Source organism: Muscardinus avellanarius (genome assembly GCF_963383645.1).
Source record: "Muscardinus avellanarius genome assembly, chromosome: 3".
Lineage (NCBI taxonomy): Eukaryota > Metazoa > Chordata > Mammalia > Rodentia > Gliridae > Muscardinus > Muscardinus avellanarius.
The window spans coordinates 131,143,830-131,288,008 of record NC_137788.1 but is presented as its reverse complement, the minus strand read 5'-3'; the positions used below and the strand labels follow the sequence as shown (position 1 = coordinate 131,288,008).

The 144,179-nt window shown below is 38.6% G+C and overlaps 1 protein-coding gene across 4 annotated transcripts; it reads left to right on the top strand.

Annotated features, from left to right (window-relative positions):
• Positions 1-25,163: 25,163 nt before the first annotated feature.
• Positions 25,164-140,711, top strand: DENND4A (DENN domain containing 4A; the record flags this gene model as incomplete). Of its 4 annotated transcripts, none has more annotated exons than XM_080691719.1 (31): positions 25,164-25,474; positions 30,403-30,652; positions 50,596-50,665; positions 52,413-52,582; positions 54,113-54,354; positions 57,621-57,687; positions 62,022-62,080; positions 64,716-64,860; positions 65,122-65,297; positions 69,863-69,963; positions 74,465-74,683; positions 76,737-76,882; positions 91,085-91,218; positions 93,054-93,189; positions 93,833-94,039; positions 94,130-94,258; positions 94,521-94,662; positions 99,805-99,921; positions 101,756-101,887; positions 112,952-114,048; positions 120,995-121,184; positions 122,988-123,082; positions 124,190-124,365; positions 124,456-124,602; positions 127,858-128,056; positions 128,743-128,997; positions 132,175-132,292; positions 132,408-132,434; positions 132,903-133,065; positions 133,230-133,294; positions 140,575-140,711. In XM_080691719.1, 31 exons carry the CDS (start codon positions 25,164-25,166, stop codon positions 140,709-140,711), a joined length of 5,622 nt encoding a protein of 1,873 aa, XP_080547845.1. The 4 variants fall into 4 exon arrangements, with proteins under 4 accessions (XP_080547845.1, XP_080547844.1, XP_080547843.1 ...); XM_080691718.1 differs by lacking the exon at positions 132,408-132,434 and adding an exon at positions 95,613-95,741; XM_080691717.1 differs by lacking the exon at positions 132,408-132,434 and adding an exon at positions 95,610-95,741.
• Between the last annotated feature and the right edge of the window lie 3,468 nt (positions 140,712-144,179).

Below are 144,179 nucleotides of genomic sequence, written 5' to 3'. Positions count from 1 at the left end.
GTCAAAATTATCATTGCTCCAACAGAGAAACTATCTTATGATTAATTGTTAAGAAAATTAACCCCAAATATGGTGCATATTCACAGTACACAATACTAGAAACAGCTGATTTAGGGGAAGGCATTGTCTTCATTATCAACACCAACCGTGTAGTAGTTTTACATAAATGTTTTACATCACAGCATGTTGCTTCTCTCACATCTCTTTTCTGTCTGCTTTCTACAGCAAACTGTTCTTGTTGGCAGTGCCACCTATCGATGGACAACTCTCCCAGTGCTTGCTCATTACGTCCTTAGTCATTAGGCAATGGTCTTTGGATGTTTGGGACGCCAATATTTTGGTAGTTACTGAGGATACAAAGGTGAATGAAACATGATTTCTCCCTCAAACTTTTGCCTTAGAATGCTTTTTTTCTTTTTGGGCCATCAGCACATAATGCACTTTTCCTGTTTCACTACTGATACTTAGGTAATAATCTTTTTCCTGGTGCTTATATCTTATTGTAACTTTCTTAGTGAGAAAACATGTTTTGAGTTACATATGACCAATTTACATATAAATTTGTAGGTTGGGGGATTTCTTGGTTCCTTCTTTTTTCCTTCTGTTAAAAATCTCAAGCAAGTAGGAGAAGGATCTAGAACAAAGGAAGATCTCATGGGAGTTTTTCTGTTTGTGCTATACTTTAGTTCACTAAAAATAATGAGATATCAGCTGGGCTTAGGGGTGTAGTCTGTGATTCCAATGCTTGGGAGGCTGAGACAGGAAAGTCCTAGGTTCAAGGCTGCTTCAGAAATTTAGTGAGACCCTCAGAAACTTAGACTCTGTTTGAAAATAAAAAATTAAATAGGACTGGGGATGTAGCTTGGAGGTAAACTGCACCTGGGTTTGATTCCCAGTATCAAAAAGAAAAAAGTATAGTAAATAAAATATAATCTCTAGTAAATTTTGCTAAAACCTATCTCTTTTTGTGTATGTGTGGTGCTGGTGATGGAACCCAGGGCCATTCAACATCTGAGCTACACTCCCAGCCCTATTTTTTATTCTTTATTTTGAAACAGGGTCTCACTAAGTTGCACAGGGCCTCACTAAGTAGCTGAGGCTGTCCATGAACCTGTAGTCCTTCTGTCTCAGCCTCCCAAATGCTGGGATTACAAGCATGTGCCACCATGCTGGGCTTACCTTTTATTCTGAAATAGAGTCTCACTAAATTATAGAAAGCCTTGCTAAGTTACTATTTTTATAGTTGTTATTATTATTATTATTGTTGTTGTTATTATTGCAGTATTGGGGATGGAACCCAGGGGCATTCCTACTTCTGTGTTGCAGCCCCAGCCGTTTTTTTTAATTTTTAATTTTTTATTTTTTTGCGTGTCTGGGAATAGAACCCAGGGGCATTTGACCTCCAAGCTATACCCCCTGACCTATTTTTTATTTTTATTTTGAAACAGGGTCTCATTAAGTTGCAGAGGGCCTCACTAAGTAGCTGAGGCTGTCCATGAACTGTGATCCTCCTGTCTCAGCCTCCCACATGCTGAGATTATAAGTATAAGCCACCACACCTGGCTCCCTGCCTTATTTTTTATTCTTTATTTTGAAACAGGATCTCACTGAGTTACAAATGGCCTTACTAAATAGCTGATGCTGTCTGCAAACTGTGATCCTCCTGTCTCAGCCTCCCAAATGTTGGGAATACAAGCTTGCGCCACCATGCTCGATTAAACCTCTTTCTTTTGATCTGTATAAGTATTCATTTTTCATATATATTAAAGTGTATATGTATCCATAAACTCAGTTTAACTGTTTTTGTTTTTGAGTAAAAACTAATAGGAAGATTAAAACTTTCTTAAATTCTTCCCTCCTTTTTTTTGTGGTACTGGAGAGGCATTCAAACTCCGAGCTACACCCCCTGCCCTATTTTTTATTCTTTATTTTGCAACCAGGTCTCACTGAGTTGTAGAGGGCCTCACTAAGTAGCTGAGGCTGTCTGTGAACCGTGATCCTCTGGTCTCAGCCTCCTGAGTGCTGGAATGCTGGGATTACAAGTGTGTGCCACCACGCCAGGCTTCTTTTTTTTTTTTTTTTTTTTTTTTTTTTGAGACAGTGTCTTGCTAAATTATGGTCTTCCTGCCTTAGCCTCCAGAGTATCTGGGATTATAGGTGTACACCACTATGCCCAGCTGAAATTTCTTTTTATTTTTATTGTAATATTGTTTTGTAGATGAGACACTTTATTAATTTTATTTTTAACTTAATTTTTTTGGCAGATTGTCTTTAATACTTACAAGGTAAGTGCTTTGCCACTGAGCTACATCCCAGCCCAAGACACTTATATTTTTGAAAAGATTTTAAAATAAAATTACTAAAATATCTAGTATATACTCATATACTCACATATAAAATGTTACTATTTTTCATTTTTGTTTCAAATGTACATTTAATATAAAAGAATTATGTATATTATAATCACCACACTGAATTCTTAGAGAGCAAGTTTAGAACTTTATACTTTACTTGAAGTAAACACTTTTCTCAAGTTTCACCCCTCTTTATCCTTCTAATTCATAAAATATATGTATGAACAATACATGGCATTACTTTGGTGCTTTTTAAAGAATGTGGGCTTTGGAACTGTATTTCCTTACTTTGATTCTTTTTTTTTTCTTCTTTTTGGTGGTATTGGGGATTGAACCTAGTGGCATTCTACCTCTGAGCTACTCTTTTATTTTTTATTTTGAAACAGTTTTGCTAAGTTAGAGTGGGCCTTACTAAGTTGCTGAGGTGGACTTCAAACCTGTGATCCTCCTGTCTCAACCTCCCAAGTATAAGGATTACAAGTGTATGCCACCATGCCTAGCTGCTTTGAATTTGATTCTGCTACATAAGTTTTGTGACCTTAGAAAAAAATGCTTCAGTGTCTTCAAGATCTATCAAATAGGAATAATAGGATTGTCTATTTCATAAGGTTGTTGTAAAAATTGAATGAAGCTGGCATTTTTTCCCTTAATGACTAGTAAATTTAAGCAGCTGTTAATATGTTTATGTCTTGGTATACATATTTTTGTTTGTTTTTGCAGTACTGGGGATGGAGCCCAGGGGCATTCTACCTCCAAGCTACACCCCCAGTCCTATTTATTTATTTATTTATTTATTTATTTATTTATTTATTTATTTTGGTGGTACTGGGGCTTCTGGAAACCTTTCTACCTCCGGGTTGCACTCCCAGACCTATTTTTTATATTTTTATTTGGAAACAATCTCTTAAACCAGCAAGGTTGGCTTCCAACCTGCAAGATCCTCCTGTCTCTGCCTCCCAAGCACCGGGATTATAAGCAAGCGCCACCACGCCTGGTTTTTTATTCTTTATTTTGAAACAGTGTCTCACTGAGTTGCAGATGGCCTTACTAAGTAGCTGAGGCTGGTCAGGAACGAACCACACCTCAATCCTCCTGTCTCAGCCTCCTGAATATGTGGCTACCATACCTGGCTTTCTTGGCATACATATTTTGAACCCCCTCCATTCTTGTTACTACTATAGATCCAAGTGAATTGAATTAATATAGTTTGTCATTTCCTCTTTTGATGAACACTTATTTTTCATTTTTATCTACTATAAACATTGCTGGGTCCTAAGATTGTATTTTTTCATTTATAAGATATTTATAGGATGTTGACTAACAGCTCCTGTCTTTCCATATCCTTGCCAGCAGTCAGTATTGTTAGACTTTGATTTTTGCCAGTCTGATTGGTGTAAATTGGCATTTCATTTTTTTCCGTTTTTGTTTCTTTTATATTTATTTATTTATTTATTTATTTATTTTTGTGGAACTGTGGGTGGAACCCAGAGGTTTTCTACCTCCGGGCTATACTCCCAGACCTATTTTATATTTTATTTGGAAACAGGGTTTCACTAAGTTGCTAAGAGCCTCACTAAGTATCTGAGGCTGGCTTCAAACCTGTGCAATCCTCCTGTCTCAGCCTTCCAAGTGTGTGGATTACAAGTGTGTGCCACCACGCCTAGCTATTTTTGTTTCTTTAAATTTTTTTTCCTTTTCTTTTGTGATACTGTGGATTTTAACTCAGGGGCATTCTACCTCTGAGCTACACCCTCAGCCCTATTTTATTTTTTACTTTGAAATAAGAGTCTCAATAAATTGTTGAGACTGGCCATGAACTTGTGATCATCCTCTTAGCCTCCCAAATGCTGGGATTACAAGGGTGTGCCACTGTGCCCGGCTATAAGAAACTTTTTGTTAAAAAAAAATTTTTTTTTCAGAGCTGGGCGTAGTGATGCACACTTATAATCCCAGTACTTGGGATGCTGAGACGGCAGGATCCCAGGTTCGCAGACAGCCTCAGCTATTTAGCGAGACCCTGTACAACTTAGTGGGACCTGTTTAAAAATAAAGAATGCCGGGCGTGGAGGTATACAGTTGTAATCCCAGCATTCAGGAGGCTAAGACAAGAGGATTACAGTTTGCAGATGGCCTCAACTACGTAGTGAGTTCCTTTGCAACTCTGTGAGACCCTGTTTCAAAATAAAGAATTAAAAATAGAGCTGGGGATGTAGCTCAGAGGTAGAATGTCCCTGGGTTCCATTCCCCAGTAACACACACACACACACACACACACACACACACACACACACGAATCAAAAAATAGGGCTGGGTGTAACTTGGAGGTAGAATGCTCCTGGGTTTAATCCCCAGTACAAAAAAAGTTTTTTTTTTTTTTTTTTTTTCAGGATAGTTTACAAATGTTTGGGGAAATTTTTTAAATTTGTTTTTTCAAGTTTCCAAATCTCTTGGGACAGTTATCAATGTGGATCCAAGTTGTTTTAATTTTGGACTTTAATATATTGTTGATAGTGAATTTTCCAAAGTATCATTATATTTTTCTTTGGTTTTATGTATGTGTGGTACTAGGGATTGAACCTAGGGGCATTCTATTTCCAAGATATATCCTGAGCCCTATTTTATTTTTATTTTGAAACAGGGTCTTGCTAGGTTGATGAGCGTCTCACCACTTGCTGAGGCTGTCCTCAAACCTGCCATCTCCCTATCTTAGCCTCCAAGTACTGGTACCAAAGGCATGTGCCACACACCTGACTTTATTATTTAACTGAAATCTTTTTTTTTTTTTTTTTTTTTTTGGTGGTACTGTGAATGGAACCCAGGGGCCTTCAGGCTAAAATCCTAGACCTATTTTATATTTTATTTGGAAACAGGGTCTCTTAAGCTAGCTGAGGCTGGTTTCGAACCTGTGTGATCCTCCTGTCTCAGCCTCCCAAGCGTGGGGATTACAAGTGTGTGCCGCCACACCCAGCTTAAATAAACTTTATTATTATTATTATTTTTTTGTGGTACTAGGTTTCCTGGAAACCCTTCTACCTCCGGGCTACACTCCCAGACCTATTTTATATATTTTTTAAATTTGGAAACAGGGTCTCTTAAGCCTGGCTTCGAACCTGGCGATCCTCCTGTCTCGGGGATTACTAGCGTGCGCCACCATGCCCGGTGACTTTGTTTAGAGGGGTACTGTCTTAGCTTTTTGCCACTGTAACAAAGTACAAGTAATAACTTAAAAAGAGGAAAGGTTTATTTTGGCTCATGGATTTAGAAATTTCATTTCCTGGTCAGTGGTTCCGTTGTTTTGGGGCCTGTGGCAAGGCATATGGTAAGGAGCACATGATAGAGCAAAACCACTCACTCTGCGGTGCCCAGGAAGCGAAAGCAGAGGAGGAGGCCTAGAGTCTCAATAGCCACATGCCAGGGTACTTCCCCGGTGACCAAGCTTCTTCCTACTACGTCCTACGGTCTAAAGGTTTCACCAGCTTCCCTGATGCCATGGGCTGATCACTTAAGCCTTCAACATATGGGCCTTTGAGTGCTATTCAGGAGCCAAACTAGCGGGTAAAGTATTTTATATGATATCCTTCGGTTTTGGTTTGTCTCATGGTTAGACTGAAACTATAGATTTAGGGGAGAACGAGGAAGACAGCCACAGAGGTAACGTGCCATTCTCATCTCGTCATCTCAATAAGATTTGCCTTTTTTTGGGGAGGGGTTACTGGGGATTGAACCCAAGAGCATTCTACCTCTAAGCCTTACCTCCAACCCTTTTTGGTTTTTATTTTCAAACAGAGTCTTGGTAATTTCCTGAGCACCTTGCTATGTTGCCATGGTTGGCTTAGAACCTGTGATCTTCCTGCCTCAGCCTTCTAAGGGAATTACAGATGTGCACCACTACACCTGGCTAAAACTTTGATTACATCTATGACAATAAGACTTGTCATTAATTTTGCTAACTTCAGTCATTGACTAGAGTAGTACAAATGGGCTTCTCCTATAAAATTTTTTCATAGTCCACTTTTTGGAAACAGGTCACCAAATGTAGACTAGACTGTGAGTAGAGAGTTAGGCACTATCCTCTGAGGAGAGTAGGTATTTGTAAAATTACTTGTAATTCTTCTTTTGAGAGAGATTTTTCTTCTTTCTCCATTTGTATACTTAGTTATTTATATATAGGTATAGACTCATATATTTTAAGTTATAATTCTCTTTCTTTCTTTCTTTCTTTCTTTCTTTCTTTCTTTCTTTCTTTCTTTCTTTTCTTTCTGCAATACTGGGATAGAACCCAAGGGCATTCTACCTCTGAGCTACACCCCCAGCCTTAATTTCTTTTTTATTCTTTATTTTGAAACAGGTTCTCACTGAGTTGCAAAGGGCCTCACTAAGTAGCTGAGGCTGTCTGTGAACCTGTAGTCCTCCTGTCTCAGTTTCCCAAATGCTGGGATTGCAAGTGTGCGTCACCACGCCCAGCTATCATCCTATCTTATCTTGTTGCTCAAATTGTTTCACTTCCTTCAGGTTGTTTTCTGTGACCAACATTGTTTTGCTTTCTGAACACGTCCTTAGTTTCTGGCTATACCAATTTTATAATAGATGCTACAGAATCATCTTGTATATTTTCCACCTTAGCCCTAGAATCAGCCATTTGTTTTTCAAGGATGCTTGGTTCCTTTTATTGGAGAATTATAAGATCTGGGTACTAGCCAGGCATGGTAGCACATGCCTATAATTGTAGTACTTGGGAGGCTGAGAGAGGAGGATCACAGGCTTCAGTATAGCCTCAGCAATTTAGGCCTTTGCAACATTGTGACACCCTATTTTAAAATAAAAAATAAAATAGGCTTGAGGACATAATTTAGAGGTAGAATGTCCCTAGATTCAATCCCCTGAACCACAAAATAAATAAATAAATACAATCTGGATGTTAGGCATGCTCAATACTATTGGATATCATTAATTCTAGGCTCTTTTAGTGTATAGATATAGAAAATATCCAAATATATATTGTGTACTCAAGCCTAAAACCTTTATGCCTATCCATCTACATTTAAATTGAATTTGACCTAATATCTTTGACTCTAATTCATTGACACATGGTTCATCTTCCCTCTCCAGAAGTGAGAAACTTGGTACTCACCATCTAACATTTATTTGCTTATTTGCTCATTCCCAGTATGTATGTGTAGCAATCTTAGAATTGTTAACCTGCATCTCTATGAGAAAGTTTTACCACAAGAGCAATATTTATTATATATATATTCCCTTTTGTCTTTAGTTTCCAGCCAAAATAGTTTCCCAAAGTTATTTAGGTTAGAACCTTTTTCCTTCATGCTCTATATTTTTATTTTGTAAGTTGGTCTAAATTGCGTAGTTATGTACAAAACTTAAAAAAGTAGCCAGGTGTGGTGGTGAATGCTTAGAATTCCAGTACTTGGGAGGCTGAGACAGGAGGATAGCAGTTTGTGGCCAGCCTCAGCTACTTAGTGAGGCCCTGTTTCAAAATAGAATGACACCGGGTGTGGTTGCGCACCCTTGTTTGTAATCCCAGCATTTGGGAGGCTGAGACAGGAGGATTGCTGTTCACAGACAGCCTCAGCTACTTAATGAGGCCCTTTGAACTCAATGAAACCCTGTTTCAAAAATAAAGGATAAAAATAGGACTGAAGGTGTAGCCTGAAGGTAGAATGCCCTTGGGTTCAGTCCCCAGTAACACACACACACACACACACACACAATCTCAATCTCTCTGTCTCTGTCTTTCACTCACTTAGAGCCAGGTGTGGTGATGCACACTTGTAATCCCAGTATTCAGGAGGCTGAGACAGGAGGATCGTGGTTTGCGGACAGCCTCAGCTACTTAGTGAGGCCCTCTGCAACTTAGTGAGACCCCAAATTTTGGGATTAAAAGCATACATCTCCACACCAGGCTCTCAACTTATTCTACTAGTGGTTGTTTGGATTTTTTTTTTTTTTTTTAGTTTCCTTTTATGCCTATTTTTCCTAATCAAGCATAAAACTTTTCATAGCGAATGACTGAAAGTGATAGAGCTTATAAAGCTTATGAAGAACATATTCTGTAAAAAAGAAAGTAGTAAAAATTATACATAGTGTAAACCTAATAAAAATTTAAAAATAAATCTAAAATGATGTTAATACTGAAATTTTATAATTTCATTTATTTATTTTGTGTGGTACTGGGGATTGAACCCAGGGGCAGTCTACTTCTGAACTATACTCCCAGCCCGATTTTATTCTTTATTTTCAAACAGGGTCTCACTATGTTGTGGAGAGCATCGTAAGTTGCTGAGGCTGGCTAAGAACCTGTAATCCTCCTATCCTCATGGCCTAGCCTCCCAAGTGCTGAGATTACAATTGTGCACCACCATACCCAGCTCAAATTCATAATTTTAGAGAAAAAATCGTATATATGTTATTTTACAAAAGTATTTTACATAATATTTTTCTCTGTAGAATTGTATCTACCATTAAACAAAATTAGTGTGGGAAATTGGCCGAATTCTTTGTGCTTCACTATTCTGATCACTCTTAACACAGTTACTTCCCTTTTAGATTTTTTTATCTACTCATTCATGATTCCTACTCCACCCATCATAAATAACCAACTCACTAAACAAAAAACCCCCAAAAGCCCAGATTGTCTTTTCTGAGAATTGACAGAGGTGAGGAGAGAAGGGAGGTTCTTGTGGCAGTTTTGTGGTGGTGATTGGGTGTATTTGTGTGATTGGGTGTATTTGTGTGTCAAGCATGAACTTCATTTTCATGTAGCAAACTCAGAAATAATCACCACTGTCACCATGGTCACATACTGTGACTATTTCTCACCCTTCCACAAATCTACCAGTCTTCCTTTTCTCACTTTAAAATATGCCTACCCGGAGCTGTATTTGAGGTATATCAAATGTGCTTTTGATATTGTGTTGGAAGAAGGTGAAGAACAGAGAATAGAACAGGTAACATTTTTGTGCTTGTACATTATTTTGCTTGGAACATTTTCTCTTTTTATCCTATTCATATTGCAGGATTGAGATGATATCTCTTTTCTGCTTCCTAAGCATAAGCTGTGTGTCCTTGAGCTTTCTTTGATTACGCTGTATACCTATCACTTGTCATTATCGATTATATATTTATCTAACTTCTTTATTAAACTCCTTTAAGATAGAATCATGACTCACTTGTCTTCATGTTGCTATTGCTCACTACAGAGACTGGCACAAAGTAAGGGTATCATTTCAGGATTCTTGGTTCCAAACAACAGATAGCAGCTGGATGTAGTGGACAATCCTAGGATTTAGGAGGCAGAGACAGGAAGATTGTAGGTTCATGGGCAGCCTCAGCTACTTAGTGAGGTCCTCCGCAACTTAATGAGACCCTGTTTCAAAAGCACGCTTCTAATACCAGCATTTGGGAGGCTGAGACAGGCGGATCACAGTTCCCAGACAGCCTCAGCTACTTAGTGAGGCCCTTTGCAACTCAGTGATACCCTGTTTCAAAATAAAGAATAAGAAAAAAGAATAGGGCTAGGGGTATAGCTTGGAGCTAGAATGCCCCTGGGTTCCATCCCTAGTACTGCAAATAAATAAATAAATAAATAAATAAATAAATAAATAAATAAATAAATAAATAAATAATAGTGCTGGGGATGTAGCTCAGAGGTAGAATGTCACTGGGTTCAATCCCTAGTACTATTAAAAAAGAAAAACCAAAACTGAGATATCAACTATGTTTAGCTGAAGCAAAAGACATGGAATTTGTTGGAAGAGTATTGGTTAGCTGACAGAAGACTTGAAGACTCTAGAACCAGACCCAGAGAACCAATATGAAATGAACAAACCTCTGGGCTAGACTTTAGCCAAAACAATAGCCATAAGAATGTCCTTTTTTTTTTTTTTTAAAGAAACCATTGATGCCAACTTCTTACTGAATCCTCACATGGCACAAAGAGCCCTAAAAATTATTATTTTTAAAAATTATTATTTTTTTGAAGGTCTGGGGATGGAACCCAGGGTCATTTGACCTCCAAGCTGTACCCCCTGCCCTATTTTTTATTCTTTATTTTGAAACCAGGTCTCACTGAGTTGCAGAGGGCCTCACTAAGTAGCTGAGGCTGGCCATGAACCATGATTCTCTGGTCTCAGCCTCCCGAATGCTGGGATTACAAGTGTGTGCCACCATGCCCGGCTCCTAAAAATTAATTTTAAAGTCTTTGCATTTTTATTTCTAGATTCGAATTCTGCATGAGAGCATTTACTCGACCAGTCTATACATCCCATCCTCAAGCAAGAACAAACACCCAGCTCTTTTAGTTTCCATGATTGGCTCTAGGGTCTAGCTTCTTTCCAAATACCCATTGTTTGAGATCTCTAAATACAGGAGGGAGCTAGCTCAGTTATTAGACAATAAAAACCAAAGCTGGTACATGTCCATTTCAATAAGCATTTGATAAATAGTTGTCAGATGAATAAAAGAATCAGAGTCATGATTTCCCACCTACAAATCTATCATTAAGCATTAAAGTGATTATGGTGCCACTCATGTAATTCAAAACAAAATCAGTACTAAACCGTAAGAAAGCAAAATCAGCAAAGTCCTGATTTTTAAAATGTGTACTTTGTTATTAAATTAAATGAAATTATTTAAATTAAACTTAACTTTTTTGTGCCCTGTGTTAAATTCCCTAAGCACAGCTTATTTTTTTTAAGATGATCTCTGCATTTTTAATTTTTTAAAAGGCATGTTCACAGCACACTCCAAGCAATGGTTTGCTGCTTTTTGTCAGAGTATGACAGAAAACAAAACAAAGTTTTAAATGATTGTTTTAAAAATTAGCTCTCTGAAATTTCTGTAAAGCCAATAAATGCCAGCATCTAAATTTTTGTTTCAGAGTAATAAACATTTCAGAAATGTAATGAGTTAGCACAAGCTTATTTGCTTACCTAATAATCTAGTTCTGGATGGAAGCAGGATTTGAATTTGGCCAAAGTGATTCCAGAGCATGTAACTGCCATACCTTACTACTTTTTATAGTTTTTATATCGTACTTAGCAATAATTTAGTCAAAACAGAAACAACAACCCAATATTTTAGAGAGCTCAGAAATGTTTCTTATTAAAAGTAATAAAAGTTTTTTTTTTATTTCTAAACCATCCTAATCATAAAATAAGAAATCTTACTACAAACACTTTGGAAAACTGGCATTTTTCTTCCAAAGTTGATTATACATATACCACATGTGCTACTGATTTTATTCTTAGGATTTTTTTCCATTAGGTTTTTAAAAATGCATATGATAGCTGGGCGTGGTGGCGCAGGCTTGTAATCCCAGCATTTGGGAGGCTGAGACATGGGGGATCGTGCAGGTTCAAAGCCAGCCTCAGCTACTTAGTGAGGCCCTTTGCAACTCAGTGAGACCCTGTTTCAAAATAAAGAATAAAAAATAGGGCTGGGGTGTCACTCAGGTCAAATGCTCCTGGGTTCCATTTCCAGTACCACAAAAAATGCATATGATATATTGTACATGTGTCAAAGAACATGTACAATATATCATGCGTGACTTTTATTTTTTTGGTGGTACTGGGGTTCCTGGAAACCCTTTTACCTCCGGGCTACACTCCCAGACCTATTTTTATATTTTTATTTGGAAACAGGGTCTCTTAGACCAGCGAGGCTGGCTTTGAGCCTGTGCAATCCTCCTGTCTCCGCCTCCCAAGCACGGGGATTACAAGCGTGCGCCACCACGCCCGGCTCATGCATGACGTTTTAATCACTCGTAAGTAGCCTAACATTGGAAATAAATCAACACTTAACAACAGAGTAGATAAAATTGTGTGTGTGTATTTGTATATGTCATATACAAATATATATGTAGTGTGTGTGTGTGTGTGTGTGAGAGAGAGAGAGAGAGAGAGAGAGATAGAGATAGAGAGAGAGAGATAGAGAGATATTGAGATTGATTGAGATTGAATCCCAGGGCATTCTACCTCTGAGGTACACCCCTTGCCATATTTTATTTTATTTTATTATTTTATTTTTATTTTTTTGTACTCAGGATTGAACCCAGAGACATTCTACTTCCAAGCTATACCCCCAGCCTGATTTCTTATTTGGAAAAAGGGTCTCACTACGTTGTTGAGGGCCTTGCTAAGTTGCTGAGTCTGGCTTTGAACCTGCAATCCTTCTATCTCAGCCTCCCAAGCACTGGGATTACAAGTGTGCACCATCATGCCTGGCTTTATTTTTTATTTGGAAACAGGATTGTGGGCATGAGCTAAGTTGCTGAGGCCAGCCTGTGATCCTCCTGTCTCAGCCTTCCAAGTATTGATTGGGATTACAGGCATGAGCCACTTTGCCCAGTTTGATGTATGTTTTTAAAATGAAAAAAAATATACAGAAATGGGAATGAACAAAGCATTGCTATGATTATGAGTATGGCAGAATCTTATAAACATACTCTGAAGTCAAAAAAGCTAGATCAAAAAGAATGTGGACAAAGCCGGGCGTGGTGGGGCACGCTTGTAATCCCCAAGCTGGGAGGCTGAAACAGGAGGATCACACAGGTTCGAAGCTAGCCTCAGCTGGCTTAAGAGACTGTTTCCAAACAAAAATATAAAATAGGTCTGGGAGTGTAGCCCGGATATAGACGGCCCCTGGGTTCCACCCCCAGTACTACCAAAACAACAACAACAACAAAAACAAAACAAAAACATAGACTCTATGAGTACTTCCATGTTCTATTTATATGAAGTTTCAAAAGAGAAAACTAGCTGGGCGTGGTGGCGCATGTTTGTAATCTCAGCGCTTGGGGGAGGCTAAAATAGGAGGACCGCACAGATTAGAAGCCAGCCTCAGCTACTTAGTGAGGCTCTCGGCAGCTTAGTGAGACCCTGTTTCCAAATAAAGTATAAAATAGGTCTGGGAGTATAACCTGGAGGTAGAAAGCCTCTGGGTTCCACCAGTTCCACAAAAAAAGAGAGAGAGAGAGAAAACTAGTCAAGATAGTGGTTCTCTCTGGGAATGTCGGAGGGGCTTCCTCTTACTAGTGATTTGTATTTCTTGACTAGGAGGTGTCTCTAATGGGTGTTATGTTCACTTTGTGATAATTCTGGATTCATAGCCTTTCTATATTTGTGTTATACTTTAATTAAAAAGAAAAGCTAGTACATGTCTGCAATCCCAGCAGCTCTGGAGGCTGGGGTAGGAGGATCACAAGTTTTAATCTGCTGAGTAACTCAGGGAGACCTTTTCTCAAGAAAAAAAAAAAATTGTGTTGTTGCTTGGTGGTAGAGTGCCCCTGGGTTTAATTTCCAGCACTGAGGGGTGGGGGGAAGAAGGAAGCAAAGAAGCTTGTGTACGGACTAGCTTGGGGAGAGCACATTCCATGTGTGAGAAGATCTTCAAAGAGTTCATGACTTAATAGAAGGTTAAACGCCCACATCACCAAAGCCTGTATATTCATAGAAATGATTAGTTTAAACATTTATTTTGGATAGTTTATTTTTACAGTGAGATAATTTTGCCTTGCTGATTAGATTCTCCATTTTTTTTATCCTATCCCCTCACATTTTCTCAAGGTTTTTGCTTTTCCAGTCATCTCTTTCTCACCTTTATTCTCATTGTCCCTCTCTACTGAATGATTGTTACTGGCATACCTCCATTCATTTCTTTCATTTTTTAAACAAAGCCCTCTGTTGATTCTGTGTCTTCTGTTAGTGTCCACTCCATTTCCCTTCTCCCCTTCAAGTAAGAACTCCTCCAAAGGATAATTTATACCTATACTTCTTCACTTCCCATGGTCTCCTTGCCTCATTCCAGCTGGACTTTCTTTCTTATTAACACTTCACTGAAATAACTGAAATAGCTCTTTTCAGGATCATGCGGATTGTGTGATTTTTTTTCCCTAAAAACTTTGGGAGAAATTAGCGTAAGAGTGCTTCAGATAAAGAGATTTTATTTAATCATATTTCTCATTTTGTGGAATACTTCAGTCATTGGTCTGTTTGGAGGCCTCTTTAATTGTATTTTATTCTCTTTTATCCTCTCATCTTCATTCCCTTTCCCCTGTAGGTTTTCATTTTTATGTTTAATAGATCATCCTTAATATAGCTTTGAAAACTATTATACTATTTTGGATATGTTTTTAACTTATGTAAATGTGATTTTGCTATAGATTCCCTTCTGATTTTTACTATTTTTCATTCAACACTACATTTAAAGAATTTATCTGTGTTTCTGTTTATTTTATCGCTTCTGTTGCATGGTATTCAATGATTTCTCCCACATTTTAAAATTACTCTATTAGAATGTAAAATTATAGCCGGGCGTGGTGGCACATGTTTGTAATCCCAGACAGGAGGATCTGGGTTCGAGGACAGCCTCAGCTACTTAATGAGGCCCTCCACAACTTAGTGAGACTCTATTTCAAAATAAGAATGAAAAACAGGGCAGGGGCTGTAGCTTGGAGGTCGAATGCCTCTGGGTTCCAGCCCTAGAGCTGAAAAAAAAAATTACTGTTAGTTATAGATACCTCAGTTTTTTCACTCATCCATTCAGCAAACATTGGTGCCACACTATTCACCAGGCATTGTAGGTGCTGGTTATACAGTAGGAATAGAAAAATCTCTACCCACATGGGACTTTAAAGTCTCAGGGAAAGAAAGAGAATAAATAAAACAAGTAAAATATATAGTATATTAAATAGTGAAAAATGCTAAGGCAAGTAAATTAAAACATGGAACGAGAGACTATGCCATACATTTCCAAGGTTCAAATTTATGTCCTCCGTGGTGCAATTTAAAAAGTATGTGTCTGGTGGGTAATTGGCTTTGAGTTTGGTATAGTATTGAATAATAAAAACTCTGTTTTGGTGAGTAGGTAATTATCAAGTAGGCATTTTAGATCTCAGTGGTAAGTCATGGATGGTAACATCAAATTGAGAATAATCAGCATTTAAAGCCGGCTGTGTTGACACATGCTTGTAATTCCAGTACTTGGGAGGCCGAGACAGGAGGATCTCAGGTTTGTGGCCAGCCTCAGCAGCTTGGTAAGGCTTTCAGCAACTTAGTGAGATCCTGTTTCTAAATAAAATAGAAAATAGGCCTGGAGGTGTAGCTTGGAGGAAGAAGGCCGCTGGGTTCCATCCCTCTCCATTACCACAAGATGAATGAATGAATGAATGAATGAATGAATGATCAGCATTTAATGAGGCTAACACTTTTTTTTTTTTTGCAGCACTGGGGATAGAACTCAGGGCCTTCTACTTCTGAGCTACACCCCTTGCCCTATTTTTTATTCTTTATTTTGAAACAGGGTCTCACTAAGTTGCTGAGGGCCTCACTAAGTAGCTGAGGCTGGCCGTGAACCTGTTGGCTCACCTTCCCCCATTCCTTCCTTTCCCTTACTCGTCCCAGCCTCTGGTGACCTCTATTCTACTCTCAGCTTCTCTGAGATCAGCTAAAAGGATGCTTCCTTGAGATGATTTCACCAAAATGCAGTTCGTTGATGGGAGTAAAGTGAATTTTAATTACTTGCTGGAATACTTTTTAAAAAATTATTCTGATCCACAGTGCCACTAACAAATGCCAAGTTTCCTTATTTCCCTACTACAGTGTCACCAGATTGGGTTTGAGTTTTTTTAGCCACATTTAAGTTTAATATACTACTTCAAAGTTTAATTTTTAATTATTTGCGCGGCTTATGGGTCTTCTTGACATTTTAGTACTTGGGGTTCTTTCTGTGTAAAGTATTTGTTTATAGTCTCTGATCACCTATTATTAGGTCTTAAAATTCAAAATGATTTCATTATTAACAGAATTCTCAAAGTTGCTTTTAAGTACTAATTAAATTTCAAAGTCCTTTTTCAGATACCATGTTTGTTACTTGTTACTTTTAAGGATTAATGGCAAGGGGTTTTTAAAGAGTTGAAATCTATTTGAATGTGTGGTGACATAAAATATTGTTTGAAATGTTCATCATTAATCAAATGATAACTATAAGTCTTGATTGTCTTTCAGAAAACATATACAATTTTGAGTAGTTTTTTCTATGAATATAAAATTTAGGAAAGAAAAACCAGAAACTGTTATGAGAGAGAAATTCTGCCATTGGCAACAATTCATTTTACATGTTATCTAATAAATGTGTATAATTCAAAGAGGAAGTAAGAAGTTTGATATGGGAGTAGTATGCATGTGGGTAATTAATATGTGTGGAGGGGGATGGCTACTGGGGTAGGATATGAAGAGAAAGACCTGTGTGCATGTATATTTGTATCACTTTGAACAGCACTATGATGTATACTTACAATGCAACAAAAGTTTTTTAAAAAGGTAAACATTTCAATTTAAAATAATAGCAATTAGCTGGGCATGGTGATATATACTTGTAATCCTAACATTTGGGAGGCTGAGTCAGGAGGATCACAGTTCGAGGACAGCTTCAGGTACTTAATGAGGCCCTGTGCAACTTAGTGAGACCCTGTTTCAAAATAAAGAATAAGCCGGGCATGGTGGCACACACTTGTAATCCCAGCATTTGGGAGGCTGAGACAGGAGGATCACAGTTTGCAGACAGCCTCAGCTACTTAGGCCCTTTGCAACTCAGTGAGACCCTATTTTTTTTTTTTTTTTTTGGTGGTACTGGGGTTCCTGGAAGCCCTTCTACCTCCGGGCTATGCTCCCAGACCTACTTTTATACTTTTATTTGGAAACAGGGTCTCTTAAGCCAGCGAGGCTGGCTCCGAACCAGCGCGATCCTCCTGTCTCCGCCTCCCAAGCGTGGGGATTACAAGGGTGCACCACCATACCCGGCAGTGAGACCCTATTTTAAAAATAAAGAATAAAAATAGGGCTGGGGGTGTACCTCAGAGGTATAATGTCCCTGGGTATTATCCCCAGTACTGCATAATAATAATATTAATAATAGCTTAAAATAGCAATTTTAAGAAGTCTGTTGAAAAGTTATGTTTTCTTCCTCCTGATATGCTTGTGATCTCTACACTAAAGCTTGCTTTCCTTGCAAAAGTTTTGATTCTTGGTAAAAACTCCTTTTGTATATACTTGTAGCCAGCCTTATAAAGCTAACCTGCAACAGGTTGGCACAATACAGGTTATAACTTATATTGTCATTGATACATTTTTCCTTTGGTGTTTAAAATTATTCATAATTACAACCTACTAAATTAATCATTTTAAAGAAAATATGATAATGACTTTGAATTTCATAATACAAAATGGCTTATTACCTTGCTCAGAAGACTTTAGTTCTTTGATAAGGTCCCTACCAAGTTTATTTTATTTTATTTTATTTTATTTTATTTTATTTGTGGGACTGGGGGTAGAACCCAGGGGTATTCTACCTCTGAGCTATCCCCCCAGCCCTATTTTTTATTCTTTAGTTTGAAACACTGGCCTCCTGTCTCAGCCTCTCAAATGCTGGGATTACAAGTGTGTGCCACCATGACGGCTATGTTTATTGTTCAGGATTTGATAAAACTGGTTCCACTTAAATAGTATCTTTTTTTTTTTTGTGGTACTGGGGTTCCTGGAAACTCTTCTACCTCCTGGTTACACTCCCAGACCTATTTTATATATATTTTTGGAAACAGGGTCTCTTAAGGCAGTGAGGCTGGCTTCGAACCAGTGCAATCCTCCAGTCTCCGCCTCCCAAGTGCGGGGATTATAAGTGTGCACCACCACGCCTGGCTAAATAGTATCTTTAAAATTTAAAATAAAAGGGAAAGTACTTTGGGGCATGGACTTCTTTGAAATAAGAAATATACATGGGAGTTAATTAAGTATACATTTGCAGTATCTTAAATAGTATATTTTTTCCTTCAGGAAGGAGGCACTATACATAAATGCTCCAGAAATAGGCATTTAAAATTCTATTCTCATCTGGGTGTGGTAGTGCACACTTGTAATCCCAGCATTCGGGAGGCTGAGACCAGAGGATCACTGCTTGCGGACAGCCTCAGGTACTTAGTGAGTCCCTCCGCAACTTAGTGAGACCCTGGGGTGTAGCTCAGAGGTTGAATGCCCCTGGGTTCCATCCCCAGACCAGCAACAAATAAATAAACAAACAAATAAAATTCTTTTCTCATATTCTTTTCTATTGTACACATTTATTACATTTACTGTTTGGTGCCCTTTCTTATTCTTTTGTTTCTTGTTCTTTTTTCTTTTCTTGTGTTTGTTACTGGGGATTGAGCCCATGGGCATTCTACCTCTGACCTAAACCTACAGCCCTACTTTATTTTTGTTTTGAAACAGATCTCACTAGGTTGATTAAAGTCTCACTACTTGCTGAGGCTGTCCTCTGACCTGTGATCGCCTCCCAAGTACTAGGATTATAAGTGTGCTCCACCACAACTGGCTTTTTCTTTTGTTTCTACCATACTTTCCCTTATTTGATATTTTTTCAAGTATGTAACTGTTCTTAACTGAAATGTGTTTTCTGGAAGAGCTGGTGTTTCAAAATTACTGGTTCCAGAAAATTACTTATTGGGGTGGTGGTGGTGGTGGTGGTGTGTATGAGTTAGTTACTGGGAATTGAATCTAGGGGCATTCTCTTCCAAGATATCCCTGGCCCTTATACCCACTTTTTTTTTTTTTTTGGTAGTACTGGGGATGGAACCCAGAGGCCTTCTACCTCCGGGCTATATTCCTAGACCTATTTTTTTTTTTAATATTTTTTATTTGGAAACATGATCTCTTAAACCAGCTGAGGCTAGCTTCGAACCTGTGCGATCCTCCTGTCTCAGCCTCCCAAGTGCGGGGATTACAAGCGTGCACCACCATGCCTGGCTTCTTATACCCACTATTTTGAAAGAGTGTCTTATTAAGTTCCTGAGGGTCTCATTAAGTTGCTGAGGCTGGCGTTGAATCTGTAATACTCCTATCTAAGCCTCCTAGGTACAGAGATTATAGGCATTTTGTTGTTGTTTTGTAGTGCTACTGTGGACTGAACCCCTGGGGCATCCTACTTCTGAGCTACACCTGCAGTCCTCTATCACACCCAGCTTACTTATTTTACTTATTGTTTCTTAATCAAATGAAAACTATGTAATCATTTTCTTTAAAGACTATTGTTAACAGAACTTCAAAGTATCCACATTTATATTAGGAGGAAATATTTGATTCGAATTAATGTAAGCTCAATTCTTATTCTTTTCAATACAGTATTTCTCAAACTCTGAGGCCTACAGAATTCACAAATTGAGATCTGATATTATTTTCAGAGAGAAACCTTCAGTAATGTGTAAGTAGTTTATATTTTTCACTATGATTTGTTTCAAATGTTTTCTGTATTAAAAATAGTGAAACATAAATTTACTGGACCTCTTAACAATTTGGAATATATTCACCATTTAATTTCGAGTGACATAGAATAATGTATTGAAACAAGATGTCTTGCCAGGTGTGGTGGCTCATGCTTGTAATACCAGTACTAGGGAGGCTGAGGTAGGATTGCAGGTTCTTGACCACCCTCAGAAACTCAGTGAGGCCCTCTGCAATTTAGCCAGACCCTATTTCAAAATAAAGTGCTGGGGGTAGTGGTGCAAGTTTGTAATCCCAGCATCTGGGAGGCTGAGACAGGAGGAACTCGGTTCACTTACAGCCTCAGCTACTTATTGAGGCCCTTTGCAACTCAGTGAGACCATGTTTCAAAATAAAGAATAAAAAACAGGGCTGGGGGTGTAGCTCAAAGATAGAATGCCCCTGAGTTCCATCCCCAGTACTGCCAAAACAAACAAACAAACAAACAAAAAAATAGAATAGGGCTGGAGGTGGGGGTAGTATAGCTCAGAGATAGAATACCCTTGGGTTCATTCCCAGTAACACACACACACACACACACACACACACACACACACACACACACACACATGCCCCTTGTGTCAGTATCAATTTTATTAGAGGCAAAATCCCCAGTGTAAAGAATATTGGAATCCTGGCTGTCCCCTAGCTTTTAAACTCCAGGTTTATTTTGAAAACAGTTGGTTTAAAAGTAAAACTGGGAATGGTGGCGGGGATTTGTAGTTTCACCTACTTGGGTAGGGGGTTGCTGAGCGTGGCTTGAGCTTAAGGCCTTCAGAGCAGCCTGGGGCTACATAGAAAGACCCTATCTAAAAAAAAAAAAAAATTACAACTAGAGGGGCATTTTCAGTGTCATTGACTGTTCCAGAATGAATTAAAGAACATTAGATCTTTTATGATGATATCTGGAATGTTGCCAGCTATGTTCTTGGCATTGTATATTTTCCAAGTATACCTTGAGATTTTTTGCTTCCCTTCTGAACTGCTTCCTGCCCTAGATGAATAAATATAAAAACAACAAGGGAAATGGTGTGCTGTGTAATTTACTTTTCTCTCAATAAATGTAAGAGGATTCCAAACCATTTACATTTTTTTTTTGTTTGTTTTGTTTTTTGTTTTTTGTGGTAGTAGGGCCTGAACCCGGGGACGTTCTGCCTCCAAGCTACACCTTCAGTCCTGTTTTTTTTGTTTTGTTTTGTTTTGTTTTGAAACAGGGTCTCATTAAGTTTTGGAGGGTCTAAGTAGCTGAGGCTGATCCCAAACCTGTGATCCTCTGGGCTCAGCATCCTAAGTACTGGGATTTGAAGTGTGCACCACCACACCCAGTTTGTGAATGTCCTTATATTTTATTCTCTGATAAAGAACAAAACCTTGTTTTTGTCTGCTACTTATTTACTGTATTCAATTATGAATACAGTCAAATTAATTAAAATTTGTGAATCAAAAAGATCTAATAAAAAATTTTCACACAATTTCTTTTAAATATCTGCTCATCAGTGTAATAGCTATTTATTTACAAAGGTAAGGTAGTAGTTTTCAAAAACTTATTATTTATGCTCTCCTAGTACTATTAGTGCTTTTCTTCCTGCATAGCAACACATAAAATTGTATCATATGCAATAGTGACTATGCTTTACTTTTTTTTTGTACTAGAGGTTGAACTCAGAGCCATGCTATCTCCAGGTTACACCCCCCAGCCCTGCTTTATTTTTTATTTTGAAACAGACCTCACTAAGTTGCTGATGCTGGCCTCAAACCTCTGATGTTGATCTCAAACCTACAATACTCTTGTTTCAGTCTCCCAAATATTGGGATTATAGGTGTGAGCCACCCTGCTTAGCTTATTAGGCTTTAATTTAAATAACATGAAGTTAGAATCTAGGAAAAAGGAACATGTTTTAATTTCTTCATTATGATGATGGTTCTGAACCAACATACTTTTCAGGACTAGTACTTATCAGTGACTTGAAATTTAAAATTCATGTACACATAAAAGCATATTAACATTTATCAGAGACTGTTGTAACTTCTAACCCAATAATTTCACTTCAATAAATTTATTCTGAAGGATTATAGCAAGAGGTTTATGTTCCAGGTTATTTGCAGAATTATAAAATACTAACAAAATACATAGAAGTAATAAATGGTTAGCCACAAACAGATGAGTAATGATTTAGCTATAATATAGAATATGCAGCCATTAAAAATTATTTTCAAACACTGATTAAATGGAGGAAAAAGTTAGATACAGATACCTGCTTTTTTATTATTTTACTGTGTGTGTGTGTGTGTGTGTGTGTGTGTGTGTGTGGTACTGGGGGTGGAACCCAGAGGCTTTTTTTTTTTGGTTACTGGGGACTGAACTCAATGGAATTCTACTTTCAAAATACACCCCAGCCTTATTTATTTATTTATTTATTTATTTAATTTTTGTGGTACTGGGAAGGAAACCCAGAGAGAAGCATTCTACCTCCAATCTACACTCCCAGCCTATTTTTTCGTCATTTATTTATTTATTTATTTATTTATTTATTTATTTATGGTGGTACTAGGGGTGGAACTTAGAGGCTTTCTACCTCCAGGCTATACTCCCAGACCTTTTTCTATTTTATTTGCAAACAGGGTCTCACTAAGTTTCTGAGAGCCTCACTGAATAGCTGAGGCTGGCTTTGAACCTGCACGATCCTCTTGTCTCAGCCTCTCAAGTGCTGGGATTACAAGTGTGTGCCACCACGCCTGGCTTATTTTACTATTTTTTAAATGAATAGATAGTTAACTGGGAAAATTGTTCTTTTTGTAGAGCACATGTTCTATACAGTCAACTGATAGTGACAAATTGGCTTCTTCCCAGGTGAACAGGTTCTTACTTTCTTTTTACTATTGGTCTAAGAGGCATATCTATAAAGTTTAAGCCCTTATGTATAAAGGAACTGCTATGTAGGAGCCATATCTAAATAAAACGAGGAAGAACATTTAATCCTTCTTCAGGCTCATTTTCTAAGCAAACCGAATATTTACTGAGTATATTGGAGCAATAAGTACAGATTATAAGAAATGTGACATCGATTCTGAAAACTCATGACATTAGTAATATAGAAAATAAAATGAGAGCTGTGGTGGCACAAGCTTGTAATCCCAGTGCTTGGGAGGCTGAGACTGGAGGATCTTAAAGGTTTGAAGCCAGCCTCAGCTACTGAGTGAGGCTCTTAGCAACTTAGTGAGACCCTGTTTCCAAATAAAGTATAGAAAATAGGTCTGGGAGTATAGCCCAGAGGTAGAAAAGATTTATTATTCCCCCTTATTATATATAAGTAGATATCCAAATGCTTAATTTATTTGTCCTTGGAATTCTTTCTTTGCTTTTGTTAGAACTATGTAACATGTAGCACAGTCTGATAAATTCTGTTTTAGAGTAAACATTTTTTCTATAATGGTGGTATATGAGTAAGGACAGTATTATAGATTATATTCTTCTAGATAAAGAAGAAATAGACCACTGAGGGTTTTACTATCAGGTGTTTACAAATATATGGTAAATTCTGCTTTATGTATTTTTCTATGAATTTACTATAAGGATATATTACTGTTAGAATCTCTTTTCTACTCTCAGTATTTGGAAATCTTCTATTTGTCATACCTACATTCATGGTGGATTTGTCTTTGAATGTCTTTGTGATTTTAGAATATTCATCTTTAGTGGGGCTCTATATGTGGAAAATTTGGATGAGGGTATACCCGCTAGAGCTGTTTTGCATTTGCTTTTAATTTGCTTCTCCAAGGATACGACTAGCCTGAAAACACTTTTATTATTAATTTCTCAGTTGGGGCTTTCTGGAACCATGCAGGTAGATTAATTTCCAACCCTAAATTCAACCCAACCCATGGTCAGATTGAGTCAGACTTTATTATTTTTCTGTGCTAGTAGATGTTTGTTTGCTTCTTTACTTAAAGGGGGGGAGTATTTGTTTTTGTTTTGTAGTGTTGTGGTTCAAACTCAGGACCTTGCATGTGCTAGACAAATGCTCTACCACTAAACTCCATCACCAGTAGACAGTCCCTCCTCCTCTGGTACTGGGGATTGAACCCAGATTCTACTTCAGAACTTCACCCTCATTCCTATTTTTAAACTTTTATTTATTTTTTGTGGTATTAGGGATTGACTCCAGGGACATTCCATCTCTGAGCTATACCCATAGCCCTATATTTTTATTCTTTATTTTGAAACAAGGTCTCACTAAGTTGTGGGGGTCCTCATTAAGTAGCTGAGGCTATCAAACCTGTGATCCTCCTGTCTTAGCCTCCTAAGTATTAGGATGACAGACATGCACCACCACACCTACTAATTTTTTTTTTGAAACAGGGTCTCACTAGGTTGATTTAGAGCATCACTTCTTGCTGAGGCTGTCCTGGAATCAGCGATCCTCCTGTTTCAACTTCCTAAGTACTAGGATTACTGGCATGTACCACTATGCCCAGATTTAGATGGGTTTTTAAAATCCACTCTTTAAGCCAGACTTGGTGGTACATACCTGTAATCCTAGTACTTGGGAGGCTGAGACTGGTCTATCACAGATTTGAAGCTAGCTTTGTCAACTCTGTGAGACTGTTGTTTCCAAATGAAAAATAAAATAGGGTGGAGGGTAGAGCTTGAAGATAGAATGCCCCTGGATTCCATCCCCAGCACCACACACACACAAAAAAATCTACTCACTAACTGAAGGGATAGTCATTTGAAGACTTTGGCTTGAGGCAGGGGCCTCCCTTCCAGTACCCTGATGTAGTGCTAATGCTTTGTTTTCTGTCCTTGTGATGCCTTTTATTATTTATTTATTTACTTTATTCTTTTTTATTTTTATTTTTATTTTTTTGGTGTTGGGGATTGAACCCAGGGCCATTCTTCCTCTGAGCTACACTCCCAGCCCTATTTTATTTTGAAACATGTTCTCACTAAGTTGCAAATGGCCTAAGTTGCTGAGGCTCAGTGAACATGTGATCCTTCTGTCTCAGCCTTTCAAGTACTAGGCTTATAAGTGTTGGCCACCACACCCAGTTTATAATGCCTTTTTTTGTTGTTTTTTTTGCAGTAGTGGGGATGGAACCCAGGGGCATTCTACCTCTGAGCTGCACCCCCAGGCCTATTTTTTATTCTTTATTTTGAAACAGGGTCTCACTGAGTTGCAAAGGTTCCTCACTAAATAGTAGCTGAGGCTCTCCGCAAACCCAGATCCTCCTGTCTCAGCCTCCCAAATGCTGAGATTACAAGCGTGTGCCACCATGTCAGTAAACCCATCTCATTTTTTACAAAAGGCATGCTTTTTACTTATAAAGTTAAAAATATATGATGCTAGAGTGAATGTCAAGGAGGAAGTACTACTCTGTAATTTTTGTTCTTATTTGTACATGATCCACTTAAATTTACTTGACTTATATTAGTACAATTCTAGTCTTTTATTTTTCTTTTAGATGAAACTTTCTGTAATGGAAGATGATTGAAGACAAGGGGCCTCGAGTTGCAGACTACTTTGTTGTAGCAGGATTAACTGATGTTTCAAAGCCTCTTGAAGAAGAAATTCACTTCAATGATGCCTGTCATAAAGTAGCTAAACCAAAAGAACCTATCACAGATGTTTCAGTTATCATTAAATCTCTTGGGGAGGAAATACCACGGGACTACACTTGTATTGATGTTACCCCAACTGGATTATCAGCAGATCTCAATAATGGAAGTCTTGTGGGTCCACAGATTTACCTTTGCTATAGAAGAGGAAGAGATAAACCTCCACTTACAGACTTGGGGTAAGGTTTTTTTTTAATGAATTATTGCTACCCAAATAATACACTGTTTTACTCAAAGTCCGGGACACCAGGGTGACAGAGACCACCACCACACACAATAATACAAACAACAGGAAGGGGGTTTATTGGGGCTAGCTCAAGCTAGGGTCCAAGTCTCATCCAGAATGGAATCTTGACAAGGACCCTGAGTCTTTGTTCCAAGGCAGTTTTATACATTTCAGTCACTCAGGCTGTGATTTACAAAGGAGTTATCTTTAAACCAAAAGGAATTTTTACTGCATTTATCACAAGCAATGGACAGGATACTTGGTGCATCCCATTTGGTTCGTGCCTCCTGGGGTTGGTTGGGAGTTTTTCATCCTGACACAGGTGCCAAAACTGGTACTTAACTGTTAGTTGTATTCCTGGGAAACTGAACCTTAGGTCTAGCGTGTTTGCTGTATGGATGAAGCCTGTCATGGCTCCACTTTGGTCCTACAACACCTTGTAGGTTTTAAAGTTAACTGTTAGCTGGGCATGTGCCCTCATATAATCCCAGTACTTGGGAGGCTGAGACAGGAATATTACAAGGTTCAAAGGCAATCTCAACAACTTGTGAGGCCTTTAGCAACTTAGAGAGACTCTTTTTCAAAATAAAAAAATATAAAATGGGGACCGCAGGGTATATCTTGGAGGTAGAATGCCCCTGGGTTCTATCCCTAGGACCATAAAAAATGGTCATTTATTTTGTTCATTAATAGAGGTATGAGTCAGGTATTGTGGCACATACCTGTAATCTTAGTATTTGGTAGGCTGAGATAAAATTATAGCCTTAGCAACTTACATCCTCAGTAACTTAGCAAGACCTTGTTTCAAAACAAAAAAAGAATGCCAGGCATGGTGGCACATACTTGTAATCCCAGCATTTGGGAGGCTGAGTCTGGAGGATCTCAACTTGAGGACAGCCTCAGCTACTACTTAGTGAGGCTTTTTGCAACTTAGTGAGACCCTGTTTCAAAATAAAGAATAAAAAATAGGGCTGAGGGTATAGCCTGGAGGTAGAATGCCCCTGAGTTCCATCCCAGGTACTGCAAAAAAAAAAAAAAAAAAAAAAAAAGAATAAAAAGAGATAGGGGTAGAATGCCCCTGGATTCCATCACCAGTACTCCCCCCCCCAAAAAAAAGAGGCATATAGCTTTAGAAAAATAGATAAATTTATATCCAGAATTTTAAATTTTCTGTGTACTTTTTGTCTCTCTTTGTATTGCAGGTTTCTGTCACTCTTGTCTTTCTTTTAGATGCAGGGAGAGAATTTGAAAAAAATTTTACTGAAAAGTATTAGAAGATTAATGAATTATTCTGATCAGAAACTTAAAGTTTTTTTTTTTTTTCTGTGACATGTTTTCAGTATGTTGCCCAGGCTGGTCTAAAGTAATCCTCTTGCCATAGCCTCCCAAATAGCTGAGGCTACAGGTGCACACTACTGCACCCAGCTTTATTTATTTTGAAAGTACAAGAAATATGGCAGACTTCCTTGACACCACCATTTTAAATACTAGATTGTCAGCCAGATGTGGTGGTGGATGCTTATAATCCCAGTACTTGGGAGGCTAAGACAGGAGGATTGCAGATTCATAGCCAGCCTCAGCTACTTAGTGAGACCCTATTTTTTGTTTGTTTTTGCTTTTGTGGTACTGGGGATGGAACCCACGGCATTCTACCTCCAAACTACATCCTCAGCCCAATTTTTTTTCCCCAGTACCAGGGATGGAATCCAGAGGCATTGTACCTCCAAGCTATACCCCCAGCCCAATTATTTTTGTATTCTTTTTATTTTAGAAACAGGGTCTCACTGAGTTGGAAGGGCCTCACTAAGTAGCTGAGGCTGTTACAAGCAAGTGCTACTGCACCAGTCCCAGCCTTATTTTTTATTCTTTATTTTGAAACAGGGTCTCACTAAATTGTGGAGGGCCTCACTAAGTAGTGAGACTGACCATGAACCTGCGATCCTCCTGTCTCAGTCTCCCATATTGGGATTACAAGCGTATGCCACCATGCCTGGCTCAAGATCCTGTTTTAAAATAAAGAATAAAAAATAGGACTGAGATTGTAGCTCAGAGGTAGAATGCCTCTGGGTTCAACCCCCAGTACTGCAATGAAAAAATAAAAAAAACTGGATTTTTTTTTTTATTTTTGAGCTGTACGAGTTCTTTACATATTCCACATACAGTCTCTTATTAGTTATATGATTTCCAAAATTTTCTTCTGTGAGTTGTCTTCTCACTTTATAGGAGGATCGCGCAGGTTCGAAGCCAACCATGCTGGCTTAAGAGACCCTCTTTCCAAATAAAAAAGTATAAAATAATAAGTCTGGGAGTGTAGCCCGGAGGTAAAAGGGCTTCCAGGAACCCCAGTACCACCAAAAAAAAAAAAAAATAGTCACGTGTGGTAGTACGTGCTGTAATCCTAGTACTTGGGAGGCTAAGACAGGAGGACTGCAGGTTTGAGAACAGCCTCAGCAAGTAGGCTCTCATTAACCTAACAAGACCCTGTTTCAAAAAATGAAAATAAGCCGGGCGTGGTGGCTCCCGCTTGTGATCCCCGTGCTTGGGAGGCTGAGACAGGAGGACTGCACAGGTTCAAAGCCAGCCTCAGCTACTTAGTGAGGCTCTCAGCAACTTAGTGAGACCCTGTTTCCAAATAAAGTATAAAATAGGTCTGGAAGTATAGCCTGGAGGTAGAAAGCCTCTGGGTTCCACCCCCAGTACCACCAAAAAAACAAAAAACAAACAAACAAAAAAATGAAAATAAAATAGGCTCAGGGGTGTAGCTCAAAGGTAGAATGCCCCTGGGTTTCATCTCCAGTACCCCCCCACACACACATAGAAAAGGTAAAACTTAGTGAAACAGTAGAGTACTAAGCACTTAGGCTAACAAAAGGTTTACACAGTTATGATTAAATGTCAAATATAATCTGAAAGTTTTTATAAATATTACTGATAGCCAGGATAAAAAGGGACATTATAATTAAGAAGCTATTAACTTGATCATTTCCTGGCACTAAATTTTATTTGTATAATGAATGGGTTTTTAGGGATTATTAATATTAAAGATATTACCTCTTACAACCATTTTTATACAAAAATCTAGAAATACATTTATATAGGAGAGTTTTAATTCTTTTTATGAATGCCAAGGTCTGACGTAGCATTAAAGTAAAATCAGTGAATTCTGGGAGGGAATAAACTAATATTTAAGCATGACATTTTCTCTGTATTCCTAATTACTCTAAGTATTTATAAGACCTGAGAAATGAATTTCATCTCTACCCTTTTACTAAAAGCCAATGATTTTGCCACGGTAGAGATAGAGTGAAAAGGCCAGGCATGGTGGTACATGCTTGTAATCCTAGCATTCAGGAGGCTGAGACAGGAGGATCACAGTTCGTGGACAGCCTCAGCTACTTAGTGAGGCCCTCTGCAACTTAGTGAGACCCTGTTTCAAAATAAAGAATAAAAAATAGGGCAGGGGTGTAGCTCAGAGGTCAAATGCCCCTGGGTTCCAGCTCCAGCCCCGGGGGGGGGGGGCTTTCTTTCATATGGACTGCTATTTTTTGTTTTATTATTATTTTTTAGTTTTTTTTGTTGCAGTGCTGGTGATGGAACCCAGGTCGTTGTGCATAGGCAAGCATTCTACTACTGAAGTATACCTCCAGGCCCTTCACACAGATTTGATTAAAGACAGATTTGAAGTTGTCTTCTCTTAGATTAAATCTGCCTCTTAACAGGATGCAGTAGCACATGCCTATATTCCCACACTCCCAGTTCTCGGGAATCTGAGACAGGAGGATCATGGGTTTGAAGCCAATCTAAGCAATTTGGCAAGGCCTCTGGCAACTTGATGAGACCCTATTTCAAAATAAAAAAATAAAATAGGGCTAGGGGTGTAGTAGCTCAGAGGTAGAACGCCCCTGGATTGAATCCCCAATAGCAAAACAAACAAAACTGCTTTTTAAAGCTGAGAGAAGTATTGGGGATAAAAGTGTGCAAGAAGGTTCATATTTACTAGGTTCTGTACTTTTCAAATTTTTCAAATTTTAACTTTGGCCAAAATGTAAGTCACTTTTTTAAAGAAGATACTTGGCTTTAGAGAACACAGACAACAGACAGACTGCTAAATAAGTGAGCAGTGTCCTTGTTGCCAGGCGTGGTGGCGCATGCTTGTAATCCCCACGCTTGGGAGGCTGAGACAGGAGGATCGCGCAGGTTTGAAGCCAGGCTTAACTGGCTTATTAGACCCTGTTTCCAAATAAAATGTAAAAAATAGGTCTGGGAGTGTATCCTGGAGGTAGAGGCCCTGGGTTACATCCCCATTGCCACTAAAAAAATAATAATAATAAATAATAATAATAATAATAATAATAAGTGTTGGCTGGGCGTGGTGGCACATGCTTGTAAAATCCCCGTGCTTGGGAGGCAGACAAGGGAGGATCGCACAGGTTCAAAGCTAGCCTTGCTGGCTTAAGAGACCCTGTTTCCAAATAAAAATATAAAATAGGTCTGGGAGTGTAGCCTGGAGGTAAAAGGGTTTCCAGGAACCCCAGTACCACCAAAATAATAGTAATAGTAGTAGTAGTAGTAGTAATAATAATAATAATAAGAAGAAGAAGAAGATGAAGAAGAAGTGTCCTTGTATTTAATTGGTGCCATTCTCTGATTTAGGTTATTCCAAAGGCTTATCTCAATTTTTTCTTATATTGTTTAAATTTTTAGTAGGGAAAACAGTTGCCTTTTAATTTTATACAGGACTGTGCAATTCAAATTTGCAGTAACATGTAGAGTATTGCTACCACATGGCTACATTTTAAGATGAATTCATGGTGCCTGGGAATGTTATCCTTCAGATTCCAGAGTGCTTTGTGCATTTATTTTTTCCACCATATTTTTTAGGGTTTTATATGACTGGAAAGAAAGATTGAAACAGGGCTGTGAAATTATTCACAATACTCCGTATGGGCGCCCTGCAAATATTAGTGGCAGCACCTCATCACAAAGGATTTATATCACCTACCGAAGAGCCTCTGAAAACATGACTCAGAATACGTTGGCTGTCACAGACATATGTATTATAATACCCAGTAAAGGAGAAAGTCCACCACACACATTCTGCAAAGTTGACAAGAATCTCAATAACAGTATGGTAAGTGATTTTTTGCACTGATAAAATTAGCCACTGGTGAAAAGAGCATAATTCTAAATGAATCTTTTCTTAAAAACAGCATAGCATAATTACAGAATTGAAAATATGTTTTAAAAGATGTTGACTTTTTTTCCCCAGTATTGGGGATGGAACCCAGGGGCATTGTACTTTTGAGCTGCAACCCCCAGCCCTATTTTTTACTCTTTATTTTGAAACTGGGTCTCACTGAGTTGCAAAGGGCCTCACTAAGTAGCTGAGGCTGGCTGTGAACCTCGATCCTCTGGTCTCAGCCTCCCAAATGCTGGGATTATAAGCATGCTCCACCATGCCCGGATAACTATTTTATTTTTTAGAAAGTACTTTAGTTGTTAAAGCCAGGTGTACTGGCTCAGGTCTGTTATCCCCAGTACTTGGGAGGCTAAGACAGGAGCATTGCTGGTTTGAAGCCAGCCTCAGTAACTTAGACTCTTGGTAATTTAGTGAGACCATGTTTCCAAGTAAAAAATAGTAAGTACAAAAAATAAAGTACTTTAGTTATACTTTGAAAAGAAGCCATGCAAAAAACTTTTTGTTTAATTAAAAAAAGAAAAATACTTCCTAGGTGTAGTGGTATGTGCCTATAATCCCGGTACTTGGGAGGCTGAGATAGAAGGATTGGAAGTTTGAAGCCTGCCTCAGCAACAAGTAAGACTGTTTCAAAAATAAAATACAGCTGAAGGTATAGCTTAGAGGTAGAATAGCCCTGGGTTCAATTCCCATTACCACAAAAATAATAACTTTTCCCCATTACTGCAAATATCCATGGCTACCCTCTCTCCCCACTTGTGTACTGGATTTCACATCATACACAGCTTTGAGGGCATGGCTTCAGCAAGTCTCCCTGTCCTTTTGTGAGTCATCAGTTTTTCACTCTCTTGAATTTATTTCCTCCAGTGTGCAAAGCATATTGTAAGATTTCTTGTTTTTTTAGAAAAGGTTTTGATCCTAGCCAGGCATGGTGGCTCACATTTGTAATCCTAGTACTTGGGAGGCTGAGACAGGAACATCTGGGTTCACAGCCAGCCTCAGCTACTTAGTGAGGCCCTCCGCAATTTAGTGAGACCCTGTTTCAAAATAAAGAATAAACCGGGCGTGGTGGCGCACGCTTGTAATCCCCGCGCTTGGGAGGCGGAGACAGGAGGATCGCGCAGGTTCGAAGCCAGCCGCGCGCTGGCTTAGGAGACCCTGTTTCTAAATAAAAATATAAAATAGGTCTGGGAGTGTAGCCTGGAGGTAGAAGGGCTTCCAGGAACCCCAGTACCCCCCCCCCCCCACACACACACAAAGAATAAGCTGGACATAGTGGTACATGTTTGTAATTCCAGCATTTGGGAGGCTGGGAGTGTAGCCTGGAGGTAGATAGGGCTTCCAGGAACCCCAGTACCACACACACACACACACACACACACACACACACACACACACACACACAAAGAATAAGCTGGACATAGTGGTACACGTTTGTAATTCCAGCATTTGGGAGGCTGAGACAGGAGGATTGCAGTTCGTGGACAGCCTCAGCTATTTAGCGAGGCCCTTCACAACTCAGTGACACCCTGTTTCAAACAAACTAAAAGTCTAAAAAATAGGGCTGGGGATGTAGCTTGGAGGTAAAATGCCCCTGGGTTCCATCCTCAGTACAGAAAAAAAAAAAGAAAGAATAAAAAATTGGGCTGAGGGTATAGCTTGGAGGTAGAATGCTCCTGGGTTCAATTCCCAGGACCACAAAAATAAGGGAGGGGTTTGGTCCCATGTTCTCCTCTTTCTGTTACCCCATTTTATTTATTTATTGGTACTGGGGATGGGGCATTCTACCTTCAAGTTACATCCCCAGCCCTATTTTTTTATTCTTTATTTTGAAACAGGGTTTCACTGAGTTGCAAAGGGCCTCACTAAGTATCTGAGGCTGTCCGCAAACTGCGATCCTTCTGTCTCAGCCTCCCAAATGCTGCACCACCACACCCTTCTAGAGTGTCTCAATTTTTTTTTTTTTTTTTTTTTTTTTTGGTGGTACTGGGGATGGAACCCTTCTACCTCTGGGGTACACTCTCAGACCTATTTTTTAATATTTTTTATTTGGAAACAGGGTCTCTTAAGCCAGCAAGGCTGGCTTCAAACCTGCATGATCCTCCTGTCTCCGCCTCCCAAGCGCGGGGATTATAAGCGTGCTCCACTACACCTGGCTCAGAGCGTCTCAAATTTAACACGTTCAACACTGGACTCATCATGTTCCTTTCCAAATCTCCTTATTCCCATAGTTTTCCTTGTCTAATAAATGGAAATTCTATTCTTTGAATAACTCAGACTAAAAATCTTCAGAGTAATCTTAACCTTTTCTACTTTTCACTCTATTCTCTGTAAACTCTGATTTCAAAACATACTTTAACCATGACCACTTCTCACCCACTTTATTGCCACAACCCTAGTCCAAGAAATTCTGATAATCTGTTAATGGGACTGTTGTTGTTGTTGTTGTTGTTGTTGTTATTATTATAATTATTATTTTAGTGGTACTGGGGTTCCTAGAAACCCTTCTACCTCCGGGCTACACTCCCAGACCTATTTTTATATTTTTGTTTGGAAACAGGGTCTCTAAAGCCAGCGAGGCTGGTTACGAACCTGCGCGATCCTCCTATCTCTGTCTCCCAAGTGCGGGGATTACAAGGTGGGCCACCACACCCGGCTAATGGGATTATTTTTTATAGTCTCTTAATTCAGGGGCCAGGCAAATTCCCTCCCTCCCACCCACCCCCTCCCTTCCTTCCTTCCTTCCTTCCTTCCTTCCTTCCTTCTTTTCTTCCTTCCTTCCTTCCTTCTGTGGTATTGGGAATTGAACCCAGAGGCATTCTACACCCCCAGCCCCATTTTTATTCTTTATTTTGAAAGGGTTTTACTAAGTGCAGAGGGCCTCACTAACGTAGTTGAGGCTGGCTGCAAACCTGCAATCCTCTTGTCTCAGCCTTCTAAGCACTAGGTTTATAAGCATGTACTACCATGCCTGGCTTGCTATTTATTTATTTATTTATTTATTTATTTATTTATTTATTTATATTTTGGTGGTACTGGGGATGGAACCCTTCTACCTCCGGGCTATACTCCCAGACCTTTTTTTTTTTTTAATATTTTATTTGGAAACAGGGTCTCTTAAGCCAACAAGGCTGGCTTTGAACCTGCGTGATCCTCCTTCTTGCCCCCCAAGCACGGAGATTGCAAGCATGTTCCACCACTCCGGGCTTTTTAATTTTTTTTAATTATTATTATTATTATTATTTTTGTGTGTGTGTGTGGTACTGGGGGTGTAACCCAGAGGCTTTCTACCTCCGGGCTATACTCCCAGACCTATTTTATATTCTATTTGGAAACAAAGTCTCACTAAGTGTCTGCTGAGAGCCTCACTAAGTAGCTGAGGCTGGCTTAGAACCTGAGTGATCCTCCTGTCTCAGCCTCTCAAACACGGGGATTGCCCACTATGCCTTGCTTGTATTCTTTATTTTGAAATAGGGTTTCAGTTGCAGAGGGCCTAAGTAGCTGAAGCTGGCCTTGTACCCATGATCCTCTTGTCTTAGCCTCCCAAGTACTGGAATTACAATTGTGTGCCTCTATACCTGTCTTTATCAGCAGTTGACTATTAAGTAAAAAGTCACTCTGATTTTTAACTTACATTTATCTGATTATTGTAGAGGTTGAAGATTTTTAATGTTTATTTTAGTCTTCCCTTATCTACAAGAGATACATTCCAAGACTCCCAGTGGGTGCCTGAAACCTTGGCTAGTACCGAACCCTGTATATAGTGTGCCTTTTCCTATGCATACATACATACTTATGATAAGTTTGCAAGTAAGACAAGTAAGAGATTAACAATAATACTACATAATAAAATAGAACAGTTATAACACCATTCTTTCATTAAATTGCCAATGTCACTATTCATACTTTATTTTTTAAATTATTTTATTATTTTTTATTTTTCATTATTGTACTACTCACACTTTAGAGCCATTATTAAGTAAAATAAAGACATGTGTGTGTAGTGCTGGGGATTGAACCCAGGGCATTCTACCTCTAAGCTATATCCCCATCCCTATTTTATATTGTATTTTGAAGTAGGGACTTACTAAGTTGCAGAGGATCTCACTCAGTTGATGAGGCTGGCCTCAAACCTGTGATCCTCCTGTCTCAGCCTCCCAAGTACTGGGATTACAAGTGTGCCCAGCACACCTGGCTTAAATAATGGTTATTTTAACACAGACACTGCTATGGCTACTAAGTGACTAGCAGGCAGGAAGCATATATAGCAGAAATACGCTGGGTGAAGGAATAATTCATGTCCTAGGTGGAATGGAACAAGAAAACGTAAGACTTAGTCACACTACTCAGAATGTCACACAGTTTAACATTTAGGAGTTGGGCTGTGGGATATGGCTCAGTGGTAGAGCATTTGCCCTAGTATGCATGAAACATTGGGTATTTGATTCCCTGCACTGCAAAACACACACACACACACACACACACACACACACACACACACCCCTCTCTTATGAATTTCTTAATCTAGAATTTTCTATTTAATATTTTAAACCCACAGCTGACCCCAGGTAACTAAAAATCAGAAACAGAAAGTGAAAGTGTGGATAAGAGAGGACTACTGTATGAGCTTTGAATGACTATTACTGCATTAAATGGCTATAAAGTAATTTATTCTAAGACATTTAGAGTCTGATTTTTTATATTACAAGTAGTCTGTTAGTTGGGCATGGTGGCACATATTGTAATCCCAGTACTTGGGAGGCTGAGAAAGGAGGATCACAGGTTCGAGGACACTCTTAGCAAGTAGTGAGGCTCTCATCAACCTAGTGAGACCCTGTTTCAAAATAAAAACAGGAAACTAGGCATGGTGGCACACGCTTGTAATCCCAGCATTCGGGAGGCTGAGACAGGAGGATGGCGGTCAGGCCCGATGCAACTCAGTGAGACCCTGTTTCAAAAAATAAATAAGGCTAGGGGTGTCTGGCACATGGTAGAATGCCTTTGGTCTCAATCCCCAGTAGCACACACATACACACACAAAAAGTAGTCTGTTAAGAGTACACTTCTAAGTAAGTCTTCCATAAATATGATATATCTATATATATCTTCCATGATATCCAGTCCATCTTATTACATTTTAGATTTTTTTTTTTTTTGGTGGTACTGGGGATGAAACCCAGGGGCTCTCTACCTCCAGGCTATACTCCCAGACCTATTTTATATTTTATTTGGAAACAGAGTTTCACTAAGTTGCTGAGAGCCTCACTAAGTAGCTGAGGCTGGCTTCGAACCTACAAGATCCTCCTGTCTCAGCCTCCCAAGCGCGGGGTTTACAAGCGTGCGCCACTATGCCCGGCTACATTTTAGGTTTGGTCTGATATTTTAGCAAGTCCTATACAGACTTATAGATATACTTGACACTTTCTCATTCTTGAGTTTTCCACTTATTTTGTGGATGTGTTAGTTTTGGAATCAAGCTAATTGACATTGTCATTAGAATCATTTCTGTGTTTAAGTAATTAATCAAGATGTTCTAGGTAGATTTTTGCTTTTGAAACTAAAACCAGAAATAATGTTTCTTTTTACCCTGAAACATTAGTCCCAGTATTGCCACAGAGCATGCATTCTCCACTAAAGAGAATAAAGAGGCATTGTAACACATTATGGTCAGCGTAGACTCCAGCTAAACTGCCTGCCCATGAGTCCCAGATGTGTGTCCTGGACAACTCCTTGAGTCTTTCTGCCTCAGTTTCTTCATTCATGGAATAGGAATAAATTAGTACTTTATTTCCTAGGCTTTTTTGAAGAGTAAATGAATTAGTATTTTTAAGGAAGTTAGGACAATGCCCAGCACATAGTAAATGTGTAACTGTAGGCTATTTTAAATGACTGCTTTGGTTAACTTTGCTTAATCAATCCTTTTTTTATGTAGTCCTTGTCTGAGAAAGAGATTCTTCTGTTTTGTTTTGTGAAAGAGAGGTTTGTTTGTTTGTTTTTTTGTTTGTTTGTTTGTTTTGGTTCTAGAGATTGAACCCAGGGGCATTTTACCTCTGAGCTGTATTTAGTGTTGAGGCTGGCTGCAAATCTGAATTCCTCTGTCTCAGTTTCCCCATTGAGATTGTAGGTGTACACCATCACTACTGGCTAGGAAAGAGCTTTTAAAATTCTGTTTGTGTCTGGTCTTTAAGCTCCTTTTAAGTTGTTTATTTGTTTGCTTGCTTGCTTGCTTATTTAAAGAAATGTTACAGGAAGAAAAACCTTTTAAATTGTTATTTTCTTATTCTTCAATCAAGTAATAGCCTTTAATATAGAGAAACTTCCCTGATATTGGCAGTAGATGTCTTTTTTTAAAGCAATATAGTTAACAGTCTTTGTTTCCATTGACTATAAGGTAATCAAAACAAATGTAGATCTTTGTAGTAGATATACAAGGACTTTTCCAACTCTTTAAAAGCCAAAATAGACATACAGTCTAAAAAAACCTTATTTTTATATCTGTCTAATGTTTATTTAAGGAACCAGAAAGTGATTGGAACTAAATTTCTGATGTGTTAATAATAGCCAAAAGTATAGTTATATAGTTTACTCTTGCTTTGGAAGAGTAGGTAGCTTGAGGGCTTGGGATGTAGCTCAGAAGTAGAGTGCTTACCTAGTATGTATGAGGCCTAGGTACAATTCCCAATACTGCTACCCTGCCTCCCCATCAAGAAAAAAAAAAAAACTTGCTTTTACTCAGGAAATGATACTAAGAATTAATAAATGGGTTGGCATCAAATTAAACAGCTTCTTCACAGAAGAGGAAGCAATTTAGAGCATGAGGAAAGAGCCTACAGAATGGGAGAAAATCTTTGTTAGCGTGTGTGTGTGTGTGTGTGTGTGTGTGTGTGTGTGTGTGTGTGTGTTGTATTGAAGATTGAACCCAAGGGCATTCTATCTTTGACTTACATCCCCAACCCTTTTTATTTTATGTTTTGAAACAAGGTCTCCCTAGGTTGACGAGAGTCTCACTACTTGCTGAGGCTGTTCCATAACCAGTGAGCCTCCTGTCAGCCTCCCAAGTCCTGTGATTACATGCATGTGTCACCACACCTGGCTTTTTGCCAGCTATTCTTCTGGCAGAATTAATATCAAGGATATAAAGAACTCAAAATAACTTACCACCAAAAAAAAAGACCCAACAATAAATGGGCAAATAAAGTAAGTAGACACTTCTTAAAGAAAGAAATACAAATATTCATTATGAAACAAATACATGAAAAATACTCAACATGTTTAGCAGTCAGGGAAATATAAATCAAAACTGCCATGAGATTTTACCTCACTCCAATTAGAAGTGATCAAGAATACAAACAAATGCTGGCAAGGATGTGGGAAGAAAGGAACTTTTATACACTGTTGATGGATTGTAAATTAGTACAACCTCTGTGGAAGTCAGTGTGGAGGTTCCTCCAAGACTAGGAATGGAGCCACCATATGACCCAGCCATACCACACCTCAGTATTCATCCATAGGATTCAAGTTAGAATACCACAGTAATGCATGCATATCTATGTCTATAAGCATCAGAGTTCACAATAGCCAAATTATGGAACCAACCTAGCTGTCTATCAGCAGAAGAATGGATGAAAAAGATGAGGAATTTTACTCAGTCATGAAGAACAAAATTATGTTATTTGTAGGAAAATGGAGGGAACTTGAGAGCACTGTGTTAAGTGAAATTAAGTAAAAGGCCTTTCCCCCCCGCATATGTGGAAGCTAGAGAGAAAGAAAAAAAAGTGGGATGATGTCATGGAAAACAGAAGGAAGACCAGTAGAAAAGAGGAAGGGAACCAGGAGGAGGGAGGTGGAGAGGGAACAGGGAGGTACTTGAGAATGAACTTGACTAAATTATGTTATGTACATGTACAAATATGTAGTGACATCCCACTCTTAAGTGTAATTCTAATGTGCCAATAAAAGTCTATTTAAGAAGATTAAGTTGTTTAAATGAAAGCCATCCACTACATTTTAAATCAGAGAGTGAGAAAATAGCTATTCAGTAGACATGAAGAAATATATGCTAAATCTTTGCTCAAAGTTTATATGTGGTTTTTTAGCAGGTTTACAGCTTTGGCCTTAAGAAGTCCTTCCCAGTTCTCTAATTCCATCATTCCCATCATTCTTATTTTCCATAAAAGGTTTTAAGAATTAACCTTTTTTTTTTTTTGGTACTGGGCATGAAACCCAGAAGCATTTTACCTCTGAGCTATGCCTCCACCATGCCTGGCAAGAATTATCAGTTTTTAAACTTAAGACCAGCCAGACATCATGACACATGCTTATAGTCCCAGTACTCGGGAGGCAGAGACAAGAACATTGCAGGTTTGTGGCCAGCTTCAGCTACCCTCTGCAACTTAGGCCCTGTTTTAAAAATCAAGAATAAAAACTGGGGCTAGAGGTTTATCTCAGAGATTGAATGCCCTTGGGTTCAATCCCCAGTACCTAAAAAAAAAGATAAACCTGGGACCATAAGTCTTAAGTGGATTAGACTTTGATTAGATATTATAGTAGATAAAATTATATTTTAAAGTAGATGAGATTTTTTTTTTTTTTTTTTTTTGGTGGTACTGGGGTTCCTGGAAGCCCTTCTACCTCCGGGCTACACTCCCAGACCTATTTTTACATTTTTATTTGGAAACAGGGTCTCCTAAGCCAGCGTGCGTGGCTGGCTTCGAACCTGCGCGATCCTCCTGTCTCTGCCTCCCAAGCGCGGGGATTACAAGTGTGCGCCACCACACCCGGCAGTAGATGAGAATTTAAGGTAGATATGTGATATCAAACTGCAAATGTTGGTGGCTTAAGAATGTTTAGTCCAGATAGATTTTTTTTTTTTTTTTTGCAGTATTGGGATGGAACCCAGGGGCATTCTACCTCCGAGCTACACCCCCAGCCCTATTTTTTATTCTTTATTTTGAAACAGGGTCTCACTGAGTTGCAAAGGGCCTCACTAAGTAGCTGAGGCTATACACAAACCACAGTCCTCCTGTCTCAGCCTTCTAAAGCTGGGATTACAAGCATGCACCGCCACACCTGGCTTAAGTTTTTTGATTTACACATTAATTCTTGGCAACTTTGGAACTATCTGTCCAACTTTTGAATCTCTTTGAGAGTATTTTTTAAAACTCTGATATACGCCAGATATGGTGGCACATGCTTGTAATCTCAGTACTTGGAAAGAGGAAACAGGAGGATCCCTGGTTTAAAGCTAGCCCCAGCTGCTGAGTGAGACCCTGTTTCAAAATAAAGAATAAAAAATAGGTCTGGGGGTATAGCTCAGACGAAGAATGCCCTGGGTTCAATCCCCAGTACCACAAGAAAATAAAAAAATAAGAATGTGACGTACAAATGACTCTTATTTTACAACTTTCCAAGACTGTCAGCATTGGATTTAGCAGCTTTATTTAGAAAAGCAGAGTTGCTAAAAGAAAGTAATTAAACTATGTATTTAATTCCTAAGGAAAAAACATTTGAAAGTAAATTTTTGCTATGGTAAACCACAATGTGAATATTATAAGGTATACAATAATAGCTCCTCCTACTTTCTGGTTGACTGAACTTTGAAAAAAATTGGAAACCTCCTTTACAGTTTCAACATCTGTGGATATTTTTCTCTGAGCCTTAGAATTTTTATTATGTCTCATAAGTTTCTGTTTTTCATTTTAGAATATTTCACTTCTGTTATACCCAAATATTATTTTTTTATTATCAAAAGGGTTATCATTGAATTTTTTTTCCGGTACTGGGGATGGAACCCAGGGGCATTCTACCTCCAAGCTACACCCCCAGCCCTATTTTTTATTCTTTAATTTGAAACTGGGTCTCACTGAGTTGCAAAGGGCCTCACTAAGTAGCTGAGGCTGTCCTTAAACTGATCCTCCTGTCTCAGCCTCCCAAATGCTGGAATTACAAGTGTGCACCATCACGCTCAGTTTACCATTGAATTTTTTATTATTGTTACAAATTTGACTCATTGGTAACCAGAGTTAGGATTTTTTAGTAGGCTCATCTATAATCTGTTAAGCCCCCTTAAAAGATTAAGGTTTCTTTGTTTTTTATTGAGATTTTTTCAGATTCCTAAACATACTATTTTCTGTGTGCTGTGTTACTTAAATAAGAGAAATGTTTGAATTATATTCTGTTTGATTTTAGTTTGACTGCACTATATATAATTTTTGATACTGGGGATTGAACTCAGGGACATTCTACTTCTGAGCTATACTTCCAGCCCTTTTTTTTACTCCTTATTTTGGAACAAGGTCTCACTAGTTGTGGAGGGCCTCACTAAGTAGCTGAGGCTGGCCATGAAACCGTTATCCTCCTGTCTCCTCCTCCCAAATACTGGGATTACAAGTGTGTGCCACCATGCCCCTGCCCATGTTTGGAAGACTTATTTAGAAAACTTAATAAAAGCAAAAAGTTGTCACATTTTTTAGTCTTCAGAAGATGGGCTTTTCTTGATAAAAGATGGTCATTGCTTAATTAAAAAGCCTTTTTTGATGGTACCAGGGGCATTCTACCTCAAAGCCACACCTCCGGCCCTATTCTATTTTTTAACAGGGTTTCATTTCGTTGTAGAGGACCTCACTAAGTTGCTGAGGCTGGCTTTAAACCTGTGATCTTCCTGTCAGTCTTCCAAGATACTGGATTACAGGTGTGCACCACAAGGCTGATAAAGCCTTTTTAAAAATTGATCTTAGCCAGGCAGTGGCATACTCCTGTAGTCCCAGTACTTGGGAGACTGAGACAGGAAGATTGGAGATTCAAAGTCAGCCTCAGCAATTTAGCAAGGCCCTCCCCAATTTAGCAAGACCCTGTTTTAAAGTAAACTACTAAATTGGGCTGGGGAGCTGGGCGTGGTGGGACAGGTTTGTAATCCCTGTACTTGGGAGGCTGAGACAGGAGGATCACGAAGGTTCGAAGCCAGCCTCAGTTACTTAGTGAGGCTCTCAGCAACTTAGTGAGACCCTGTTTCCAAATAAAATATAAAATAGGTCTGGGAGTGTAGTTCAGAGGAAGAAAGTCCTTGGGTTCCATCCCCAGACCTGCAAAATAATGATGATGATGATGATGACGACGACGACAACTCTAAGATGGGCCTGGTGGCACAAGCTTGTAATCCCAGCATTTGGGAAGCGGAGACCAGAAGATTGCTGTTTGAAGACAGCCTCAGCTACTTAGTGAGGCTCTTTGCAATTCGACCTCCAAGCTATACCCCCTGCCCTATATTTTATTCTTTACTTTGAAACAGGGTCTCACTAAGTTTCAGAGGGCCTCACTAAGTAACTGAGGCTGACTGCAAACCCGTGATCATCCTGTCTCAGCTTCCCAAGTACTGGGATTACAAGTGTGCACCATCACACTCAGCAGCTTATACCTTGTAAATCTCTCAGAACTACTTCTTTAGTTTACATACTCGCACTCAAAGATAATTAGAAAGAACATTTAAAAGGCAAAGAGGAAAGCAAAGAGGGAGAAAGGCTTATAAGAAATGAGGACATCAGCAATAGCAAATAGTATGTAGCATTGATAAATAGGATCAAATATCTCAAAATGTCTCAGTAGATTCTGAGGGCAGTTCTACAATTAATGTCTATCTGATGATCCTAATTAGTTTGTATCCACACAAAATGTTTTACTCTGTTTAAGAAAGTAAAGTTCTGTCCGGGCATGGTGGCACAGGCTTGTAATCCCAGTACTTGTCAGGCTGAAACAGGAGGATCGCAGATCTGTTGCCAGCCTCAGCTAATATTAGTGAGACCCTCTGCATCTTAGATCTTGTTTCAAAATAAAGAATACAAAATAGAGTTGGGGGTGTGTCTCATAGGTAAAATGCTCCTGGGTTCCATCACCAGTACAGAAAAAAATTTAAAAAGTAAGGTTTTGTATAAGAAGCTAAGCTACTGTAAGATTGTTTATGATAATTAAAAAAAAAAAAAGGAAACAGCCCAGGTGTCTAACAGTAGGGGCGCTGGGTATACCCAGTGGCTTATTTATTAATAGAAAACTATTCAGCAATTAAGATGGAGAAATTAGATTTGTGGTATCAACTTTACCAACTTCCAAAAAAAAGGGAGTCACAAAAATATTTTTGGTTATATTACCATTTATATAAAATTAAAAAGCACACAAAACAGTATTATATATGTATTTTTGTCTAGTAGAAATTTTAAAGATGCATGTGAATGAAATGCACTAGCTTCAGGCTAAGTGGTTAACTCAGAAGGAGAAGGAAGCAAAGGTAGAGCACGTTAGCTAAACCTGTAGTTTTTAAAATTACATTATAGCCAGGCATGGTGGCGCACACTTGTAATCCCAGCGCTTGGGAGACTTAGACAGGAGGGTCGCACAGGTTCGAAGCCAGCCTCGGCTGTTTAGTGAGGCGCTGAGAAACTTAGTGAGACCCTGTGTCCAAATAAAATATAAAAGAGAGGTCTGGGAGTATAGCCCAGAGGTAGAAAAGCCCTTGAGTTCCACCCCAGCACCACCAATAAATAAATAAATAAATAAATAAATAAATAAATAAATAAATAAAATTACATTATAAATTAAATATCTGAAGGAAACATGGCAAGTTGTTGACATATATTAAATCTTGGTGGTGAGTACATGGGCATTTGTTATAGCAGTCTCTTTTTTATTTATTATTTATCTATTTATTTATTTTTGGTGCAGGAGGTTGAACCCAGGGGGTCTTTCTCTGAGCTACTCCCCCAGCACAATTTTTTATTCTTTATTTTGAAACAGGATCTCACTAAGTTGTGGAGGGCCTCACTAAGTAGCTGAGGCTGGCGCAAACCTGGATCCTCTTCTCTCAGCCTCCCAAGTACTGGGATTACAAGTGTGCACCACCATGCCTGGCTAGCAACATTGTAGAGACATTCTGGCTCTGAGCTATACCCCACCCCTCCTTTTAAAATTTTGAAACAGAGTCACTAAATTGCTGAGTTTGGATGCAAACCTGTGATCCTCCTGTCTCAGCCTCCCAAGTACTGAAATTACAAGTGAGCCACCACACCTAACTAAATAATATTTTTTAAAAGTTTATTTTTTTCTGTGTTTGCTCTCAGTGTTACAAATCTGCCCTAGTATATTTGTTCATGTGCACACACTATCATGTATGCACAAACACATCCTCTTATGTTCATTAAAAATATAAAGCATCTATATACCGGGCACTATTTTAGATACTGTAGATAGAGCATTTAAGTGCTATAGAGGATAAAAGAAGAAAGTGATAGGACTCTGCAGTGCAGAGAGAGACTTATTGTTGCATATAATAATGTGATGAAACAAGGGTTTCCAATAATAAGACAGTTGACTTGAAAACTGAAGGAGGTGAGGAAGTGTGCTGCGTTAGCATATCCTCACCACTCACATACTGAGTGGAGCTGTCTCCCAAGATTACATCTCTGTTCCACATCTCTTGCCTGGCTCCATTTGACTCTTCACTTAGATGTCTAATAGATGCTTCAAAGTTAATCCATCTAAAACTGAACTTTTTATATTCATCCCCTAAAGCTGCTTCATATCTCATTTTGTCAGAGGAGAAGAGATCATTCCAAGAAGGGTCTGAGGAGTTCCCAGTGGGAGGGGGAGAGGAACACAAGACCACTGGGGTCTTTGACTAACCTGATGGAAAAGAATTTCAGCAGTAGCCAGTCAAGGACACAGAAGACTTATTTAGGAAAGCAAGAAATGTACATTCAAGGGAGAACGCAGGCCATTTCCAGAGTGAGAGATGCAATTTGGATGTTCATGGCTTTATTTATTTATTTATTTATTTATTTATTTGCTTACTTATTTACTTATTTATTTGCTTACTTATTTATTTATTTACTTATTTGCTTACTTATTGATTGATTGATTGATTGATTGACTGATTGGATGGAGCCCAGGGGCATTCTACCTCAGAGCTACATCCCCAGCTCTATTTTTTTATTCTTTATTTTGAAACTTAGGCAAAAGGCCTCACTAAGTAGCTGAGGCTGACCTTGAACCTTGGTCCTGGGGGGGTCTCAGCCTCCCAGATGTTGGGATTACAAGCTTGTGCCACCACACCTTGCTCAGTGGCTCTTTTAAAGGAGATGATGGAGGTGGGGAATATGGGAAGATACATGAAGACAACATCAGTCCAGTGATCACAAGATGGCTTATGGTTATCTAGTCATCTTCTAAATCCTTGTTGTGGTCTCCATTGTCTCATCAATAAGGTGTCTCTTTGGCTTTAACTATTCCTTCATAAGATAGTTAGCAGTGCTTAATTATCACAAGTGAGTTTCCAGTGTGGTGATCTGGGCCACATACCAGTTCCTTGCTGTGGTCTTTGTTGCCTGATCAGTAGCTATCTCTCCTGATTAAACTATTCGTTGGTGAGATAATTAATAATGTTAATTACCATAAGTGAATGCGTAAAGAGTTGTAAATTTCTCAGAAACTTGGCAGTAACAAATCTGGCTTGGAAAGTGGGGAACTTCAGCAGAAGGCTTTCATACTCATGCACGTTTTCCTGATTCTTCCTTTATGCTTCCTTTCTATTCATTTTTTTCCTTCTATCTCAAGTTGTTTCATTTTTCCCATTACTCAGTCTTAAAACCTTAGTGTAGAGGAGTACAGTTTGATAGAAGAAATAACACTCAATATTCTTTAGCACAGTAGGATAATTAGGGTTGACTGTGTGTGTGTGTGTGTGTGTGTGTGTGTGTGTGTGTGTGTGTTACTGAGGGTGGAACCCAGGGTTTTTCTACCTCTCAGCTATACTCCCAGACCTATTTTATACTTTATTTGGAAACAGGGTCTCACTAAGTTGCTGAAAGACTCTCTAAGTAGTTGAGGCTGGCTTCGAACCTGTGCGATCCTCCTGTCTTAGCCTTCCAAGTTCTGGGATTATAAGCATGTGCCACTACAGCCAGTTTAGGGTTGGCAATTTAAATTTACCATTTCTACCTAAGATTTGGACTTAGAATACAACTTATTGAATATTTCAAGGTAGGTAGAAGCCAGGCATGGTGACACATGCCTGTAATCCCAGTACTTGGCAGGTAGAGACAGGAAGATCACAGGTTCATGGCCAGCTTCAGCTACTTAGACTCTCTGCAACTTAGTAAGACCCTGTTTCAAAATAAAGAATAAAAAATAGGGCTAAGAGTGTAGCTCAGAGGTAGAGTGCACCTGGGTTCAATCCCAGTGCTGCCAAAAAGTAGTTAGAAAAAAGGATTTTTAATATTCCTAACACAAAGGAATGATACAAGCTGGGGAAGCTAGGTGTAGAGGTGTATGCCTGTAATCCCCGTACTTAGGAGGCTGAGACAGGAGGATTGCAGGTCAAGACCAGCCTCAGCAACTGAGACCCCCTCAGCCACACGGCAAGGCCCTGTTTCAAAAAAAAAGAGCTTGGGGGAGGAGGAGGATAGTTCAGAGGTATAATGCCCCTGAGTTTAATCCCAAGGGGGGAGGGAGGATTCTTTTATATATTAATAAATTTTAGTGGGAAGCAAAGGTGGAATGAGAAAAACCATTTGGGGAGATTATTGCAATCCAGGGTAGTAGTAGTTGTGGAGCTGGGAGTAGCTTTTAGTCATGATAATAAAAATTTTTATTATATATTATTATCGTGATATTATAAAAAACTTTTTTTTCAATACTGGTGATTGAACCCAAGGGCATTGTACCTCCAAGATATACCCTAATACCTCCAAGCTACACCCCCAGCCTATTTTATTTTTTATGTTGAGCATCTCACTAAATTGTGGAGGGCCTCACTAAGTAGCTGAGGCTGGCTGCAAACCTGTGATCCTCCTTTCTCAGCCTCCCAAGTATTAGGATTATACACATGTGCTACCATGCCCGGCTTCAAACACATTTATTTATTTATTTATTTATTTATTTATTTATTTATTTATTATGTGGATCTGGGGGTGGAACCCAGGGGCATTCTACCTCCGATCTACACCCTCTGCCCTATGTTTTATTCTTATTTTGAAACAGGGTCTCACTGAGTTTCAGAGGGCCTTAGTAAGTAGCTAAGGCTGTCTGCAAACCACGATCCTCTGGTCTCAGCTTCTGGGATTACAAGCGAGCACCACCACGCCTGGGTTTTCAAACACTTTTAAATATATTATTTATGTATTTACTGAGTTTCCTGAACTGCTACTATGTGGAAGCCGCTGGTAATACATTGGCAAAAAAAAAAGAGTCCATGCTCTCACTGAGAATACATTCAAATAAGAATGGTAAACAGATGTAGCATGTGATGCCAGGGAGGGGCAAGTGGTCAGAAGAATAGAAGATAGTGATAATATGGTTTTGGCCACGATGTTAGTAAGACCTCTGAAGAAGAGACATCTGAGCACACTTGAACAAAAAGAGAACGAGCACAGGAAACAGTGTAAAGGCCCTAATGAGTATTATAGTGAGACATGCATATCTGTATTTATAGCAGCAGAATTCATAGTAGCCAAGTTGTTCCAACCTAGGTGCCCATCACCTGAGTGGTTACGAAATGATGAGACATATACACAATAAAGAACAAAATTATGTCATTTGCAGGAAAATGGATGTAACTAGAGAATAAGCTAAGTGAGACCAGCCAGTCACAAAAAATGAAGGATCGTATGTTTTCCCTCCTATGTGCAAGCTAGGGAGAAAATGGGACACCAAGGGGACTCCAGACAAAGGAGGAATAACTCCCGTGGAGTGATGGTGCGCTCCAGGGAAGGGACATAGGTAGGAGGGAGGGAGATTTGATGAAGGAAACTCTTTAGTTGACATAATGTGCATATACATAATTACCAGTGCCAACCTCAATATGCTGGGAGGAAGGAGAGAGAGTAGGGTGGGAGCGGGGCAGGGAGGGCTCACCCAGTGCTGTGTACACTGTATGTCTCTATCACTCACCTTCATTACGATGCATTATTACAGTGGACCAAGAAAAATCTTGACATAGATATATGCTTGGTATATTTGAGAAAAGACTGGGGGGCCAAGGAAGTCAGTGAAGTTGGAGATGTTATCACAGGCTACAGAGATTGGATTGTGTAGGATTTTGTCATAGAGTAAGGATTTGGAGTTTGGTTCTAATCTGATAGGAAGTCATTTGAGAATGACATCTGATTTACATTGTTGTGGAGAATAGAGTATTAAGGGTTAAGACAGGAAGTTGATTAGGAGGCTACAGTAGTAGTCCAAATGAAAAATGGTGGTGATTCCTTGATCAAGAGGCATGGTGGCGCACACTTGTAATCCCAGCATTTGGGAGGCCAAGACAGGAGGATCTCGGTTCATAGCCTCAGCTAGTTAGTGAGGTCCTTTGCAACTCAGTGAGACCCTGTTTCAAAATAAAGAATAAAAAAATAAGGCCAGGGCCAGGTGTGGTGGTGCACGCTTGTAATCCCCGCGCTTGAGAGATAGAGACAGGAGGATCGCACAGGTTTGAAGCCAGCCTCGCTGGCTTAAGAGACCGTGTTTCCAAATAAAAATATGAAATAGGTCTGGGAGTGTAGCCCGGAGGTAGAAGGGTTTCCAGGAACCCCAGTACCACACACACACACAAAAATAGGTCCAGGGGTGTAGCTTGGAGGTAGAATCCCCCTGGGTTCCATCCTCAGTATTGCAAAAAGAAAAAAAGTATTAGGAATGAGCCGGGCATGGTGCCACATGCTTGGGCCCCCAGTACTTGGGAGGCTGAGACAGGAGACTCACAGGTTTGCTGCCAGCCTTGACAACTAAGTGAGGTCCTCTGCAAAGTGAGACCCTTTTTGAAAATAAAAATTAGAGTTGGAGGTGTAACTCAGAGGTAGAATGCCCCTGGTTTCAATTCCTGGTACCATAAGTAAAAAATAAACTTTAAAAGAGCAGTAGGAGAGCCGGGTGTGGTGGCGCATGCGTGTTATCCCAGCATTTGGGAGTCTGAGACAAGAGGATTGCATCTCAGTGAGACCCTGTTTCAAAATAAAGAATAAAAAATAGGGCTGGAGCCAGGCGTGGTGACGCACGCTTGTAATCCCCGCGCTTGGGAGGCGGAGACAGGAGGATCACACAGGTTTGAAGCCAGCCGCGCTGGCGTAAGAGACCCTATTTCAAAAATATAAAATAGGTCTGGGAGTGTAGCCCGGAGGGCTTCCAGAAACCCCAGTACCAAAAGAAAAAAGAAAAAAAATAGGGCTGGGGGTGTAGCTCAGAGGTAAAATGCCCCTGGGTTCTATCCCTAGCACCACAAAAGAAAGGAAGGAAGGGGGAGGGGAGGGAAGAAAAAAAGGAAGAAATTGTGCTAGGGATGTAGGTGGGAGCTAGAATACCCCTGGGTTCCACCCCTAGTACCACAATAAATAAATAAGTACTAGGGGTGATGATAGTATATAGGGATCACATTCAAAGTAGATTTTGAAGCTAGAGTTGACAAACTACAGTTGGGTTGGATATGGTATATGAGACAAAGAAAAGTCGAGTGGCTCTTGAGTTTGGGGACTTAGTAAATGGGACTATTTTCTGGGGTGGGAAGAAGAACAAGTTTGAAAGGGCAAGACTTCTATTACAGTGATGGTGAATATGGGTGGTATGAAACAGAAGTGCAGGTATCAGTGGGCAGTTGGATTGGAATCTAGAGGTGGCGGTGATAGGGTTTTGCCATTGAGACTAGAAATTTGAGACTCCTCGGTGAGAATCTGTTAATTAAAACAATGGGACTCAATGTATATCATTTAGAGAAAATAAGAGTCACATTTAATGATGTGGAAAAAAGAGCAGATGCCACAGAAGAGACTGAGGGAGCCACCAGATGTTTCACAGAGAGGAACCAGAAGAATGTCATGTCTCAAACCAAGGAGATGGTTGACAGGCAATTACCAGTGGAATCAAAATCTGCTGAAAGGTTGGAGAAGATAAAGACTAGGAATCAGCAGTTAGACTTATCATTGGAGATTGTTAGGGCATTCTTTTAGGGAGTAGTAGAGATCAAAAGCCTGATTTTGAATGGATTCAGGAAACAATAGAAAATAAGGAAATAGATATAGTAAGTTGTAACTCTTGAATTTTGGCATAAAAGGCTTCAAAATCCAGCAATATCTGGAAGGAAGATATGCACATAAGTAGGTACTTCTTAAATTTATCAGTTCTGCATAAGATTTGGACTTAAAGTAAAATCTAAATTGTTGTGGCTTAGTTTTGTTTTAAAGGGTCAACTTTTCCTCATGGCATTGTGATCACGGGTCAAAAATTTGTTCAATTTTAGCCAGGCTTGGTGGCACACGCTTGTAATCCCCATGCTTGGGAGGTTGAGACAGGAGGATCGCGCAGGTTTGAGGCCAGCCGCGCTGGCTTAAGAGACCCTGTTTCCAAATAAAAAGTATAAAAATAGGTCTGGGAGTGTAGCCTGGAGGTAGAAGGGCTTCTAGGAACCCCAGTACCACAAAAAAAAAATGTTCAATTTTATTTCTGAAAAGAAAGTGGGCAATAACTCAATAAAATGCTGACAAAATAACAAGTTGAAAATATCAAGCAACAGCTGGGTGTGGTGGCGCATGCTTCTAATTTCAGTACTTGGGAGGCTGAGACAGGAGGATCACAGGTTTGAAGCTAGACTTGGCAACTTAACGAGGCCCTCCACAATTGAGTGAGACACTATTTTAAAACAAGAAATAAAATCAGGCTGGGGGTGTGGCTCAGAGGTAAAATGCCCCTGTGTTCAATCCTCAGTGCCATGCACACACACAAAAAGAAAATATCAAGCAATAAAATATCTGTTGCTATATTTTAGATAATATATACTGGAGACCTCAGAGATTTCATTTAATTAAGCTAATGTTTTTCAAAATTAAATGTTATTTCCCTTTTTTTTAATTCAGTGGGGATCTGCAGTGTACTTATGTTATAAGAAATCAGTGGCAAAGACTAACACTATATCTTACAAAGCTGGTAAGTATAATTTTTTAGGGAATATTTTTTATATAAATACATTGTGGGGCCCAGTGAGGTTAAAAAAAAAAACCAAACTTATCTATCATGCACTAGTATCAAGATTGAGTCTATAACCCAATCCCCTTGCCTTTTGATTTTCAATTTTGTCTTTTGGATGTTGTTCAGTACAGAAGATTAATTTGAAAAATAAAAGTGGGTTTTTTTTTTAAATCTCAGGTTTAAAAAATAAGTAGATACCAGTTCTCTTTAGCTTTTTAAATCTGTAGAAACAGCCAGGCGTGATAGCACACGCTTGTAATCCCCGCGCTTAGGAGGCTGAGACAGGAGGATCGCGCAGGTTCAAAGCCAGCCTCAGCTACTTAGTGAGGCGCTCAACAACTTAGTGAGACCCTGTTTCCAAATAAAGTATAAAATAGGTCTGGAAGTATAGCCCAGAGGTAGAAAGCCTCTGGGTTTCACCCCCAGTACCACCAAAAAAAAAAAAAAAAAAAAAAAAAAAAAGAAAAGAAAAGAAAAGAAAAGAAAAAAAATCTGTAGAAAGTAGGAAATAGGTATTTTTATTGAATTAATGTTTAATATTTACATTAAATATAGTTAAATTTGTAGCTCATATGTAATTATATTTTAAAATGAAAGATAGAAAGTTGCAACTTTATGATATAACGTTGAAATGTTAAATTTGCAGAAACCTCAAAATATCAAGCATACTGATATTATTTATAAGATAGCAGATTCAGTCTTTTAAAAAAATATTTATTTAAAACTAAAGTCCTAGACAACTTTCTCTTCTCCCTTTGATTTCCTAGGATGCAATTCATCACTATATCTGTACTTACTTTATGACAGTACTGTTCTGTGAGAGTAGAGCATAGTTACCTAATGGGATCCACTGGCTGGCTAGTACCTAATTAGATAATTTTTAAATTATCTTGGACCTTAGTTTATTTAGTTCTTCTCATATAAGAAAACCAGAGTCTTATTTGTCCAAAATCCTAGAGATATTAGTGGTAGAACCAACTACTTGCTTTGTTTTTAGCTATGTCTAGTGATGGTTTCCATTTGATTTTTAAGGGCTTCAAGATTAGGGGACCTATTTTCTGTTTCTAGTCCCACAAAATGCAGTACAAGGTTTTGCTCCTAGAATGTGTTCAGTAGGAGATACCTGGACCATTTTCAAGACTGGTCTGCCCAACATGAAACCATAAACTATCTTCATATAAAATCTGAGATTATGTAGAAGCTGAGCTTCATTTTATACTGTTCTGATGATGTTGTAAATAAGTGACTGTTATTTTTATGAGTAATTTTATTGTATCTATATTAGAATATATATATATTTATTATATGTACTATGAGATATGTATTTTAATGCATAAAAGCCCTTTGAGGAAAAGTTATAGAGAGCAATTGAAATGGATGTATGCAGATAGCCATATTGGAAAAAAATGCTTTCAGATAGTGTGACTATAAAACGAATTTTGAGAAGTGTGTGTGTTTGTTTCTAAAGGATTATATTTTTCTTATTAGCCTTTATAATGAAGCTTGATATATACTAAGAATTTAATTTTAATAGCTATAATGTTTGAAGATTAAAATCTATATAAATACTAGTGAAGCATTTAGTTATTTGATGAACATATGTACAATGTCTTGGTCTTCTAAATATGTGAAGAGGGCATTTTATTATTCAAATTCTGAGCACCTAAATTGAAGCGATATCTAATATTTGTAATTGTGTTTATAGGTCTAATTTGCAGATATCCGCAAGAAGATTATGAATCATTCTCTCTACCAGAATCTGTTCCCCTATTTTGTTTACCAATGGGTGCAACTATTGAATGTTGGCCACAAAATAGCAAATACCCTCTCCCTGTATTTTCTACTTTTGTTTTAACTGGAGCCTCAGCTGAAAAGGTACTGTGTATTTTAACAAATGATATCTGCATTTTTTTGGTCTCAAGTTTTTTATGTTGCAAGGAACAACAACAACAAAAAAAAAAACTGGTTAAATTGAATCCATTATGCATATCTCTCTCTTCCACTAGGTTAAAGTAACCATATTCAGAGACATAAAAAGAGAATTTTCATTCTGTTCCATACTCCCAAATGCTTTTTTGTGAACGTCATGAAAGATTTTTTTCATCATCAAATGATTAGCCTTTATTGGTTTATTTTCTTTCTTTCTTTCTTTCTTTTTGTTTTTTGTTTGTGGTACTGGGGTTCCTGGAAACCATTCTACCTCTGGGCTACACTCCCAGACCTATTTTTTATACTTTTTTTTTTTTTAATTTGGAAACAGGGTCTCTTAAGCCAGCACAGCTGGCTTCGAACCTACGAGATCCTCTTGTTTCCACCTCCCAAGGACAGGAATTACAAGCGTGCGCCACCACGCCCGGTTCATTGGTTTATTTTCTGTGGTAAAGAAGTTTTGAAAGGCCAGGCACAGTGGTACATGCCTGTAATCCCAAAACTTGGGAGGCTGAGATAGGAGGATCTCAGGTTTGAAGCCGGCCACAGCAATTTAGCGAGACCCTTTTTTAAAATAAAAAAGAGCCGGGCGTGGTGGCGCACGCTTGTAATCCCCGCGCTTGGGAGGCGGAGACAGGAGGATCGCGCAGGTTCGAAGCCAGCCGCACGCGCTGGCTTAGGAGACCCTGTTTCCAAAAATGAAAAATGTAAAAATAGGTCTGGGAGTGTAGCCCGGAGGTAGAAGGGCTTCCAGGAACCCCAGTACCACCAAATAAATAAATAAATAAATAAAAAATAAAAAAAAAAAATAAAAAAGGGATGGAGTATAGCTCAGAGGTAGAATGCCCCAGGGTTCAACCTCTAGTATCCCCCGCCAAAAGAAGCAGCTTTGAAAGTAATGCAAAGACATTATTAAATATATAATGTGACTTAGAATCATAGCCTTTTTTTTCTGTCCTGGCAATTGAACCCAGGGTTTTGTGCATGCTAGGCAAGTGCTCTACCACTGAGCTGTACTCCAGCCCTAGAATTAAAGACTCAAAGTTGGAAGGGACTTTCAAAATCATCCAGTATGACATCCTCACTTTATGTGTGGGGAAATTGAGGTTCAGAGACATTCAGGGAATCACTCAAAGTGGAAATTTATATTTTCTTATCTAAAATGTTTTCCCACTTTCTACTATATAATTATTTCAACCATTTTATTACAGAGAAAATTGGTACAATATCTTTCACTCTTTGTTTTAAAAATGCAATTTAATTAAAAGACCTATTTCCAATAACAAATACATGAGAATATTATTATATAGTTCTCAAATACATCAAGAAAGCGAGAGATTGGTTTCCATGCACCACTGTGTTCCTAGTCTTTAACATGTAGCATGGTCATAGGAAGCATTCACCAAACATTTAACTCATGATGTAAGTGAATAAATGATAAAAGTTTATTTATTAAACAAATTCGATGTTTTGCAGGTCTATGGTGCTGCTATTCAGTTTTATGAACCATATTCTGAGGAGAATCTCACAGAAAAACAGAGACTTCTTTTGAATTTAGCATCATTGGCAGATGGGAAGTCTGATCATTCCAAAACAATTCACACTAATAAGTGCATCTGTCTTCTTTCTCATTGGCCTTTTTTTGATGCATTCAGAAAGTTTTTGACTTTTCTTTATCGTTATTCCATCTCTGGACCGCATGTTCTTCCAATTGAGAAGTAAGTTAGAAGTTTCTTGGTTCAAAATTTAGCAAACCTTTCCATTATGTGGTATATTTGTACTAGTAACTGAGTAAATTATATGTGGGAACTGGATTCTCAAGAGTTATTTGAAAAAAGGTGTTTGGTTCTTTCAGATAATATTTCACCACTATGCATTTATAGTCTTATTATTTTAAATTTATTTATAACAATAAGTGTTTTGATTTATTTTGAGATTGTTTGAAATGAATGTTTTGAGATTTTTAATGCTCTTATAAAGTTTAGAGGTTCTAATCTAGAGAAATATTAGAACTCTTAAAACTAAATTTGTAATTCTTTTATATAATTTAGGTTTATTATAAACCTTTAAAAGTATTTCCTACTAATTTTAGATATTATGAGTTAAAAATTAAGTGAAGATATTTCTCCTTTTTATAATTTTAATGACTTACTGTAAGCTCACTCACATTGAATGTTCCATGCATAAGACCTGATGCAAATGAGATATTAATATCTCCATTGTCTGTTGTCTTTAGGGGTTTGTTGATTACACTTTTATCTGGTTTTATACCATCTATCACTTAAGCTCTTTTGTGTTCTTGGCAGAATTTTATGGCTCTAATGATTGTTGAGAAGTAATATAATTATCATACACACATGCAGTGTACAATTTTACTCTTCAATTTTTTCTTTCCTTTTTCTACTTTCATAGTCCAGCAGTTCTTAAATCTTTTGACTCAGAACCCCATTAGAGTCTTAAAAAATAATATACTGCAATAAAATTAAAACTGAAATTTTATTTATAGTTTATTTTAAAAATAAACGTATGCTGGGTGTGGTGGTGCATGCCTATAATCCCAGTACCTGGGAGAATGAGTTAGAAGGATCACGGGTTTGCTGCTAGCTTCAGCAATGTAGCAAGACCCTCTTCACAACTTTGTGAGACTCTGTTTCAATATAAAGAATAAAAAATAGGGCTGGGGTTGTAGCCCAGAGGTAAAATGCCCCTGACTTAAATCCTCAGTACCACACACACAAAAAAAACTTACTACCTGTTATGTAAATAGCTACCCTGAGATTTCACCTAACTCCAACTAGAATGGCAATCATTCAAAACACAAACAACAACAAATGCTGGTGAGGATGTGGAGAAGAGGGAACTCTAAATGTTTACTGCAGAGTCAATATTTAATAAGATTAATATTTATTGCTCAAGGACATTTTTAAGTAAAATTGATGTTTTTTCTGTGAGTGTATAGGAATAAAGAATACAACACAGCTGGGCATGGTGGTACATGGCTGTAATCCCAGTACTTATGAGGCTGAGACAGGAGGATCGCATAGGTTCAAAGAGAGCCTTGCTGGCTTAAGAGACCCTGTTTCCAAATAAAAAAATATAAAAATAGGTCTGGGAGTTTAACCCGGAGGTAGAAGGGTTTCCAGGAACCCCAGTACCACCACCACCACCACTAATAATAATAATAATAATAATAATAATAATAATAACAAAAATAACAACTTAGGGAAGCCCTGTTTTCAAATAAAAATTTTTAAAAGTGCTGGAGGTGTAACTTAGAAATAGGACATCTAGTACAAAAAAACAAAACAAAACAAAACAGCTGCTAGTATGGTTTGGTGTTTTGGTGTTCCTGCCTTGATTCTCAGTAAGGTGCCAACAGTTTTATCCACAGTGCTTTTGCACCATCAGTGCAAGTGTCAGTCCCATGGAAAAGGAAAATGTTTTAGTATTATAATAAAATTAGTTTTGACCTTGATGATAGTCCATGAATAGGTCTTGGAGATCTTTAAGGGTTTGTGAATCACGCTTTCTTTCATTTCTGCTATTCTGGCTACTTCAGATAATTCAAAAGAGATGCATACTCTGTGGTTCTCATTCTGCTTTCTTTTTCCCTAGATTGTGAGTACCTTAGTGGTAGAGCCTTTTTTGCATTTCCTGATATGTCTAGTGGTATCTTATAGTAAACAATTGAGACGTGTTTGTAAAATTAATTTCTTTATCCAGGTCAAATGATCTGACTTTTATTTTGAAATAATGTTTAAGGGAAAAATAATACAAAAAAACACAGCTTATTTCTATTTTATTTATTTATTTATTTATTTATTTATTTATTTATTTATTTATTTTTATGTGGTACTGAGGGTGGAACCCAGAGGCTTTCTACCTCCAGGCTATACTCCCAGAACTATTTTATATTTTATTTGGAAACAGGGTCTCACTAAGTTGTTGAGCGCCTCACTAAGTAGCTGAGGCTGGCTTCGAACCTGTGCAATCCTCCCGTCTCAGCCTCCCAAGCGCGGGGATTACAAGCATGCGCCACCACACCCGGCTCACAGCTTATTTCTAAAAACATTTTTTTAGGGTTATCATTTTTCTCTTCTCTAAGTTCAAAAACAATTTAGCTTTTTATCCATTTTATTCTGGGAAAAACTTACAAAGCTGAGCATGGGGGCACATGCCCATAATCCCAGTACTTTGGAGAGGACAGGAAGATTGCTGGCAACTTGGCAAGGCCCTCAGCAACTTTGTGAGACCTTGTTTCAAAATAAAAAATAAAAAAGGGGCTGGACATGGTTGCACACAAGCTTTTAATCCCAGTACTTTGGAGGCTGAGACTGGAGGATTGCAGGTTTGCAGCCAGGCCCTCCACAACTTAGTGAAACCCTGTTTCAAAATAAAGAATAAAATAAAACTAGGCTGTGGGTGTAGCTCAGAGGTAGAATGCCCCTGGGTTTAATCCTTAGTAACACACACACACACACACACACACACACACACACACACACACACAAATTAGTAATAGTATTTAAACCTGTTAATATCAAGTCTTTTATTCTTATTTATAGAGGCATTTTAACTCCCATTTTTCTGGAGCACTTTTAATGATTATGTCACTTCCAAAATATGAGCAGTTGACTAAAAATATACTCCAAATGTAAAAATAACTTATTTGCTAATATTCACTTCATTGATATGTTAGATATTAATTACATAGAGGTAAAAGTTAATTGCTTTTGAGCTATTGATAATACAAACATTAAATATGAGCATCTATTAATGTAAAAATTATTAGATTTAGGCAGAAGCAACTTTAATGGTAACAATTATTTTTGGTGGCTGCTCATTTCTTTTCATAGTATTAGGGATTTTGGAATTATAGGGACACAGGGCTTTGGACTCAATTTGGACTTGTGATGACATGTTAACCTTTAGCATATATTATTCACTTTGGAATCAATTGAGTCTTTGTTCTTTTGTTTTTAAGGCATATTTCTCATTTTATGCATAAAGTTCCTTTTCCATCTCCTCAGAGACCACGGATTTTAGTTCAGGTAAGGTTTTCTTAATATAAGTGTCATATGAATTATTAGTGACTATCAAAGAAAAATAACAATTTTAATGGGGAAAAATTCAATGAGATCTAAAGACAACCAGGTGCTATATCATGTTGGAGTTGGGTCCTTCCTTAATGTTGTATTAACTCCCTCCCAGACATCTAATGTTTTTTTCTCTTAGTGAAATATTTAAAACGTTAAGTACACAGAAGTAGACATCTTAAACAAACTAAAAGGGACTTTTGTCCCCTAAATTTGCTCTAGGTACTGAAAGTTTGTGCCTTTGGTAATCCTTTAGTAAGTTAAATTTTATTACAATGGGTAATAAAATTGGGTAATAAAAATGGGTAAAGTTGTATGCTTATATATATTGCAGGAAGGAAAGAATGCCAATGTCTTGGATATAATGGGGAAATTAATTAATTAACTAATTAATTTTGTGTGTGATACTGGCGATGGAACCCAGGAGCATTTTACATTCGAGCTACACTCTCAGCCCTATTTATTTTTTTATTCTTTTATTTTTTTTTGCTGGTCTGAGGATAGAACCCAGGGGCATAAAACCTCCGAGCTACACCCCCTGCCCTATTTATTATTCTTTAATTTGAAAAAGAGTCTCACTAAGTTGCAGAGAGCCTCATTAAGTAGTTGAGGCTGTCCACAAATCACAATCCTCCAGTCTCAACCTCCTGAATGCTGGGATTGCAAACGTGCACCACTACGCCCAGCTCAGCCTTATTTTGTATTCTTTATTTTGAAATAGCGTCTCACTAAGTTGCAGAGAGCCTCACTAAGTAGCTGAGGCTGGCCACAAACCACGATCCTTCTGTCTCAATCTCTCAAGTACTGAGATTACAAGTATGTGTCACCACACCTGGCTGTAATGGAGGAATTTATTTATTTATTTTAATATTTTTATTGGTGCATTGTAATCATACATCACATTGGAATAGAAGCCTTAAGAGGATATACATGCACACATCATCCAGTTAGCCCTCATCCAATCCCCATCTTATTCCCTCCCCCTCCCTCGATCCCATGCTTGATTGGTGATTATCTTTGATACATTTGTTTACATACCTCCTGAGTCTTAAAGAGGTTCCATCCTGCCCCATCCCATCCCCTCTGATTGGTCACCTTAATTGCTTCGCTATAGGGCCCTTTCTATAACTCGACCTCCTCCTGTTACCCTTTCCTCCTAGTTTTTGCTAATTAGAGGAAGCATCTGGTTTTTATTTTCTGTGATATTTCTCTGTGCATGCTGCATTGCAAGTTCCGATCCCACTCTTGACGGCCCCAGTAGTGTCCTGGCCACCTGGAGGACTCTGATCCCGACCTCACTGGCTCCAGCACCGGCAAGGCCAGGCCTCATGGGAGGCCCCGATTCTGGCCTCACTGGCCCCCGCACGGGCCTAACCCCTTGGCTGGCTCCGATCCTGGTTTTGGAGGCTCCAGCACCGGCCTTGCCTCAAGGCAGGCTCCGATCCCAACCTCGCTGACCCTGGCACTGGCCTAACCCCTCAGCAGGCTCCTATCCTGGCCTCAGAGGCCCCAGCACCGGCCTTACCTCACGGCAGGCTCCAATCCCAACCTCGCTGGTCCCGGTACCGGCCTTAGCCCTCACAGGCTCCAATCCAGGCCTCGGCCCCAGCACCAGCCTTGCCTCACGGCAGGCTCCAATCCTAGCCTCACTGGCCCCGGCACTAGCTTAACCCATCGGCAGGCTTCAATCCCGACCTTACTGACCCCGACACCAGCCTAACCCCTCAGCAAGCTCCCATCCCAGCCTCGGAGGCCCCAAAACCGGCTTTGCCTCACAGCAGGCTCCAATCCTGGCCTCGGAGGCCTCAGTAGCGGCTTTGCCTCAGGGCAGGCTCCGATCCCGGCCTTGCTGGCTCCAGCACCGGCCTAACCCCTCGGTAGGCTCCTGTCCTGGCCTCGGAGGCCCCAGCACCGGTCATACCTCACAGCAGGCTCCAATCCCGGCTTTGCTGACCCTGTCACCAGCCTCACCCCTCGGCAAGCTCCTATCCAAGCACCCTCTTCACCCAGCAGGTTGTCCCACATTTCCGAGGGTGCGTGGTGGTAGCATTCTGCCTCTGGGGTTAATTCTTCAAAAGTTCCAGGTGTAATGCATCAGATCTCTGCCTCCCCTGAGTACTGGCCGCTGCCATTGCCACTGCCTCCACCATTTCAAATCTTTCCTAAGCTCTTTTTCCATTCTACACGTTGTCCAGTGTTCCTAAGCATGCGCGACGGTAGCATTCGACTTTTGGGGTAATTTCTCCAGAAGATAAGGTTGGTAGGATCAGATTTCTGCCTCTCCCGAATACAAGTGTCCACCGCCATCACAGCGACTGCTTCCAACACCACCTTCCTCCTAGGTCTCCGCTAAACTCTCTCCTTACAGGTGATGTCCAGGATTCTTAAGGATGTAGAGAAGAAGCAGTCCTCCTTCATGGGGAATTTTCCCAAAAGTTCCAGTTAAGTTGGATAAGTTTCCTCTGCATCTCCAGTGTCCTGGCAGCTGCCACAGCCATCTTGACCCCTCTCTGATACTTTTTTTTTTTTCTTTTTCTTTTCCTTTTTTTCTTTTTATTTTTTGGTGGTACTGGGGTTCCTGGAAACCCTTCTACCCCCGGGCTACACTCCCAGACCTATTTTATACATTTTTATTTGAAAAGAGTCTCTTAAGCCAGCATGGCTGGCTTCGAACCAGCGCGATCCTCCTATCTCCACCTGCCAAGCGCGGGGATTACAAGTGTGCACCACCACGCCCGGCCTTTTTTTTTTTTAAATAAGAGAAGACAATATGTGTGGTTTGAGGAGGTTGTGGGATCAGGCACTCGGTAGCACTGCGGCCCGTGTCCCGGTTCTTCCAGGCGTCTGGCGTGCCCCGCGCGACCCCCGCCCAGGTCCCAGGGCCTTGTGACCTGGGCTGTAATCGAGGAATTTAAAATGAATATAGCCAGGCATGGTAGCGCACTCTTGTAATTCTGGCACTTGGAAGGCTGCGACTGGAGGATCTTACAGGTTTGAAACCAGCCGCAGCTACTTAGTGAGGCTCTCAGCAACTTAGTGAGACCCTGTTTCAAATTAAAATATAAAATAGGTCAGGGGCATAGCCTGGAGATAGAGGCCCCTGGGTTCCATCTCCAAGACCACACACACACAAAAATAAAATAGTGAATATAAATTATTTTCCCCATCTCTTTCTCAGCTGAAAGTGTCATCTCTCTTTGGGTTGTTTCTTTTTTGTTTGTATTTGTATTCTTGATGATGTAAATTCTCTGCTTATTTAATAATTTATTAAGTGACTTATATAAGAAAATATTTTCAAGCACACGCTTGTAATCTCAGGATTTGGGAGGCTGAGACAGGAGGAACATGGTTCTCAGACAGCCTCAGCTACTCAGTGAGGCCCTTTGAAACTCAGTGAGACCCTGTTTCAAAATAAAGAATAAAAAATAGGGCTGGGGTTATAGGTCAGAGGTAGAATGCCCCTGATTTCACACACAAAAAAAGAAAGAATATTTTCATGTTTTAGGACTATGCATCTTTTACTGTGTTTACCATGGCTCTTAACATGGTAAACATTAAGCTCTTAGTGTCAGTGAATATTAGCATTCATTTTGCAAATGGTTATTTACAAATTTGTGGAGATCTGCATAAATTTGAAAATATAGATAAGATTAATTGCATTATTTTATGGACACAAATATCTATAAAAACACCATTTTGAGGCCTTTATAATCAGTCTGTATATTCACATGTTATTCCTGTTTCCCTCTTGGTGTTTAGTGCCAAAATTCATATAGCATACTTTGTTTGAACACACACAGAAGGTTTGTCTTATAGCAGAACCTGGCAAACTTCTTTCTGTTATGCACCTTATACTGAATATTTCTCATCTTTGTAGGCCATCCAATCTGTTGCAACTGCTCAGCTCTGCTATTACAGCAAGAAATCAGTTCTATAATATGTAAAGAATGAGTATGGCTATATTCCACAAGAATTGTTTACAAAAACAGGCAGCTTATAAAATTGTGCTGTAGGCCATAATTTTGCTAACCCCAATTTTTTGGTATTAAATGAATTATTTAGTCTTATAAATTTGTTATAATGGCATCAGGAAAAGTTGAGGACAGAAGAGATAGGATGCAGAGTATTTGTTGGAAGGGGTCAGAGGTCAAGATCACATTTTTCAGAATCTTGGTAAATGGTGTTATAATTAATTATTCTTTTGCTGGTAAAGTTTGTGAACATTATATGTTGATGTTGTTTTTAATCAGAAAGTGTTTTTAAATTTTCTATTTTAAATCTTCTTCCAGTTATCACCACATGATAATCTGATTCTCAGTCAGCCTGTTTCTTCACCTCTCCCACTAAGGCAAGTAAAACTTCATTCTGTATATGTTTCTCCACAACTAGTGTGAGCTCAAGTAACATTAAAATATGTTCTATATTTCCTAGTCAGAATTCTAAATGTTAATAGAAATACTTCCCATTTAACTGCTTCTAAGCTAAGTTCCATTTATTAAATTCCTTTTATTTAATAATTTGGGCTATGCCTTTTAATAAAAGTTGTTGAATAAAAAAGAACTTTTACAGTAGTATCTGGCACTTTGTGTATTCTTATTATCATTGTGTACTTACTGCTACATCAATGGGCATATATATGTATATGTGTAGAGATATATATTGTTTTTGTTATATATTTGACAAATCTTTATCCTCTAAGGAATATTCATTTTCAACTTTAAATTTAACCCAAAATAAAAAATAATAACTATAAATAAAAATAAAAAATAATAACTATTCAGTGGTAGAATAGAGCAATGTATTTCATCATTTTAAAAGTTCAGAGAAATTCTGAAGTATACTTTCTCTACAGTTTCTTTCCTTGAAGTTTAATTAGCTGTATAATTTTTCTGTTAGAAATAGAATGTAATTAAGCTATTATATAGTTCATACCTAAGGGAGACCAGCTGCTATCTTTGACATTAATTTTGTAAGAATTACAGATGATTTCATCACTGGCTCTCAGCCCAGAGTGACCAGTGTTTTCTTAACCTTTGAGTTGAAAAGAAACTAGAAACATTAATTATAAGTGATTCTAAATTACCCAAAGGATTTCATTTAGATAGCAGATTTGCTGAGATACTTTATATACCATACAATTCACCCAATTAAAGTTATATAATTCAGCAGCGATAGTGACAGAATTCTACAGTTATTACTGTGATAAATTTTGGAGTACTTTGATCAACCCAGTGAGAAACCCAATACTCCTTAGCAATTAAGCTCCTTCATTCCTCCCTTCCTCACACTCATACAACCCTACCCAGTCCTAGGCAATCAATAAATCAATAACCTGTTTTCTTTTCACAATAGATTTGCCTACTTTGAACATTCCACATAAATGCAATTATACTATATGTGACCTTCCTATTTCTAGCTTCTTTCACTTTGCATATTTCCAGGATTCATCCATGATGTAGCATATAATATTTATATTTATTGCCAATGAATATTCCATTGTGTGAATACATCATATTTTATTTATCTTCATCAGTTGAGTGAATAATGCTTCTATAGAGATACACAAGGTTTTTGTTGTTGTTTATGTGGTAAGGGAGATGGAACTCAGGGGCATTCTATTTCTGAGCTACACCTCCAGACCTATTGTATTCTTTTATTTTGAAACAGAGTCTCTAAGTTTCAGAGGGTCTCATTAAGTAGCTGAGGCTGACTGCAAAGCCATGATCCTCCTTTCTCAGCCTCCCAAGTACTGGGATTACAAGCATGAACCACCACGCCTGGCTGATACATAAGTTTTTTATGGATATGTGTTTTCATTTTACAAGAAAATTTTATTATTATTTTTGCTTTATCATAAATTAATCCAGTGAAACCAGTTATTTAACATTATATAGGCAAAATACTGTTTTGCTTACTAAGTTCTTTTTTTTTGTCAGTTCAGTGTTTTGCTACCACAGTTCAGTGTTTTGCTACCAGTGTATTGTTTTGATTATTAATTTGCTTTGTATGTATATCATCACTTTGTAGCTTTTGACTTCCTATTGCTATTATCATTATAATAGTAAAGATTGTCTGTTTATAAATCCAAATTTTAATATTGGTGTTTACCTTAAGAAAAGGAGGGTGTGTTGGTGCAAGCTTGTAATCCAGTACTTGGGAGGCTCGCAGGTTCTGGACAAGCCTCAGCTACTTAGTTAGGACCTCTGTACTTAGACCCTGTTTCAAAATAAAGAATAAAAAATAAGGCTGAGGGTGTAGTTTGGAGGTTGAATGCACTTGGGTTCCATCCCCAGTACCTAAAAAAAAATAAATAAATAAAGAGGAAGAAGGAAGAAGGAAGAAGAAGAAGAAGAAGAAGAAGAAGAAGAAGAAGAAGAAGAAGAAGAGAGAAGTAGGCCTATAAGTCAGTTTTTCTGATGATTACAGTGAGTAATGTGCCATGTTCAGAAAACTTCCATTAAAGGATTTGCTTTTGACCAAAGGATCTTTTATTATTTTAATTATTTGCACATTATCCACCTGGTAGATATTTTCACCTAAAACGAAGAAAAGTTTTCATTTTCTGTATGAATACAATGCAGAAGAATGGTTTTCAGACCTTGTTGTATTTAGTGTGTGATGCTGTATTTTTTTCTTTATAAGCACATCTGTTACATTTAAAGTTATAATACAGATTACACCCTAATCATGAACTGTCCCTGTTACTTCAGATAATAAGGTGTTTGTATTTTTTTTTTTTTTTGTAGTACTGGGAATGGAACACAGGGGCTTTCTACCTCTGAGCTATACTCCCAGACCTATTTTATATTTTATTTGGAAATAGGGTCTCACTAAGTTGCCGAGAGCCTCACTAAGTAACTGAGGCTGGCTTCGAACCTGTGCGATCCTCCTGTCTCAGCCTCCCAAGCACTGGGATTACAAACATGCGCCATTGTGCTGGCTTGGATCATTTTTTAATTATATATTTTTGTTTGGATTGACAGTGGTGGCAAGTTTTCAACACTACTTCAGAATTTAGGACCTGAAAATGCTGTGACACTACTCGTGTTTGCAGTAACAGAACATAAGATTCTCATCCATTCCTTACGGCCTTCTGTGCTTACGAGTGTGACAGAAGCATTAGTGTCTGTGAGTATCAGTTTCTTGTTGACAGTCAGTGTAGTTTAAATTTAATTTATTTTAATGCTTAACTAAATTTCAGAGAGTAGTGAATTTCTGTGTCTAATCAGTTTTAATTTTCTAATTTTTAACTTAGTTATAATTATTTAACTAGTTATCAAGTATTAGACTTTAGGTAATAATATTTAAAAGACAAATTTTTGTGTATGCTTATAAAGTATGCTTCAGCATCAAAAAGCTAAATATTTTTCCACCCTTTGTTTATTCAAGATGATTTTCCCTTTCCACTGGCCATGCCCGTATGTTCCTCTCTGCCCACTGGCTTTAGCAGATGTCTTGAGTGCACCATGTCCATTTATAGTAGGGATTGATTCAAGATACTTTGATCTCTATGATCCTCCACCAGACGTCAGTTGTGTCGACCTAGATACCAACACCATTTCTCAGTAAGTACATTTTAGTTATTCTATACCTAATAATTTACAACTTCATACTATATGTATGTAATTGTGTATTTTATGATTGCTAAGCAGTATTCTTTTAAGGGGTGTGTGTGTGTGTGTGTGTGTGTGTGTGTGTGTGTGTGTGTGTTACTAGGGATTGAACCCAAAGGCATTCTACCTCTCAGCTATACCCCCAATCTTATTTTATTTTTATTTTGAAACAGGGTCTTATTAGATTGATGAGAGTCTCATTACTTGCTGAGGCTGTCCTCAAACCTGCAATCCTCCTGTCTTAGCCTCCAAAGTACTGAGATTGCAAGAGTATACCACCACACCTGGCTTGGATTAGGTATTATAAAATATTTTATTAGAAATAAAATATACCTTTAATACTGAAGGTTTAAATATTTAGGGAACATTATAGTCTTATTTTTCTTTAAAAATTTAGCACAAAATAAATTGAGGGCCAGCATGGTGATGCAAGTTTGTAATCTCAGCATTTGGGAGGCTGAGACTGGAGGATTGTGGTTCATGGACAGCCTCAGCTACTTAGCAAGACCCTTTGCAATTCAGTGAAACCCTGTTTCAAAAATAAAAAGACTAAAAACTAGGGCTGGGGGTGTAGCTCGGAGGTACAATGCCTCTGTGTTCCATCCCCAGTACCCCTCTACCGCAAGAAAGAAAGAAAGAAAAGGAAAGAAAGAAAGAAAGAAAGAAAGAAAGAAAGAAAGAAAGAAAGAAAGAGAGAAATTGAGGTTAGAAATAGAAAAAGTTTTATGAATTTGAGTAAAATCACAAACTGAATTGAGACACTATTCCTTGATTTATATTTCAGTTTCATTTCTAGTCCTATGTAATAAATATCAGGGTACTGATATATCAAAATAAAGTTATTTAGTGTTTAGAATTCTTAAATTATACATAATTTTGTCACTTTTAAACTCTAGGTATAGTATAAGAATTTTGTAAGCTTTCCTCTCTATTTATTGGAATAATATTGAAGTATTATGTTATGGACCATATTTTTATAGATTTTTTTTCTTTGTGTTCCATATTTTGAGTTTAATTGTACTGAACGTGTTATGGGAGGTGGAGGAAATTGATGCAACAACACTGTATTCTTAAGACATGCACAAAATAACCATAATTTATTCCATCAGTAAATCCCAAAAGCAAGAATACATTTGTTAAATGAGATTTGATTTAGATTTATTTATTTATTTATTTATTTATTTATTTATTTATTTATTTATTTATTTATTTTGGTGTTTGGGATTGAACCCAGGGCTTCATGCATAATATGTACTCTACCACTGAGCTATACTTCCTTTTTTTTTTCTTTTTTTTTTTTTTTTTTTTTTGTGGGTCTGGGAATGGAACCCAGAGGCATTTGACCTCTGAGCTACACCCCCTGCCCTATTTTTTATTCTTTATTTTGAAACCAGGTCTCACTGAGTTGCGGAAGGCCTCGCTAAGTAGCTGAGGCTGTCCGTGAACCACAATCCTCTAGTCTCAGCCTCCCAAATGCTGGGATTACAAGCGTGCACCACCACGCCCAGCTCTCCTTCCATTTTTTTAATAAGAGATTTTTTTTTGGTGGTACTGGAGATGGAACCCAGGGGCCTTCTACCTCCGGGCTACACTCCCAGACCTATTTTATATTTTATTTGGAAACAGGGTCTCTTAAGCCAGCTGAGGCTGGCTTCAAACCTGCGTGATCCTCTTGTCTCAGCCTCCCAAGCACGGGGATTACAAACATGAGCCACCACGCCTGGCAGAGAGTTTTATCTTAAAGCCTTTTGATGTAATTCCAAAATTTTATGTTAATTCTTAGTCTTTGTCATATGTCAAGACCTCAAGTGCCTAAACTATTAGAAAATTTTATTTTTATCCCAATATGATATATGAATATAATGCACCAATAAAAAATTAAAAAAAATTTTAGAAATAATTAATATTTTATTATGAAGCACATATGCTATAAGAAAGCTTTTATTAATAGGCTAACCAAGAAAATATGGAATGCATTTTATGTATAAAAAGCTATTTTATGCTGGACATAGTGGCACACACCTGTAATCCCAGTACTTGGGAGGCTGAGACGAGGATTGCAGGTTTATAGCCAGCCTCAGCAACTTAGTGAAGTTGTCAGCCAGCAAGTTAGCAAGACCCTGTTTCCAAATAAAAAAATAAAATAGGATTGGGGTATAGCTTGGATATAGAATACCCCTGGGTTCATTCTTCAGCACCACTAACTAAATAATAAATAAATACCATTTTATTATGTAATGATAGAATCCTTTACTAGCCATACTTCATTCTTTACTGGGAATATTTAAGTGTTAAAGTAATAGCTCTTTTCTTTGTCAGTTGTTAAATGTTACATGATGTAGTATTTTATAAAATTGAAACTAAGGGTTGTAAATGAGTATATACTGTGATTATTTTGCTAATAAGTTATATTATTTATTTATTTATTTATTTATGTAATACTGGGGATGGAACCCAGGGGCATTTTACCTCTGAGCTACACCACCTGCTCTATTTTTTATTCTTTATTTTGAAACATGGTCTCACTGCGTTGCAGAGGGCCTCACTAAGTAGCTGAGGTTGTCCTTGAACCACGATCCTCCAGTCTCAGCCTCCCAAATGCTGGAATTACACAAGTGTGCACCACCACACCTACCTGTATATTCCTATTTTCATTTGTAGAAAGATAGGGTCAATTCCAGCATAGTTATTTTTTGTCAGCTTAAGATTTTCCATTCCTCTTTTTTTCTTTGCTTAGTTTTCAAAATAATCCATCCTTTGTTTTATGCAAAGTTCAGGAAACATTAAAAAAAATACTCTAGAGCTGGGCATGGTGGCGCACGCTTGTAATCCCAGCTTTCAGGAGGCTGAGGCCAGAGGATCATGGTTCGCAGACAGCCTCAGGTACTTAGCGAGGCCCTCTGCAACTCAGTGAGACCCGGTTTCAAAATAAAGAATAAAAATAGGGAAGGAGCTGTAGCTCGGAGGTCGAATGTCCCTGAGTTCCATCCCTAGAGCCACAAAAGAAAAAAAAAAATACTCTAAAGCCGGGCATGGTGGCACACGCTTGTAATCTCCACGCTTGGGAGGCTGAGACAGGAAGATCGCACAGGTTCGAAGCCACCCTCAGCTACTTGGTGAGGCTCTCAGCAACTTAGTGAGACCCTGTTTCCAAATAAAATATAAAATAGGTCTGGGAGTATAGCCCGGAGGTAGAAAGCCTCTGGGTTCCACCCCCAGTACCACCAAAAAAAAAAAAAAATACTCTAGAAAACTCAACAAGCTTCATCACTACCCACTTGTACTAAATTATTTTCCATTGGTTAGAACTTGAGTGATTTACTTTTTCTTTTCTCTACATTTTTCAAGTTTTCTAAAATAAGTATTCATAGCTTTTGAAAAAAATCTGGAGATATAGCTCAATGATGGAGCATTACCTAGCATGTTTGAGTTCTTTTATTCAATCCCTAGTACCACAGGGAAGGAGGAGAAAAGTAAAGAAGCATCCAGTAAATAAGGAAGTGATTCAAAAAAGCTGTAGTTAAGCCCAAAAGGTTTATGGTGCCTAATAGTTTTTCTCCTAACCCATATATTGTTCAGAGTTAACTGTGTTGTAGTAGCTGTAATAAAGGAGATTACCAGACAGCACTTTGAAGTTCTAAACGTATTTTTACTATTGTCTTTTATTGAAGTAATTTAGTATATTTACTTTCTAAAAGAAACAAAACAGTATTTACTTATGCTTTTAAGAAACTTAATATTTAAGTATACTCGAGTATTTTGAAAAGCTCTGTGGATCATAATAAGTTTATTGAAAGTTTTCTTGTGTGTGTGTATGTAGTGCTGGGGATAGAACTTAGGGGCATTCTACTTCTGAGCTACACCCCAGCCCTATTTTTTTTTTTTTTTATTTTGGCAGTACTGGGGTTGGAATCCAGGGGCATTCTACCTCTGAGCTATGCCTGAGCCCTATTTTTTATTCTTTATTTTGAAACAGGGTCTCACTGAGTTGCAAAGGGCCTCACTAAGTAACTTAGGCTGTCTGCAAACCCAGATCCTCCTGTCTCAGCCTCCCAAGTGCTGGGATTAAAAGTGTGTGCCACCACACTTGGCTATAAATTTATTTTGAGATATTAAAAAATTCAATTTAGCCGGGCATGGTGGTGCACGCTTGTAATCCCCGCGCTTGGGAGGTGGAGACAGGAGGATCCCACAGGTTTGAAGCCAGCCGTGCTGGCTTAAGAAACCCTGTTTCCAAAAAAGTATAAAATAGGTCTGGGAGTGTAGCCTGGAGGTAGAAGGGTTTCCAGAAACCCCAGTACCATCAAAATAAATAAATAAATAAATAAATAAATAAATAAATAAATAAATAAAATTCAATTTATTTCTGTAGGATTTTCTTGCTAACTAGAATATTCTTTATGTGTTTTAATTATTGTTCAATGTGTTTTCTATTTTCCCTTTTTTATAAAATAGGCATATACTCCCCCTCCCAAAGTTCATGTAACAAATATATTACTGTTGTTATTTAATCTCAGAACTGGTGACAAGAAGAATGTAGCTTGGAAGATTCTTCCAAAGAAGCCATGTAAAAATCTGATGAATACACTGAATAATTTGCATCAGCAATTGGCAAAATGTAAGTGGATAACATAGTTAAATAATGTAATTTAATCTGAAAAAGATGGTTATTTTGCCTTACTTACAAAAGGATAATATTTATTTTATCCAAAGGAAAGTGTTTAGCAGGGCCTGGTGTTACATTCTTATAATCCCAGTATGTAGGAGGCTGAGACAGGAGGATTGCAGGTTTGTGGCCAGCCTCAGCTATTTAGTGAGGCCCTCTGCAACTTAGTGAAACCCTGTTTCAAATGAATAAAAAATAGAGCCAGGCGTGGTGACACACTCTTGTAATCCCAGTACTTGGGAGGCTGAGACAGGAGGATCCGAGTTCGTGGACATCCTCAGTTACTTAGGCCCTTTGCAACTCAGTGAGACCGTTTCAAAATAAAGAATAAAAAAGTAGGGCTGCAGCATAGCTCGGAGGTAGAATGCCCCCGGGTTCCAACCCTAGTACTGCCAAAATAAAATAAAATAAAATAAAATAAAATAAAATAAAATAAAATAGGGGTGGGGTGTAGCTTTGAAGTAGAATGCCTCTGGGTTCAATCCTCAGTACCACAAAAAAATAAATAAATAAATAAATAAATAAATAAATAAATAAATAAATAAATAAATAAATAAATGTGTTTTTGCAGTCTTTTTATAGCAAATGAGCATTAAAGCAAAATCTGTTCGTAGCTGAATGGAACATGTGTAAAATACATATTTTACATCTACCAGATTTTCATAGAACCATCTTAGAATAATAAAATTCAAAAGGGTATATTAAGGTGATTGTTTTCTTTAATTTTACCATTACTGAAATAATACGAAAAATAGGGTTTTCACTTGTTTTTTGTTGTTTTGTTGTTGTTGTTGTTTGCGGGCCTTGGGGATAGAACCCAGGGGTTTTCGACCTCCAAGTTACACCTCCTGCCCTATTTTTTATATTCTTTATTTTGAAACAGGGTCTCACTAAGTTGCAGAGGGCCTCACTAAATAGTTGAGGCTGTCCGCAAACTGCAATCCTCCAGTCTCAGCTTTCCTAATGCTGGGATTACAAGTGTGCACCACCATACCTGGCTCCACTTGTATTTTTTTATACATAGAAATAGAGAGTTATTTTGGAAATCTAAGATAAATGGTTCAAACTACATTACAAAATGCAGATGATTTCAGTGGGATAAGAGCTATGTCATGCTTGTCATCTTCAATAGCTCTTAAGGCTATGCTTACTTCAAATAGTTTGAAGATACAAGTTTTCCAAAAGCATGAGGATATCAATTGAAATTCAAGTTGATTCTGATATGAAATATTTCATGAGGGTAAAAGCATGTATAAGGATATAGCTTAGGCTAGGCATGGTGGTGATACCTATAATCTCAGTACTTGGAAGGCTGAGACAAGAGGGTCAAAGATTTGAAGCCCGCCTCAGCAAGTTAGTGAGGCTCTCAGCAACTTAGCAAGACCCCATTTCTAAGTAAAAACTAAGATCTGGCTGGGGATGTAGCTAGAAATTAGAATTCTCCTGAATTTAACCCGCAGGAACACATGTGTGCACTCACGTGCGCACGCACGCGCACACACACACGATTTATAGCTTAGCTGGGCAGGGTGACACAAACCTGTAATCCTAACAATGCTGGAGGCTGACGTAAGAGGAGTTTAAAGTCAGCTTCAGCAATTTAGTAAGACCCTGTCTCAAAATAAATTTAAAGGAATGAGAGTATAGCTTGTTGACAGGGTGCCCCTGGTTTCAATCCCCGGTACCAAGCATGTTTGCACACTCAAATCCATATGATGTATTTTGACAATGATCCAAAATGAACTTTGTAGAATAATTAAGCTTTTATTTCTTCATCTAAACTTGGTATTATAACAATGGCCCATATAAAACCCATAATTTAATACTTATTTTGTGAAATATAGTTAATAGTGATATAGCAATATTTATGGTTCTGATTTTGTTTATTACTGAAATGTAAACATAGGAAATGGCCTTCACTTTTTTTTTTGGTATGAGGGATGGAACCCAGGGGCATTCTACCTCCAAACTATATCCCCAGCCCTATTTTTTATTCTTTATTTTGAAGCAGGGTCTCACTGCGTTGCAAAGGGCCTCACTAAGTAGCTGAGGCTGTCCTCGAACCACAATCCTCCTGTCTCAGCCTCCCAAATACTGGGATTACAAGCGTGCACCACCACACCCGGCTCTGGCCTTCACTTCTAAGAGTTTAAATATTTATTAGTGTAGTTGGAAGAAAAATAGGGAAAAAATGTTTACAAAGTAAATTTGATAACAAGTTAATAATTACACAGTGGCTTAAAAGTATTGGGATATGAAAATGGTATCAACTATAGCAGAATTTTTTTATTTTATAGAACAGATAAATTATATATTTTGTTACCTAGCTTTTTGCTTTCTAAAATACTTCTTTTGAAAAGCTGGGAAGTCTAGTGGCTATTGTAGCAATATTAAATATTAAAATCAATGAAATCTCCCATTTAGGTCTAGTAAAAGGCAGAACCCTAAAGCTTGAAAATGTCTACAGTTAAACAATACTGATAATTACGGATTATGTTATTTTTTACAGCTTCAGAGCACATTTACATATATTCTTTTATATTTACAGCTATGAGAGCAATGAGGTTGATGGAGGTCAAGTAGCTTGTCACAGATGATACAGTTAACAAGAATGATGCTATGATTGAAACCTAGGCCTTCTGCTTCACAATGGTCACATTCCTCCTAGTATTTTTACTCTCTTAAAGAATAAGAACTACCAAAAACCTCTAAGATAGTTTTTTTTTTCATATTTAAAAAGGTCTTTAAAGTTGGGTGTGATGGTGTGCACTTGTAATCCCAGTACTTGGCAGGCTGAGACAGGAGGATTGTGGGTTTATGGCTAGCCTCAGCCACTCAGTGAGACTCTCTACAACTTAGTGAGACCCTGTTGCAAAATAAAGAGCTAGCCGGGCGTGGTGGCGCACGCTTGTAATTCCCGTGCTTGGGAAGCAGAGACAGGAGGATCACGCAGGTTCAAAGCAAGCCGCGCGCGCTAGCTTAGGAGACCCTGTTTCCAAATAAAAATGCAAAAATAGGTCTGAGAGTGTAGCCCGGAGGTAGAAGGGCTCCCAGGAACCCCAGTACCACCACAAAAAAATAAAAATAAAAAAATAAAGAGCTAAAAATAGGGCTGGGGATATAGTCCTGAGGTAAAATGCCCCTGGGTTCAATCCCTGGAACTGGAAATAAAAAGAAAAGACCAGTCACAAATGTTTTTTCCTGACCCTTTGTGAGAAGATGCCCTATCACATCTAAATAGAATGCATTTCCTGCCTACAGGTTCGTTCTTTTACATCATTACAACATAGCAATGAAAATCAGGAAATTAACAATGAGCATCACTGCCATCCTAATCCTTAGATCTTGCCAGTTTGCCTCCTAATTTTCTCTATAGCAAAGGATACAGTTCCAAATCAGGTGTTGTACTTAGTTTCAAGTGTCTTCAGTCTCCTTTTAAACGGTCTCTCAGTTTTTAGTTTTTCCTTCATTTTCTCGATACTTTTGAAAATTATACTTACCATTGTAAAGTGGTTCATGATGTGAGTTTGAGCATCATCAGTCTAGATACAGGTCATCTGTCATTGGCAAGAATGTCATACACAGAAGTAATGCTGTGTTCTTTTCTTTCTTTTCTTTCTTTCTTTCTTTCTTTCTTTTTTTTTTTTTTTTTTTTTTTTTTTTTGGTGTGTACTGGGGATAGAATCCAGGAGCATTCTACTTCAGAGATATACCCCCAGACCTATTTTATTTTTAACTTCGAAACAGATCTCATTAAGTTGCAGAAGGCCTCAGGAAGTTGCTGAGCCTGGCCACGAACCTGTTAATCCTTCTGTCTCAGCCCCCCATGTACTGGAATTACAGCCATGCACCACGAAAACCTGGCCCTCGAGTTGCATTTTTATCAGGTGGTAACACTTTCAATTTGTCCCATTATTGATGAAGACACTCCCTTTGATTACTTGGTTAAGGTGGTGTCTACCAGATTTTTTTTAAAAATTTTTATTGGTGCATTGTAGTCATACATCTTAATGGGGTAACCAGATTTCTTTAGTGTAAAGTTTCAATATCTTTTGGCTTTAACATTGAGCTGTCCAGGAAAATGAATGTTTATTCTGTAGGCACTTAAATTAAAAAAAAATATATATAAAGATGGGAGGGCAATTGCAATTGTCCTGTGTGTAGTTGATATGGTTATTGTGATCTTTATTAGTGTGTATATACATATATATAGTTATTTCAGAACATGAACTATTTTCTGGTGATAGGAATAATTTTATGTTTACTGTGATGTAATATGCTCATCAAAGCCTAAAAATGTTCTGGCAAGCTTTCAAACGGCTTATATGTTATGAAGTTGTGTAAATAGAATTTAGGTACCATGGTTCCTTTTGAAACAAGAAATTTACATTGATGACATTATGAGCATTAGTTTTAACAGTCTGGAGAAAAGACCACATGTATTTCTTCACAGTACAGCAGAGACCAAGAGATGATGGACTAATGGACTTAGCAATGAATGACTATGATTTTAATTCCGGAAAGAGGTTGCACATGATAGATTTGGAAATCCAAGAGGCATTTTTGTTTTTCATGGCCTCTATTTTGAAAGGTTATAGATCATACTTACGGCCAATAACACAAGCCCCCTCTGAGACAGCAACAGATGCAGCCTCTCTTTTTGCCCTGCAAGGTAAGTGATTAAATAGTCTTACAGCTTTCATATTATTGAACTTAACCCTGTGATGATTAGTTGCTCCCTGAATAATAGTTCACATTTGTCAAAATAATGTATCTGTTTTGAGGGAAATATGAATACCAGTTCAATGATCCATTTCCAGAGGACTAGTTCTCTCTCTTGGCATATTAAATACAATCCTGTTAGCAAGATATACAGAAGAAATGTATCTGAGAAGTACAGAGCCAGGTAGTTGTGGCAAATGCCTGTAATCCAGTACTTCAGAAGCCGAGACAGGAGGACCACAGATTCAATGCCAGTTCCAAAAACTAAGCAAGACCCTAAGAAACTTAGTGAGACCCTATATCAAAATAAAAAAATATGGGTTCAATCTCCAGTACCAAAAAATAACTTGCAGAGCCTTCTAAGCACACAGTGCTTTATTCTGCTGTATCATGTGTATTGAGATAGTGATGCCTTCGCCCTCAGAGCAGGCAGACCATGTAGGGGATGCAGAGGTGCCTCGGCATGGTCACCCCCGGCTCACACAGTCTCATTTGTTTTTCAGTCTCTTACAAATAGTACTGTCTAGCTAGGTGCGGTAGTGCACACATGTAATCCCATTATTCAGGAGACTGAGGCAGGAAGATTGCAGGTTCAGGTATCACTAGGCCAACCGCAGCAACTTAGTGATACCTTGTTTCAAAATAAAATAGTAAAATAGATCTGGACTGTAGTTCAGAGGTAGAATGCTCCTGGGTTCAGTCGCCAGTACCACAAAATCAAACAAAAAAACAAATGTTAATTTCTGTCTGTGCCACAAGTGAAAAAAATTTGGAAGCCTCAGAATGCAGATGGTGTGATGACACATACTAACTTTCTTCTAGTATTTAATATTTGAAAGAGAAATTTATTTAATAAGAATATATTGAGAGCTTCCAAAACTAAGCATTGGGTATAGTATCCAAAAGAGATATATGGCCAGCAAAAAGAAGAGAAACGTGATCACTTCTCTCAGAGCTTATAGTCAAGAGGAAAAACAATTAGAAAATAATATGAGTAATGGGGCATAGTAGTGCACGCTTATGATACCAGTACTTGGGAGGCTAAGATAGGAGGATTATAGGTTTGAGGCCAGCCTCAGCAATTTAGCAAGACCCTCAGCAACATAGACCCTGCTTTGAAAGAAGATAGGGTAGGGGGTATAACTCAGAGAAGTAGAACACCCTGAGGTTCAATCCCTAGTACTACAAAAAAGAAGAAGAAAATAATCTGTGTAAATAATTTATAGCTTTAAATCAGAGAAGGCCATTCTGAAGAAGTAATGTTGAGCTCTGATCTCAAAGATGAGTAGAAATTAGTCAGGCAAAGGGAAAGTGAGAAAGTGTTTTAGGCAGAGAAAACAATTTATGTAAACTCCTTGAGGCTGGAAAGAGCTCGAGTTCCTGGGACCCAAAGAAGGCCCAAGCGCAGTATATCTGAGCATAAGGAGTAAGGTAGAAGGTGAAATAAGGAATTGGACTTTGACTGTGTTTTCAAGAAGTCAAACAAATGAAAATCAGAAGGATTGTTGCTGCTGCTTTTAAAAAGCCAAAAAAGTTATATATGTAAGTTGCTGAGGGCCTTGAGTTACTGAGGCTAGCCTCGAACCTACAGTGCATACACACACACACACACACACACACACACACACACACACACATATATAATTTATACAGAGAGAGAGCTCCAGAGTGAAAGCATACGTACATGTAGGTACACAGAACGTGGAAGGCATATGAACGAAAAATAGCAATTTCTAAAATACTTTCAGATTTATTAGATTAGGGGACAATGGAGGTAATCCTCTATGGGAATTTGCAATGATTGGGTTTGTGTTTTTTTCCTATTTCTGTTGTATTTGTTAGGTCATTTTCCCTCTCAGGGGTTTTAGTTTCTTTTTCTGTGAAATAGTAGAGAATATGGAGGTGGGTGTAATAAATAACATGGTTGATTAAGTTTCTTCTGGCTCAAAAGATCTATGAATATGTGAATGATACATAATATCACATTATTATGTGTTGAACAGCATTCTTAAGAAGCCGGGACAGATCTCATCAAAAATTCTACAACTTGATGACCAAAACACAAATGTTCATTCGCTTTATTGAGGAATGTTCTTTTGTCAGTGATAAAGATGCAAGCCTGGCATTTTTTGATGATTGTGTAGATAAAGTAAGTAACAGTATGCCTAATAGTGCCCTAATTTATTTTGTGTGACTGCTATTGTTGTGAATTATAGTTTTTATTTATAGGTTTTAACAAAATGTAAATCAGTGCAATTTTCATAATTAAGAATGTTATATTGCCGGGCGTGGTGGCGCACGCTTGTAATCCCCGCGCTTGGGAGGCAGAGACAGGAGGATTGCGCAGGTTCGAAGCCAGGCGCGTGTGCTGGCTTAAGAGACCCTGTTTCCAAATAAAAATACAAAATAGGTGTCTGGGAGTGTAGCCCGGAGGTAGAAGGTCTTCCAGGAACCCCAGTACCACAAAAAAAAAAAAAGAATGTTTTAGTAGCCTGATAGAAATTATAGACTGTACCTCTTAATAATATCTTGCAGGAAGCTGAGCGTGGTACCCATATTTGTAATCTCCATACTTGAGAGGCTAAGACAAGAAGATCGCAGGTTCTAGGCCAGCCTCAGCAACTTAGCAAGATCCTGTTTCAAACTAAAATAGGGGTAGGGGTATATTTCAGAGGTAGAACATTCCTGGATTCAATCCCCATTACCCCTTTACCCACACTCACACACACAAAAATACATCTTGTAGGATTTTACTAAATGATGAGTTTTATTTTAACAATCAAATCCCTAACTTTATCTATGCACATATAGACTGGGCGTTTTTTCCAAGCCTGTGGACATTCAATTTAAGCATCCTTAATTTTCACCTCTTCTTTTGTCTGAGGTGGAATTTTTTTTTTGGGGGGGGTGATACTGAGAATTAAAGCCAGGGACATCCAACCTCTGAGCTACATGAAACAGGGTCTCACTAAGTTGCAGAGGACCTCACTAAGTAGCTGAAGCTGGCTGCGAACCTGCAATCCTCTGTCTCAGCCTCCCAAGTACTGAAATTACAAGTATGCACCACCACATCCAGCCCAGGGGATTATTTCATGTGTATATTTCTACAGGTGAGTTTACAGCATAAATTCTAGTATTTTAAAATGCATGTATGAACTACTCATCCTTCAGTCCTAATATCATTAGATAAAATAGAAGTAGGTGGCTGTCCATGCTGGATAGAAAGGAGATGGGAGAACAGTAGTCCTGAATAGGGCCTGGAAGGAGGAATAGCTTCGTACGGCTGTCAAAGCCCAAGCCAGGCATAGAGAGCATCCATGCCATGGCATAGCCTGGTGTGGAGAATCAGAGGACAAGTCTGTGCTGGGAGGGGCAGCCTACTGGGCTGTTAGAACTTAAACAGGGTAAGAAGAGTGTCTCTATGAAGGTAGGGATAGCATGGGATGGGCACAGAAAATGGGGTGTCAGAGTTTGATTTGGATGATGGATTGGTTATAGGGGATTGTCAAAACCAAATTAGGGAGAAGAGGTCATCTTTGTTGAAGAATGCTCGTGGAGATAGACTGTTACATATGGAGGATTGATCAAGTAAGTAAATACATTAAAAATAACAAAGTTTCTCACTATCAGAAAAGGGATTTAAAATACAGAAGTAGAAACCGGGGCGCACGCTTGTAATCCCCGTGGTTGGGAGGCGGAGACAGGAGGATCACACAGGTTTGAAGCTAGCCACGTTGGCTTAAGAGACCCTGTTTCCAAATAAATATAATATAAAATAGGTCTGGGAGTGTAGCCCGGAGGTAGAAGGGTTTCCAGGAACCCCAGTACCACACACACAAAAAAAAAGAAAGAAAGAAAGAAAGAAAGAAAGAAAGAAAGAAATAGAGGGTGAATTTGTTCGAACCTCCCCATGCCACTCTTGAATGGCATAGGACTGTAACTGTCTACTATATTTCTATCTTTTTAATAAACTTCTTTAAATCTTCAAAAAAAATACAGAAGTAGATAAAACTGAACTGAACTCTGCAGTGGTTGAATTGAATTGGATAGTTAGTGTGGTATTGCTGGTTTTCAATGATAGATACAGAAGTATGGATGTAATTATATGTCTGTGCTCTAGTTATGTACATTAACCTTGGAGCATCCACATCCCAATAGCAGTGTGTAACTGGTGCATAGATTTTGGTTTCTTTTTTTTTTTTTTTGGTGGTACTGGGGTTCCTGGAAGCCCTCCTTCCTCCGGGCTACACTCCCAGACCTATTTTATATTTTTGAAACAGGGTCTCTTACGCCAGCACGGCTGGCTTCGAACCTGCGCGATCCTCCTGTCTCTGCCTCCCAAGCGCGGGGATTACAAGCGTGCGCCACCACGCCCGGCTAGATTTTGGTTTCTAATTACCATTCTCCAGTAAAAGGCATGGGTACTCCTCAGGGAAATGGTTGGTCCCAGATTTAGGACAAGGAAAATACAAGATAAATCTGAGCGTGGTGGTGCACACCTGTAATCCTAGTACTTGAGAAGCTGAGACAAGAGAATCACAGATTCAAGGCCATCCTCAGCAACTTAGCACGACCCTTAGTAATTTTAGTAAAAACCTGTTTCAAAATAAGAAATAAAATAGGCTAGCTGGGCGTGGTGGCGCAAACTTGTAATCCTAGTACTTGGGAGGCTGAGACAAGAGGATCGCAGGTTCACAGCCAGCCCTAGCTACTTAGTGAGGCATTCTGAAACTTAGTGAGACTCTGTTTCAAAAATAGAGAATTTATGCCGGGCGTGGTGGCGCACACTTGTAATCCCCGCGTTTGGAAGGCGGAGACAGGAGGATCGCACAGAATCGAAGCCAGCCTCTCAGGCTTAAGAGACCCTGTTTCCAAATAAAAGTATAAAATAGGTCTGGGAGTGTAGTCTGGAGGTAGAAGAGTTTCCAGGAACCCCAGTACCACCAAAAATATATGTATATATAGAGAGAATAAAAAAAAAAATAGGTCTGAGGGTGTAGCGCAGAGATAGAATACTGCTGGGTTCAATCCCCAGTACTGAAAAAAAAAAAAAAAAAAAAAGGCTGGGTGTAGCTCTGAGGTAGGATGAACCCAAAAATATCTTATACTAGAAGATAAGGAGTTTCTCCAAGGATTATTAAAATAATTCAGCAAGATGGAGATATGATCAAATAAAACAAGCCAGATTGAGGTAATCTCTGGCAAATCTAGGACAATTTGAGTATCAAGTGTTACTAACAAATTAGCCTATTGAATAAAATAGGAAACTGTGAGTCTGTGCAGTTGTCGCTTAGTTGAAACTCAGATGTAAATCAGGCTCTTAACTTAGTTTCAGAGTTCCTCCTTATCTGGCAGACACCACTTCAGAAACAGTGACCAACGTAAAGGTCAGCAGTAATAATACAACATCTGTGCCCTGATTGGTAACAGTGAGCGTGCAACCTTAATCTTGTATATTCCTGCTGAAGATGTATAACCTCCTATCCTAAGAGGTAGAATGCCCCTAGGTTCAATCCCCAGTACCAAATAAAAGTAAAGTAGACTTAAAACAGCCCCAGCTACTACTAAGTGAGACCCTTTGGAACTCAGTGAGACCCTGTTTCAAAATAAAGAATAAAAATAGGACTGGGGCTCTCTCTCTCCTTCTCCCTCTCCCTTTCTCTCTCCCTCTCCTGTGAGCATGCTCTCTCTCTCTCTTTTTCTTTCTCTCTTCTCTGACTGCTTCTCTCTCAGCTTCTTTTAACACCACTGCCTAAATAAATTTCTTGGCTGTAAAAAAAAAAAAAAAATAGGGCTGGGGATGTAGCTCAGAGGTAGAATGTTCCTGGGTTCCATCCCCAGTACTGGAAAAGGAAGGAAGGAAGGAAGGAAGGAAGGAAGGAAGGAAGGAAGGAAGGAAGGAAGGAAGACATATGACTTTTGACTTCCTGAAATTGGCTGATCTCACTTAGTATAATCTCCAGTTCTATCCTTTTTTCTGCAAACAGCATAATTTACTCTGCCATAAAGAAGTTAAGAGACTTTATAGCCAAACATAGTGTATTCGTTTGAACTGGCTTCTTTTAATATAACAGTATTAAAATAATCAACAAAACTTAAATATTGTTTGAGGATTAAATATTATTAATATATTAGTGTTAATTTTTAGTTGTAGTTATTTAGGAAGGTATCCCTTTTTTTTTTTTTTTTTTGCGGGTCTGGGGATGGAACCCAGGGGCATTCTACCTCTGAGCTACAGCCTCTCCCCTATTTTTTATTCTTTATTTTGAAACCAGGTCTTACTGAGTTGCAGAGGGCCTCACTAAGTAGCTGAGGCTGTCCACGAACCGTGATCCTCCAGGTCTCAGCCTCCCTAATGCTGGGATTGCAAGCGTGCGCCACTACGCCCGGCTAGAAGGTATCCCTTTTTGTAGGAAGTATGTATTAAAATATTCAGGGGCAATGAGTCATCAAGTCAGCAATTTAACATTACAAAAAAGTTATTTGTACTATACTCAAATTTTTTCTATAAGTTTATGGTTATTTAAATACATATACAGTGTCTGTAGTCTTATGTTTATAATAGTAGAAAAAGAAAACAAATCATATGTTATTTCATTTTATGAGACTATTTAGCGAAGTCTATCACATTTATTTATTTATTTATTTATTTATTTATTTATTTATTTATTTGCAGTACTGGGTATTGAACCCAGAGGCATTCTACCTCTGAGTTATACCCCCACTCCTATTTTTATTCTTTAATTTTGATACAGGATCTCAGTAATTTATGGAGGGCCTCACTAAGTAGCTGAAGCTAGTTGTGAACCCATAATCCTCCTGTTGCAGCTTTCCAAGTACTGGGATTTACAAGTGTGTACCACCACACCCAGCCATCACTTTCAAATTTATAGGACTGTGAAAAAAATCAGTAATTTTTTTGCACAACAGCTAAAATATAACTCATTCCTTAATATTCAGAAAATTGGCTCGGTTCTGTTTGACATGAAAATGTCCTTTACTGATTGCTAAATAAGTGCCAAATGTGTCATAAAAATGAGAAGTGAAAGCCGGGCATGGTGGTACATTCCTGTGATCCCAGCACTCGGGAGGCTGGCAAAGGAGGAGCGCGGTTCACAGACAGCCCCAGCTACTTAGTGAGGCCCTCTGCAACTCATTGAGACCCTGCTTCAAAATAAAGAGTAAACAAATAGGGCTGGGGTGTCGCTTGGAGGTACAATGCTCCCTCAGTTCTATCCCCAGTATGAAAAAAAATGAGAAATCATTTACATGATGCATAGTTTAATAGGGAAGAAAATGCTATTTGAAAATCAGGAGTTTCTTTAATACCAATTGTTGATGCTTGTGACTTTAACCATTTAATCTTTCTATGTTGCTTTTTTGCTTGCTTGCTTCCTTCCTTCCTTCCTTCCTTCCTTCCTTCCTTCCTTTCTTTCTTTCTTTTTTTTGTAGTACTGGGGATGATACCCAAGGGCATTCTACCTGCAAGCTACACTCCCAACCCTATTTTTTGGTCTTTTTAATTTTATTTTGTTTGTTTGTTTGCGATACTGGAGATGGAACCCAGGAGCATTCTACCTCTGAGAGATATTCCCAGCCTTATTTATTTATTTATTTATTTATTTATTTATTTATTTATTTATTTTGAATACTGGGAATGGAACCCAGGGGCATTCTACCTTCAGGCTAAACCCTCAGCCCTATATTTTAGTCTTTTTATTTTATCTTATTTTATTTTATTTATCATTTATTTATTTTTGCGGGTCTGGGGATGAAACCCAGGGGCATTCAACCTCAGATGTACACCCCCTGCCCTGTTTTTTATTCTTTATTTTGAAACAGGGTCTCACTAAGTTACGGAAGGCCTCACTATGTAGCCGAGGCTGTCCACAAACCGCGATCCTCCGGTCTCAGCCTCCCAAATGCTGGGATTACGAGCGTGTGCCACCACACCTGGCTATCTTTTTAATTAGTTCATTATTTAGTTAGTTAGTTAGTTAGTTTTGCAGTACTGGCAATAGAACCCAGGGGCACTCTACCTCCAAGCCACACCCCCAGCCCTATTTTTTATTCTTTATTTTGAAACGGGGTCTCACTGAGTTGTAAAGGGCCTCACTAAGTAGCTGAAACTAACCGTGAACCGCAATCCTCTGGTCTCAGCCTCCCAAATGCTGGGATTACAAGTATGTTGTTTTCCTATCTGTGTTTTTTTAAATGTTGTAAGGAGAGATAATTGTACTGCCTAGCTCATGATATTCAGAGCAGTGTGATATAAGCTATAAAATAGAAAATATTACAACTATTTTAAAATTTGGCTGGGTTTTATTCAAATTTGGTTTTGTCACTTTAGACATAAAAATATTCATTTTTCACATTATGTATGAATGGCAAGAACAGGCTCACAGCCTTGTTTAGACATCTACCTTTTCTTTCAGTTAAGGACACTTGAGCAATGGTGTTTATACAGGATTAATAAGCTAACTGCCAGAAATATCAACCATAATCTTTAAAATGTTCTCTATGGGAAAAGATGAAAAATGTCATTGTTTAGAACTTGCTTTATTTTTTTCATAGAAATACTGAAATAAATGATGATTACTTATAGTTCAAATGGTACAGGAATGCAGTCTTGTGCCGTAGATACATATTAAATTTTTGTGTATGAGCTGGGTGTGGTGGCACACGCTTGTAGCACACGCTTGTAATCCCAATACTTGGGAGGCTGAGACAGGAGAATTGCAGATTCCAGGAAGGCTTCAGCAAGTAGTAAAACTCTCACCAACCTAATGAAACCTTGTTTCAAAATAAAAATAAAATAGGGGCTGGGCATGATGGCGCCTGCTTGTAATCTCAGCATTCAAGGATCGCCGTTTGGGGACAGCCTCAGCTACTTAACGAGGCCCTTCACAACTCAGTGAGACCCTGTTTCAAAAATAAAAGACTAAAAGCCAGGCATGGTGGCGCACGCCTGTAATCCCCACGCTTGGGAGGCTAAGACAGGAGGATCGCACAGGTTCAAAGCCAGCCTCAGCTACTTAGTGAGGCTCTCAGCAAGTTAGTGAGACCCTGTTTCCAAATAAAATAGAAAAAGGTCTGGGAGTATAGCCTGGAGGTAGAAAGCCTCTAAGTTCCACCCCTAGTACCACCAACAATAAATAAATAAATAAATAAATAAATAAATAAATAAATAAATAAATAAATAATAGTCAAATAGGGAGTGTAGGTTGGAGGTAGAATGCTTCTCTCTGGGTTTCCTTCCCAGTACCACAAAAATTAAATAAATAAATAAATAAATAAGGCTGGGGTGTATTTTGAAAGTAGAATTCCATTGAGTTCAATCCCCAGTAACAAAAATATGTGTGTGTGTGTGTGTGTGTGTGTGTGTGTGTGTGTGTAGAATGAAACTCTAAACTGCTGTTTAAGACATATAAAATCAATTACTGAGACATAAAACAGTAAATAAATATATCTTTTTTTGTGTGGTACTGGGGTTCCTGGAGGCCCTTCTACCTCCAGGCTATACTCCCAGACCTATTTTATATTTTTTTTATTTAGAAACAGGGTCTCCTAAGCCAGCGCGTGAGGCTGGCTTCGAACCTTCGCGATCCTCCTGTCTCCACCTCCCAAGCGCGGGGATTACAAGCGTGTGCCACCACGCCCGGCCATAAATATATCTTTGAAGTGTGTATTTTGATGCGTTTTGACAAATATATTTTCATGTAATCATGACTCCAAAATATAGAACATTTTCTTCATCCCGGAAAAGGTTATGTTTTGAGAGAAGGCTTATTTTCTACATTTTGAATAACCTGTTTAAAAATAGACTTTTGGAATCCTGCATTTTTGTAAATTGAGTTCTGCTTGTTTATTTGGAGAAGGATATCATGTCCTACCTCCTTGACATTTTCATTATAGCATTTTACCTTTACCAAGAATGTGTTTTTCAATATTTTAATCAAAAATTTAAGTTTGCCCTATAGTGCTTATATAATTAAATATTGATAATAGAAAAGTATGTCTTTAAAAATAATTTCTCTAAATCCCTTTTACATGAATAGTTTTGTTGGGTTTTAAATATACAGTTGCTATTTCTGACTTGCATCATGTAGTTTAAATGTTCTTCCCATGTGGTGCTGGGTTTCCGCTAGTCTCACGTATGTACTCATTGGACAGCTGCGTACGTTTGTAGAACAGTTGTTCCTTCTTCCAAGTAACTGAATCATAAGGGGCCAAATTAATGTCCAAGGTTTAGCTAATAGCACGCTGTAGACAATAAACATATTAATCTGCATGGGGACACTGAGTGAGTTGCAGGAATCCAATGAACAGTTTGAAAGAGAAATCTTACGTTTTCTTTCTGACCTAATTCATCTAGTTCATAAATTTGTGTTTCAGCAAGACTCATATTGTTTTATCACATGGTTTATTGAAATACTTTTTTTTTGTGTGTGTGGTACTGGGGTTCCTGGAAGCCCTTCTACCTCTGGGCTATACTCCCAGACCTATTTTATATATATATATTTTTAATTTGGAAACAGGGTCTCTTAAGCCAGCGAGGCTAGCTCTGAACCAGCGTGATCCTCCTGTCTCTGCCTCCCAAGCACCACCATGCCCGGCGAAATACTCATTAATCTCATTAATATTGTAAAGCATACAATAAATTGTGTGTGTGTGTGTGTGTGTGTGTGTGTGTGTGTGTGTGTGTTTTACTGGAGATCGAATCCAGAGCATTCTACCTCCAAGCTATACCCCCAGCCCTATGTTTTATTCTTTATTTTGAAGCAGGGTCTCACTAAGTTGCAGAGGGCCTCACTATGTAGCTGAGGCTGGCCGTGAACCTGCCAAAATAAAAAATAACCCAGTGTGGTGGCGCATGCTTGAAATCCCAGTACTTGGGAGGCTGAGACAGGAGGGCCGCGGGTTCATGAAATTAGATATGTTCCTCTTTTGATCATAGAGCATATCCAAACAGAAAACATTTTACTGACTTTGAAGATCTAAAGTGAGTAATACTGAATAGAAATATGAAGAACAACATATGAGAATTATTTAAGCTTTACTTATGACTAATTTAAGAACCATGTGTTCTTGTTCTTCACATGATTATATTTTAAATCTTAAAATCTGTTCTGTAGGATGGTGCTTCATTAAGGGCAGTTTTGTGTAACAAATAGTCTGGTAACATTTTTTTTCTTGGTCTTTTAAGCATCCTTTTGCTGTCTTCTGAGCATATTAATATCTTGTGGAAAATATAAAGAAAATATGAAAATTAATTTTATCCTGCCGTGGGTGCTGAATTTCTTTTTCTCTCAATAGAGACAGATGTCATTGCTTTTCAAGAGACAGAGATGTCCAACTGATAAATGATTTATGGGGCAGCTGTTTTTATACATTTTAAGATATAAAATACTGTACAAAATGTATAAAATGGCCTTAAAATACTGAGAACTAGAGCATTTGTCTGGCCCCAAGTTTCTGCCATGATGACTAAAGGTTGGTGAAGAGCTGGGAATGGTGGTGCACACTTGCACTCCCAGCATTCAGGAGGCTGAGACAGGAGGATCTGGGTTTGCAGACAGCCTCAGCTACTTAGGCCCTTTGCAACTCAGTGAGACCCTGTTTCAAATTAAAGAATAAAAAATAGGGCTGGCAGTGTAGCTAGGAGGTAGAATGCCCCTGGATTCCATCCTCAGTGCCACTAAATAAATAAATAAATAAATAAATAAATAAATAAATAAATAAATAAATAAATAAATGACTGGTGAAGGAGAAATGAGGGAAAAATGCTGGGCGTGGTGGCACGCACTTGTAATCCCAGCATTTGGGAGTCTGAGACAGGAGGATCGCAGGTTCATGGCCAGCCTCAGCTACTTAGTGAAGCCCTCTGCAAATTAATGAGACTCTGTTTCAATATAAAGAATAAAAAAATAGGGCTGGGGGTGTTGCTTAGGGTTAGAATGCCCTTGGAAAAAGTTAATTTTTTTTTTTTTTTTTTTTTTTTTTGGTGGTGGTACTGGGGATGGAACCCAGGGGCTTTTCTACCTCCAGGCTATACTCTCAGACCTATTTTATATTTTATTTGGAAATGAGAGCCTCACTAAGTAGCCAAGACTGGCTTTGAACCTGTGTGATCCTCCTGTCTCTGCCTCCCAAGCGCTGGGATTTTTTTTTTTTTTTTTGGGTGGTGGTGGTACTGGGGTTCCTGGAAGCCTGTCTACCTCCAGGCCACACTCCCAGACCTATTTTATATTTTTGAAACAGGGTCTCTTAGGTCAGCACGGCTGGCTTAGAGCCTGCGTGATCCTCCTGTCTCCCCCCTCCCAAACACAGGGATTACAAACATGTGTGCCACCACGCCAGGCCCAAGCTCTGGGATTATAAGCGTGCGCCACCACGCCCGGTATGTATTCTTTTTTTTTTTTTTTTTTTTTTTTTTTTTTTTTTTTTGCGAGTCTGGGGATGGATCCCAGAAGCATTTGACCTCCGAGCTACACCCTCTACCCAATTTTTTATTCTTTATTCTGAAACAGGGTCTCAATGAGTTGCAAAGGGCCTCACTAAGTAGCTGAGGCTGTCCATGAACTGCGATCCTCCGGTCTTCCCAAATGCTGGGATTATAAGTGTGCACCACCACACCCGGCTCTGTATTTTTCATTTTTAAACAGAGTCTCACTGAATTGCAAAGGGCTATACTAAGCTGAGGCTGGCCTAGAACCTGCGGTCCTCTTTTCTCAGCCTCCCAAATGCTGGGATTATAAGCATGTGTCACTACACCTGCTTATATGATTTGATAGTCTGATTTTTCCCATCTATTTCGTGCACATTTTCTCATCATTGATTATAATTCTGAAACATACCTTAAATGCCTAGTGCACTTTATGGGGATGTAGCTCAGTGGTATAATTCTTAGCTAGCAAGCAAGAAGTGCTGGGTTCAATCCCTATTATTTAAGAGAGGGAGAATTCTTTTTGTGTGTGTGTGGTCTTGAGGATTGAACCTAGAGGTATTCTCTCTAAGCTATAACCCCTAGTCCTATTTTATTTCTGTTTTGAAACAGGGTCTCACTAGGGAGATGAGAGTCTCACTGCTTGCTGAGACTGTCCTCAAACCTGTCATCCTCCTGTCTCAAACTCCCAAATACTAAGATTACAGGTATGAGACACCACACCCAGCTTTTTATTTTTTTAAATCCTGGAAACTATGGCATTTGTAATGCTATAAAATGATAATCAGCAATTTATGTAAGATGTTGAATATCCTTGTTCTTACTAATAATTAGAAGCCAGGCATGGTGGCATATGCCTGTAATCCCAGTACTTGGGAGGCTGAGACAAGAGGATCACAGCTTCACAACCAGCCTTAGCAACTTAGTAAGAACTTCATAACTTAGATCCTTTTTAAAACTAAAAACAGGTAAGAGCTGGGGTGTAGCTCAGAGAGAGAATGTCCCTGGCTTCGATCCCCAGTTACTCCCCCACATACACATACACACACAATAATAATAGTAATTAGAAAAAATTTCTTTATATAGACTTTGCTCTAAACTTTCTTTTTATATATTTTTATTGATGCATTGTAATTATACACATATATATATGCATATATCACTAGTTATTTTTTCCTCCACATCCCATCCTTCTTCCTTCCTCCCTGTACATGGTAGTGAGATTGGTAGTAACACAACACACTATGGAATTTTACTAAATCCTGTCTTTAAGATTTAATTTGCCAATAATTCTTAATGTCCAACTTATTTCATAACATATATGGTAATAACTTTTTCTTAACAAATATAGTTCCATGAATTCTATTTTGTCATATCTATGGTATCGTCCTTTTTTTGTGTGTGTGTAGTACTGGAGGTGGAACCAAGGGACATTCTGCCTCTGAACTACACCCCCAGCCCTATTTTTTTTATTATTTCTTTCTTCTTTCTTTCATTATATACATATACATATATATATATATATATATTTTTTTTTTTTTTTTGGTGGTACTGGGGTGGAACCCAGAGGCTTTCTACCTCCAGGCTATACTCCCAGACCCATTTTATATATTTTTTGGAAACAGGGTCTCACTAAGTTGCTGAGAGCCTCACTAAGTAGCTGAGGCTGGCTTCAAACTTGCACGATCCTCCTGTCTCAGCCTCTCAAGCGTAGGGATTACAAGCATGTGCCACCACGCCCGGCTTTCTTTATTTTTTGAAACAGGGTCTCACTGAGTTGTAAAGGGCCTCACTAAGTAGCTGAGGCTGTCCATGAACCACGATCCTCCTGTCTCAGCCTCTTGAATGCTGGGATTACAAGTGTGCACCACAGCACCTGGCTTGATATCTTTCTTATAAACATTTATTGGTGCATTTTCACATCATGATGTAGTTCACGGTGATGGTGACATACATGCAGATAGCACTTGGCGGGCTTTCCCTTGGCTTCCTCCCTCCTCCCCTCTTCCCCGTACAGGATACTGAGATTGGCGTTAGAATTCTCACATATATAATGTCAGTAAAAGTGCTTCCTTTGTTAATTCTCCCTCCCTCCATATGACATCTTTTTAAAAAATTATTGCCAGTGTTCTGCTCTTTAGTTTACGAGCTTTGTGGGGCAACATAGTTCTGTGAAGTTTTCACTTTTCCTTGATACTGCATTGCCATACAATACCTAGGGAAAATTGTACTAAAGTGCTTTCAGTATTGATAAGGACTAGAGTTTAACTCAAATGTACTTCTGCATATACTGAAAGAGCTTAGGGAAAATTGGTTATATTTAGTATAATTTTTTCCTTTAAAATAAATTTTATTTATTTTTAATTTTCTTGTTTGTGTGATTTTTTTATTGGTACATTGTAGTCCTACATCTTAAAGGAGTACAAGATGGTAGAGGCATACATGCACACATTTAGTTCTTCCCCAATCCTCACCCCATTCCCTCCTCCCTCCCTCCTTCTCATGCTGGGCTTAGTGATTGACTTTGATATGTTTGTAAATGTACATCATGTACATTAGGGAATTTTTCTTTAAAATGAATTTTATTTTATATTTATTTATTTGATTGAAAATGGTATATATTTAAACTGTGCTTGGTGCCCCCTCCCCCCCACCCCGTTTCCCTTCTCTCTCTCCCAACAGTGAGTATGCAGGTTAACCATGCTATATCCATACTTTTACACATATTCAGATGTAGCTCCTCCATTAATCAGCCTCAGCCTTCTTCCTCTCCTATCCTTTCATTCTAGCTTTGCTGAGATTTCCCCTCCATTATCTGGAGTCCCTCTGGTATGGTATCCCTAATGCTCCCTAGTTTGGGCATATTAGAGAAAACATATGTCCCTTCTCTTTATGTGCTTGGCTGATCTCACTTAACATAATGTTCTCCAGATCTTTCCATCTTCTTGTGAATGGCATGATTTTGTTCTTCTTTATAGCTGAATAGAATTCCATTTCCTTTAGTATAATTTTAAAACTACTTAGAATTCATTATTCTAACACACATGCATGTGCTTTTAGTGTGTGTGTGTGGTATTAGGGATTGAACCCAGGGGCATTCTACCATTGAGCTACATCTCCAGCCCCCCACCCTTTTTTTATTCTTTATTTTGAAGCAGGTCTCACTAAGTTGCAGAGGGCCTCACTAAGTAGCTGAGGCTGGCCGTGAACCTGCGATCCTCCTGTCTCAGCCTCCCAAGTACTGGGATTACATTCTTTTTTTTTTTTTTTTTTTTTTGCACAGTACCCGGGATGAAACCTAGGGGCATTGATTGTACCTCTAAGCAACACCCCAAGCCCTATTTTTTATTCTTTTAATTTTGGAACCAGGTCTCACTGAGTTGTAAAGGACCTCGCTGAGTAGCTGAGGCTGTCCACGAACCGTGATCCTCCGGTCTCTGCCTCCCAAATGCTGAGATTACAAGCGTGCGCCACCACGTCCGGCTATGCATGTGTATTTTTAAAGATACATTTCTTGAATGTTTTCTCATGATTCAAAATGCAAAACAATATTAAAAAGTAAACATTGGCACAACTGGGTCCTCTCTTACCATTGTTTTCCCCCATCCTTCTCTTCTTCCCCCTATAGTAATTACTTTTCTACTATTCTCTTAGTGTTTATGTAAATAAAAGCAAAAATGTTCTTATTTTTTCTTGCTTAAAAGTTAGTGCACAATACACAGTAATTTTCACCTTGCTATTTTTATTGTTATCTTGGAGCTCTTTATTTAGTAGTATGTAGAAACTGGCTTCTTCTCTATTTTACTAATAGCTAGTGTGAGTAGTTTGCCTCACCATTGCCCCTGTGAGGCAATGCCCAGATGAGCTCTTGTAGTTCTTTTAACATGTGTTTTTAAACTCCCTCAGGTCGATATGGACAAGAGTGGTGAAGTGCGACTTATAGAACTGGATGAATCGTTCAAAAGTGAACACACTGTTTTTGTAACACCACCTGAGATCCCTCACCTACCCAATGGTGAAGAACCCCCTTTACAGTACAGGTATTCAAGAGGCAGAATGTTTGAGATTGAAAGAGAGAAGCAATCCATCACCTCTGACGTAGCTTTCTAAGGACTGTGGTATTTTCAAAAATCCAAACTTTACAGATCTCTAATTTTTAGGTGGTAAGCAAGCTTATCCCACATCCATTATTAAGTTTTGAGGTATAAACAGAAAAAAATCTATAATTTTGCATAATATAGATTTGGGGAATACTCTGTAGCTACATAGGTATCCTCATAAATACTGGTTAAATTATTAGAATCCCCATTCTCAAATGTAGCATTTTTATTTTAGATTTTATTTTTCTCTGAAAAGCTATTTTATCACTTAAACATCCAATTTTCACTAACTCTAAAAATTGATTTATGTAGCTTTAGTTTTCAAAAAGCTTAAATCTTATGTAGGGTCAACATTTGTGGCCTTGATTTAATAACATCATTTTCTAAGCTGTCATTTCTTCATGAAGATTTTAAAGTCATAATCAGAATTATTAGAATTTATCATTGTTAATTTAGGAAAGTTTTATCAAACTACTAAGTGTTTGGTGACTTAATTATATTTGCTTTCAACTCTAATGGGGATGTCTTTTGTCAAAAATATTTAAAATATTTCTCCTAATTCTTTATTTTCTTTCTTTTTTCTAAATAAGATCTCATTCTTTGATCTCTTTGATACTTTATAGATATTAGTCTTCCTTTAATATATTTCACTTGTATAATTTTGTTTTTCTTTCTGTGCTTTGGTTTTAACTTTTTAATTTTAAATTTACCTTCAGATTAATTCTTTAATACGCAGACTACTTAGCTCCTGATGGAGCCACCCATTCTAGCCTTTTATTCTTTTTCTCATAAATAAAGTCCTGAGCCTGATACTTAACCTGATAAACCATTTCATGATGATGAGAGAACTAGGCATGATACATTAATATTTCACACCAATGGCCGTCGTTTATAACTTTTTTTTTCTTTTTTCTTTTTGGTGGTACTGGGGTTCCTGGAAACCCTTCTACCTCCGGGCTACACTCCCAGACCTATTTTATATGTCTTTTTTATTTGGAAACAGGGTCTCTTAAGCCAGTGAGGCTGGCTTCGAACCTGCATGATCCTCCTATCTCCGCCTCCCAAGCGCTGGGATTACAAGTGTGCGCCACCACGCCCAGCGTGTCATTTATAACTTTTAAATAGAGAAACTCTACAGTAAATATGTTCATCCAAAGCAGTGACATCTATGGCTGTCTTTTTTGAAAAAATATTGATTTGTTGGGCCCTTTACCAGCAGTCAGATTTTCTAATGTGTTTGATGTATATTCACATGAATACTAACTTTTTTTTTTTTGGTGGCACTGGGGATCCTGGAAACCCTCTACCTCTGGGATATACTCCCACGGGCTATACTCCCAGACCTATTTTTTAACTTTTTTATGTGGAAACAGGGTATCTTAAGCCAGCGTGGCTGGCTCCAAACCAGAGCGATCCTCCTGTCTCCACCTCCCAAGCGCGGGGATTACAAGCGTGCACCACCACGCCCGGCGAATACTAACTTTTAAAAATTTGAATTACTTTGGAGTTTGATATCAAGTTCATGTAAATGTATCTTCCATTCCTCTTCCCCATATAAACTGAGTCTATATTTGCCTATTACATTTCTAAATATTATAGTAAGAAAAGCAATATTAGCATAAATATGTGTTGAGTATCTATCATAGTGTGATGGAGAAAGATAGTTGAAATAAATTCTAAGTTTAGTTACTGGTCATAATTTATTTAGATTTTAACCTCTGTGATTACCTACGTGTGCTTGAGAATTTTTTTCTTTTATTTTTTTTCTAAAATAGCTACAATGGATTTCCAGTTCTTAGGAACAATTTATTTGAGAGACCTGAAGGATTTCTACAATCACAAAAAAGCAAATTGCCTTCAAAATCAAGTAGTCCTAGTAGCCCTTCTCCCATGTTTAGAAGAACAAAACAGGTACTTTGAAAATTTTGCATCCTTCATATAATCAAATATAAGAACAAGAAGTGGCCAGGCATGATGGCACATGCTTAAAACCAAGATCCCATGCTTAAAACATCAATTACAGCTGGGCATGGTGGCGCATACTTGTAATCCCAGCATTTGGGAGGCTGAGACAGGAGGATCACAGTTTGTGGACAGCCTCAGCTACTTAATGAGACCTTTGCAATTTAGTGAGACCCTGTTTCAAAATAAAGAATAAAAAATAGGGCTGGGGTGTAGCCCAGAGGTAGAATGCCCTGGGTTCCATCCCTAGTACCACAAAAAAAGAAAAAGAAGTAAATTTGTCACTAATATTCTCTTAGTATATGAGAATATATACCTTCTCTAAATATAATTTATCATTCCATATATAACTAATACTAAATTATTTCTCCCTGTATATACTCTAAAGATAGTTGATAGTAATGTGAGAAAAAAATTAACCTAGTTATTTTGTCTTAAAATTTTTCCATATTGTAAAATACATATTTAAGAGAAAACCTGTAGGGAATATATTTTGCTGTGGGGACATTATGGCTTTTATTTGTTCAACGTTCAATTAAATAACACTTATATATGTATATTTATTAATTATATTTTTGCAACTTTTTTTTAGGAAATTAAATCAGCCCACAAAATTGCCAAGAGGTATTCTTCTATCCCTCAGATGTGGTCTAGGTGTCTGCTGCGTCACTGTTATGGACTATGGTTTATTTGTCTCCCAGCTTACGTGAAAGTGTGTCACTCCAAAGTCAGGGCTCTGAAAACAGCATATGATGTGCTAAAGAAAATGCAGTCGAAGAAGATGGATCCACCTGATGAGGTATCTCTTGCTCTTTAAAATACATTATTTCTAGATGTATAAATATGTGTCACTGTTTCTGTACACTTTTTGCCTTTTTCTTTGTTTCAGGTTTGCTACCGCATTCTTATGCAGTTGTGTGGGCAGTATGATCAGCCAGTACTTGCAGTTCGAGTGCTTTTTGAAATGCAGAAAGCTGGTGTTGACCCCAATGCAATTACTTATGGTTATTATAATAAGGTAATTACTTTGATTTAATGGAGGACAAGTATTTTTGTCATTATACAACCTAATATAATGGCAGAAATAATTGATGCAGAGGTTATCTGGCAATTATTTTAGAATTTCCAACACAAATTTTGTCAATCAAGTAAGAATTTCTTATGCTCCGTTGTGTTGTACAATCTACTTTGCTATTTTTTTACTTGATTCTAAAGCCAATGTATGCTCATTTATTAAAAAAAAATGTCTTAGTAATTATTTTATTTTGTTGAACAAATAGGCTGTTTTGGAAAGTACCTGGCCTTCAAGAAGTCGTAGTGGCTATTTTCTTTGGACAAAAGTAAGAAATGTTATTTTAGGAGTATCACAGTTCAAAAGAGCTTTAAAGAAACAAGCACAATTATCACAAACAACTTTCTCAGGTAATTAAAGGCTTTTAAAGGATGTATGTGTTTTACTCTTTCGTCAAAATTAATTGACTTGTTACATTTTGTATTTTAGAAATTTTAAACAGTTTAAAAATATTGAGAGCCCGGCATGGTGGCGCACACTTGTAATCCCCGCTCTTGGGAGTCAGAAACAGGAGGATCGCGCAGGTTCGAAGCCAGCCGCGCGCGCTGGCTTAGGAGACCCTGTTTCCAAAATAAAAATGTAAAAATAGGTCTGGGACTGTAGCCCGGAGGTAGAAGGGCTTCCAGGAACCCCAGGACCACAAAAAAAAAAAAAAAAAAAAAAAGGAGTATTTTTTGGTTTGCGTTGCCATTAAGCAAATTCTAATACAAGTTAACTGTTCTTTATCCACAAAGCTTGGGACCAGAAGTATTACAGATTTGGGATTGTGGTGGGGAGGGTTTTGGAGTATTTACTTATATTTAATGAGGTGTTTTTGAAGTGGGATCTAAGTCTAAACACAAAATTCATTTGTCTTTCAAATATGACTTGTATACTTATCAGAAGGTAATTTTATCCAGTATTTTTATTTTAGTGTGTCTATATTTTAACTATGATCTATCACATGAGGTCGAATGTGGAATTTTTCACTTATGGTGTCATGTTAATATTTATAGTTTTGGATTTCAGATATTAAGATTAAGAAAACTCAATGTATCTAGTGTATTCTTCCTATTTAAACAGAAAATGTCACATCTTCTCTCCTACCATTAATTAAATGATCAACCTTTAGTGGTCTTGTTTTAGTGTTTATTAATAATTCACAGTCGGTTTCTTTGCTGTAGCTGTACTTTCTGATTGTGTAGTACTTTTTGTGTTTATTATTACATTAGTAGATTTTTAGCTTGAACAGCAAACTCTGTTGTGTATTTTTGGTATCTCCTTGAGTAGTAAAATGCTATCAAATTGTATTCTCAAGCAGATGGCAGTGACCTGGATGCTGTTAGTCATGGCAGCATGGATAGTGGTCATGGGACACACAGTGTGGAGCAGGCACCTTTTAATACGGGTTTAATCAGAGTATATGCTACTAATGATAGATCTAGTACAGGTTTGTGTGTACTTATGTATACATGTATTACACTGCATTTTAAAAACTAGATTAGCTAGCCTGTATTTTAGATTTTTTCATTTTCAGTGAGTATTTTACTGTCAATTTTTATATATTAGGTATTTGATACTGAATTTAATACTACATGCAATTTTACTCATTCTTTGAGAGGTTATGAAATACTTTATTCAGGTATTTAGTCCATGATAATCCATTTAACTCTGGGTAGCCACAGATCTTTTTAACCATATTTTTGTGTGTATGTGTGTGGTGCTAGAAATTGATACCCAGGGCCTCGAACATTGCTGTGCAAGTGTACTATCACCGAGCCCCTAGCCCCTTACTGTGTCATTTTCTTGGTAAAAAGTTTTTTGGGTTTTATTTTGGTTTGGGTACTGAGGATGGAACCCAGGGGCATTCTCCTTCCAAGTATACCCAGCCCTAAATTACTCTTTATTCTCAAACAGAGTCTAAGTTGTATACAGCCTCTCTAAACTGCTCTGGCTGACCTCAAATTTGCAGTCTTGCTGTCAGCCTCTGAAGCATTGGGATTATAGACATGTTCCACCACACTCAGCCTTGTTAGAGATTTTAAAAAGAGACTTAGTTTTGTTTTGTTGTGTGTGTGTGTGTGTGTGTGTGTGTGTGTGTGTGTGTGTGTGTGTATGCGCACACGCACGGTACTGGGGATGGAACCCAGAGACCTTCTACCTCCAAGCTACACCACCAGACCTATTTTATATTTTATTTGGAAACAGGGTCTCACTAATTGCTGAGAGCCTCACTGAGCTGCTGAAGCTGGCTTTGAACCTGCTATCCTCCTGTCTCAGCCTCCCAAATACTGGGATTACAAGCATCCGCCACCACACCAGCTAGAAACTTATGTTTTAAGAAGAAATTTATGGCTCTCTGTTCCTGAGTTAATAGAGTCGTGCCAAAGTCAGTTTTCTGATCTAAACATTATTCTGTGGCTTTTTTAAGGTATTATTGGGGAAAACTGAGGGAAGGAGTGCCCCCTGGAACTCTCTGGTCTATACTACTTTTGTAACTTCTTGTGTTACACTATTCTAAAATACAGAATTATAATAATTTTAAAGAAACATAGTGCTGGGTGTAGTGGCACACATTTGTAATTTGGTTACTTAGGAGGCTGAGACAGGAGAATTGCAGGTTCAAGACCAGCCTTAGCAACTTAGTGAGGCATTCTTCAACTTAATGAGAACCTGTCTCAAAATAAAGAATAAAGCCAGGCGTGGTTGCTCACGCTTGTAATCCCAGTACTTGGGAGGCTGAGACAGGAGGATCATGGTTCGCGGACAGCCTCAGCTACTTAGTGAACCCATTTGAAAATAAAGAATAAAAATAGGGCTGGGATAGCTTGGAGGTAGAATGCCCTCTGTTCAATCCCCAGTGCCACACACAAAAAAAGGAACATAGCATTTTACCACTGAAGATTATATAGTTCCAGATTTTCATTCTTATATTTAATAATCACACATTGATTTTAACATAAGTATGAGCTTATAATGAACAAAAACTTTAAAAATTGAATCATTATTAATAAAATAGGAAGGCTCCTATTTGCAAATGGTAGCATTATTTTGGTCCATCTCCTTTTATAACTACTTTTAAGATTAAGTAGCTGATAAGTACTAAGATGAATATGTCAAAACATAATATTCATAGTAATTCTTCTCTGGCTGGTTTTTTCTTATATGCTCTATGAATTTAATCGGTTATTGTAGTCATCTTTGGGCATTATTTCTTTAAAATGAAGCAACCTGGTTGTGTGTGTGTGTGTGTGTGTGTGTGTGTGTGTGTGTTGCGTTGCAGTACTAGGGAATGGAACCCAGGGGCATTCTACCTCCAAGCTACACCCCCAGCCCTATTTTTTATTCTTTATTTTGAAACAGGGTCTCACTGAGTTGCATAGGGCTTCACTAAGTAGTAGCTTAAGCTGTCCATGAATAGCGATCCTCCCGTCTCAGCCTACCAAATGCTGGGATTACAAGCATGCACCACCATGCCTGGCTCCAAATTTTTTATTTGTAATTTTTTTAGAAATGGAACCTAAAGTTTGACTAAAACTTTAAACTCAAAATTATAACAAAGGTTTTAAAATGAACACCTAGCCGGGTGTGGTGACACACACTTGTAATCCCCACGCTTGGGAGGCGGAGACAGGAGGATCGCATGGGTTCGAAGCCAGCCTCAGCTACTTAGTGAGGCTCTCAGCACCTTAGTGAGACCCTGTTTCCAAATAAAATACAGAATAGGTCTGAGAGTGTAGCCCACAGGTATAAAGCCTCTGGGTTCCATCCCCAGCACCACCAAAAAAAAAAAAAAAAAAAAAAAAAAAAAAGAACACTTAGTGATAATACAATTTCTTTAGATTTCTTTATAAATTTATAAAATCATTTTATTTTTACTTTCATATAATCATGACAGCCTATGCTTGAAAAATCTGGAATTTAGATTTAGACAAAATGTTAAATGGGAGCCGGGCGTGGTAATCCCAGCATTTGGGAGGCGGAGACCAGAGGATCCCGGTTTGCGGACAGCCTCAGCTACTTAGTGAGGCCCTTTGCAACTCAGTAAGACCCTGTTTCAAAAAATAAAAAAAAGACTAAAAAATAGGTCTGGGACTATAGCTCAGAGGTAGAATGCCCCTGGATTCTATACCCAGCACTGCAAAAAAAAAAAAAAAAAAAAAAAGTTAAATGGGTTATGGGTTATTTAAAATCATGTCTCCTAGCCAGGAGACATGGCGCACGCTTGTAATCCCCACGCTTGGGAGGCTGAGACAGGAGGATCGCATAGATTTGAAGCCAGTCTGAGCTACTTAGTGAGGCTCTCAGCAACTTAGTGAGACCCTGTTTCCAGATAAAATATAAAATAGGTCTGGGAGTGTAGCCCAGAGGTAGAAAGCCCCTGGATTCCACCCTCAGTACCCACAAAAATAAATAAATAAAAAATAAAATCACATCTCCTAACATTCAAACCTTATGATGCTAATCTAGTGAAAACAATATATTAAAAATGATAACCTCTTAAGCCGGGCGTGGTGGCGCACGCTTGTAATCCCCGTGCTTGGGAGGCAGAGACAGGAGGATCACGCAGGTTCAAAGCCAGCCATGCGCGCTGGCTTAGGAGACCCTGTTTCCAAATAAAAATGTAAAAATAGGTCTGGGATTGTAGCCCAGAGGTAGAAGGACTCCCAGAAACCCCAGTACCACAAAAAAAAAAAAAAAGATAACCTCTTTACCAAAACAGTAAACTAAAAGTTTTTTTATGTTGACGTAATTTTGGCTTTTCTTAATAATAACTTTTAACACTAGTTTTTTTTTCATTCCAATGTATTTATATTTATGTACAATTCCACAGTTATTTAAATTTTGAGGAAAAAATACTTAGGAATAAAAGTAAAGAAACCCTATATTTTTGTAAAATCATTAGGCATTTAGCTCCAGTGATCTATATATAAATGTTCTGTTATGAACTCCCTGCAGACTTACCTGTTTATATATAATGAGACCTTCAGCAAAGCTTAGTTGGAACTCAGTTCATAAACTTGTGTAAAGAATATCTGACTTGTCTGTCTTTTGGTGCCCACATAGTAGCGTGAATGTGCATAGTTACTTTTGACTGCAGTGTGGAGCCAAAAGTAAACTATTTTGAGATCACTTCTATCTTATATTAATGGAGATGGAGGAGGAGCAACAAATAATACTTTTAAGCCTGGCATACATCTGTAATCCCAGTACTTGGGAGGCTGAGACAGGAGGATTGCAGGTTCACAGCCAGCCTCCACAATTTATCAAGGCCCTCAGTAACTTACTGAGACCCTATTTCAAAATTTAAAAAAATAGGGTTGGGGTATAGCTCAAAGAGAGAACACTGTCCCCCACACACAAAATAATAATAATGCTTTTAATTAGAAGTTCTCCACAAATTTTTCTGTAAGTGAATCCAAACACTAATATGTTATTCCTATTTTCAGTTGCTTTAACTAAAGAAGTTTATGATAAATAACATTTAGGTTTTGTTTGTTTTTTTTCCCCAGGTGGCCAGTCTGATCTTGGATATAACTCATTATCTAAGGATGAAGTTAGAAGAGGGGATATACCTACTGAGGACATTCAAGAAGAAAAAGATAAAAAAGGGAGTGATTCTAGTTCCTGTAGGTATTGTTTAAGTTGATAATGTATAAAATTGTGAATTTATGGCTAGGCGTAGTGACGCATGCTTGTAATCCCAGCATTTGGGAGGCAGAGACCAGAGGATCACAGTTCGTGGACAGCCTCAGCTACTTAGTGAGAACCCTTCACAACTCAGTGAGACCCTGTTTCAAAAAATTTTTAAAAAGACTAAAAAATAGGGTTGAGGGTATAGTTGGAGGTACAATGCCTTTGGGTTCCATCCCCAGTACCGTAAAAAAAAAAAAAAAAATAGAAGATATAAGTGACTTTCAGTATAAAAATATTAGTTGTACTTTGTATATTCCTATTATATCTATTTCGTTCCTCCTATTACAATCACTCTCCACAAACTAATACACTCTTACAAATGCTTCATATATGTTTATAACCTTAGTGGCAAAACACTCATTAATCAAATACTATTTTTATAAATGCTGTGTAACTCACAGAAATAGTCTTATTGTAGTAGAAATGTATATTTCTTGAAATAGATTTTTTTCAGAGGTAATAGTGTGTGTGTACACAATGGGAATTGAACCCAGGGACACTCTACGTCTAAACTACACCCCTAGACCTATTTTATTTTTTAATTTTGATTGCTGTTTTTTGTTTTGTTTTGTTTTGTTTTGAAGTGCTGGGCATTGAACTCAAGATTTTGAGCATGCCAGGCAAACATTTTACCACTGAGCTACATCTTCAGCTTTTTTTTTTTTTTTTTTTTTTTTTTTTTTTGCAGTACTGGGCGTGTACCAGGGGCATTCTACCTCCTAGCTACACTCCCAGGCCTTTTTTTATTCTTTATTTTGAAACAGGGTCTCACTGAGTTTAAAAGGGCCTTACTAAGTAGCTGAGGTTGGCCACAAAGCTGCGATTCTCCTGTCTCCGCCTCAAATGCTGGGATCACAAGCATGTGCCACCATACGCGGCATCTCAGCCATTTATTTATTTATTTATTTATTTTTCCCCTGTGGTACTGGGTTATGAACCCAGAGGCATTCTACCTCCAGGCTACAACCCCAGCCCTATTTTTTATTTCTTATTTGGAAACAGGGTCTCACTAGATTGCTGAGAGTCTTGCTAGGTTGCTAAGGCTAGATTCGAACCTATGATCTTCCTGTGTCAGCCTTCCAAGTACTGGGATCACAGGCATGCACCACCATGCCTGGCTCTTATTTTTTATTTTGAAACAGAATCTCACTAATTTCCCCAGGGTACCCTTTAACTTGTGATCTTCCTGTCTCAGCTTCCCAAGTATTAACAATATTTTTATTTAAAGTGTGTTAATGGTGCTGGGTGTAGCGGCGCACACCTGTAACCCCAGTACTTAGGAGTTTGAGACAGGAAGATCACAAGTTTGAGGACAGTGAAATAACTTAGCAAGACCTGGCTTCAAAATTTGAAAAATGAAATAGGACTGGAAGTGTAGTTCAGAGGTAGAAAATCCCAGGTTTCAGTCCCCAGTATTACAAGTAATAATAATAAAAGTTTGTCAGTGGACCGTGACTTATATTTACCCTTTCTTTCCCCCACCAAAAGTTCTCCTTTGCTACCAAAGAAGAAACGTAAGATTTGTGCATGAAACTCATGCATGACCAGTACTTAGTGCCAGTACCAGAATCAAAGTAGTTAGTAATTTGATTCACTCTTTTAGATCTGAAATAATAGAATGACATATTTATGCACAACAAAAATAGAGAAAAATATTTGTATATGCTTATCATGAATTTTCAGGTAGAAATATTTAAGAGTAAAAGCTACTTCTCTTTATACCTCCTCACTGTAGATTTTATTAATTTTTAATTTTTATCTTTTTAGTGTCAGAGAATGAGAGTGCAAAAGGAAGTGCTGATTGCCTTCCTAAGCTCAGCTATCAAAGCTCTTCCAGTATAGTTCGCGTCAGTGGTACAAGTAACAACAATGCTGATAAAATATCAAGAGAAAGCATGGGTGAGTTGAGTTGTATCTATTTGTTATGTGCAGAATGAGTAGAACAAAGAAATAGTTTAATGTTTGGGAATTGAAATAAAACCACCTCCCTGTAGTTCTTCTATGATTATCTTGAGAAAGTATGTGGTGGGGTTTTTGGGGTGGTTTTTTGTTTTTGTTTTTTTTTTTTTTTGCAGATCTGGGGGTGGAACCCAGGGGCTTTCTACCTCCTAGCTGCACCCCTATTCCTATTTTTTATTCTTTTATTTTTGAAACAGGGTCTCACTAAGTTGTGAAGGCCTCACTAAGTAGCTGAGGCTGGCCACAAACTTGAGATCCTCCTGTCTCAGTCTCCCAAGTACTGGGATTACAGGTATGCGCCACCACATCTGGCTTTAATTTTTTTTATGTAAATAGTTTTCAAGGTTTTATTACAAATCAACATTGGTTTATCACACTCAAAAACATTGTGTGGTAGGGAGGAGGGATTGTACATTTTATAACATCTAAATTATAGTACATTAAAATGGTGGTTTACATTAAAAATAAATCTGTAAGTTTAAAGAGAATTTTTTTAATCTTTTAAAAGGTTTTTATTGTGAAAAAAATTTTTTTAATTTAAATTTTTTATTGGTGAATTATATTCATACATCATATTGGGGTAAAGAACTTGTGTGTACATACATGTACACATCACTGATTTAACCCCTACCCAATTCCCACCCCATTCCCTCCCCGTCCCTCCTTCCCTTGCTTGGCTTAGTGGTTGACTTTGATATGTTTAAATACACTGTGTGTTTTAGAGATCTTCCTCTTCCCCCCTTCTTTCTCCTCCTTTAGGTTGTCTTGTTTGCTCCTCTATAGGATTTCCTTTTTCATCTAGAGTTTCTCCTATGACCCATTTTTCCCTAACTCTCACGTATTAGGGAAAGCATCTGATTTCTTATTTTTTGTGACTGACTAATCTCACTTAGCGTAATGTCCTCCAGTTCCATCCATTTCCCTGAAAATGATGTAATTGAGTTTTTTTTTTATGGCTGAGTAAAATTCCATTGTGTACATATCCCAGTTTTATAATCCATTCATCTGTTGATGAACATCTTGGCTGGCTCCATAGTTTGGCTATGGTGAATTGTGCAGCTATGAACATAGATACACATGCATTAGTTTGAAGTTTGGTTTCCTATCTTTTGGGTAGATACCCAGAAGTGGTATTGCTGAATCAAATGGTAAATTTCTTCCCATTGTTCTGAGGATTCTCCATACTGTTTTCCAAAATGGTTGCACTAATTTGCAATCCCACCAACAATGTCTTAGAGTTCCCACTTCTCCACATCCTCACCAGCATTTGTTGTTGTTTGTGTCTTGAATGATTGCCATTCTAGTTGGAATTAGATGAAATTTCAGGGTAGTTTTGATTTGCATATCTCTGATTGCCAGTGATGTTAAGCAGTTTTTCATGCATTTATTGGCCATTTGAATTTCTTCTTTCGTGAAGTGTCTATTTAGTTCGCTTGCCCATTTTGTTATTGGATGCTTTGATTTCTTAGTGTTGTTTCTTGAGTTCTCTGTATATTCTAGATATTAGTCCTCTATCGGAGGTGTAGATGGCAAAAATCTTCTCCCATTCTGTTGGCTCTCGATTGAGGTTCTTGACAGTTTCCTTTGCTGAACAGAAGCTCTTCAGTTTCATGCAATCCCACGTATTGATTCTCCTTTTAATTTGTTGTGCCTTTGGGGTCTTGTTGAGAAAGTGTTTATCTGTGCCTGTGTGTTGCAGTGTTGGACCTAAGCCTTCTTCAAGGAGCTTCAAGGACTCTGGTTTGATTTCCAAGTCTTTGATCCATCTTGAATTGACTTTTGTACAGGGTGAGAAAGTGGGATTAATTTCCAATTTTCTGCATATGGTTAACCAGTTTTGCCAACACCATTTGTTGAAGAGGTTATCTTTTTTCCAGTGTAAGTTTTTGGCCCCTTTGTCAAAAATCAATTGGCTGAAAGTGTGTGGACTTGTTTCTGGGTCTTCTATTCTGCACCATTGGTCTGTGTCTGTTTTTTTTGCGAGTACCATGCTGTTTTTATTACAATGGCTTTGTAGTATAGTTTAAAGTAGGTATTATGATTCCTCCTGCATGGTTTTTGTTGGTGAAAACTACCTTGGCTATTCTGGGCTTTTTGTTATTCCAGATAAATTTAAGGACTGATTTTTCTATGTTTGTGAGGAATGATCTTGGTAGTTTAATGGGCATTGCGTTAAATCTATAGATCACTTTTGAGAGGATGGCCATTTTAATGATATTTATTCTGCCAATCCATGAACATGGAAGATCCTTCCATCTTCTAGATCTCCGATTTCTTTTTTCAGTGTTTTATAATTTTCTTTGTAGAGATCTTTTACCTCCTTGGTCAAGTTTATGCCTAAATATTTTATTTTTTTGTGGGAAATCCTGAGTGGAAGCGTTTTCTGAATTTCTTTTTCAATGGATTTATGGTTGGTGTACAGGAAATATAGTATCGAAATATAGTATCATATCATCTGCAAATAGTGAAAGTTTGAGTTCTTCTTTTCCTATTTGTACTCCTTTGATTTCCTTTTCTTGCCTTATTGCTCTGGCTAGAGTCTCTAGTACTATATTGAAGAGAAGTGGTGATAATGGACATCCTTGTCTCGTTCCTATTTTTAGGGGGAATTCTTGAAGTTTTTCCCCATTTAATATAATGTTGGCAGTGGGCTTATTGTAGATTGCCTTAATAATGTTGAGATATGTTCCTTCTATTCCAATTCTCTGCAGTGTTTTTATCATAAATGGATGTTGAATTTTATCAAATGCTTTTTCAGAGTCTATTGAAATGATCATGTGATTTTTGTCTTTGATTCTGTTTATATGGCAAATTACATGGATTGATTTTCATATGTTGAACCAGCCTTGCATCCCTGGAATGAACCCTATCTGGTCATGGTGTATGATTTTCTTTATGTGGTTTTGAATGCATATTGCTAGTATTTTGTTAACAGTTTTGCATCCAAGTTCATTATAGAGATATAGGCCTGTAGTTTTCCTTCCTTGAACTGTCTTTATTCAGTTTGGTTATTAGTGTGATATTGGCTTCATAGAATGTATTTGGGAGAGTCACGGTTTTTTCTATTTCACAAAATAGTTTGAGGAGTATTGGGGTTAGCTCTTCTATAAAGCTTTTATAGAATTCACTTGGGAAACCGTCTGGTCCTGGGATTTTCTTTTTTCTTTTCTTTTTTTTTTTTTTGGTGGTACTGGGGTTCCTGGAAGCCCTTCTACCTCCGGGCTACACTCCCAGACCTATTTTATATTTTTGAAACAGGGTCTCTTACGCCAGCGCGGCTGGCTTCGAACCTGCGCGATCCTCCTGTCTCCGCCTCCCAAGCGCGGGGATTACAAGCGTGCGCCACCACGCCCGGCCTGGGATTTTCTTTGATGGTAAGCTCTTTATTGCTGTTTCAATCTCTTTGATTGTTATTGGTTGGTTTAAGTGTTCTTTATCTTCTTGACTCAGTTTAGGAAGGTTGTATTTATCTAGGAAGTTGTCGATTTCCTCCAGATTTTCCATTTTGTTGGAGTATAGTTTTTCAAAGTAGTTTCTGATAATCCTCTGGATTTCTACACTGTCAGTAGTAATGTCTCCTTTTTCATCTCTTATCTTCATAATTTGTGTTGATTCTTTTTTTTTTTTAGTTAGGTTGGCTAGTAGTTTATCAATCTTGTTAATTTTTTCAAGAAACCAGCTTTTGGTTTTGTTGATTTTCTGTATTGTTTTTAATTCTCTATTTCGTTAATTTCTGCTCTAATTTTAATAATTTCCTGTCTTCTTCTGGCTTTGGGGTTCAATTGTTCCTGCTTTTCAAGGGCTTTGAGGCATGTCGTTAGGTTATTTATTTGAAGATTTTCTGTTTTTCTTATGTGAGCACTCAGTGCTATAAATTTTCCTCTTAATACTGCCTTCAAAGTGTCCCAGAGGTTTTGATATGTTGTATCTTTATTTTCATTTGTTTCTAGAGATTTCTTGATTTCACCTCTTACATCTTCTATGACCCATTCTTCATTCAGAAGTGTGGTGTACAGTCTCCACATGTTTATGTTGTTTCTCTGGGTCTTCTTATAGTTGATTTCTAGTTTCATTCCATTATGGTCTGAAATGACACAGGGAAGTATGTAACATGTTTTTAAATTTGCTAGTGCTCATTTTGTGTCCCAGGATGTGATCTGTTTTGGAGAAGTTTCCATGAGCAGCTGAGAAAAATGTAAACTCCACTGTAGTTGAGTGAAATATTCTATATGTGTCCAACAGGTCCATTTGGTTAATGGTGTTCTTTAGTTCTGAGGCATCTTTACTGACCCTTTGGAAGATCGGTCTAGTGTTGTGAGAGGTGTGTTGAAGTCTCCCAGTATTATTGTATTGGGATTTATGTGTGACTTCATGTCACAAAGAGTTTGATTTATGAAAGTAGCTGCACCTATGTTTGGGGCATAGATGTTGATTATTGTTATTTCCTCTTGCTGGATTATTCCTTTTACCAGTAAAATATGACCTTTTTTGTCTCTTCTAATAAGTTTGGGTTTGAAGTCTAACTTGTCTGATATCATAGTTGCTACTCCTGCTTGTCTTCGAGTTCCATTAGCATGGATTACCTTGCTCCAGCCCTTTACCTTGAGTTTGTTCCTATCTTTACTTGTAAGGTGTGTTTCTTGTAAACAGCAGATGGATGGATTCTGGCTTTTAATCCATTTTGCCACTTTATGTCTTTTTATTGGGGAGTTGAGGCTGTTTACATTCAGTGTGATTATAGAGAGATAATTTTTAATTCCTAACATGTTAAGGTTTTATTTCTGTTTGAGATACTGTTTATTCTTCTTGCTTAGTTGTCTGCTGGACGGGAAATCCTTCAGTTTCTGTTTGTCATGGAAGCTTCTTATTTCCTCATCTAATTTGATAGGTAGTTTTGCTGAGTAGGACATTTTTGGCTGGAAGTTGTTTTCTATCAGAGTTTGGAATGTTACTCCACGCTCTTCTGGCTTTCATGACTTGGTTTGGGAAGTCTGGAGTGATTCTAATTGGTTTGCCTCTGAATGTCACTTGTCCTTTTGTTTTTGTTGCCTTTAAGATTCTCTCCTTGGCTTCCACATTAGTCATTTTGACAATTATGTGGCATGGGGATCCTCTTCTCTGATCCTGTCTAAAGGGAGTTCTATAAGTTTCCTGGACCTGTGTATCAACCTCTTGCTGTATGTTTGGAAAATTTTCTGCTATTACTTCCTTGAAGAGATTATTGATCCCTTTGGTTTCACCTTCTTTTCCCTCCTCTATTCCAATTATTTTTAGGTTAGCTCTCTTAAAATGGGCTCATATTTCTTCAATGTCAAATTCCTGCGGTTAGATTTTTTTTTCTAAATTACAAACTTTTTTTTTTGGAGTGATCATCTTTTAGGAGTGAGATTCTATTCTCCATGTGGTCTAATTAGTTGTTTATACTTTGAATTGAGGCCTTTACTTCAATGATTGCATCCTTTATCTCTTTTAGACTCTCTCTGAATTCTTTTCGAAGGTCCTCTATTATTTCTACAGTTATTTTCCTGATTTGATCTTTTAGAGATCTCTGAATTTCTGTGTTATCAGGTTCTGATGTTGTGGGGTTGTGGGCATTCATTGCTCCATTGTTATTCCTCTTTCCCATGATTTTAGTAGTTTGTGCCCTCTCTGGGTTCTTCCCTGGGTCACAATGTCTTCACTTAAGGTGCTCTGGATCTCGAGTCTGTGGTATCTCAGTCACCACTACTCCTTTACTGGGTTGTATCACAAAGTCTCAGACCCAGGGAGTCAATCGAGGCTGCTTGAGACCATGGGAGGTGCCTGGCTGGCTTCTCCCATGGGGAACTGCGACTATGGTGTGATATCTCTGCCACCGCCACTCCTCCACTGGGTTTGACTGCAAAATCTCAGACTATCAAAGCTGCGCAAGTCCCTGGGGGTGCAGTACTGGGATTTCTCCTCTAGGGGCCACAATTTGACCCACGGTTGTTGAGTGCACTGATGTATAGCTGTTGCGGACTCGGTGAACTTGCTGCTGCCGCCGCTGGCAATATGACACCACTGCCATGCCCTCAGCCGTGAGGCTGGCATATTTCTTCTTTGGTTTTGAGCTCCACTCTGAGTCCCTGCAGGGCATGCTGAGCCCAGACCCTGGGAGTTTTAGATGCTCCTTGTGCCAAAAATACAGCTGAATTACATCCGGCTGTTCGGCAGCTGCTCACCTCAGCTTGCTGTCCACCCCTCCTCTCTGGAGCCTGGTGGGTTGTTGAGTGAGCTGATCTGGAGCCATCCGGCGAAATCGCCGCTTCCTCCAGAAGTATGGCGCTGCTGCTGCGTCCTCAGCCATGAGGCCAGCGTATCACCTCTCTGGTTTTTAGCTCCGTTCTGAGTCCCCTTCCTCTCTGGAGCCTGGTGCTGCAAGGGAAGATGGGGCCGGCGCAGCTCTGTGCCGCAGCACCGCGGGCTGGTTTCTTTCTGGTGTCTGGTTGTTCTTCCAGCCCTCTTTTTCTCTGTCCCTTATATTTACAGTTTTTATTTTTCTGCTAATGGTGTTTTCTGGCTATGAAAGGCGTTGATTTTGTGGTGATAGAGATCAATTGTTAGCGGGACTTGTAAATGCCGCTATTCTCTGTTGCCATCTTCCCAGATTAAAGATAATTTAATGTTTTTATAAACACATATTCAATTCCTTAGAGTTCAACCATAGGAAAGTTTAAAATATTCCTTGAAGCCTAATTCTGGCATTAGTAGGCTTTGCCTTTTTGTCTTTAGTTACTCATAGTAAAGTATTTCATATTGTAAAATGTTACACTCTAGGTTGGTCTATTGCTTGTAATTACTGCCCAAACGACAGTATTTATTCAGTCAGTATTTTTGAGTTCCTACTATATTCTACCATATGCGAGATATTACCAGGAATGTGATAGGAAATTTAAAAAATATGCAACGTGCCTGCCTTCTTGGAAAATGCAGGTGGGAGGAATGGGGAGACATTGCTCAAATAAGCAAGTAAATGTAAAAATACTCTGGGATTAGATACTGTTAAAAGGGTTATAAGTTACCATGGCAACATGTAAGAGATGTGTTCTGTGTTTGAAAGGACACTGGTCAAGGAAGACTTTCTCAAGAATATGATTTTGGAGCTTAGGTCTGAAAGAATAGAAAAGATGATAGTGGTTGGTGGAGGTATTAAGAAGGTGCATTCCATCCAGGCACGGTAGTGCATGCCTGAAATCTTAGTACTTGGGAGGCTGAGACAGGAGGATTGCAGATTCAAGTCCAGCGTGTGGTAACTTAGCAAGACCCTGTTTCAAAATAAAAACTAAAAAGGGATGGGGGGTAAATGAGTGTGGTAGTTGCATGCCTTTAATCCCAGGTCTTGGGAGTCTGAGACAAGAGGATTGCTGGTTCGAGGTCAGCCTCAGCAGTTTAGTAAGGCCCTCATCAAAATTTTCAAGTGGAGTTGAGGGTTTCACTCAGAGGCAGAATGCCCCTGGATTCAATCCCCATTACCACACACAAAAAAATCATTGGCCAGAGTTAGGTCATTGAGCCGCCCGACATGAGGAAATTAAATAGTTTACAGCCTCTTTATTAGAGGCTCATGCAGAATCCAGCCTCATCTAATAGAATTTAGCATGCACATAAATTTAGGATTGAGCAAAGTTTTCTTTTAAAAAGTCTAAAGAGTGCCGGGCGTGGTGATGCATGCTTGTTAATCTCAGTACTTGGGAGGCTGAGATAGGAAGCTCACATAGGTTCGAAGGCAGCCTCAACTACTTAGTGAGGCTCTTGGCAACTTAGTGAGACCCTATTTCCAAATAAAGTATAAAATAGGTCTGGAAGTATAGCCCAGAGGTAGAAAGGCTCCAGGTTTCATCCCCAGTACCATAAAAAAAAGTCTTATAGAGTAAATATTTGGGGGTTTTCAGGCTACATGTAGTCTCTTGAACTTTTTTATATGTTCATGAGTTTTACAGCATTTTACAAATGTAAAAAGTCAACTGAAACTGTGTAACAGACTTCAGGCCACATTTGGCTCAGGATCTAGTTTGCCAACCCCTGATGTAGTCTAATAGCAGCTTCATTTGTCTTTAGGCTATAGCATAGGACTGACTTTGCAAAGGACACTTGCACATTTATTTAAATGAAATTTCAGAGTATTGTCTTTGGGCTCCAAGATTGCTCAGTCTTTTATAATGTTTAACCTGTCAAGTAGAAGGTTTTATATAATATAAATATAAAGGTCCTTTCTTTCTGCAGGTCTACTGGGACCTGAAAATTCAAGCATTTTGTTGTTGTTGTTGTTAAGAATATATTTTAATGCTGGGAGTGGTGGCTCACGCTTGTAATCCCCGCGCTTGGGAGGCAGAGACAGGAAGATCACACAGGTTCTAAGCCATCCATGCTGGCTTAAGAGACCCTGTTTCCAAAAATAAAAAATAGGTCTGGGAGTGTGGCCCAGAGGTAGAAGGGCTTCCAGGAACCACCACCCCCCAAAAAAAAAGAATATATTTTATAATATTTTATAATAGTTAAGCTGTCAAATAGAAGGTTTCCCAAGTGTCAGAAGAAAGTGTTTGCCTCCCTGATGTGCTGTTTTGTTTGTTAATAGTATATGCTTATAATATTTTATAAGCTTTCATGGTCTTTAGTATTGCCTTTTACCTTTTGTCCTGTTTACATGCATGTATCTTATCCTTTGCCAAAAAATGGCATATTTTTAGTAATTGCCTAGTTATAGAGAGCTAATTCTATTAGATAAAATATCTAAGAATAGTTAACATTACCATACCTAGACTATTACTTTACAAAACTCGAATAATAAGGACAATTAAAGTGACAGAAAAATCTAGCTTTCTGCTTTCAACATTATTATTATCTTAGTAATTAAATAGAAAGCAGTATACCAGGCATGGTAGCGCATGCTTGTAATCCCAGCATTCAGGAAGCTGAGAACGGAGGATCGCAGTTCACGGACAGCCTCAGCTACTTAGTGAGGCCCTCTGCAACTTAGTGAGACCCTGTTTCAAAATAAAGAATTAGGCCGGGCATGGTGGCGCACGCTTGTAATCCCCGCGCTTGGGAGGCAGAGACAGGAGGATCGCGCAGGTTCGAAGCCAGCCGCGCTGGCATAAGAGACCCTATTTCAAAAAAAAAAAAAAAAGGTCTGGCAGTGTAGCCCAGAGGTAGAAGGACTTCCAGGAACCCCAGTACCACCAAAAATAAAAAATAAAAAAAAATTTTTTTAAGAATTTTTAAAAAATAGCACAGGGGGGTGTAGGTCAGAGGTCAAATGCTCCTGGGTTCCATCCCCAGACCCGCAAAAAAAAAAAAAAAAAAAAAAAATAGAAAGCAGTAAACAGCATTTCTGAATAATATTAAGTGGCAATTCACATTTGACTGTTGTGAACTTGCAGTCATATGTAAATTAAAGATAAATTATCCACATCTGTAGGTATAAGTGTTTGGAGATTTTTTTTTTTTATGGGTCTGGGGGATGGAACCCAGGGGTATTTGACCTCCAAGCTACATCCCCTGCCCTATATTTTTATTATTTATTTATTTATTTATTTATTTATTTATTTATTTTTTGTGTGTGGTACTGAGAGTGGAACCCAGGGGCTTTTCTACCTCCTGGCTATACACCCAGATCTATTTTATACTTTATTTGGAAACAGGGTCTCACCAAGTTGCTGAGAGCCTCACTAAGTAGCTGAGGCTGGTTTCGAACCTTTGCAATCCTCCTGTCTCAGCCTCCCAAGCACTGGGAATACAAGTGTGCGCCACCACACCCAGCTTATTCTTTTATTTTTGAAATAGGGTCTCACTAAGTTGCAGAGGGCGTCACTAAGTAGCTGAGGCTGTCCGCAAACTGCAATCCTCCATTCTCAGCCTACCAAATGCTAGGATTACAAGCGTGCGCCACCACACCCAGCATGGAGATTTTAACATAAGTTTTATTTATATATAAAGTTAACAGAGCTAATGATGCCCAGAATCTCAAGTTTACCAACACAAGCACAATTATATAGCCATTGCTATTTAATCAACTTAGTAGAACGAATGTAAATGTATTATTATTATTATTAAATATATCTTTTTTTCAATATTTAAAAATATTGTTTATTTTCTACCTCAAATTGTCAATCAAGTGATTCTTGAACCATCTACCAAGAACAAATGAGATGCAGAATAATACTTTACATAAAACTGTAAAAAATAAAAATAAGCAGGAGATATAAACATATATTTCCAAAAGAATGGCTAATAATTACATGGAAAAAGTGCTCAATAACATTAGTTATCAGCAAAATATAAACTAAAACCATAAGGAGATACCTCTCACCAAAATGACTACAATTAAAAATACTGACACTATCAAAAGTTGGCAAAGATTTAGAGCAACTGGAACTCTAGTACAGTGTTGGCAGGAGTATAAAACAATAGAATCATTTTTTAAAAAAGTTTTAATTGGTAACTTTTCCTTTTGCAGCACTGGGGATAGAACCCAGGGGCATTCTACTTTGGAGCTACACCCCCAGTCCTAAATTTTAGTCTTTTTCTTTTTGAAACAGTGTCACTGAGTTGCGAAGGGCCTCGCTAAGTAGCTGAGGCTGGCCGCGAATCACAGTCCTCCTGTCTCAGCCTCCCAAATGCTGGGATTACAAGCGTGAGCCACCATGTCCAGCGAATTGATAACTTTTTCAAAGCATTGAATTCTGAAGTCTAGAGACATACCATTTATAGTTAGACAAATCTGAATTCAATTCCAAGTTCTATCATTTAAGGACTAGGTAACTTTGGTCTAAATAATTAAAGTATCCATTTTTTTTCAACAGTAATATTTAACCTGTTGGAATGTTTACAGTAGATAATACAAAAGAATTACCTAATATACCTGTCAGATAACATGCAGTCCATGAGTACCTGCTATTGTCATCTTCATCACTAGAACTTAAATATTTAAGATTACTTGTACCTGACATTTTCATAGCCAAAAACACTTTTCATGTTTTTCAGAAAGCACACCTGAGCTGTTCTTAATGCCATCTCTTGAGGATACAAATGAAACAGGAAATATTCAAAGTAGATGCTTTAGGAAAAGACATAAAAGTGACAATGAGACTAATTTGCAGCAGCAAATGGCCTGGGGAAATAGAAACCGTAATCTTAGTGGAGGCGTACTGATGGGATTTATGCTGAATAGAATTAACCAAGACACAAACCCTGGAGACATAGTTGAAAGATTAGGAGCTGATGCAAAAATTCTTTCAAATGTTATCTCAAAAAACACAAGACCAAATAGTCTTGATATTGGGAAGCCACCTTTAAGATCAAAACGAGACAGTCTAGACAAGGAATCTGGTGATGATGATGCCCCTTTGGACGGTTCTCACTGTCTGGCCGAGAAAATGGATTCTCCTGTTATCTTTGACTTAGAGGATTTAGACAGTGAAACAGATGGATCAAAAGTGGAATATGTTGCTACACAGAATCCCAAGAAGATTCAACGTATGAACAGCAGCTTTTCAGTAAAGCCTTTTGAAAAAACGGATGTTGCAACAGGATTTGATCCCCTCTCTCTCTTGGTTGCTGAGACTGAACAGCAACAAAAAGAAGAAGAAGAGGATGAAGATGACAGCAAAAGCATTCCAACGCCATCTGCCAGGCGTGATTTGGCTGAAGAAATTGTGATGTATATGAACAACATGAGCAGTCCTTTGACAAGTCGAACTCCAAGCATTGATTTACAACGGGCCTGTGAGGATAAACCAGCCAATAAGAAAAGTCCAACATTGGTCAAGGCATGCAGAAGATCTAGCTTGCCTCCTAACTCTCCTCGACCAATGAGACTTACCAAATCTAAAAGTTATACAAAGAATGAAGAGAGGCCAAGAGACAGACTCTGGTCTTCTCCAGCCTTCTCACCCACTTGCCCATTTAGGGAAGAATCTCAAGACACATTAACCCATCCATCACCCTCATTTAACTTGGATACACTACTAGTACCTAAGCTAGATGTTCTAAAGCATAGCATGTTCACTGCTGGAAAAGGAGTTGCAGAGAAAGCAAGCAAATGGTACTCAAGATTCACCATGTATACTACATCCTCTAAGGTAAGTTTATTAGTGTTTGCTACTTTTCATTCACCAACCACTACCACTGAAAGTCCCTTACTCGCAAGAATGTCTGTTTTAACAATTTTCCTTAAATGCACCTTTATAAAAAGGACTCTGAGACCCTGTTTCAAAATAAAGACTAAAAAATAGGGTTGGGGTGGGGATCAGAGGTAGAATGCCCCTGGGTTCAATCCCTGGTACTAAAACAAAAAGAAAGAAAAACTCATAGGATGTGTAAAATTTGTAATGATCAGAATTTGAAATAAAATAACTTCAAAATTAAAAAAATGTATTAAGCTTAATGTTTATATGGTTTGTAGCTGAGAGTAAGTTTTGTGTTATGTGAAAGTATTGACTGAGTGTCAGTGTTTCCTTCAAAATGCACATTTTTTTCTGGACAAAGTATCCAATATGCCTTTTGTGCTGGTGTGGGTACTGGGCATGGAACTCAGGGCCCTTCTACCTCGGGGTACACTCCCAAACCTATTTTTAATGTTTGTTTGGGGCGAGTTTGGGGTCAGAACCCAGGGGTATTTGACCTCCGAGCTACACCCCCCTGCCCTGTTTTTTATTCTTTATTTTGAAACAGGGTCTCACTAAGTTGCAGAGGGCCTCACTAAGTAGCTGAGTCTGTCCACAAACCACGATCCTCTGGTCTTGGCCTACTGAATGCTGGAATTACAAGCGCGTGCCACCATGCCCGGCTTTTTTTTTTTTTTTTTTAATTTGCAAACAGGGTCTCACTAGATTGCTGAGAGCCTCACTTAGTAGCTGAAGCTGGCTTCGAACCTTTGTGATCCTCCTGTCTCAGCCTCCCAAGTACTGGGATTAGAAGTGTACACCATCACATCTGGTTCCAGTATGCCTTAAAAAATTACCATCCAGGCACATGATTTCTCTTCTTGGTTAGGATGAAGTTTATAATAGAACTGTATATGTCCCAAGAACAAAAAACTAGATAAAATATAGGAAGTATTTGTTTGCAGTTACCATAGAACTTCTAAAGCAACTGGAAAACAGGTAAGATTTTAGAGGAAGAATTTTAGAGAACTCTAGCCACTTTTTCCCAGAAGGCGTTTGCTAATTCTGAGCTTCAAGCATGAAGTTGTAGTTCATTCAGGATTTGCCTTGTCAGAAGACTGCAGGGAACTCTTGCTTCCGTCCTCTGATGTGAGCGCAGAGCCCTTGGCCTCTTTGCTTCCCACCGCCATGACCTGAGCCACATAGACCTGACCTGACATAGACTGAACTCTGGGATCTCCAAAAACTGAGGTCAGTTTAAGCTCTGCTTGAGCCTGCATTATCCCAGGAAATGTATCGAGTCCAGGAGACAAAGAGGAAGAGTAAGAAGAAACAAGTTGATGGCATACTAGGAAGCATTTTGGATAAAATCAAGTTATTAATTGCAGTATTTATATACCTCCTGTTACTTCAGATCATAACAAGTTTGATGCTCCACTGGTGAATTGATTGTTTGTTTGTTTTCCAAGTACTGGGGATTGAACCTCTGAGCTATACCCCCAGCCCTATTTTTTATTTTTTTTTTTTGTGTGTGTGTGTGGTAACTGGGGGTAGAACCCAGAGGCTTTCTACCTCCGGGCTATATTCCCAGACCTATTTTATATTTTATTTGGAAATAGAGTCTCACTAAGTAGCTGAGGTTGGCTTCCAATCTGTGCGATCCTCCTGTCTCGGTCTCCCAAGTGCAGAAATTACAGAAACTACAAGCGTGCACCACCATGCCTGGCTATCTTTTTATTCTTTATTTTGAAACAGTGTCTCACTAAATTGCAGAGGGCCTCACTAAGTAGCTGAGGCTGGCTGCAAACCAGCCTTGGGAGGGAGGAGTCCCTCCCAAGCACTGGGATTACAAACATGTGCCACCACACCTGGCTGAGTTAAGTTTCTAAGTACAAGAGCATATATGTTATACTTATGTCAGAAGCAATTGATTGGATGATGAGAAGCAAAAAGATTTCTAAAGCAACTCTCAGCCTTTGCACAATACAACTAAGTCTTTTTTTTTTTTTTTTTTTTCGGTACTGAGGATGAAACCCAGGGGCATTCGACCTCCGAGCTACACCCCCTGCCCTACTTTTTATTCTTTATTTTGAAACAGGATTGCATTAAATTGTGGAGGGCCTCACTAAGTATCTGAGGCTGTCTTTGAACCGCCAGTCTCAGCCTCCCAAATGTTGGGATTACAAGCGTGCGCTACCACACCCAGCTAAGTAATCTTAAAATATTAGTTTAAAAAAAAAGAAAGCTGGGCATGGTGGTGCACACTTGTAATCCCAGCATTTGGGAGACAGAGACCATAGAATCGCAGTTTGTAAACAGCCTCGGCTGCTTGCCGAGGCCCTTCGCAAACTAAATAGACTAAAAAACTTAAAACCATGACTATTAGAAGAAGAAAACTAAAGGGAAGTGAGTCAGGGGCTGAGGGGACAAAATTAGAAACTTGAGGGACCCCTCCTTCCAGGCATCTTCCAAATACCGATATTACATGAGATAGATAAGCAGAAAGCCTCTGAAAAATGCAGTTCCCAAAAGTTTCATGATGTTGGGAACTAGGTAGTGTTCATGGGCTGCCAAGGGGAGCAGCTTTGGTGAGCATAGCAAGCCCTCAGTCTCACCGAGTTATGCCTTAGGAAAACCAGTAAATCATAGGTAGGTGATCCTGATCAAAACTGCAACCTAGACTTGACTCAACTTAATCTGCGATAAGATTAAAATAATCAGTCTAAGATGGGCATGATGGCACACACGTGGGAGGCTGAAACAGGAGGCTTACGGGTTCCTGGACAGCCTCGCTACTTATAAGGCCCTCCACAATTTGAGGAGACCCTGTTTCAAAGCAAAGGATAAAAAATAGGGTTGGGGGTATGGCTCAGAGGTAGAATGCCTCTTGGTTCCATCTCCAGTAATACACAGAAACAACAGATAAAACAAGGAAATAGGAAAGTTAAAAAAAACTAGATTGAAAATCAGAAAGAAAGAAAAAAATATAGATAGATAGATAGATAGATAGATAGATAGATAGATAGATAGATCTCCAGAATGAAAGCACAGGCCAACTTCTTCACCATTATTTTCTTTCTTTTTTTTGGGGGGAGGAGGTCTGGGGATGGAACCCAGAGGTGTTTGACCTCCGAGCTACACCCCCTGCCCAATTTTTAATTCTTTAATTTGAAGCAAGGTCTCACTGAGTTGCAGAGGGCCTCACTAAGTAGCTGAGACTGTCCATGAACCATGATCCTGCTGGGATTACAAGCATGCGCCACCATGCCCGGCTTCACCATTATTTTCTGGAGCTGTTCCAGAATACCAAGGGCTGCAAGAGTTATGGGTCAGGAACCATGAAATCTAAATATATCATTACACTAGCATAGTGAGAGTCTAGTCCCCTGAAGGCTAAGTAAATGGTTTACTACTGTTATAGTCAAGGAAATCTAGAGTCTCATATTAAATTTTTTACTGTCTTCCAGAGTAGAATCATTCTTTTGTGTGTGTGTGTGTGTGTGTGTGTGTGTGTGTGTGTGTGTGTGTGACTGGGGTTCCTGGAAGCCCTTCTACCTCTGGGGTACACTCCCAATACCTATTTTTATACTTTTTTTAATTTGGAAACAGGGTTTCTTAAGCCAGCACGGCTGGCTTCAAACCTGCACGATCCTCCTGTCTCCGCCTCCCAAGCATGGGGATTACAAGTGTGTGCCACCACGCCCAGCAGAATCATTCTTTTTAAAATCTACATAAACCTACATAACCTATAATTTAGTTAGAATATTTTAACTATTATTCTTTATACCAAGTAATTCTTTTTTAAAGAAATAGCAATAAATTCTCTGGTTTGGAATACTGAAATACAAATTTGTTTCCCCTTCCTTAAATTTAAATTTAAATTACAGAAAATATGGGAATATAATGAATCCATTATAGCAGTGAGAAAAGTATGCCATCAAGACACCATAAATTTTTAGACCTTTCTGAAAATTAGAAAGGAGACGAGATGGATTGCTAGGAATGCCTAGGTATAGAAAATATAACCTCCAAAGTAGTAACAAGAAAGACCACCTGCCAAGATTTAAGGTAGTCTTCATGAAGCCCAAATGAGCAATCTAAGGTATAACCAACAAGGTAATCACATCAAGGAATGGTTAGGCTAGGCATTGTCTTTCCTCTTAAAGAAGCGGTTAGTTATGAAACTGCTTCTAGAATAAAATGGGACACGCCATATCAAAAAGGTATGAAGTCTGCCAGGGTAAAGGTGAAGGAGACAGTCTAACAACAGCCACTGACAAGAGGGAGAAGCAAAACAGAGTTCACCGTAATTTCACAATTCTATAACCAAACCAGAACCTTTTGGAAAAAAGCTCCATTCTATGGAAAACATACTTACCAACCGAAGTAAAACTGTCCTGTGGCAGTCCTTAAGTTCTTTTCCTGTTCCTCAATCATGCACTCCACGGGGTGGCCTACCTGCAAACACATGCTCCTCACAGTCAGTTCTGCTGCTCCAGGGAGAGACTTGTTCTGAAAACACTTAAAATTCCTAAGTATATCCATCAACCTCGACTTGCATTAATAAGTATGTAAAGTATGTATGGCAGTCATTTTTATAAGTACCCAGCAAAGACTTGATAAAAATGTAAATGTAATATACAACCTAACTTGAAAACATTTTTAGATAGCTGAAACAGAAGGAAGCTTAATTGGCTTGATAGAGTTTTTATCAAAAACTATATTAAACACCATTCTTAACAATGAAAGATAGCCAGGTGTGGTGGCACATGCTTGTAATCCCAGCATTTTTTTTTTTTTTGTGTGTGTGTGTATGTGTGGTACTGGAGATGGAACCCAGGGGCTTCCTATGTCCAGGCTACACTCCTAGACCTATTTTATATTTTATTTGGAAATAGTCTCACTAAGTTGCTGAGAGCCTCACTGGTAGCTGAGGCTGACTTTGAACCTGCATAATCCTCTTGTCTCACCTCCCAAGTACTGGGATTACAAACTTTGGGAGACTGAGACAGGAGGATCACAGTTCAAGGACATCCTCCACTACATAGTGAAGCCCTTTGCGTCTCAGTGAGACCCTGTTTTAAAGTAAAGAATAAAAGCTGGGCTTGGTGGCGCACACTTGTAATCCCAGCATTCGGGAGGCTGAGACTGGAGGATTGTGGTTTGTGGACAGCCTCAGCTACTTAGTGAGGCCCTCTGCAACTTAGTGAGGCCCTGTTTCACAAAGAATAAAAAAATAGGGCAGGGAGTGTAACTCGAGGTCAAATGTCCCTGAGACCCACAAAAAAATAATAATAAAAAATAAGGTAAAGGATAAAAAATAGGGCTCGGAGTGTAACTCAGAGGTCAAATGCCCCTGAGACCCACAAAAAAATAATAATAAAAAATAAGGTAAAGGATAAAAAATAGGACTGGGAGTGTAGCTTGGAGGTAGAATGTCCCTGGTTTCAATCCCCAGTACCACAAAAAATTTATGTACATACATACATACATACATACATACATACATACATACATTCCTTTTCAAGTCAAGAGCAAAGCAAGGAAGCATGATAACACCTGTTCTGTTCACCAGTTTTCTGGATATTCTAATAAGAGACAAAAGAAAGAGAAAAATATTGCAGAATAATTAATAAAACTCAATATTCACCTGAGTGAGATTATCCACTATCATTTAAAAAACTCCAACCCAGTAAGATGGCAAGAAACATAATAAAGGTCTTAAATATAGCTTTTCTGTCTTTGACAACAGTCAATGAGAAAAGTAGTAAAAAAGTGAGAACTAACTCACCATAACACAAACCTAAAATGTCTAGAAGTAAAAGTAACATGAAATGTATAACATTGTCATGAGTAGAGCCATAAAATTTTACTGAAGGACATATGTACTGATGAATTGCAAAAGTGTTGATTCTTCCCAACATTCTAGTCAGAGTAGTGCAACTAAAACAAAACAAAAGAGCTGGGCGTGGTGGCCCACGATTGTAATCCCAGCGCTTGGGAGGCTGAGACAGGAGGATCACAGGTTCAAAACCAGCCTCAGCTACTTAGTGAGACTCTCAGCAACTTAGTGAGACCCTGTTTCCAAATAAAGTATAACATAGGTCTGCGAGTATAGCCCAGAGGTAAAAAAGCCCCTGGGTTCCACCCCAGTACCACAAAAAAAAAAAAGCAGGAAACAACCAAATCTAATACTAGAATAACTTAAACCATAATTCCCTGGTTTAGAATTGACCTAGAAGAATATGAGAATATTTAAGAAAATCTTGAAAATGTGGGACTGCTTGCCAGAGTATCAAAACACATGTTAAAACAATCATTAAAAGTGTGCTTCCAGGCGTGGTGGCACATGGCACACACTTGTAATCCCAGCATTCGGGAGGCTAAGACAGGAGGATCGCAGTTCACAGACAGCCTCATCTACATAGGCCCTCCACAACTTAGTGAGACCCTGTTTCAAAAATAAAGAATAAAAAAATAGGACAGGCCGGGCATGGTGGCGCACGCTTGTAATCCCCATGCTTGGGAGGCTGAGACAGGAGGATCACGCAGGTTCGAAGCCAGCCTCAGCTGGCTTAAGAGACCCTGTTTCCAAATAAAATATAAAATAGGTCTGGGAGTGTAGCCCGAAGGTAGAGGGCCCTTGGGTTCCATCCCCAGTACCACCCAAAAAATAATAATAATAAGTCAGGGGGTTACATCCCCAGACCCACAAAAAAATTTTTTTGATTTCTAGAATGTTAATCCAAATTAGTATGCCTTTGTAAAATTGGCTGGTTTTTTTCTTCATAAATTGTGAAGGTAATTAATTGATCATCTGGATGGTTAGGTGATAGGTGTTTGTTTCCTCTACCTTAGAAGTGACTTTTCAAATAATTGACTTTAAATGTGAAGGAAATTAAGCTTATAATTATGTCCTTAGGATCAAAGTTCTGATCGTACCAGTCTTTCTTCAGTGGGAGCCCCGGATTCTGAATCTACCTCTTTGACAGATGAAGATGTTTGCCATGAGTTGGAAGGAGCCACTTCCTCCCAAGAGAGCAGTGCCACGTCAGGGCCCAAGGGCGTCGATCTCAGCCGAGCAAGCCTGGGAAGTTCTGCCTCCCTAGAAGGTTTGTCTGAGCATATCTGTCATAGTACATGATTTGATTTGTAGTACCTTCACAGTTTTTCTTTCTGGTTTAATTTTGTTTCTTCAATTATGTAAAATATTTGCAAAGAAAAATCCAGCCAGGTATGGTGGTGCACACTTGTAATCCTAGTATTTGGGAGGCTGAGACAGGAGGATCACGGTTCTTGGACAGCCTCAGCTACTTAGTGAGGCTCTCTGCAACTCAGTAAGACCCTGTTTCAAAATAAAGAATAAAAAATAGGGCTGGGGCCAGGCATGGTGGCACACGCTTGTCATCCCCACGCTTGGGAGGCTGAGACAGGAGGATCGCACAGGTTCGAAACCAGCCTCAGCTACTTAGTGAGGCTCTCAGCAACTTAGTGAGACCCTGTTTCCAAATAAAATATAAAATAGGTCTGGGAGTATAGCCCACAGGTAGAAAGCCTCTGGGTTCCAACCCCAGTACCACAAAAAAAAAAAAGAAAAGAAAAATAGGGCTGCTAGAGTGCCCTGGGTTGTATCCCCAGTACTACAAGTACTGCCAAAAAAACAAACAACAACAACAAAAAAAAAATTCAGGGCACTTTCAGAGAAGTCTAGCTTGCATTTCCACCCTCCTCATATTGTTTTCTTCTGACCCTAGAGGTAACCATTTTTATTTGTTTTTCATCTATCCTTCCATTGTTGTTTTTTAAAAATGTAATTACAGGTATTTATGTATATATTATATACATACATATATATTTATATCTCCTTACCACTTCTCTGTCTTCTTACTCAAAAGGTAACATGCTATAAATTATTTCTTGCTTCTTGCCTTTTTCACTTAACAGTATATCCTGAAGATCATTCCAATCATCATATAGTGATTAGTTTTTATAGCCTCATAATTCACCATGTGTTTTGTTTGTTTGTTTGTTTGTTTGTTTGTTTTTGGTGGTACTGGGGTTCCTGGAAACCCTTCTACCTCTGGGCTATACTCCCAGACCTTTTTTTTTTTTTTAATTTTTATTTGGAAACAAGATCTTTTAAGCCAGCGAGGCTGGCTTCGACCTGCGCCATCCTTCTGTCTCCGTCTCCCAAGCACTGGGATTACAAGCGTGCACCACCACGCCCGGCTCATCATGTGTGTTTTTATCATAGTTTATTTTAATCACTTTCCTGTTGATGGACATTAAGTTTCCAGTCTTTGTTATGCTAATATATGTCTATACTATGCCATACTATATTTTTAGAATTCTTCCTAGAGGTGATATAGCCAAGTTCCTTCCATAGAATATATACTATTTTTCAGTCCCATTGTCAATTTAAGAAATACATATTTTCCCATAGCCAATGAAATAGGGTGGCAAACTTCTAGATTTTTGCCATCTGATAGGTGAGGTATATTTAGCTTTCATTTATATTTCTTTCAAAAAATGAATTTGACCCCAGGCATTGAGGCACACATTTGTAATCTCAGTGCTTGGGAGGCTGAAATAGGAGGATTACAGGTTCATGGCCAGCCTCAGATACTTAGTGAGGCCCTCTGCAAGTTAGTGAGACCCTGTTTCAAAAATAAAGAATAAAAATTAGGGGTTGAGAGTGTAAAGCCCCTGAGTTTAATCCCCAGTACTAATAAATAAATAAATAGGAATTTCAGCATTACTTTTTGCATTGAAAGTTTTTGTTTTTCTAAATTAACTTTTCTCTTTTGAATAACAGGTTGATATGTTATCAAAGAATTTTAGAAGTGCAATACTTTTATATACTTTCTTGTCAGTTTTAATGGTTTTTCTGTTTGTCTTTTTAATAATGAATACAGGATCATTGTCAAAGTTTGCCTTACCTGGGAAATCAGAAGTAACATCTTCCCTCAACACAAGTAATACAAATATCTTCCAGAACTATGCAATGGAGGTATGACTTTAATCAAAAGAAGATCTTTGTGTACTATATTATAAAATTTACATTTTAAAAATATGGATGGCCTTAGTAGATTAATAAAAGTTAATGTGTAGCATTTGAAATTTTACAATGTATATATCACATCTGAATAAAGTTAAAATCCAGTTTTTAGATATCCATTATTTCTAATTATTGAAGTCATGTTACTTTATTAGGGCAGTTCTATGCTTACTTTGATATTAATCAACATACAAAAGCACTTTCATTTTCCACATTTATCTTTGTTATATGTGTATTCTTGTGAAACATTTATTTCACGTCATAAACACACCAGTTTTGCTATGCAACCAGGCTTTTTTTTTTTTTTTTGCGGGTCTGGGGATGGAACCCAGGGGCATTCTACCTCTGAGCTACACCCCCTGCCCTGTTTTTTATTCTCTATTTTGAAACGGGCTCACTGAGTTGCAGAGGGCCTTACTAGGTAGCTGAGGCTGTCTGTGAACCGCGATCCTCCTGTCTCAGCCTCCCGAACGCTGGAATTACAAGCGTTGTACCACCACACTTGGCTGACTCCTAAGTTTTAATTATCCAAGAAATTTGTTGAGGGTTGGGGAGGCACTGGTAATTGAGCCAAGGGCCATTCTACCTCTGAGCTACACCAGCCCTATTTTATTTTTTATTTTGAAATAGGGTGTCACTAAGTTACAGAGGACCTAAGTAGCTGAGGCTGGCCACGAACCTGCAATCCTCCTGTCTCAGTCTCCCAAATACTGGGATTACAGGCATGTGCCACCACCTCCGGCTCCAATAAACTTATCAATTGAAATAATTTTAAATTTATAATATGAGCCAGGCATGGTGGCTCACACCTATAATCCCAGTACTTTGGAGACTGAGACAGGAGGATCGAAGGTTTGAGTCCAGCCTCAGCAACTTAGTGAGATGCTCAGCAACTTAGCAAGACCCTATTTGAAAACAAACAAACAAAAAAAATTAAAAAGGACTGGGAGTGTAGCTCAGAAGAAGAATGCCCCTGAGTTCAATCCCCAGTACCACATACTCAAAAAACAATGATAATATGCACTAGCCAGCTTGCTAAAGTGCCATCTTCTGCCCTAGGTTCTCATCTCAAGTTGTTCTCGGTGTAGAACTTGTGATTGTCTTGTCCATGATGAGGAAATCATGGCTGGTTGGACAGCAGATGATTCAAATCTCAATACTACATGCCCATTCTGTGGCAATCTCTTCTTACCCTTTCTGAATATTGAAATAAGAGATTTAAGACGACCTGGAAGGTAACAATACATATTTTCACCTTTATGTTTAAGGATCACATTTTCTAGAATGTCTCCTTTCTCAAAAAATTCCTTTGATTCCCATTCCAGATACTTTTTGAAATCAAGCCCATCCACAGAAAGTACGAATTTTCCATCTTCCTTTTCAAGTCAGACAAGACAGTCTTGCATTTCAACATCAGCCTCTGGTCTTGACACATCTGCTATTTCTGTTCAAGGGAATTTTGATCTGAATTGGTAAGCATATTATGAGGAGCTATGATTTTTTTTTTTTTTTTTTTGAGACAGATTCTCAGCTAGTTTTAAACTCACCGGCTCAAAGGATCATCCATTCTCAGCCTCCTGAGTAGCTGGAACTGGAATCTTGGTTATATATAGGAACTGTGTTTTTGGTTTTTGGGTTTTTTTTTTTGTGTGTGTGTGTGTGTGTGTGTGTTGTTGTTGTTGTTGTTGTTGTTGTTGTTGTACTGGGGATTGGCCTCAGGGGCATTCTACCTCTAAGCTACACCCTCAATCCTTTTTATTTTTTATTTGAAGCAGTGTCTCTAAGTTGATAAGGCAAACCTTGAACCTGCAATCCTCTTGTCTCAGACCCCCAAGTACTAGGATTATAGATGTGTACCACTGTGCCCAGCAGGAAATTGCATTTTAATATCATACATTAGACTTTAGGTGTATGATAAAAGAATTATCTGACCACTCAGCATTTAAGTTTCTGTGAAAAACAAATGTATTAACCTTAAATCTTACAGTAATAAATAATATTAAAATGTTATAGTAACCTTAATTTTATTTTGATACTGGGAGTGGAACCAAAGGGGCATTCAACCTTCAAACTACACCCCTTGCCCTATTTTTAATTTTTTTTAATTTTTTTATTTATTTTTGGTGGTACTGGGGTTCCTGAAAGCCCTTCTACCTACAGGCTACACTCCCAAACCTATTATATATATATAATTTTTTTTTTTGAAACAAGGTCTCTTAAGCCAGTGAGGCCGACTACAAACCTGCGCGATCCTCCTGTCTCCGCCTACCAAGTGTGGGGATTACAAGCATGTGCCACCACGCCCAGCCTATTTTTTATTTTGAAATAGTCTCACTAAATTGCAAAGGGCCTCACTAAGTAGCTGAGGCTAGCCATGAACCGCGATCCTCCTGTCTCAGCCTCCCAAATGCTGAGATTACACATGTGCACCACCATGCCTGGCTAGCCTTAATGTTTAAATGTAAATAGATATATATTATGCTTTATGAATCTTTAGAGTTTAAGCTGTATGTACATATGTTAATGCTTACTAGTGGTGTGTGTGTGTGTGTTGCTGGAGATTGAACCAAGGGCATTTTAACTCCAAGCTACACCCTCAGCCCTATTTTTATTTTTTTATTTTGAGACAGGGTCTTGCTAAGTTGCTGATAGCCTCCATAAGTTGCTAAGGCTATCTTTGAAAACCTGCCATCCTCCTGTTTTAGCCTTCCAAGTACCAGGATTACAAGCGTGCACCAACACACCTAGCTCTGTGTGTGTGTGTGTGTGTGTGTGTGTGTGTGTGTGTGTGTGTGTGTGTGTGTGAGACTAGAGATTGAACCTAGGGGCATTCTATCTCCAAGCTACATCCCTAGCCCTATTTCTTATTCTTTATTTTGAAACAGGGTCTCACTAAGTTGCGGGTGTCCTCCTGTCTCAGCCTCCTAAGTACTAAGATTACAAGTGTGTGCCATCAAGCCCAGCTCACACCTGGCTTTTTCTAGTGTTTTAAAGATAAAAATATATAGAATACCTGATGTTTATAATGACCATCTTGTCTCTACCCCTTTAGAAATTAAGCCAATATTAATTTCTACTTTGGAATATTTAATTTTCTACTTAGGAAAATTTAATGATCTAGTAAAACATTTAGAGCTGCTATAGAAACTGTAAAATTAAACTAAAACCTAAAATGAGCAAGTTGGCACATACCTGTACTCCCAATACTTGGGAGGCTAAGACAGGAGGATCACAGATTTGAGGACGGCCTCAGCAATTTAAGGAGACTCTCAGCAACCTGTGAGACCCAACTGCAAAACAAAATAGAAGGGCTGGAAGTGTAGCTCTGTTGCTCCTAGGTTTAACCCTTGTCTGTCTGTCTGTCTGTCTGTCTGTCTGTCTCTCTCTTTCACTCACACACACACACACAGAAAGAAAGAAACTAAAAAATAATATACTTCTTTTTTTGGCAGTACTGGGGATGGAGCCCAGGGGCCTTCTACCTCCAGCTGCACCCCCAGCCCCGTTTATCATTCTTTATTTTGAAGCCGGGTTGGACACTAGTTGCAGAGGCCTCACTCAGGAGCTGAGGCTGGCCGTGAGCCTGCACTCCTCTTGTCTCGGCCTCCCAAGTACTAGGATTATAAGTATGCACCACCATACCTGGCTAGTAACGTACAACATAAATATAATTTAACATGTGTATTAAATTATACATTTCATTTTATTTATTTATTTATTTATTCATTGCAGTACTAGGAATGGAACCCAGGGGCATTCTACCTCTGAGCTATATCCCTAGTCCTAGTTTTTAGTCTTTATTTTTTACTTATTTATTTATTTTTTGTGATACTGGGGGTGGAACCCAGAGGCTTTCTACCTCTGGCTATACTCCCAGACCTATTTTATATTTTATTTGGAAACAGGGTCTCACTAAGTTGCTGAGAGCCTCACTAAGGAGCTGAGGCTGGCTTCAAACTTGCACGATCCTCCTGTCTCAGCCTCCCAAGCACTGGGATTACAAGCGTGCGCCACCACACCCAGGTTTAGTCTTTATTTTGACACAGGGTCTTACTGAGTTATGAAGGGCCTCACTAAGTAGCTGAAGCTTTCAGCAAACCATGATCCTCCTGTCTCAGCCTCCCAATGCTGGAGTCACAAGCGTGTGCCACCACGCCCGGCTCATTTCATATAATTTAAATGTATAAACTCACTCCATTTTTGCAGAAGTTCCAAATAAGCTATATGTAGCTAGACAGGTAAGCCATTTTATTGGTACCTGCAGGTACAAAAAAAATTTTCTGATTTAGTATTGGCAGGCTAACATGACTCATTTAATCCTGAATCCTTGGTCAGTAAACCAGATACCTGTGTGTGCACATTATTTCATCATAGATCTATTGCATCCCTCATCTTTGTCTTTAGCTCACTTGTGATCCGTGAAGAGAATGTGTTCATTTTCTCTACTTCGTATCCTCAGAGGCTAATGTGCTTTCTACTATGTGAAAATTGTTCACTCAGCTTTTTTAATAAATAAATGAACCTTGAATAGAGGTTCCCTTGATACAAAGGAAATTTTGTATGACTACTATAGTACATAAAATATCTTATTTCCCAGTTGACGTCTCGTAACATACTTCCTTTGACTTACTGTGCTATGTCCAGTTTTAATTCTAAAGGGAACATGATTTTTCTAGATAAAATAAATCTAGACACTGATATGCTGTTTCCTTTTTTTAATACCCAAGCAAATCTAAACTGCAGGAAAATTCCTGTGCCCGAAGTATTCAGATCCCTGCTAATAGATCAAAAACAACTATATCAAAATGTCCGATATTCCCAATGGCCAGGAGTATTAGCACCTCTGGACCCTTGGATAAGGAAGACACTGGGAGACAGAAGCTCGTTCCTACAGGCAGCCTGCCAGCCACTTTACAGGGAGCTACAGTATGTATTTTGGTGTTTTGTTTTAACTTGGAAATGGATCATTTACGTATGATTTTCCCTTCTTGTCCTAAAGAGCCTATTAGTGCCAATTTTATCATTGTCATGAAGAGTTTTGTCTCATAACACAATTACATTACCTTTCTATTCATATGGAATGTTTTACAAGGCTGGGTGTTGTGGCGTACACTTGTAATCCCAGCATTTGGGGGGGTGGAGATGGAAGGATTACGCTTCACGGACAGCCTCAGCTACTTAGCAAGGCCCTTCGCAACTCAGTGAGACCCTGTTTCAAAAATAAAAACACTAAACTGGGCGTGGTGACACACGCTTGTAATCCCAGCATTTTGGAGGCTGAGACTGGATGATCACAGTTTGCAGACATCCTCAGCTACTTAGTGAGGTCCTCTGCAACTTAGTGAGACCCAGTTTCAAAATAAAGAATAAAAAATTGGGCCGGGGGTGTAGCTCGGAGGTCAAATGCCTCTGGTTTCCATCCCCAGACCCGCAAAAATAAATAAAATTAAAATAAATAAATAAAAACACTAAAAAATGGACTCGGGGCGTAGATCGGAGGTACAATGCCCCTGGGTTCCATTTCTGGTACTGCAAAAAAAAAAATGTTTTTATAAACAGTTTAGTTTCATTGTCCTCATATTTGCTATATGTGGTTTCTTTTTATTCAACAGGAGTCCTTAGGATTAGAGTGGCACCTCCCAAGTCCAGATCCTGTCACTGTTCCATATCTTAGTCCGTTAGTGGTATGGAAGGAACTCGAGAGCTTACTGGAAAACGAAGGTGACCATGCAATAACTGTGGCCGACTTTGTGGACCACCACCCAATTGTGTTTTGGAACCTTGTGTGGTATTTTAGGCGTCTGGACTTGCCCAGTAACTTACCTGGATTGATTCTTTCTTCTGAACATTGTAACAAGTATTCAAAGGTATGAGTAAAATTTAAAAAGCAGAGTTACTGTTACCATCATGTTTGCATATCCCTAATGATTAAAAACAAGGTTTTAAGTATTTTAAATAACCTTAGATATATAGAAGTATTTTTTTCTTTTATAACCTCAGCCTTATTTATCTACTTACTCACTCACTCACTCACTCACTCACTTACTTACTTTTGTGGTACTGGGGATGGAATTTATGGGCATTCTACTTCTGAGCTACACCCCTAGCCCTATTTTTTATTCTTTATTTTTGAAACAGGGTCTCACTGAGTTGCAAAGGGCCTCACTAAGTACCTGAGGCTGGCCATGAACCCAGATCCTTCTGTCTCAGCTTCCCAAATGCTGGGATTACAAATGTGTGTCACCACGCCCGGCTCCTGTTTTTTATTCTTTATTTTGAAACAGGGTCTCACTGAGTTGCAAAGGGCCTCACTATGTATCTGAGGCTGGCCACAAACTGCGATCCTCTTGTCTCAACCTCCCAGATGCTGAGAATACAAGTGTACACCACCACACCCACACCTGGCTATAGAATTATTTTAGTTGCATTAACAAATAATTTTTTCTTAGTCTAACAGTAAGACAAAGTTGTGGTTTTTAGGATTCTTTTAAAATTTACAGAAAATGTACTTGAGTTTTTTGTTGTAACTTCAAGAATAAAGTAGATCTCTTAAGAGGGATTTTATGTTTTTATTTATTTTTTTGCAGTACTGGGATGGAACACAGGGGCATCCTACCTCCGTGTAACAACCCCAGCCCTATTTTTTATTCTTTATTTTGAAACAGGGTCTCATTGAGTTGCAAAGGGCCTCACTAATTAGTAGCTGAAGCTGTCCTTAAACCGCAATCCTCCTGTCTCAGCCTCCCAAATACTGGGATTACAAGCATGTGCCACCATATCTGTCTTCATGAGAGAGATTTGTAAATCAACCCCACTTATACTTTCTTCAAAAACAAGTCTAACACTTTTTTAAGAGGATGTCTAAAATTCACATTGCTAGCATGTGCTGCCATTCTCTTCATTCCTTTACTCTGAATTTTTGCTTAATAATTAGGTTTTTTTTTTTTTTTTTTTTTTTGGTGGTGGTACTGGGGTTCCTGGAAGCCCTTCTACCTCCAGGCTACACTCCCAGACCTATTTTATATATTTTTTATTTGGAAACAGGGTCTCTTAAGCCAGCGAGGCTGGCTCCGAACCAGCGCGATCCTCCTGTCTCTGCCTCCCAAGCGCGGGGATTACAAGCATGCGCCCCACGCCCGGTATAAATTACTTTATATTCATTTTCTTGAGTTAATTTTTATGGTGCTGGTTATTAAACTGAAGGCCTCAAAGCATGCTAGGCAAGTTCTCTAACACTAAGATGCATCCCAGCCTCTATTTATACCTTTGATATGTTGTCCTATTAAAGTGTTTTTACCTTTTTTTTTTTTTTTGCAGTACTGGGGTTGGAACCCAAGGGCATTCTACCTCCAAGCTACACCACCAGCCTTATTTTTATTTTTTATTTTGAAACAGTCTCCCTAAGTTGCAGAGGGCCTCACTATGTAGCTGAGGCTATCCGCGAACCGCAATCCTCTGGTCTCAGTCTCCTGAATGTTGGGATTACAAGCATGCGCCATCACACCTGTTGTGTTTTTACCTTTTAATATGCTGTCTCCTAGCCAGAGGTAGTGGTGCATGCCTATAATCCCAGCACTTGAGAGGCTGAGACAGAAGGGTCACATATTTCAGATCAGCCTCAGCAATTTATCACCACTCATGGCAACTTTAGTGAGACCTTGTTTCCAAACAAAAAGTAAAAATGTCTGGGGTGTAACTAAGAGGTAGAATGCCCCTGGGCTCAATTTCCAGTACTATTACTACTACTACTACTACTACTACTACTACTACTACTACCACTACCACTACCTCTACTACTACTACTACTAATAATAATAATAATAATAATAATAATAATAACAATAATAATAATAATAAAAGGTCACCACCACTAAAGTATATTCTCTGAGCTTAAGAACTTTGTCTTCTCCCTTTTTATACTTCATGTCTATGGTTATTCATGTTCTTTTAATTTTCAGTACATCATAAGTATTGATTTGTGATGACAAGGATGTTAATTCAGTCATAATTTTCTGGGCAAGGGTCTCAGATGAATAAAGAATGGGACTCCTAAGGATATAGGTGTAGCTTAACGATAAAGCACTTACCTAGCATGTGTGAGGCCTGTGTTCAACCCCTGGCACCACACACACAAAAAAAAATTAGAGTCAGACATGGTGGTATACATTTGTAATCCAGTACTTGAGAGGCTGAGACAGGAAGATCCCAGGTTCACAGCCAGCCCTGGCTACTTAGTGAGACCCAATTCCAAAAAAAGATTAAAAGCTGGTTGTGGTGGTGCACACTTGTAATCCCAGTACTTGGGAGGCTGAGACGAGAGGATCACAGGTTTATGGCTAGCCTCTGCTACTTAGTGAGGCCTTCTGCAATTTAGTGAGACGATTTTGATTATTTCAAATAAAGACTAAAAAATAGGCTTGGAGATGTAGCTCTGAGGTAGAATGCCCCTGGGTCAATCCCCAGTACCACATAAAAAAATAGAACCCCAGTTTTTTTCTTTCTGTGAACTATTAGAAAAATGAGCAGGGACAAGATAAGTCCTTCCTGATATCATCTATCACTGTTCTTAAGTACTTTATTTAAATTGCTACTTTAAAGATGATAGACTTCTCAACTCCACTAGCCTTCCTTCAGTAGGTATCAAATGCAGACATACCAAACATTTTCTGTTCTCTTTTCTCTCCTACATACTTACCATCCTAAAAATAATTTCATAAAGATTTTTTAAAATATTGACAAAAATCGCCAGGCGTGGTGGCGCACGCTTGTAATCCCCACGCTTGGGAGGCAGAGACAGGAGGATCGCGCAGGTTCGAAGCCAGCCGCGTGCGCTGGCTTAGGAGACCCTGTTTCCAAATAAAATGTAAAAATAGGTCTGGGAGTGTAGCCCAGAGGTAGAAGGGCTTCCAGGAACCCCAGTACCACCAAAAAAAAAAAAAAATATATATATATATATATATATATATATATATATATATATATATATATTGACAAAAATATCATGTAAGGACTACTAAATGGGTGTTTTTTATTCTACAACACAGATTCCCCGCCACTGTATGTCTGAAGATAGTAAATATGTTTTAATACAAATGTTATGGGACAATATGAAGTTACATCAAGATCCAGGGCAACCTTTGTACATCCTCTGGAATGCCCACAGTAAGTGCCATCTCAGACCGCTGGCTTCATACAAGAGTAATCTCTTGGTGCTTTACACAGCCTAAACTTATGTATAACTGACTTTTATTTCACTCTACAACTTTTTGTCTTGCAGGTCAAAATCGTACTCTTTTGTTTGAGAGTGAGTGTTAAGTTCGAATTTTTCATTTTTTTAGTGCTACCTTTTGTGGAAGTCAAATTTTTTTGGTGGTTTTATTTTGTTTTGTTTGAAGGGTGCTGTGTATGTGCTGGAGGGGTTTGTTATATTTTGTACAGTTTAGCTTTCAGCACATTGTTCATACCAATTTTTATTTATTTATTTTTCCATTCCTGGCTGCTAATATAGAATTTGCTTCAGGGGCTGTATTAAGGGAAACTATTTTTGGTTATCTGTCTGAAACCACAAAAAGATTTAGACCTTTTTTTGTCATTATTTGTCTTGTTTTTTCTTTATTGCTTTCTTCATTCTTAGATTTCTATTCCTTTATCTGTTGCCCTTAATTTACTTCTAGTGCTTTGTAACTTCTTTAATTGCTGTATATTGCTATTTAATTTCTTTTTCCTTTGTACACAGAACATTTTCTTCATATGTTCTTCTCTTCTTTTACAGCCCAAAAGTATCCAATGGTCCATTTATTGCAAAAAAGTGATAACTCGTTTAACCAGGAACTTTTGAAAAGTATGGTAAAAAGCATTAAAAGGAATGATGTCTATGGACCAATGAGTCAGATTTTAGAGACACTGAATAAATGTCCACATTTTAAAAGACAGAGGTAAGTCATTCTCTTAAATAAACATATTATTGTTCCTCTAAGTAGATGTATCATATTTGCTTAGTAATTTTTATAGTAGCTCATGCATATATAAGAATAAATATTTTTGTAAGAATATAAACAATATGAATACTAATGTTTTCTCCATGCCTTTTACCCCTTAGGAGTTTATACAGAGAAATATTGTTTCTCTCGCTTGTGGCACTGGGAAGAGAAAACATTGATATAGGTAATTCAGCAAAATAAATAATATGTAATATTTATATAGCATAGAATAGTTTCAGTATTTTTGTATTTGTAGTCTTAAATTATATTAATAGTCTTAATGTAGTCTACAATTATATTAATTTATTTAAAAGTATTTTTTGAGCCAGGTGTGGTGGCGCAGGCTTGTAATCCTAGCGCTTGGGAGGCTGAGACAGGATTGCACAGGTTCGAAGCCATCCTCAACTGCTTAGTGAGGCTCTCAGCAACTTAGTGAGACCCTGTTTCCAAATAAGATATAAATAGGTCTGGGAGTATAGCCCAGAGGTAGAAAGCCTCTGGGTTCCACCCCCAGTACCACCAAAAAATAAATAAATAAATAAAAGTATTTTTATTATTTTAATTTATTGTGAAAGTTGTTTTGATACTTTGGTAATGGTAGCAATAAAATGATAAATAATAAAAGTTGTTAACATGCTGAATGGGGCGGGGGGGTAATTGGGGATTAAACCCAGAGGCAGACTTAAGTATTTGTGAATCTATCTGCCTACTCATCTAACATTGAAAGGAATGAAAAGTAAAATAAGATTTGGATTCAGCCATTCACTGTTATCTTGGAATAGGAGGTGCTAAACATAGTTTTAAAACTTTAAAGTTACCTCACTCAACAGGCTGTAAACACTAAACATGTTAGTAGGAATATCAGAAACATGACATTCTCACTAATGATGCTGCTGTGTTCGTTTGAGCTAGTTACCTTTACAGTATTTTATTTGGGGTTTTCTATTACTTTTTGTTGAAGTGGGGGGGGATACTGGGGTTCCTGGAAGCCCTTCTACCTCTGGGCTATACTCCCAGACCTATTTTTTATATTTTTATTTGGAAACAGAGTCTCTTAAACCAGCACGGCTGGCTTTGACTTGTGCAATCCTCCTGTCTCAGCCTCCCAAGTGCAGGGATTACAAGCATGCACCACCACGCCCGGCTTGTTGAATTATTAGATTTTTCAAAATCATTCTGTTAAATTAGTAGAGCTTCTACAATTTGATGGTATCACTTTTTTATTTCTACTTGTCTGTGCCAAAGAAGTATTTCTGTCATAGATTTTCATAACATTTTATTAAATTGCTAAATATGCTAACAACTTTGAATACATTGTAAAATCCGAGAAAAATTGCATATTTTCACCCAAGGTTTAAAGAAGCAAGCTGTTTTAATTAATAATGCATGGACAGAGCTGGGCATGGTGGCGCATACTTGTAATCCCAGCTTTTGGGAGGCTGAGACAGGAGGATCTGGGTTCACAGCCAGCCTCAGCTACTTAGTGAAATCCTTTGCAATTCAGTGAGACCCTGTTTCAAATAAAGAATAAAAAAATCGGGGTTGAGGGTATAGCTTGGAGGTAGAATGCCTCTGGGTTCCATCCCCAGTGCCACACACACACACACACACACACACACACACACACACACACACACACACACAAAAGGCATGGTCAGGATAAAAGGGGTCTTGTTAAAAATAAAGCACTAATTTGAAAATTAAAAATAAGCTCAGAGGCATTCTACTGCTAAGTAATACCTCCAGCCTTATTTTTTTTAATTTGAAGCAGAGTCTTGCTAAGATGCTGAGGGCCTCACTAAATTACTGAGACTGTCCTCAAATCTGTGATCCTCCTCGGCCTCCCAAGGACTGGAGTCATAGGCATGCACCACTGTGTCCGGCACCACCATGTTTTAGTGCCTCACACTATAGCAAGCACTTTCCAGTTATCTCCTACAATTCTCCAGAAAGTTCTATGAGAATAGGTCCTGTTTTCATTTTCATGTCATTGATGATACTGAGGGGCTGAGACTTTAAATACCTTAATTTCATATTTTAATAAATAGAGCCATATTATAACAGAGCAGTCTTAATTTGCAACCTGAAGCTTTAAGTAATGTTTCATGTCACTAATGATATTTAGCTTGTTCAGAAAGAATGTTGTGTGTGTGTATCTCCTAGTTTTTCCCAAACTTTTTGTTTGGGTACCTAATTGGTTATCACAAAGGTTTGTCAGATGCCATCTAGCTAGAAGTGACTTGTACCACTGAGAATTGTCAGCCTTCACACCCAGAAATTATGGAATTTGGAGCACAAGTGTGTACAGGTGAAATGGCAAGCATTTTACAGAATAAATTCATTAGATAAGTATTATTGTATTATTGTGATTTTCTGTGTGTGGTACTGGGGATTGAATCCACAGGTATTCTACCTTTGAGCTACATCTCCACCCGTTTTATTTTTTGTTCTGAAACAGGGTCTAGCTAGGTTGCTGAGACTGGCCTTGAACCTGCAGCCCTCCTTCCTCAGCCTTCCAAGTACTGGGATTATAGGCTATGACATTTTAAATGAATATTTTAAGAAATAAAACTAATTTAATTAGAAAATAAATTTGCTAGCCCAGGCATGGTGACGCACACTTGTAATCCCAGTACTTGGGAGACTGATAGAGGAAGATCACAGTTTCGCAGCCAGCCTCAGCTACTTTAGTGAGGCCCTCTGCAATTTAGTGAGACCCTGTTTCAAAACAAAGAATAAAAAATTGAGCTGAGGGTATAGCTTGGAGATAGAATGCCCCTGGGTTCAGTTCCCAGTATGGAAAAAAAATTGTTCATAGAAGGTAGGAGTGGGAAATTACTGGCTTACACTAAAATGACCCTTAAAAAATTAGCATTAAATTCAAGCCACATAAAGATCAGTATTTAGAGCTGGGCATGGTAGCACAGAGGCTGGGATGGGAATCACAGATTTAGGGCCAGCACTCAGTTTACTTTAAGGAGACCTTGTTTCAATTTTGGTTTGGGGGTTTTTCCCCCCAGTTGGAAAGAGCTGAGGCAGGGTACAGTGGTGCTCGCTTGTAATCCCAGTACTTGGGAGGCGTAGACATGAGAATTGCAAGTTTGAGGCCAGTTGCAGGAATTTAGTGAGACCCTAAGCAATTTAGTGAAACCTTGTTTCAGAATAAAAAGTAAAATAGGGCTGAGGATATAGTTCAGAGGTAGAATGCCCCTGGGATCAATCCCCAGTACTAAAAAAAAAAAAAAAAAAAAAAAAAAAGCAAAAGCAGCAGCAGCAGCCAGGTGTGGTAGCGCACGCTTGTAATCCCCGCGCTTGGGAGGCTGAGACAGGAGGGTCGCACAGGTTCAAAGCCAGCCTCAGCTACTTAGTGAAGTTCCTAGCAACTTACTGAGACCCTGTTTCTAAATAAATTATAAAATATGTCTGGGAGTATAGCCTGGAGGTAGAAAGCCCCTGGGTTCTGCCCCAGTACCACACACACACACACACAAAATAAAGAGCTGATGATACAGATCTGAGGTAGAACACAACTGGGCTCAAGGGGTTTACCTGTAATTGTAGCATAGGTTAGCATAGACAGAGCTGGAAAAAGTAACCAGTAGACACCAGTAACTATGGGAATACAATGTGCAATAAAACTCATGATTCTAGCCACTTGTGAAACAGGCTAGAACTTGCCAAAATCAAGCAGTGTTCTTTGAGCTAGGCCTTTCAACTGTAAAGAAGCAGAAGAAACACCAAGTGCACGAGTTAGCTTTTCTTGTCACTGTGAACAGAATGCCCACAGTAACAACTTAGAGGAGAAAAGCCTTATTTGGGCTCACAGTCTTAGTCCGTAGTCCCCTGGCTCCAAGGCGGGAGGACAAGGCGGAGGGAGCTCACGTGAGCTCACATTGCGGAGCCTGAGCAGGAGGAGCCAGAGGAAGGGCCAGGGCTCCCACAGTCCCCAAGGCCACTCCATCTCAACCTCGCAGCGCTGGGGACACGCTTTCCACACAGGAGCTTTGGGGGAACATTTCAGACCCAAACCATAACACCAAGAAAAATTGCAGGTTGCTTTCACCACCTCTTCATGCTACCTAGCAAGCCCAGCGCACGTTCAGATCTTACTCTAGCCCTGTGACAAAGAGTGTCTTGTTGAATGTCCAAAGATGCCTGACTCCCAGCTGGAGAAGGTCACTTCTCATGCAGTTGGCCTTACACACCAGCCTTCGTGGGCACCACTGTAGCACTGTTTCAGGGAGGAGAAATGTTCAGAGGGACAAATTTTTCTCCAGTACATATTAAAAATATGTGGTAAGACCCAGGCATGGTGGCACACGCCTATAACCCCAGTTCTTATTAGGCTAAGACAGGAGGATCACAGGTTCAAGGTCAGGCTCAGAAACTTAGACTGTTTGAAAATAAAAAATAAAAGCTGGACGTGGTGGCGCATGCTTGTAATCCCAGCATTCAGGAGGCTGAGACCTGAGGATCATAGTTCATGGGCAGCCTCAGCTACTTAGTAAGGCCCTCCACAACTCAGTGAGATCCGGTTTCAAAATAAAGAATAAAAAATATGGCAGGGTTGTAGCTTGGAGGTTGAATGCCCCTGGGTTCCATCCCCAGACCCGCAAAAATAAATTAATTAATAAAATAAAATAAATAAAAAGGGCTGAGGATGTAGCTCAGAAATAGAATATCCCTGGATTCAATCCCTAGGACCAAAGGGGCTTGGGGACTGGTAAGTTAGCATGATTTCTAGACAAAAATATGTGTGAAAGTGTGTGAATTTGTGTATTTGCTGAGCATTAAGCCAAGGGCATTCTACCTCCAAGCCACACCCACATCCCTATTTTATCTTTTATTTGGAAACAAAGTCTCACTAAATTGCTGAAGCTGGTCTCAAAACTGTGATCCTAGCTGGGCGTGGTGGCGCACACTTGTAATCCCAGCATTCAGGAGGCTGAGACCGGAGGGTTGCAGTTCGTGGACAGCCTCAGCTACTTAAGCCCTCCGCAACTTAGTGAGACCCTGTTTCAAAATAAAGAATAAAAATAGGGCAGGGGGTGTAGCTCAGAGGTCAAATGCCCCTGGGTTCCATCCCCAGACCTACAAAAAAAAAAAAAAAAAAAACTGTGGTCCTAGCCAGGCGCGGTGGCACACACTTGTAATCCCAGCATTTGGAAGACTGAGACAGGAGGATCGTGGTTCACAGCCTCAGCTACTTAGTGAGGCCCTTTGCAACTCAGTGAGACCCTGTTTCAAAATAAAGAATAAGAAAAAAAATAGGACTGGGGGTATAGCTAGGAGGTAGAATGCCCCTGGGTTCCCATCTCCAGTACCACAAAAACAAACAAACTGTGATTCTCCTATCTCAGCCTCCCAAATATTGGGATTACAGGAATGTGCCAGCATGCCCAGCTTAGACAAAAATGTGTGTGTGTGTGTGTGTGTGTGTGTGTGTGTGTGTGTGTGTGTTTTGCTGGGGATGGAACCCAGGGGCATTCTACCTGCAAGCTATACCCCCAGCTCTATTTTTTATTCTTTATTTTGAAAAAGGGTCTCACTAAGTCATAGAGGGCCTCACTAAGTAGCTGAGGCTGACCACAAACCTACAATTATCCTGTCTCAGCCTCCCAAGTACTGGGATTACAAATATGCACCACATGCCCAGCTGACAAAAACTTTTAATAGAAACTTTTAAACCTGTGTTCTTCCGCCAGGCATGGTGGCGCACACTTGGTTTTTTTTTTTTTTTTTTTTTTTTGGTGGTACTGGGGTTCCTGGAAGCCCTTCTTCCTCCGGGCTACACTCCCAGACCTATTTTATATTTTTGAAACAGGGTCTTTTACGCCAGCACGGCTGGCTTCAAACCTGCGCGATCCTCCTGTCTCCGCCTCCCAAGCACAGGGATTACAAGCGTGCGCCACCACGCCCGGCGGTGGCGCACACTTGTAATCCCCGCACTTGGAAGGCTGAGATAGGAGGACCACACGGATTCGAAGCCAGCCTCAGCTACTTAGTGAGACCCTGTTTCCAAATAAAATATAAAATAGGTCTGGGAGTGTAGCCCAGAGGTAGAAAGCTTCTGGGTTCCACCCCCAGTACCACCAAATAAAAATAAAAATAAAAAATAAACCTGTGTTCTTCCTTTTTGTTATATGTGGATTATCTTCTGGGCAAGTAGTACACAAGCCTCGGGAATATGTTCTTATAATAATAAAAGTCATAGTCTACTAGCTCTATTTTTTTGAGATTCTGGGAACTGAATGTAGGGGCACTCTGCCTCCAAGCTACATCCCAGCCCTATCTTACTTTATTTATTTATTTATTTATTTTGAAAGAGATTCGCTGGGCATGATGATGGATACTTGTAATCCCAGTACTTGGGAGGCTGAGATTTTTTTTTTTAAAGGATCTTGGTTTGCAGACAGCCTCAGCTATTTAGTGAGGCCCTCTGCAACTTAGTGAGACCTTGTTTCAAAATAAAGAATTAAAAAACAGGGCTGGGAGTATATCTTAGATGGAACCCATGGGTTCCATCCTCAGTTCCACAAAAAAGAAAGAAAGAAAAGAAACACAAGTCTCACTAGGTTGCCAAGAGTCTTACTACTTGCTGAGGTTGTCCTTGAAATTCTTCTGTTTCAGCCTCCCAAATACTGAGATTACTAACCTGCGCCACCTCGCCCAGCTGGCTCCATCTATTTCTCATGAAAAGTGGGGGTGGGGGAGTGATCATTACATTATATGATGATGTCAGAAGATATTTGGATATTTTCCCAAGGATATCCCATATTTGGAAGTTCTGGGCTGGCATATAAATCAAAATAAACCCTAGTTGGAGAAAATGTTAAATGTAAAAGAGTAAACCATAAGCCAGGTGTGGTGGCGCACCTGGCTTGGGAGGCTGAGACAGGAGGATCTGGGTTGGCAGCCAGCCTCAGCTACTTAGTAAGGCCCTCCACAACTGAGACCCTGTTTCAGATTAAAAAAAAAAAAAAATAGGGCTGGAGGTGTAGCTCAGAGATAGAATACCCCTGGATTCGGTCCCCATTAATCAATCTCACACACACACACACACACACACACACACACACACACACACACACGTAAACCATGAAAGTAAAGATAATATGAGTAAAAGTCTTTTCCCAGTCCTGGTGGGAACGTATCATTACTGATTCTTACTGTTTTTATTGAATATGAAAAGCAAAGTACAAAAAGTATATACGATGTTTGGTGGTTTTAAACTTCTGAAATTAGTAAAATTAAAGTTGATATGTGCAATCTAGCTCTAAAATTCTATAGAGTTTAAGGTCCCTTTCTAGCCTTGAGTTTTGTGGACCTTTGGATGACAGAAATGTCCTAGAGATTGCGTCTGGACTCTTAATTTTGTGGTTCTGTGATACTACAGAATCTTGATTGTTGTCAACATCAGATGCAAGTTGATTTATGCCTTTTTCTTTAATGAATTCTTTGCAGATGCTTTTGACAAAGAATACAAGATGGCCTATGATCGTCTGACACCTAGTCAAGTCAAGAGTACACACAACTGTGATAGACCACCAAGTACAGGGGTGGTGGAATGTCGGAAAACCTTTGGAGAACCGTACCTTTAAGAGAGAGTGTGTGTGTGTGAGAGCGAGTGTGTGTGAGAGAGCATTGTGAGCGTGTGTGCATTCTGTATATTGTATAGTCAGTGTACAAAGTAAGACTTAGACGCTAAACATTCTCCAGTTTTTGAGAATGCCTGTAAATGGTTCAGAAGGCTCTGATAGCTTGTACAGAATGTTTTCAGAAAGAATAGTAACACATAGGGAGAAAGCCACTTTGTTTCCTTTTTTTCTTTAACTCTCCTATGATAAGTAATTAAATATTTTTGTGATGAGAAAATTCCTAAACAAAGTTGGTTGCCATAAAATAAGACAACTATTCTATGGTTTATTGGATAAGAGAGAGAAAAATCATGTATGGAACCTAAACAGAAATGTAAGATCAAAGTATCTCCTGTTTTCTTAGATTATTCAAATGTTTTGACCATAAAATTGTATTATACATATTTTAAATTGTTTATAGTAAGTTGATATTTTTTTAATTTTTAAATTTAATATAGCAAACTTAAGATGAATTTAAACTTATGAAGCAAGCATTTATTTTCCTTGTCTGCTGCTATTTGAAACCATTACTACAGCTGCAGGTGTCTATATGTATATCTATAGATATTTTTCTTATTACTTGGGTGTCAGTGCTAGGTCAGTGTTGTCCTAGGGCAGCATGTCAGCACCGGAGCCTGGCTGCGGTGAGTCCTGGCGGGGCCACGCGCCCGAATGACTCTGAACCGCGGAAGGAGACCAGTGAGCTGCACTGTACCACGATTCCAGAAGCCCCTCCAGTGCTCATGGTCTACACAGCACACAGAAATAGCTCACAATCCCAGGAGCAATTTAAATCTTAATATGCTGTGTGAAAACTTAAATTGGGAAATATAACAATTGACTCTTCCAAATTTCAACCCTTATTTTAATATCTAAGATGCTGGTATGATGCAAATTGTAGTATAAAATACTTATCTGAAATATGACTTAGTGAGGTATTCTGTTAATAGTATATATATATTCAAAGTATTTTTTCAAAAGTAGAGAAATAGTAGCCCTTTAAAAGTACAGCCAGATAGAATTTCCCATATTGAGGAACTTAGCTTTTTCAACCAGCTTCAGAATCTGAAGTTTGTAGAATCTAAAATGAAGAAATATCCAGAAAGCAGACAATAAATAGACTGTTTAAACACCATGAGTATTAAATTGACTCTGAAAATATATTTTAAATCACATTATTTCTAATACCACTTTCTTTGGGTAATTTCTGATGAGGAAAAGCATCTTTTGGTTGTTAGAATTGTATTGATTTTCAGTATGTGTGAGTGTGTACATTTGCACAAGTTGTCATTAGTGAAGGAAATTTCTAGACAATTTTAAAGAAGAAAAAGGGTAAATGATACCCAACTGGGTCTGTAAAACCAGTAGAGTTCATGACATTTGGACTGAAAAAAAACCTCAGAGTCCTGAGACTTTAAATCACTTTGACCACAGAAAAAACACCTTTTGAGTTCATGCCATTAGTCAATAGCACCAACCAGAAACATACCACAGCTTTTGTACTCTGAAAAATAATGGAGAGAGTTTAAAATGTAAAATTTCAGTTCAGTTACTTTGAAGCTGAACTTGCTTACTTGAAAAATCTGGTGCTACACATGTATCTGCCTCTCCTGTGTAAATACCACCCAGTCCTAGTCTTCTCTTTCCCTCCAGGCTTCACATTCTAATCGAGTCGTTCGCTCTGATGGCATCTGCGAGTCGTCCGCTGAGGGAAACCTGTAACCGAGGCGGCTTTGGGCACCGGTAGCAAACATTCCTCCAAACAGCGTTCTGGGGTTCTCCTCCGGTGTTCACTGTTTTTTATTTTCTTGTAAGAATAGCTTACACTATAATTTACTTTTTCTGTAATACAGATAGTATGTAGGAATCAGAGTTTATTTATTTCAAATGTCTGCTAGTGAGGCAAGTCGCATTCTTTACGGTTCAGACTCATTTGGAAAAGAATGTAAGTTTTATCTCCCTTCCGCACCCTAAATTTTATTTCTAATTTTAATCCCCAGGGAATATTACTGCACAGTCATTTTTTTAAAGAGAAAACCTAAAATATTCATAGGAAGTGGGAATCCCTACTCCAAAGAAACTAAAATCAGGGTCATCCTTTAAAATAGCTAAATACAAACTTTTCTTCAATTTTCTCTCTGTTGACCATATGTTTTGGAGAATCATGGCTGATCGTGCTGGAGAGGGGCGCCCTTTTACTATGTTATCTCTTATTTTCTTACTCTTAGTTTTGCTCATATGTCTGAATTGTTGGAAATAAACCATTCTCTGTGCCAGTATGATTTGTTTACTCCTTCCTCTCAGTGTTTGCATGTCACACTTTGCATTTTGTATCATTTCAGATAGTCAACTTTTCCCTCCTGTGACCAAGTAGGGAATTATGCAGCTGCTCATGTTCTGATTTTGTCTTTTTTTCTGACTTCTGGAGGGTTTTTTTTTTTTTCCTTTAAAATCCTAAAACTACCCGCTTGTTTTATTTAAGGCTTTCTAACGTGTCTCCCCATTTTCCTTTTTCTTTTTCTTTTTTTTTTTTTTCCCATACTTTGGGGATGAAACCCAAAGCATTTTACCTCCAAGCTACACCTCCAGCCCTATTTTTTATTCTTTATTTTGAAACAGGGTCTCACTGAGTTACGAAGGGCCTCACTAAGTAGCTGAGGTTGTCCATGAACTGCGATCCTCCTCTGTCAACCTCCCAAATGCTGAGATTACAAGCGGGCGCCACCACAACCAGCTTCTCCCTATTTTCATTCAGAGAAATAGCTCTGGGAAATGCTGGTTGAACGTTGTAGGCAATAAGTACTTATTTCTACTCTATACTTATAATTACTATTATACTTTAGTGTGTTAGCCAGCTCTATATAATAGTTACATTGTATTTTTAATACTTTGTAGCATGTGGGAAGAAAATTTTTGTTTGGTAATGTATAGTAGTTCAGCTTCATTTTTATTTTTCCCACTAGAACTTAAAAGCTACTATTAGGCACTTTATCACAGACAAGAAGGGAAAGAGACAGCTGCCTCTTTGAGTGGGCCCTTGGCCTGTGTGCGAGAATTAGCATGCTCTGCCCTTCTTGCTTAGTTACAACAGTGAGCTTTATTTCAGCATTGAACTCTAGCAGCTGCATTCCAGTTTATCTTAATATCCTCAGTATTTGGTATCCTATCATCCCATTTGCTGGCTATATTATTTTTGTTTTCAAAAGTAGCAATATACAAATCAACAAGGAATTTTTACTTCAGGTTCCAAAAGTACGCATATATTTATATTCTGAAATGCCAACTGACCTTTTTTTTTTTTTTCTTGTGGTACCAAGGATTGAACCCAGGGTCATTTTACCTCCAGCTACATCCAGCTCTGTTTTATTTTTATTTTGAAACAGGGTCTAAGTTGCTGAGGGCCTCACTTAGTTGCTAAGGCAGACTTGAAAC